Source organism: Marmota monax, unplaced genomic scaffold (assembly GCF_021218885.2).
Source record: "Marmota monax isolate L192 unplaced genomic scaffold, Marmota_monax_Labrador192_F-V1.1 WCK01_AAM20220418_F8-fsc00238, whole genome shotgun sequence".
In the NCBI taxonomy this organism is placed as follows: Eukaryota; Metazoa; Chordata; class Mammalia; order Rodentia; family Sciuridae; genus Marmota; species Marmota monax.
This window is the reverse complement of record NW_026693175.1, coordinates 1,383,872-1,526,570: the sequence shown is the minus strand read 5'-3', so window position 1 is coordinate 1,526,570 and position 142,699 is coordinate 1,383,872. Positions and strand designations below refer to the sequence as shown.

The 142,699-nt window shown below is 45.6% G+C and overlaps 3 protein-coding genes and 1 long non-coding RNA gene across 9 annotated transcripts; 2 read left to right on the top strand and 2 right to left on the bottom strand.

The window, feature by feature from the left end:
• Positions 1-6,910: 6,910 nt before the first annotated feature.
• Rnf103 (ring finger protein 103) lies at positions 6,911-27,262 on the top strand. 2 transcript variants are annotated; one of them, XM_046455895.2, is made up of 5 exons: positions 6,911-7,259; positions 10,198-10,337; positions 18,444-18,559; positions 21,334-21,444; positions 25,364-25,503. In XM_046455895.2, the coding sequence occupies exons 1-4, from the start codon at positions 7,034-7,036 to the stop codon at positions 21,419-21,421; spliced, it is 570 nt and encodes a 189-aa protein (XP_046311851.1). In that variant the 5' UTR covers positions 6,911-7,033; the 3' UTR covers positions 21,422-21,444; positions 25,364-25,503. The 2 variants fall into 2 exon arrangements, with proteins under 2 accessions (XP_046311851.1, XP_046311850.1); XM_046455894.2 differs by lacking the exon at positions 21,334-21,444 and having other exon boundaries at positions 25,364-27,262.
• A 17,452-nt stretch (positions 27,263-44,714) lies between these two features.
• On the bottom strand, positions 44,715-46,262 carry LOC124100396 (uncharacterized). The gene is made up of 2 exons (XR_006854274.2): positions 46,072-46,262; positions 44,715-45,781 (listed from the first exon to the last, which is right to left on the bottom strand). It is a non-coding gene; the product is annotated as an uncharacterized LOC124100396 (long non-coding RNA).
• A 79-nt stretch (positions 46,263-46,341) lies between these two features.
• On the top strand, positions 46,342-77,208 carry Chmp3 (charged multivesicular body protein 3). Its single transcript, XM_046455896.2, has 6 exons — positions 46,342-46,498; positions 56,219-56,279; positions 62,977-63,156; positions 70,718-70,839; positions 72,944-73,058; positions 76,635-77,208. Exons 1-6 carry the CDS (start codon positions 46,454-46,456, stop codon positions 76,781-76,783), a joined length of 672 nt encoding a protein of 223 aa, XP_046311852.1. The 5' UTR covers positions 46,342-46,453; the 3' UTR covers positions 76,784-77,208.
• A 9,536-nt stretch (positions 77,209-86,744) lies between these two features.
• Kdm3a (lysine demethylase 3A) lies at positions 86,745-131,683 on the bottom strand. 5 transcript variants are annotated; one of them, XM_046455889.2, is made up of 26 exons: positions 131,493-131,683; positions 130,675-130,875; positions 123,348-123,503; positions 122,133-122,243; positions 118,400-118,502; positions 117,577-117,701; positions 117,130-117,202; positions 116,937-117,025; positions 110,030-110,193; positions 107,668-108,185; positions 104,282-104,486; positions 100,983-101,197; positions 98,532-98,684; positions 98,326-98,421; positions 97,960-98,087; positions 96,545-96,740; positions 94,871-95,043; positions 94,276-94,512; positions 92,854-93,025; positions 92,110-92,197; positions 91,419-91,549; positions 89,531-89,650; positions 89,309-89,448; positions 88,192-88,368; positions 87,981-88,115; positions 86,745-87,402 (listed from the first exon to the last, which is right to left on the bottom strand). In XM_046455889.2, the coding sequence occupies exons 2-26, from the start codon at positions 130,849-130,851 to the stop codon at positions 87,322-87,324; spliced, it is 3,963 nt and encodes a 1,320-aa protein (XP_046311845.1). In that variant the 5' UTR covers positions 130,852-130,875; positions 131,493-131,683; the 3' UTR covers positions 86,745-87,321. The 5 variants fall into 5 exon arrangements, 4 of the variants coding, with proteins under 4 accessions (XP_046311845.1, XP_046311844.1, XP_046311846.1 ...); XM_046455888.2 differs by lacking the exon at positions 131,493-131,683 and adding an exon at positions 131,143-131,267; XM_046455890.2 differs by lacking the exon at positions 131,493-131,683 and adding an exon at positions 131,143-131,267 and having other exon boundaries at positions 96,545-96,692.
• Between the last annotated feature and the right edge of the window lie 11,016 nt (positions 131,684-142,699).

Genomic DNA, 142,699 nt, shown 5'->3' with positions numbered 1-142,699 from the left:
GGGCTTCATGGGCCTGGGCTGACTCCGACAGCTCTGTTCAGAGGTGGCTTCGCGCCAACTGTGCAGTTCCATAGCAGGTATCCAGAAGGACCGAGTCCCGGGGAATTAGTGCTCTGCGGTTACTGTCTTGAAATTCTCAATAGTTTTATCTTTAAAGCGAGTTTGGCGGGTGAAGTCCAATGAACTTGGGTGCCTGTGCCTCGGCTCACACCCGTGCTGCCAGCCACCAGCTCCCCTCCTCCCTGGGACAGGTCCTTGGCAGGCTCTTTCCCATGGCCTGGTGCCTGGGCCATGTCTGTTCTCCTCACTGTGACCTCTGCGCCTGCCACCTGGACTGGCAACCCAGTTGTGTCCACTGCGGGGTGGTGGCTGATGGCGGCTGCGGACTTCTGCCCACAGGGGACCCAGGCCCAAGCATGGGGAGGTGCTGGGGCCAGGTCCTGCACCCAGAGTGCACCCCAGCAGAGCTTGGCAGCAGCAATCTCTGTCCATGCCTGGGTGATTTGCCCTGGGCAGGTGTCTGGCCCACCTGGGCTTGGCACTGAGCTGGTCCTGGCCCTCAGGACACAGTCTGCTGTCCTGGGCTGGCACCAGCATCCATGCTGAGTTGGCCATGCTGAAGGGGGGGAGGGAGGGGACATAGGAGGAGGGGCTCTACCCAAGTTCTCTGCCCAAAGGAGAGCAGCATTGGAAAGAAAAAATACCAGGACTCGCAGGAGACACACCCAAAAGCAAGGAAGAGCTTTCTATTTCCATGCTTTTACGGGCCCTTCTTTCCATTTCTGTAGCCAGGGCTGCTGTCCCACAGTCCAACCAGTGTCATGCAGCTTCAGGCCATGGGAAGAGGGAACAGCTTGTACCTGGAGGAAAAGGGACTTCTATTTGCTTATTCCGCCCTTGTTGACCTTTGGCTTGGAGGCGTTGATTCAGGGAGCCTGCTGCCCTTGTTCTGGTGGTAAGAAACCAGCACCATGATTCAGTGGGAGAGATGAGCTTCCCACCCCTCATGTGGTTTCTGTACTGTGCATGGGACGGGTGGTGGGCAGAATGGGGGGAACAAGACCTTCGTATTCTATGTAATTACACAGTAGGCTAACCGTTGCCTCCGCCTTGCCGTTTATAGCTTTCTGTTTTGACACCATATGTTCCTGTCATCTTGGGGGAGTCACACAGAAAGCTGGATGGCTGTCCAGAGAAGGGCTGTTGTCAGATGGATGGCCCCAGGTACACTCCTTCCAACCATCTTGAAGCCACTTTTTGCAGGCCTTTCTGACAAAGGCCAGTCTTCTTGTGAGACACAGCGGGAGGGTCGATCGCCTCTGACACAGCACGGAGGCCTTGCTTCTCCAGGCCCTGAGCAGGGCAGCTAGGCCACAGGTCCTCCCAGAGCAAGACAGGACAGCCGGTTCCACAGTCACAAAGAGTGCGTCCCTGGAGGAGGCACCGGGCCCGCAGGACTTCCCACAGCAACCGTGTGCACGGCCGTGTGCCTGAGGCTCAGTTGTGATTCCTTTTTTAATGACCGTACCTGTCATCATCAAATCAACTCTAGCTTATAATTATACACTGCCCAGGAGTAAGCTTTCAAAATGTGAACCAATCTGGAAATAAGTCAATTTCACCAATTTCCATTTAACTTTACTTCATGGTTTGGGAGGTTCCCCTGGAGAGTGGGCTGGCACAGGGGTGGGAGGAGAATTTGGGGTGCTGTAGGTTACAGGGATGGGTGGATAGGTTCCCCCTGGCACCCCATCATCCTTTTTCCTATTAGTTACTAATGAAATTAACATTTATGTCCCAGAAACAGGAAATACCAACTCTGCTTCTATGCAGGAGGCAAATTTTAAAGTGCCCCTTTACTTGCCTCCAATCTGTGCTCAGAGGTGTGCAACAGCCAGACAAAAGATCAATACCAGACCCCCCAGGCAGGACAGAGATTGATACCCATTTTTTTAATATTTATTTCTTAGTTGTAGTTGGACACATACCTTTATTTTGTTTACTTATTTTTATGTGATGCTGAGGATCGAACCCAGGGCCTCGCACGTGCTAGGCGAGCGCTCTACCACTGAGCCCCAGCCCCAGCCCCAGCCCCCACCCCCATATTTAAATCATTTCTAACTACTTTTATCATTTTTTAAAAATCAAAATGTGTTCTTCATAATGGAGTTGGAAAACAAAGAGAAGAAAAGTGAGATCTTCTCTTTGTCCTTATCTGCTGCTCTCCTGGGCCCCACTAGGGGACAAAGGATCGAATGTTGGGATTGCGTTTTTAGTTTACCTGCCTACATTCTCAGCTTCCTACCAGCCCTCCCTTGCTCCCATGGCTGCCTGGAATTGGTGTCTAAGCTGCAGATGACTCTATAGTTAAAAAAAAAAAAAAAAAACCCAGCAGACAAGAACAAATCCCAGCCCCCAGACCGACCCTTTCCCCCCTGGTTTGAGGAGCCTGCTACAGCACAGAGCTTTAGGGTGGTTCTCTGGTCGCCCCTTCAAGGTCTGGAGGCTGTTCCTGGGGGGCCTGAAGGGGCACATTTCACTGTCACCTGCCTCCCCTGGTCACAAGTCAGTTACCTGCCCAACCTAACTGCAAAGAAAGACGAAGCTGTGGTCTGTCCTGACCCCTGGGAAGAGGAAAGAATTGGCACCACCTCTGCATGCTTTCAGGGGTACCACACAGCCAGGAGCAACAGGGAACTGGGGAGCACCACACTGGGAAGCCCAGGCGGACAGTGGGGATGAACACTAGAGGGTTTGCTCAGAGCCTCATAAAGCAAGCTCTGTGCAGCCGCCCTCCTCCACCCCAGAGGGACAGTGGAGCGTCAGCCTTTGGAGTGAACAGATTGGCTATGGACCTGGGAACACCAGGCCAGCTCAAGATCAAGGAAGTGGGTTGAGACATCCTGCTGTCAATCAAGACACAGGCCTAACACCTCTTCTCTCACACGTTGGAAGCGCACTCAAACTTTCTAGGCACAAATCCTTTTCTAAGAAAGGGCTCCCAGGGCCTCCCAGGGAAGCAGCTTCGTTCTGCCCCTCACCCTACAGTGAGTCCCACACCCTCTCAGAATGTCCAGTGAACTGTGCAATAGCTCCCCTATATGAATCCAGGAACAGAGAGCCAGGAATCACCTAGAGATCAAAGGGAGTCTCTAATGGGAAAGACAAAGTCCAAAATAAACAAGTAGAAAATGAACTCAGGTCAAAGATGCAGGACAAAGGGCAAAAGAAACTTCGGTGGAACCCAGTATAATTAATCATCAGAGAGCTATGAGAGCATATTGCAAACATACAAAAAGAACAGGATGCTATGGAAAAAGGCACATCCCTGGGACCAGAAAGAGCTCTGAAAATTAAAAAGGCAGGAGACAGGAAGTGAGGAATTCAGCAGGAATGGAAAATAAAGTTGACAACATCTCCCAGAAAATAGAATCACAGGTAAAGAGAAGAAAATTGGAGAAAAGAGAATAAAATTACAGATGCAATTTAGGAGTTCTAATATCTCATTGGTAGTTTAAGACTGGCAAGGAAACAGACAAGGGAATCGTGGGAGAATTCCCAAGAACAAAGGTTCATGGGTTGCACCACGGGAATGCCCTCAGCACAACCATGGGAAGAAACGGGCACCAGGGTGCATCAGGAACCCAGAAGGCCAAGGATGAAAGGAGACCCGAGGACCTGTGGACAGGACATGTACTGCCTGCAAGGCAGGCAAGGGTGGCATCTGAGTCCCGACAGCAAGATCCAGGATCATCCTGCAGGGAGATGATGGACAGTTCAGAATTCTGCACGTGGCTATGGGTTGAACATGTGTTGAGAACCATCCCCAATGTCACAGTGGGGACAGGTGTAACCATCAAGAAGTGAGCAGGTCAGGAGGATCCTACTCCTGAATGGATGCATGTTGCTGTGGTGGGAGGGTCTATGCTCTCTAGAGTGGGCTTGTTATACAGGAGAGTCCTGGGCTGTCACAGGCTCCCTCCTTCCCTCCCTCCTGCTCTGGCATCTGCCTTCCATCAGGGGATGACAGCTAGGAGGCTTATTCCAGATAAGGGCATCCTGTTCGGCTCTTGGATTTCCCAGCCTCCAGAACCATGAGCCAAATAAACTTCCATTCATTATAAATTATCTAGACTGTGATATTCTGCTATTCTTGCATAAAATGCATTTAGTGGAATTAAAATGACCTCATGGGAGGATAGCCCACTCCTCCAACCCCTATTCCTTGGAGTCCCAGATGAATTGTTCCTGCTAAATCTCCAGACTAATGAAACTGCTCTTTTATTTTTCAAAACACATTTTGAAATTTCAAAAGTAATACAAGATTATTTAAAAAACAACAACAATAACAACAAAGCACAAAAGAAAAATTTTTACTCATCTAAATCTCATCACACAGATTAATACAGTTGACATTTTAGTGTATACATCTCTGCTTTTTCCTAATACGAAAATCAGTACTCTGCCTTTTTTCACCAAACACTGTATCTTGGACATGGCTTCATGTCCAAAACCATATATCTACATTTTCTTTTCAGTGCCTAATGGTTCATCATTTGGATTACCGCATGTGATCCTTTCTCTATTGCTAGTTATTTGGGTTCTTTATTTTCCTTCTTCCCTTCCTTTCCCTGATTAACTTGCTGTGACAATAAAACTGCACACACATCTTGTGTCCACGTCCAATTATTTCCCCAAGATAAGCTTCTGGAGGGGAGATTACTGTGCCAGAATGTGTATCTAGGGGAGCCTCCACCTTCCCTCCTAAATTGCCCTCCTCAAAGTTTATCCCCCCACACACCAAGAGAGAATGCAAACACCACACTCTCATATCCTGCCAAGCTGTGTACTTTGATCAGAGCTTACAGTTTCCCAAGGGTTAAACCACTAAGGGAACAAGGCAAGGGGGTTGGCAAGGGAGGCATGGAAACAAACAAGAAATGTGGAGTGCTTCAGTCCCTTCTTTCTGGTTCCTGCCACACTAGGAGACATTTCTACTTTGAACTCCAGCCCTGGAGATTCCATCCGCAGCTCACACCCCAGCTTTCCCTGCTGTCCCCCCTTTGCAGTATTTGAGTTTGGGTCAACCCCTCCTTACTAGAACACATTCTTTTGGGATGAAAGACATCATCAACTCACGTGTGGTTTAGTCAGCAATATCACCCAATAACAGGGTCTCTGCGATGTGCCCAAGTTCTATGAAACTTCAGAACCAAGCTTGCTAGAATGAGGTGTTGAATCCACTGATCTGCCAGCCTCAGAAACAAAGCCACACTGAAGCTAGTGAAAACAGGAGCAGAGTCCAAGAGCTCTTCCTCTGATTCTTTCTCCCTGTTTTTGGCCCTGCCTCATGGTTCCTGCTCCACTAGCTGAGTTGAAATGCCTTTGTTAGTCTCATCCTAAGGGGCACTATTCTGAGGCTACATTCCCATGGTCCATTCTTCGCTTTATTCCTCATTTGCTCCAAGACTGAGGATCATGCACTTTCTTCCTAAGCTCTCACCCCTGGTTTAGGGTAGTTGGCAGTTTTGCACAATGGCTAGCATTTCCCTTGCATTTCCTAGGTCTGTCCCTTCTTGATAAAGGAGGCTGATAGAAACCAACTTTGTTCAGATCAGGAATCCAAAGCCCTCTCCCTCCAGACGGACTCAGAGACTGACAAAGAATATGTGCAATTGGGTTTAAACAAATACAGAAGCAGCTTGTGCACATTTCTTATTTTATACAAAGTCCTCTTTCTTGCTGCCAGCATGCTAAAACACACGGAACTTTGCACCTGGACACACCACACTCGACAGCCTGCGTCCTGAAAGCTTAAAGGCTTCCACGCCTGGCTTTCAACACCCCTGAGACTGAAGACAGAAAAAGACGTTAAGGGTGTGAGGACTGGACCTAGTTCTAACTCCCCTTTGGGCCCGACCTGTCCTAACATCTAAGTGCACAAACTATATTCATGTTAAAGTGGAAAAACTTCTGTTCTCTGGGTTTCGCCTTCTACGACCTTGCACCAACGGTGCCCAAACTTTCTCAATTCACCAGGAATCGTATAACTGTACACTTTTAATTTTACTGGTTTATAACAAATAATTAACTGTGCCATTTAAAAAAAAAATAGAGTGCCACAGTCCGAAATCCAACCCTCGGATAAAGTCCATTACAAACAACTGCAGGAGAATTGGGGATAGAGAGAAGACACTGGAGACGGAACTTCGGGAGGCGCCGGGAAGCCCTGCGGAGGCTGCGGTGGTCCGCTGCTCCCGCTGGCGTCCTCAACCCGCGGGCGCCCCGGACGCCTTGCCCCGCAGGCCAGGCCCCGCCCCTCCCCTGCGGGCCCAGCTCTTGAACCCGCCCCTCCCCGCCCACCCGGAGAACGAAGCCCCGCCCACAAGAGGCTTTCCCGCGGCTCTCCCCGCCCACCGCGGCCGGCGATTCCGAGGCCCCGCCCCCGCCCGGCCTGGGCCCCGCCCCGACGCCGACGTCAGCTGTTGTGTCTCGACTCGGCGGTGGCCGCAGCGGGTCCATTGCTCGAGGCGCCGGCCGCGGCCGGTGGAGGCGGCGGGGCGTGGGGACGCGGGCAACGACCTGCGCCGCGCATCCGAGCGCGACGGGCGCTGCGTGGCCGGGAGGCAGCCGGGTCGCCGCCTGGGGCGGTCTCAGGCCTGTTGCGTGCCTGCTGCAGGACCGTCGCCCGCGCTCCCACCTCTCTCTGCGGAGACCGCGGCGCCGCCTGGGCCCGCCCGACGCCGGAGCCGCTGCGCTTCCGCCGCGCCCGGGCGGCCACGGGGCCTGGGCCCTGCCCGGGGCGGCTGCTCCCGGCGGCCCGGCCTCCTGGGACCGAGCTGTCGCGGGCCCTCCGCGGGAACTGCCCGGCTCTGCGCCGCGCGGCCGCCCTGGGCCGGGTCTCCGAGCGCCGGGCTCCGGCCTCTGAACTACGAGGCCGCGCGAGGCTCGGCCTCCTCCGCAGCCCGGGCGCGGCCGCCGCCGGACCCCGTCCCCGCAGCCCGCTCGTGAGCGGGAGCAGGCGCCGGGCAAGATGTGGCTGAAGCTTTTCTTCCTGCTGCTCTACTTCCTGGTCCTGTTCGTCTTGGCCCGGTTTTTTGAAGCCATTGTGTGGTACGAGACAGGCATCTTCGCCACCCAGCTGGTGGACCCGGTGGCGCTGAGCTTCAGGAAGCTCAAGACCATCCTGGAGTGCCGCGGGCTGGGCTATTCGGGGCTGCCCGAGAAGAAGGATGTCCGCGAGCTGGTGGAGAAGTCAGGCGAGTGCCGGGCTCCCGGGGTCCCCTCACCTGGGCAGCCACCGCACCTCCAGTACCTGGTCCCTCCTCATCCACCTGGGAAGGGACACCCGCACCTCCATTACCTGGTCACCCCTCCTCCACCTGGACAAGGGCATCCGCACCTCCAGTACCTGGTCACCCCTCCTCCACCTGGGAAGGGGCGACCGCACCTCCAGTATCTGGTCACTCTCCTCCACCTGGGAAGGGACCCCCGCACCTCCAGTACCTGGTCATCCCTCATCCACCTGGGAAGGGGCGTCCCGCACCTCTGGTACCTGGTTATCTCCCTCCTCCTGGGAAAGGGCGTCCTGTTCCTCCTGTACCGAGTTACTCCTCCTCTACCTGGGAGGAGGTGGCCTGTACCCACTGTACCTGGCACAGCAACAGCTGGGAGAGCTGCCCAGCATTCTACAATAATATATGCGAATCCTAGTTTTGAGAAGGGCTGAAATTATTTGTTAGGTGTGCTGGTATGTCTTTTTGAGGTAATTATAAAATGACAGTTTAAAACTAGCTTTTTCTAGCATTGTTTGTTAATTGAGTGATTTTTCTCAAAATTTGAAAATGTCAGTTAAAAGCATTATCAGTTGAAATTCACAAAAATATAGGAAAAGAAAAAAAATCCAAAGTCTGCAAATGTTTGTCACTTTAGCAATAACAAGCTACCTGGAGGGGAAAACATCACTAAATTATAAATATCAAAGAGGCATTTAATCCTAAGATTTCAACATAGGTTTGAACATTGCTAAAGTGGATACTATAGAGTCCTGGCTTTTCATACTTGGAATTCAGTAAAAATGAGATGAAGTTTCTGTGTGAAACCTACTTTGTCTGTCTTGAGGTTATTTATATTTCTCTCTGGATTAAAAACTGTTTGTTGAATATCAACTTTTCATTGAGTGTCACAGGCACCCTTGCCTCTTAGTGGATTGAGGAATGGACTTGAAATAGTGCTAAGAGAATATTTAACACCTTAAAGAATATGTTTCCAGTAACTATTGGTTTGGGGTAGGGTTGGGTGAGAAATATGATTAATTTATTTCACTGCTGGATAAAATATATTTTGCTGAGGCACACTCCTGAGAGGAATGTGGTCAGAGAGGGGTCAGGAGTCTTGGAACTGTGGCTCTCCCTGGTTGTTTCAAGCCATCTGTCAGCAGTGTCTTTTACAGACCACTTTCCCCTGGGTTAGTACTTGTATAGCCACATAGTGTGACAACCAAGACACAAACTGCAGAGCAGCCTACTGCGTGCATACCTGTAGCTTACGGTCAGGAAACTCACTTCTCTGCACTGGGACACAGGAAGGAAACCCTTTCTGCAATGGCGATACTGTTTTCTTTAGAGAAAATATGCAGTGGGGTATTATTCCTGTCCCTTGTTTGCTGGCTGGTTTCTGGTAACTTATTTCTACTACAAGGAGGAAATGGAGTCTGAGGAATATAGTGTCTTGATGTGGAAATGAGAAGTGCCTTATCTGTGAAAGCTGAATCAGTTTTCATAGTAAAATAATTTGATCACACATTTTTTTCTTTTGACATTTATGGTTTCAGGCCTTCCTTTGGGCCTGAAACTCTTGTCACATTGAGTATACAAGGTATCCACATATAATTTATATGTATATAAAGAATATATACAACCCACAAAAATACAACAGATCGCACATTTTTAAAAAACATTTATTTATGGGGCTGGGGCTTGGCTCAGTGGTAGAGCGCTTGTCTAGCATGCATGAGGCACTGGGTTCAATCCTCAGCACCACATAAAATAAACAAATAAAATAAAGGCATTCTGTCCACCTACAACTACAAAAAAAAAGTTTTTAAAAAATATTTATTTAGTTTTAGGTGGACACAATATCTTTTTTTAAAAAATTTTTTGTTGTTGTTGTTGGACACAATATCTTCATTTATTTATTTTTATGTGGTGCTGAGTATCGAACCCAGGACCTCGCATGTGCTAGGTGAGCGCTCTACCGCTGAGTCACAACCCTAGCCCCTCAGATCACACATTTTTTCAGCAAAAATTTCTTGGGTATAGTAACTTAACTATCAAACTTAAGTAGTTGTTTTGAATGATTTTGCTGCTATACTTACTGCTTAATATTTAAGGCAAATGTTAAAGTAATGTGGCAAAAGTATTTTTCTTTCCTTTTCATTTGATGATACAAACTCTAAATTTACATTTTAAATTAGTGTATGAGTGTGGAGTTTGTTCTAAGAGATAAAGTTTTAACCTCCGAGTCATGGTTTATAACCGTGCTGTTATTTTAAGCAGGGCTGATGGCAAATTCTCTGAAGCCTTTTCTCACTCTGTTAAGTCAGAGCATGTAAACCATATTTTTTGAAAATTATATGAAATCTAGACATGTGGACCTCATACTTTATTGGGATGGCATTTTGGAGTGGTACAAATTCAGTTATTTATGAATAAATTAATGATGACTCCACTAGAATACAGTCCAGACTCTTCTTTCTCCCCCAGTCCTAAGGATGGAACCCAGGGCCTCAAGCTTGGTAGGCAAGCACTCTACTACTGAACTATACCCCCAAGCTTTTTTTTTTTTTTTTTTTATCTTGAGACAGTCTCACCAAGTTGTTGAGGCTGGCCTTGAGTTGTAATCCTCCTGCCTTGGGCTCCTGAGTTGCTAGGATTATGGTTGTGCACCATCTTGCCTGATAAATTCTATATTCTCTGAGAGGTGGATTTGTGTCTGTTTCATTCACTTTGATCTATAGTAAGGTCTTAGGTGTTTATTGACTATATGGCTCTTAAAGGGGTGTATTCAGGTTCTGTTGTTCCTTCTGTAGAGTACAATACTAGTACAATACATGGTTCTTCACTGTATACAGTGGAATTGACCATTGAGTCAGGACGTGGGACTGAGGAATCTCACCATTGTTGTTCTTTTCTTTAGGCGACTTGATGGAGGGTGAGCTCTATTCTGCTCTCAAGGAAGAGGAGGCCTCTGAATCCGTTTCCAGTACCAATTTCAGTGGTGAGATGCACTTCTACGAGCTGGTGGAAGACACAAAGGATGGCATCTGGCTGGTTCAGGTATCACAGATGGTGACAAATCCCTATGACTCAAGGACTTTATTAAAGGGGAATTATTCTAGCAAAATGGCTCATGCAGCCAGTGAAGCTTCTGTTTCCTTGTGTCATGTCTTAGGCAGAGCTCAATTCTCCTAAGGAGGCTACAGTGTCCACTTAAAAGAGATTTTTCTGAACAAGAAAATGAAAATTGAAGAATAGAAAAGGGAAAGTTGGGAAGGGGGTTGACTTTTTGTCAGAATCAGCAGGAGAAACCCCATTTTAGTTGTCATATCTTCCTTGGGGTGATAAACATGTGCATGTGTTCCTTTTATTTAGTGATAGGCAGTGTTTCTCTCAAGTTTTATTATTGTAGTTTGGAGTTCACCAATCCAAACACTGTTTGTGTCTAAGGGAGAGGGTCCTGATGTGAGAGCAAAGGGGCCTTCCGTGGGGACAAGCTGGCATGTGTCTGCAGGGAGGTGCGGAGGGCTATGGGCAGTGCTTTTGTTCTGCTGAGGACAGGAGGTTCTGGTGTTTAACTGTAGTCTTGACCATTTAATTAGCATATTTGAATTCCAGAGCTCAAAGGCTTTAAAAATCATTTCTTATGCTTCCCAAAGTACAGCATATGGTAACTGAGTAGGCAACATTATCATTATTATATTTTAATGTAAATGGGAATTACCTAGGTTATATTGAATGTGCAATTTCATGAATATTGCTTAAGATAAAGCTAAAGTCACAAATTTTTAAGACGTGGGCTCACTTAAAGTAACATGTCGAGTAAATAAAGAGCGTGAACATGGCTAAAATGTGAAAGGTGTGAATGGCAGAGACCTGGAAGCCACCTCAGCCAAACCTGCTCCGAGGCTCAGTGGCTTGCCCTGGGCGGTGGGGCCGTCCATCAGAGCGCTGACCCAGGACCCATCCCGGGTCCTAGTCTCCCGTCACTGGTCCTGTCACCTCACTGGGGTGGTACAGTTTGATTTGGGGGGGGTATTAAAATAGCTTCTTCATGTTCTGAGGTAAAGACTGCAGAAGATGGCTTGGGGGAGAGAGAGAGAACCAGAGTTGAGGGGACTTCATTGCAGACCTGGTCCCGTCACCGACTTTCAATATGTGAGCAGGTAGATTTTCCAGTGCTCCTGGCTTCGCATGGTACACATCTGAGAAAGATGTAGTAACCCTGTGTCCCCTGTACTGCGGGCCAGGGCTCGTGCTTTCTTCTGAGGGTTGCGCTGGATATCTGCAGCCTTTCCTTCACAGTAACCTTGCTGTTGCATTTGACCTTTTACCCTACAGACAGTCTAATGTTCAGCAGAGGGTGAACCTGAGAGGGATGGGTGCAGTCTATTATCCTTTCAAATTCTAGTTTATTTTTGAGTTCATTAATTGGAATTGAAAAATAATCTGTAGCTTCTTTAAAGCTTTATAAGTAGTTGTTATTCCATTTCTTTTCCTGGTATTTATTTCTGATAGTCGGTCAAAGAAAATGTGCTGGTTTTGATGATCTTAGCTTTATTACTGAGCGTGAGTTGAGTCCCACATCTCTGTGTTCATGGTGTGAAAGGTCTAAATGCTTGTCCTCACATTGACTGGTCCCATGAAAACCAATGGTGAAGATGCTGAGCACCTTGGAAACTTGGAAGAGCCACATCAAAAGCGCAGACATTGTTTTGGTGCAGCAAACGCGGCCAATAGCCAACACACGCATCCTGACTCACTAGTAGGCCTTATGTTCTCCTTTATAAATAATGGCCAGTGACCAAGTGGGGTGGCACACACCTGTAATCCCAGATCTCTGGGAGCAGAGGCAGGAGGATCACAAATTCAAAACCAGCCTGGGCAGCTTCATAAGACTGTTCTCAACAAACAAAGCAAATGATCTGCTGTTGCCGCAGTCTGGCTGGGCACAATCAGGAGCCACTTGTCAAAAGAAACTAACTTTATTTTTAGAACCACACACGCCAAACAAAACAGCCTCTCAGGAAAAACCCTCAGAGCCTCAACTGCCACCACCGGCTTTCCACAAGCCTCTCTCTCCCACCCAAACTTCTTTTCACCTCCCACAATCCTCCTGTTCTTGAGGCCGATTGGCTGGGTCACGTGGGCGGAGCCAAAAAAGTCCCCCAATGAGCAGCTCCGTGGTCTGAAAGGGCAGGGAAACAGCCCAATGAGCATCACCGCAGAGGAGCCAATCAACTAGATGTTGCTGGGGCCGCTGTGAGCCAATCATCAGCCGGCAGCTGGAAGTTTGCTGGCAGCTGGAAGTTTGCTGGGGCCCCTTCGGCTGTGGCTCTCAACATGCTGTTTTTTTTTTTTTTTAAGAGAGAGAGAGAGAATTTTTTAATATTTATTTTTTAGTTTTTGGTGGACACAACATTTCATTTTTTATTTTTATGTGGTGCTGAGGATCGAACCCAGCGCCCTGCGCATGCCAGGCAAGTGCGCTACTGCTTGAGCCACATCCCCAGCCCCAATCTGCTATTTTTTGATGTCCTGTTAAAGATATCCATGGATAGACTCCCTTAGTATGTGACAAAATTATTCATTCAGCTTATCCAGCAGATACAGGTATGCCAAGCCCAGGTGCCAGGAGCACGTGCCAGGCCAAGTCCTTGCTATCAGGTGGCTCACAGTCCAGGCCCACGGGGAGACGCTGATGCCAGATGAAGGAATACTCCATAGGACATCTGTTAGTGGAAAGTGCTGCGAAGAGCAGGGAGCAGGCTAAGGAGATAGAATGGCAAAGAACTGTTGCACAAGGGGACACTTAAAGGAAGTGAGGAACACATAATGATCGTGAATGTTAGCATCAAAGGTCCATTGACAACTAAGAAAAGATACCTATGTAAAAAAAATACCTCCTAAGAAGAGTGGAAGGTGTTTGTGTGGTCGTCTGTCTGTGGGAGAGAGGCAGTGGATATGGCTTGATCTTCCCAGGGATGCTCGCGGTCGCACGCTTGGCCACTGCTGGGCGTGCGTTCCTTGGGACCTGTCAGATGGCAGGCTTGGTCTAGAACAGGTCTGCAGGACAGCTGAGAAGAGTGACAGTGCACCCTTGGTGGCGGGAGCTGGCCAGAAGCTCATGAGCACAGACCCCTTGGGCTCAGCTCTCCAGTTGCTTTTGTTTTATTTTTTAAAAACACTCTATATAAAATTGATAATATGTGCTAAAAGCAGAAGAGAAATATCCTCTCAGTCCCTTGTCATTCTTTGAGCTCAGATCATGCTAATCCAGCTTCTTAGAAAGGATAACTTTCAAGAATTTAGTTTTTAACTGAATTTTAGTTAAGATTCTTTTATATTTATTCTTTTTTGGGGGGGGCAGGTAAGTAGGGATTGAACCCAGGGGCACTCGGCTACTGAGCCACATCCCCAGCCCTATCTTGTATGTTTAGAGAAGGGTCTCACTGAGTTGCTTAGCACCTCGCTTTTGCTGAGGCTTGCTTTGAAGTCATGATACTTCTGCCTGAGTCTCCCCAGCTGCTGGGATTACAGGTGTGCCCTATCATGCCAGGCTGTTTATTCTTAAAGAAACTAATTTGTTTTTTAATTTTTTGAAGTCTATAAGTAGTATTTTCATAATTAAAGATGCATTTGTTTGGGACTGGGGCTGTAGCTCAGTGGTAGAGTGCTTGCCTCACAGGTGTGGACCCTGGGTTTTATCTTCAGCACCACATAAAAATAAATAATAAAAGATATTGTGCCCATATACAACTAAAAATATATTTTTTAAATGTATTTGTTTTGGCCAGATCAGTCCTCTTGGAAAATGTCAAAACTTTCCTTGTCTCACTTATATTCTTCACAATGTGAAGTGAACACAATTAATTTTGGTTTTCAAGGTAGCAAAATACATGTGACTTGTTTCAATAGTACCTGTGTATTCCACAAGGAAGCAGGTCCTCCTTATTTTTTTCTAATACCTCTTTCTAACATTTTGAGTTTTCCTGCTTTATTCCTAACCTAAGCTCATATCTTTGATTAGCTGTTTATTTTCCAGTTTTGTGGATTCTTTGATTCTGCTACCACAGTCTTCTTGGCATCACAAATAAAAGATGACAATCACTTTCTTTTGAGGAGACCTAGTCAGAGAGGCAGATGGCAGGACGGGTAGGTGTCTGAAGTGGAGAAGTTGGCATGGTTGGTGGGGTTTGTGGATTTGTCCTCTCACATTCTAGTCCTCTGTTTGATTCTTGTCATAGTAAACAAAGGACATACTTGTTCCCTGCTGGCTGTGTTACATGACAGGGGGTTTAAAGTCACTGGGGTTGAGCAGCAGTGAAAAGCACTGTGTGACTCCAAGTGCTGGGACACTTTGATCAATATTTAATGTAGTTCCTGTTTAGCCAGAACTGTAAGTGATTGGTTCTAAACCTGTTTTGTGCAGGGAACGTGTAACTCCCTCATTCCCCAGTGCATTCTGGGAGCAATGTGCGTGCAAGCCACTTCATCCTTGCACTGGTGCTTAGTCTTAAAGCCAGATCGTGAGGACACTGACAAGCACAATTAAAACGCCACTGAAATCTTGTCTTTGCCAGTCAATTTTAACGATTTTATATAGTTTTTGTACATATACTTAGGTTAGTCCATAATTTTTTAAAACATTTATTTTTCAGTTGTAGGTGAATATAGTACCCTTATTTTATTTTTTTGCGGTGCTGAGGATTGAACCCAGGTCAAGAAGGTTGGCGTGTCTTTGCAGAGCCAGGTGTTCCTTATGCTGTCTGTCCAAAAAACATCCCAGGCCACAGGCTGCTGGCAAAGGGACTTGGTTACAACGGAGATCAAGAAGTTGGAGTCTCCTGGAGACTGTGAAGTCAGGAGGAGGAAAACCAGTCTAAAACTGCAGAAAGCCCAAATAGTTTTGGGCCTGACGTACATCTGCATTGTGTGCCCTGTGGGCGGGGCAGACATCTGCTGCAAGGGGCATCTCAGGAGACTGTGCCCTGAGAGGGGCTGGCACTGCCTCACTTGCAGCCTATGTGCCAGCCCTGCTTCTGGCCTGGGGTGAAGCCGTACTCTTGCCCAGTTCTTCTCTAGTCTCTGAAAAGACTCCCCACGGGCAACCCAGCCTCCTTCCCAAGGTCCCAGTGTGGATGCCACTCAGAACCTGGTGCAGTTTCAGGACAGGGACTGTATGTCAGGGGCTCCTACTGGTGCCACACAGTTGTGGTAGGTCTAAGGGTGTTTAGATCTGCGGTGTGACTCAGCCAGATAAGTTATTTTGTGAAAACAGTAATATTTTAAAATTTTTTATATGTGTATTTACTCATTTATTTTGGTCCTGGGGATTGAACCCAGTAGTGCTCTACCACTGAGCTACATCCCAGTCCTTTTTTTTTTTTTAAATATTTTTTTAGTTGTAGATGGATACAATATCTTTATCTTATTTTTTAATTTTTATGCAGTGCTGAGGATCAAACCCAGGGCTTCACACATGCAAGGCAGGTGCTCTACCACTGAGCCACAACCCCAGCCCAACCCAGTCCTTTACAAAGTAAAGCTGCCCATGCCAGCCTTGACTGTGGCACCCTGCTGCCTCAGCCTTCCGAGTGACTGGGATTGCAGGGCCGCCACCCCAGCAGCCATGAGGTTGTTAGAGTGGCCATCTCACTCAGCGCCCCCAGAGGGAGTCTGTGCTCAGCCAGCAGATGTGTGACATGAGGGTGGGGAGCGGACGCGGGCTCCAATGCGCTGCAGAGGGCTGTGGGGTGCTGGGGTGCCGCGCTGGTGGTCGCCTTAGTGCCGCGCTCAGTCTGGGATCCCAAACTCCTCAAAAGCAGGTGGTAGAACAGATGCTGAGTGAAGGAGGCCCTGCGCTGAGCCCAGCGAAGCCACAGCTCTTCCCTGGCTTCTGCTGTCTGCTGGAGCAGCCCTCTTGTTCTTTCTCCCCCTCCTGACACTGAGCTCTGACCCCAAGGTACCTGTGTGGAAAGTAGGCATTTCACCGAAAGGTGCCCAGCACCTAGGGCTATGCTGTACTGGCAGAAGCACCCTCTCAACTCCTCAAAGCCTTGTCCTAATAAACACAGACCCAAAATGTCTGGATTGTTTGCTGCCTTGATCAAGAAATAGGAAATGTCTGAAAAGAAAAGTTTAAAAAATTAAATAAAATTTTAAAAATCAGGGAGTATGGTGATGTTAAGGCATAGAGACTTCTCAATGTCCTGAGGAATCAGAAAAATAAGTTCAAGATTTTCATGGTTATGTGACCAAAGGAAGAGTTACCATATGAACTCTTGAGTGGCAGCAAAAAAAGGAAACAAAGGCTGCCTTGCGCAGTCTCCTGGGACTCCAGTAGACCTGTAAGGTGCACTTGGGCCAAGGAAGGGGCAAAAGCTTAGGCCCTGGGGGTACTGTAGCCCTTGTGAACCTGCTCCAAAAGAAGTTTTGCCCAGGACATGGTTTAGGTGTGAGGTGCCCTCGAAAGCTCATGTGTGCGACAATGCAAGAAGTTTTATAGTGAGATGATCAGTTACGAGAGCCTTAACTTGATTAGTGCATTGACTGCATTAGCCAGGTGTTACTATAGGCAGGGAGGGTGTGGCCTGGGGAGGGGGTCACTGGGGTGCACCTTTGGGGTATATGTTTTGTTCTTGGGAACAGAAGCCCCCCACTTCCTGGTGTGCCACACACTTCTGCCATGAAGTTCTGCCTCACCTCAGGCCCTAAAAAAATGGAGCCAGCCTCTATGGACTGAGTCTCTGACACCCAAATAAACTTTTCTTCCTCTAAAATTATCCTTATTGGGTCTTTTAGTCACAGTAGCAAAATAGCTGTGATTGAAACAACTTACTAAGTACGTGTCTTTGAGTTGCCCTCTTCCTGGTTACCTGCGGAAGTGTTCTGGTACTTGAATAAGAGCTCATGTGTTCACTGCAGTCATAGCCTGAGACTGCACCTGTGAGCACCACCCCAGGTGTCTCTCAGTGCGAGGATGCTAGTGTCTGGACAGTGCCATGCTGGCACACAGGTGGACCTCAAGTCCCTCACCCTGCTGGTGCCGTTTCTCTGCTCCTGCTGCCGACTGGCACTGGTCAGACTTCCCAGCTGAGAGGCCACAGTGAAGCAGATGCCCGCCTCTTGCCCGCCAGGGACAGGAGTGCCATCATTCCCTGAACCCACTGGACTCTACTTCCTGGAGGCCTCCTGTCCTCTGGAGGAACCCCAAAGCATGATGCTGTCACTTTGAGTTGAACAGTGTCTGCAGTGTGCTACTGAGGACAGTGACCTTGGCCTGAACACCCTCGAGTCAGTTATTTCATGATGACTGTAGATGTTTTTGGCTTTCCTTTAAATTCTGTTTATTTCTGTGTTTTTGATTTAGCATCTTTTTCTTTTCACTGGTATATTCATTAAGATTTCTCTGTGATTCAAGGCAGGAAGGTGAGGGAATGAAGGGAGGAGAACTAACTACTGACATCCATAAACAAGAGCAGTTGTTAGGTATTATGAAAGACCATTTAGAATTTCTTTTTTTTTTTTTTTTTTTTAAGTCTGTTTCTTCTCTCAGTCATAATTGTGTGTGCAGGCATTTTGCAGATTTGAAGTCAGAGTTCAGGAATGTAAAATTAACTGAAGTTGTTCTTTTTATTTGTTGGATCTTTATGGTTGCTATTGAGAGATCATAGAAGTTGCAGTATTGACTTGGGCAGAGCATAGGGTGATGAGAAGCAGATGTCCCACTCTGGATCCACAGTGATGCTCTGAAAAAGTGAAATTTGAACTTGTTGAACTCTCGTGTGATAATTGCCAGTTGGCTGTATTTGGTTTAACTTTCTTTTCAGAGCAAAGAGAAAGAGGCCGCCTCCTTCCTGTGTAACTTTATTCTGGAGGAGAGACGCGGGTAGAGAGTGTGGCCAGCTGTTTCATAGGGGTTGACTCCTCCATCTGACTGATAGAATGTGGGAGTGTGGTGTACCGCGTTCCGTGTTTTGAGACTTTTCTGGTTGGTGGGTAGTGCCTTCAGTGAGAATTACAATGATAATATGACCATATGGTGCACTAAACAAGAACGAGGAACACAATATCTCTTTCAAAAACGTAGAAACATACTGTAGATATCAATGGTTTGATCTATTTTAAATAATTAAAGTCTTATTTTTTCTTTTTTGGGAATAGGTCATAGCAAATGACAGAAGTCCTTTGGTCGGTAAAATCCACTGGGAGAAAATGGTGAAAAAGGTGTCGCGATTTGGAATACGCACAGGCACTTTTAACTGCTCCAGTGACCCCAGGTGAGTGGGCTGGGTGGGAGTCCCGACGCAGGCAGTGCGGTTGGAGCCTGCTGGCACCCTGTGGGCCGCGGGCACCACCAGTCTTCTTGGTGGTCTGGCATCTGCTGCTCTCTGCCCCTCTGCTGAGTCCTTCCCTCGGGTGCCTCTTGGGAGTGTCTTTGGTCCTTTTTGTATTCCTGAGGGAAGCTGTTCTGTTGAGGTGCTCTCCCATCTCCTGGCCTCTCATTTGCACTTCTTGTTATTTTTGTCTGCTTTACAACTGTCCCTAGTCCTAGGGTCACAGTGGGATCCGGCCACTGTTCCTGCCCTTGGCCTCGTCCTGCTCCGTTTCCTCGGAGGGGAGCCTTGGAGGTGCCCGCTGCCTTGTCATCGTCTCCAGAACTCCGTCTGTCACACTGTTTGTTTCACTTTTTATTATTATTTCTTTGATATGCTCTTTTATTTCCATTTTCAGTGCTACCAAGTCATAACGTACACTCCTTCATTTCATTATCCATTTGAGGACTACTTGATAAAAAGTCCATGTCCCACACATTTCCTTCCATGCAGAGGAGGCAGGGATGTGCACGCAGGAGCCCGGGGTTGGTGGTTTCTAATGCAGGTGATGCGCTGGCCAGCACCTGAGCTGGGAGAGACAGAGCTTCCTTCTGTCCCCAGATCCAAGGAAGCCCCTACCACAGCTCACCCTGCTTCACTGTAGCCAGCACAGGGGTGGCAGGGCCACAGTGGATGACCCACTGGCGGTAGACACCCTCCTGAGCCGTGACTGACTCCTTCCCTTCAGCCCCAGGTTTGCTCTTCCCACGGCCCAGCCTGCTGTCCGTGGAGGGTGGAGCTGTGGAGTAGCTCCCCTGAGAGAGGGGACAGGAGGGAAGTTCCAGCTCACTACAGGAGCTCGCTCCTGTCCAGTAGCTTTTGTTGGAAGGCTCAGGACAGCCCAGAGGACAGCCTAGTCCTAACGTTGTTGTGAAGAGGAGATCAGCCTGCATCCTGCCATTCCTTCACCTCGAATTGTGTTGGATTCCATCGTCCTCCCTGGGAGTCTCCCTGAAAGACTGTTTTCCTGCACAGTACCGGGTAAAGGACAGTGCTGACGAGTTTAATCTTTCCAGTAACCCCAGAAGTTGGTGTGAATACCACTCTTTTACTGGAAAGTGTACAGACTTCATTAAAAAAAATAATAATAATGAACGAAACTAATCAGGCACAGTGGTGCACTCCTGTAAGCTCAGCTACTGGGGAGGCTGAGGCAGGGATGACAAGTTTCAGGCCAGCCTCACAACTTAGTAACACCCTGTCTCAAAGTAAAAGATGAAAACGCACTCAGGCACAGTGCTGGAGTGCTCCTGGGTTCAGTCTCCCCTGTTGCCTAAATAAGTAAAACTAAACAATACGTTTCAAATATTGTAGTTTATAAATGGATTTGAAAATGTCAAATTTTTTTTAAAAATATGAAGGTTAAACACATTACAATTTAATATGATTCTTAGGTAACAATACAGAATTCAAAATCTCCAACAATATAAAATGAAGATACTTTATTAAATACGAAAAAGTGAAATAGTTTTTTTCTTTTTTTAAGTGTATTCTTATAAAGCAGAGGGTATCAGAAGTGTCATAAGTCGTCCAGGAGATATTAGTACAAATTTTCCTGACTTTCCTTTTTTTTTTTCCCCCGTGTTTTTTTGTTTTGTTTTTTGGTACCAGGATTCAACTCAGGGACGCTTAACCTGAGCCATATCCCCAGCCCTGTTTTTTGCTTTTTTGATACAGGATCTCACTAGGTTGCTTAAGTCTCCCTGAAATGCTGAGGCTGGCCTTAAACCTGTGATCCTCCTGCCTCAGCCTCCTGAGCTACTGGGAGTATGGGCGTGGCCACCATGCCTGGAACAGAAGCAGTTCTGAGGGACAGTGAGGTGTGTCAGTTTCAGTACCACTGTGTTAATGTCTCCTCTGTGGAAGGGCTTCCACCTGGAGGAAGAACTGTTCTTGCCGTACACGCTTAGGGTCATTTTTTCTTATTTTAGTGACTATGAGGATACAAAAGAACAAAATGCAGAGATAGCGGACAAGGTGCTAAGAGTCTCCCTAAGGGCTGCACCTGTGGGTTACTTAAGGAGCATTTTGTTCATTTATTTGAATAGTCGTCAGTTTGCTCTGAGGTTTGTAAGAGCCAAACCCCTGCCTCTGCTGTCTGGGACTAGTCTTCTCTGGAGTGTCCTGGGGCAGGCTTCTCTAACGTGCTATCTTCTTGTACAGCTGCACCTTCCGGACCTATCCAGCTCCCCTGAGAATGCTCAAGGCCACCCCTCCACGCAGCCTCTGACCCTGTCCAGTGAGAGTAGCTGTAGTTTCTTTCCCCAGACACTCAGCAGGGTGGCCTTGTCTGGTTCTAACTCCTCTTTTTCCCAACCAGGAGATGTACTTGAGGCCTGTCCTGCCAAGTCCTGTTGTGGAGACAGCAGGAGGTGACCTGGTGCTTGTGTGCCTCTGCCCGCTTGGGGGGGACTGCGGGCGGTGAAGAGCCTGGGCGCTGCAGGGGCTGAGTGGGAGGCAGGGCAGCAGGCTCAGGGCCAGAGTGACAGGAAGCAGGGCCGTGGGACGAGCAGGAAAGGGGAGGGAAGAGGAGCCAGGAAAGCCGGGGCCAGGGGCCTGGCCTGAAGAAATGGCCTGAGGTTGACAGAAACACCAGTGCCTCTCTTGAAAACTAGCCTGCCACACCAGAGACCGGACCCAGACTCACCGGCCATGTTTCCTGTCATTTCTTGTCTCAGTGTTCCCCAGGACATCTCAAAAGGTCTCTCAGAGCACGGAAGAATTTTGTTTTCACAGTGTGGTCATTGGATTTATTCTGACCTTTAAAAAGCTCTTACTTGAATTGGGCAGTAAGTATTTATTTTGATATAAGGTAATACAACATCCTTAAAAAGACAGATATTCATTTAGTTTGCATTTTCGTTAGTAGGACAGTTTTAAGATCATTGGTGTTTTGGATCTCTTTAGACTAATTTTAGATAAATATACATTAGTAGCCTGGCATTTGTAGAGATTTTTTTTTCCCCAAGTCTGGAAAATAAGATTTAATTTGAAAGATACATGATAACATATGGAATTTTCTTTCCGCAAATAATCTCAGATTCTGTCTAGAATGGACTTAAACTATCATTTACTCTGAATGGAAAAGGACGTACACAGAATACTTTCTTTTTTTTCCTTTCATTTATTTTAATTTTTTAAATTAATTTATTTTTTACTTATATATAACAGTGGAATGCATTACAATTCTTATTACACATATAGAGCACAATTTTTCATATCTCTGGTTGTATACAAAATATATTCACACCAATTTGTGTCTTCATACCTGTTCTTTGGAGAGTAATGATCATCACATTCCACCATCATTAATAACCCCATGCCCCCTCCCTTCCCCTCCAACCCCTCTGCCCTATCTAGAATTCATCTATTCCTCCCATGCTCTCCTCCCTATCCTACTATGAATCAGCCTCCTTATATCAAAGATAACATTTGGTATTTGTTTTTTTGGGATTGGCTAACTTCACTTAGCATTATCTTCTCTAACTCCATTCATTTACCTGCAAATGCCATGATTTTATTCTCTTTTATTGCTGAGTAATATTCCATTGTGTATATATGCCACATTTTTTTAATCCATTCATCCACTGAAGGGCACCTATTTTGGCTCCACAGTTTAGCTATTGTGAATTGTGCTGCTATAAACATTGATGTGGCTGAGTCCCTGTAGTACGCTGTTTTTAAGTCCTTTGGGTATAGACCAAGGAGAGGGATAGCTGGGTCAAATGGTGGTTCTATTCCCAATTTTCCAAGAAATCTCCATACTGCTTTCCATATTGGCTGCACCAATTTGCAGTCCCACCAGCAATGTATGAGTGTACCTTTACTCCACATCCTCACCAACACTTATTGTTGTTTGTCTTCATAATGGCTGCCATTCTGACTGGAGTGAGATGAAATCTTGAGAGTGGTTTTGATTTGCATTTCTCTAGTTGCTAGTGATGATGAACATTTTTTCATGTATTTGTTGATTGATTGTATATCCTCTTCTGAGAAGTGTCTGTTCAGGTCCTTGGTCCATTTGTTGATTGGGTTATTTGTTTTTTTAGTGCTTAGCTTTTTGACTTCTTTATATACCCTAGAGATTAGTGCTCTATGTGATGTGTGAGGGGTAAAGATTTGCTCCCAAGATGTAGGCTCTCTATTCACCTCAGAGATTGTTTCTTTTGCTGAGAAGAAACTTTTTAGTTTGAGTCCATCCCATTTATTGATTCTTGATTTTAATTCTTGTGCCACAGGAGTCTTATTAAGGAAGTTGGGGCCTGATCCCACATGATGAAGATTAGGGCCTATTTTTTCTTCTATTAGATGAAGGGTCTCTGGTTTTATTCCTAAGTCCTTGATCCATTTTGAGTTGAGTTTTGTGTATGGTGAGAGAAAGGGATTTAATTTCATTTTGTTGCATATGGATTTCCAGTTTACCCAGCACCATTTGTTGAAGAGGCCATCTTTTCTCTAATGCATATTCTTGGCACCTTTATCTAATATAAGATCATTGTAATTTCATGGGTGAGTCTCTGTGTCCTCTGTTCTGTACTGTTGGTCTACCAGTCTGTTTGGGTGCCAATACCATGCTGGTTTTTGTTACTATTGCTCTGTAGTATAGTTTAAGGTCTTATATTGCGATACCACCTGCTTCACTCTTCCTGCTAAGGATTGCTATAGCTACTCTGGGTCTCTTATTTTTCCAGATGAATTTCATGATTGCTTTTTCTATTTCTATGAGGAATGTCATTGGAATTTTGATTGGAATTGCATTAAATCTGTGTAGTGCTTTTGGAAGTATGGTCATTTTGGTAATATTAATTTTGCCTATCCATGAGCAAGGTAGATCTTTCCATCTTCTAAGGTCTTCTTTGATTTCTTTCTTTAGGGTTCTGTAATTTTCCTTATATAGATCTTTCACCTCTTTTTTTTGCTCTTTTATATGAAGAAACATGTGCACTGATTATTTTGCTTGTTCTACAGAGTGAGGCTTTCTATCATAGACACTGTCACTTAACTTATGACACAGTTAGAACCACATCAAAAGAGTGGCCAGGAGTGGACTCGTGCCTTCACGAGGGTCACTTGCAGTTAGATGTTAAAGCTGCTTCATGATATTTCAGAGGTAAAGAAAGCCATCATCGGGACTGAGGTTGTGGCTCAGTGGTAGAGCGCTCGCCTAGCACATTCGAGGCCCTGGTTTTGACCCTCAGCACCACACAAAAATAAAATAAATGTATCGTGTCCAACTACAACTAAAAAATAAATATTAAAAAAAGAAAACCATCATCAATGTGCATTTGACTTACTGCTTTTTTTGGCAAGGGTAAAAATAGAATTTGTGTCAATGAGTTATTACTTTGCATTGAACAAATACAGTGGTAAGTTATTGAAGATACTTTATTTTTGGTAATAGATACTTTTCAAATCATTTCACTTAAAACAATACTGAAAAGTCATTTGGTCATGCCAGAGTTTCTTGGAGTCAGCATTGCTAAGGATGCTTTTAAGATGTGACATGTTGTCCTCATTTATCTTAAATTGTATCACAAAATTATAGTTGTATTGGGCTGGGGCTGCAGCTCAGTGGTGTTTGCCTCACATGTGGAATGCACTAGGTTCAAACCTCAGCAGCACATAAAAATAAATACATAAAAAGATATTGTGTCCATTTACAACTAAAAAAATTTTTTAAAGCCATATTGCCATAAAACCATATGCCACACATCAAGATTTTCTCAGTCTGATTATGTGAATGTGTAATATGCTAATTTAATTAATAAAATAAAATCCTTGCTTTCTAAGTTAAGCATAACACCCAGGATTTTTACATCAGTATTCTGAGTAGCAAAATAAGAAACATTACTATTCATTTACAAATCTGTAAAAAAAATATCTGTATGGTAGACTTTTTTTTTTTTTACAAATTTATTAGAAATTTTATATATCAAAATCCACATGATTCTTGGAAAGGAATACAAGCTAAACAAGTGACTCAATTTTAAATTCTTCCACATTTACTGTGCTGAAAAAGTGAGGATCATTCTTGGACTGAATCTCAGTCTCAATACTTCAGGACTCTGTTTCCTCTCTTAAATGACCCTCATCATGATCTTCACAGAAGAGGAAAGAGACCGTCATAAACAGGGGGCTTGGGGCAGTGTTTTTTCTGGGGTCACTATGTGCTGTGCATACCCAGCATCTGCGCTGGGGAGCTGGTAGCTGGTGAGGTGGGGCTCCTGCCTCCCACAACCAAATCCTGGCTCAGTGTGTGAGTGGTCTGATTTCTTTGACTTTAGGGCTTTTCAAGAGATACTTTTTTAAATTATAAATTTAAAGTTAGAAACAGAAACATAAAACTATAGAAAAAGAGCTTGCTTTTCTTTCCTTTTCTGGGACAAAGGATTGAACCCAGAGGTACTCTATCACTGAGCTACATCCCCCAGTCCTTTTTAAAAAATTCTGAGTCAGGGTTTTGCTAAATTGCCCAGACTGGCCTGAAATGTATGATCATCCTGCCTTAGCCTTCAGAGTCACTAGGAGCACAGGTGTGGTCACCATGTTCTGCTAAAGCTTGCTTTTTCTTGCACAACTTCCCAGCATCCTTCCTGCTTCGAGATGATTTGGGAGTCACTTGGTTTGGGGGAGAGGAATCTTTCAGAAGCTGAAGAAACCTACCAAGGGAAAGCAGCTCAGCCATTGACTCCTGGTTCTCTCTTACAGATACTGCAGGAGAAGAGGCTGGGTGCGGTCCACTCTCATCATGTCTGTCCCTCAAACCAGTACTTCTAAAGGGAAAGTCATGCTCAAGGAGTACAGTGGCCACAAGATTGAAGTAGAGCACATATTTAAATGGATCACTGCCCATGCAGCTTCTCGGATCAAAACCATTTATAATGCTGACCATTTGAAAGAAGAATGGAATAAAAGCGATCAGTATTGGGTAAAGATATACCTGTTTGCAAACCTTGACCAGCCGCCAGCCTTCTTCTCTGCACTGAGTATAAAATTTACAGGGAGAGTTGAGTTTATTTTTGTGAATGTGGAAAATTGGGACAACAAGAGTTACATAACAGATATTGGTGTATATAACATGCCATCATACATACTTAGAACTCCCGAAGGAATTTACAGGTATGGAAACCACACAGGTGAATTTATATCCCTTCAGGCCATGGACTCATTTTTGCGCTCATTGCAGCCGGAAGTAAATGATCTGTTTGTTCTGAGCTTGGTTCTCGTCAATCTTATGGCTTGGATGGATTTGTTCATTACACAAGGAGCTACCATAAAGCGGTTTGTGGTTCTCATAAGCACGCTGGGGACATACAACTCGCTGCTGATCATCTCCTGGCTGCCCGTGCTGGGCTTCCTGCAGCTGCCCTACTTGGACAGCTTTTACGAGTACAGCCTCAAGTTGCTGAGGTACTCCAACACCACCACGCTGGCCTCGTGGGTGAGGGCCGACTGGATCTTCTACTCCTCGCACCCGGCGCTCTTCCTCGGCACCTACCTTGGACACGGCTTGCTCATCGACTACTTCGAGAAGAAGAGGCGACGAAGCAACGCAGACGAGGTCAACGCCAACAACTTGGAATGGTTGTCCAGCCTGTGGGACTGGTACACCAGCTGCCTCTTCCACCCCATCGCCTCTTTGCAGCACTTCCCTGTGGACTCGGACTGGGATGAGGACCCAGACCTGTTCCTGGAGCGTCTGGCCTTCCCTGACCTCTGGCTGCACCCTCTGATTCCCACCGACTACATCAAGAGCTTGCCCATGTGGCGGTTTACCTGCCTCGGGGCGCGCTCCGAGGAGGACCTGTCGGAGGGGTCCCAGGACACGGAGAACGACTCGGACGGTGAGGGCGCGGACTCGGGAAGCCCAGAGCAGGGAACCCTGGAGGGTGCACAGAGCAACCACCCCGGCGGGGCCTGTGCAGGGGCCTGCGAGGCCTGCGGGACCAGCCCTCGCGCGCCGGGTGCCGAGGACTCACAGCCCGAGGACGCGCAGCCGGACTGGGGCGCCTGGCCGGCTGCTGTGCTCCGCAGCACCGAGTGCGTGGTCTGCCTGGAGAACTTCGAGCGCGGCTGTCTGCTGGCAGGGTTGCCCTGCGGCCACGCCTTCCACCAGGGCTGCATTCTGATGTGGCTGGCCGGCGGCCGGCACTGCTGCCCCGTGTGCCGCTGGCCCTCCTACAAGAAGAAGCCGCCCCGCGCTCCACGCCCGCCCGCGCCCCACTCGGCCCCGGCCTAGCTGCCCCCGCCATCTACTGGTCACGCGTCCCTGTGGCTTGGTGCAGTCTGGTATCCTGCAACGCCGCCCTCGGTGACGGTTTGCTTGGTTGCCTTGCGTGTCAGTTGAATGCATACTTAATTGTAAAGACTTACTTACAACCTTGGAAACTCAGAAGTTCGTGTTTTTTTGTAAGCACAAAAGAATATGATAAAAATTTATCCTAGCAAGATACCAGGTAGGGTCAGTTCTAATGGAATCGAGCCGGTTTCTTTCCTAATGTTTCCTCCCTTTTTACAATCTCTGTCCACACCTCTTGGTTAAATAATGTATGCTCTGAGACATGAAATTAAAACAGACCTACAAAATAAATTATTTTAAAACCAGAAGATTGCAGGTTTTCCAATGTTAAGTTGTTTTTGATGAGGTGGCCGGTTTCTGTAGGTATTTTGTCAAACGTGACTCCGTGGGGAAAAAGGTAGAAATTGTGTTGCTGACACTGGCCAGAGGGGGTGTCAGCCCCCCCTTCAGCTTTGTTAGCTATGGAGGGAAGGGGCTTCATTTCATGGAGGGCTGCTTTATAAGGATTAAGTGATTTATTACCACTTAGCATATTCGTCTTAAGAAAATGAGCTACAGCGTATTCACACAAAAAGTACTTTGTTATAACTGACTTTTTATTTTGAAAAATTTTAAGAGTAAAGTTGAAATCATTGTATGATAAGCATCCATTTCTCTTTGTCTAATTCACCATTTCACATTTCTTACATTTGCTTCATCAATTCTATGTATAGGTGAATGTTTTTTATATCATTTTTGTTTGTCTGCTGGTCCTTTTAGAAATAAATGTGAGTCATCATGATGCCTCACTCCTAAATGCTTACCACCTACCTCCTGAGCAAGGGCATTCCTGGCATCCCTGCAGGATACCTAGTGTATGATCCACACACCCCAGCTGCTCCCGGAGGTTTTTACATAGAATTCTTGCTTTGTTTTTGTTGTGAACTTGGAGGTTGACATTCTCCTTTTGTCCCATCCTCTGTGCCCTTCTATTTTAACAGGACTTGGGTGGAGCCCAGGACCTCATGCAGTCTAGGCAAACACTCATACCGAGCCACAACCCCCGGTCATCCTTTCCTGATACCACTCTTTTTGGAGCGTGTAAAGGCAGTGACAGAATGCTCTGCATTCTGGTTTTGTTTGTTTCTGTCACAGTATGATGTGGATCAAGGAGTGCTGTCTGGGTGATGTGTACTTCCCATGTGCACAATACCAGAATGCTCATGACATTATTTGGTTCCACTGCTGGTGCTGAGGTAGTTAAAGTGACATCTGCCTCCTCTTTCCACGTGAGATGTGTCTTCTGAGAAGGAACGCATGGCCACCTGAACATCCTGCTCTCTGTCTAGTGGCTTTAACACCCACTGGTGATAATCAGTTGTTAGGCATCACGATGGGGATTTTCTAATCCATCCGTCACTACACACACGAGCTGGTATTCTTTTGTGAAGAGCTTTTCATTGTTCTTCTATACGTTGAATATTGTGGACTTACCCAATTCTTTTTATATTCTGTGTTAGGACTCATTATTCTTTTTGATACTCCAGTGACACCACACTTGGCTACAGCGGCTTCCACTCTGGTCTTAGTCCATTTGATAGGTTCCCTTCGGTCTTGAATTACTTCCTGGCTTTTTACTTCAGATGTCTCAGACTCACTTTGTATTTTTCTGGCTCTTTTCTTCAAAGTACCAGAGTCTCATGGTTGGCTTTTGGATCCTTAATTGACTGCTGCCCAAAATGGTAAGAAAATAAAATCTCATTCTGAATTGCCTCTAGGATACTAACGTTTTCTTCTTGCATGATACATTGGGCTTTATCTTCAAATACAAAGGGAAAAACAGATGCCCCTTGACTTTCAATGGAATAATGTCCCAATCACCAACCCCGTCATAAATTGAAAATACTGTATGTGGCAGACGCACTGAACACACTAACCTACCAGATGCCATGGCTACATGGCACCTGTGGACTGTCAGTGGCTCTCCCTGGGGCTCCTGTGGCTGGCAGTTCCAGCTTACTGTGGATGCTCAGCATTGCCAGGATATCATTCTGCGTGTCACCAGCCTGGGAGGAGAGAAGAATTAGAGTGCATCTCCTGTCCTGCCAAAGCATATCTGTGGCACCATTGTAAAGTCAAAATATTGAAGGTCAACCTGTCAGGATCCATCTGTAGTAAGTTCCAGCAGTTATACGTGGTGTTTCCCAGGGTGCTGCCTTGAGCCACAGCAGACGGCTCCCCAGTGGCCAGCAGAGGCCATCCCAGCATCCAGTTTTGTATTCACCCCTCTGCTGGACAGCTCCCTCCAGATGCCTGTTGGTACTACAGCTTTCCACTCTTGCCACGCCCGGTCCTCCTGTGTGCATGTTCACACACGCGTGTGAACATCAGAGATCAGGAGGGGCTGGTTCAGAGCTGGCCCAGGATAGTGCAAGGGAAAGCCAGCTTCAGACTGAAGGGACACATCAAGTATCCTGTGTGCTGGTTGCCATGGAGTTGGTTATGAAATGGATACAAAGCGTGGGAGCTTTTGTCAGATTTTTCTCAACCTTCAGGGAACTGAAGGTTGACAGTCTCTAAACTGTTTGAAAAGGAGGTTTGAAAACAAAAGCCTCCCTAGGAATCAGTTCTAACTTCCCTTTTGCTGTCTGAACTCTACGACTTTGTTTTGTGAAAGGACTTCACAAAACTCCAAATAAGTTACCCCACAAATATGTTACCAGAACCTGCTTTCCAGCAAACACATGCTCACAAAACATCCCCAACTGAAGAGCTCATGGAATGTGTACCAGCAGTGACACTGACTAAACGTGCCCACACAAAGGTCACTTTTATATTGTACAACTGACCACAAAGCTGGTGAGGTGCATTGGGCACTAACTTCTACAGGGAATCAGGGAGCTGGGCCTGGTGGTGCACTGTAACCCTAGTGACTCAGGAGGCTGAGGCAGGAGGAGCACAGGTTCAAGGCCAGCTGGGTAAGTAGCAAGGCCTGCTCTCAAAAGACAAAGTGCTGGGGTGCAGCTTATGATAAATGGCCCCTTGGTTCAATCCCTAGTACTGGAGGAAAAAATTAAGGAAGTCAAGGAAGGATGTCTCTGCTTCTCAACTCCCAAAATGAGTTTTCCAGAAAATAGGAAATTTCCCCTTTGTCAAGATTAGTGACTCCCCTCTCAAAGTTAGTAATTAATCTCGCTGTCAGGCTGGTCTGGGTCTGAGTCTCGCCCTCTGACCCTCCGTCAGGGCTGGTGCTGTCACGAGACACCTGCGTGGCACGAGGTCGAGGTGCCAGGTCTGGTTCTCTGGCTCCCTTTCTTAGGATTACTGGCCGGCCTTGGCTATGGCCAGCCCCTTCCCCACTTCACAGCTTGTGTGTAGCTCCTGTCCTCTAGACGGGAAGTCAGGTCACAGCTCATTCGTGTGCTCTGCGTTCACTTGGGTGTCCTGTGTCCTGTGTCCACACCTGTTTTCAACATGCCGGAAATAGGAGCATCTGAGGGCCAGGAATGCGGCCAGTGGAGGGTGCGCCTGGCGTGCCCGAATCCCTGGGTCCGTCCGCAGCACCGTAAGGACTCACTGAGGGTAAGTGTGTAACGGGATGGATAGTGTGTAACGGGGATGGAATGTGTGTAGTGGGGATGGAAGGTGTGTAACTGGGATGATAAGTGTGTAATGGACATGAGCAGCTCTAGCAGCTGCTGCTCAGGGCCCTTCCCCACCGGCGGGGCTGTGACACATGCCCCTCGCTCCGGGTCATCCTGTCCTGGGTGCTGCGGGCCATGCTGCGTGGTGCTACTGGCCCTTCGCCCCCCCCCCCGCGCGGGCCCTCCTGCAGGAATGTGGAGTGTTTCCCTGAGCTTCCAGGTTCATCCCCATGAAACTCAGGTCCCCTTCCTCTCATACCCTCATTAGCATTGAATGCCCTCTTTTGTGAAGTGCCTATCCAAACTTTTTACTCAATCCAAAAATGCCATGAACTTATAGGTGTCCTTTATATATGCTGGATATGAGTGGTTTGTTGGAAACATGTAAGAGTCTGTGATTTTTTACTTTCTTAATGGCATCTTTTGATGAATACAAGCTTTTGATGAATACAAAGCTTATAGGGTTTGCATGCTGGAGATGACCCTGCACTGACAAAAGAAATTAAAGATCTAAATATGACAGAGACACATTATAGTCACAGATTTGAGAACTCAACACAGTAAAGATGTCAGGACCCCAAATTGATGAACAGATGTAGCACAGCCCCTATCACCAAAGGCCAGTGAGTAAAAACACTATATTCCTGTGTGTAAGCAACAACTAGAAAATGAAATTTGTAAAACACTATCATTACAATAGCATAAGAAAAGCAAAACCCAAGAATAATCTGAAAGAAAGAGGTACAAGACCCTTTTACAGGTGACCACAAAGCACAGGTGATAAGATCTGAAGATCTGAAGGGGAAAGGAGAAGGGGGAAGGAGGTGGGGGAAAGAGAGACACCATATTCATGGACTGGAAGACTCAATATTATAAATATATCAATTCTCCCCAAAAGTGATCTGTAGACTTACTATGATCCCAATTAAAATTCCAGAAGGACCAGGTGCAGTGGCACATGCCTGTAATCCCAGTAGCTCAGGAGGCTGAGGCAGGAGGATCATGAGTTCAAAGTCAGCCTCAGCAAAAGCGAGGCACTGAGAAACTCAGTGAGACCCTATCTCTAAATAAAATACAAAATAGGGCTGGGATGTCACTCAGTGGCCAAGTTCAATCCCTAGTACCCAAAACAAAAAACAGCAACAACAAAAATACACCCAACCTCCAGAGGATTTTTGGTGGTAGACTTTGATAAACTAATTTGCAATTTTTGTTTGAAGTATTTACATGACAGTGGGTGGATTTAGGTTACCTGATATCAACTATATTATAAAATTCTAATAACGAAAATATTGTGGTATTGGTGTTGTGTTCTTGGAGGGACCAAAGAAACAGAGCACAGAACCCAGTAGCAGAAACACACACAAACACTGTCACCTCACTTAAATGCACTGTGATTCAGTGGGGAAATTATGTCCTTCCCATTAAATTTAGCCAGGTCAATTTTTATGTCCATAAGAAAAAATATGATTTTATAATCTCTACCCAATACCACCCACAAAAGTTAACCCAAGATGGACTGAAGACTGAAACAAAACATAAGTTAACAAAAAGTTAATCAAATTTTAATTAGCTATAAGAAAAAAAATGTTGAATTGGACTTCTAAAACACTGAGAATTGTTTTCTAGTTGCTGCTTACACACAGGAAAACAGTGTTTTTACTCACTGGCCTTTGGTGATAGGGACTGTGCTACATCTGTTCATCAATTTGTGGACCCTGACATCTTTACTGTGTTGCGTTCTCAAATCTGTGACTATAATTAAAGATCTTTAATTTCTTTTGTCAGTGCAGGGTCATCTCTAGCATGCAAACCCTATAAGCTTTGTTTTAAATTTATGCCTGAGTATTTCACTCTTGAGTGATATCAATAGTATCATATGTTTAATTTTGGTGTCCATGTGTTCATTGCTTTATATGGAAAATATACATACATAAAATCATTTTGCAAATTTATCTTTATTTAGTGAACTAGCTTTTCGCTCTGGGAGTTTTTGACAAGATTTCTCAGGATTTTGGCATAGAGGTCCTGCCACCTTTAAGTAGCAAGTTTGATTTCTTCCTTGCTGACCTGCCACAGAGCCCTGTACCTCAGGCATCATGCTGCATGGGGCGTAGGTACCCAGGCTCATGGGGAATGTCCAGGCTTCCACCACCAAGTCTGATGTTAGCTGCAGGTTTTTTCAAAGATGAGCTTTACTAAGGAAGTTCCTGTTTTTGTTTTTCTGAGAGGTTTCTTTAATTTGCTTTGTTTTAATTATGAAGGGGCATTTAATTTTGCCAAATGCTTTTTCTGTACTGATTAATATGGCCATGTAATTTTTCTCCTTTATCCTGCAAATATCCAGAATACACTGATTTTTTTTTAAGAGAGAGAGAGAGAATTTTAATATTTATTTTTTAGTTTTTGGCGGACACAACATCTTTGTTTGTATGTGGTGCTGAGGATTGAACCCGGGCCGCACGCATGCCAGGCGAGCACGCTACCGCTTGAGCCACATCCCCAGCCCTACACTAATTTTTAAAAAACTACTGAGCTGTAGGTGGGCATGGTGCCACATGCCTGTAATCCCAGCAGTTTAGGAGTCTGAGGCAGGAGGATTGCAAGTTCAAGGCCAGCCTCAGCAATTTAGTGAGGCCTAACCAACTGAGTAAGTCCCTATCTCAAAAAACCAAAAACAAAACAGAAAAAATTAAGAAGTAAAGAGGGCTACAGATGTAGCTTAAGAGCAAAGTGCCCTGGGTTCAATCTCTAGTCCAAAAAAAAAAATTATTTTGAGCTGTTTTGCATTCCTGGGGGTATAATTCTCTATATTGCTAAATTCTATAATTTGCTATATTTTGTTAAAGAATTTTGTGTGTATATTCATAGAGATCTTTCTTAGTCCACAGTTTTCATATTTTACACTATTTTCATCTGTTTTGGTATCAGGGTAATATAACTTCATAAAATGAATTAGGAAGTATTTAATTCTCTTTTATTTTCTGGAAGAGATTTTTGTATGGTTGATAATAATTTTTCTTTAAACCTCAGGTAGAATTCTCTGTATTACAGATGACCATAAGGTAGGTCTGGAGATTTCTTTTTGGAGAGTTTTAAATTATTTTTTCATTAATTGAATGTATTGCTCATGTGACTATGGTCTGTTATCTCTTTTTAAAAAAGTCTTATTTGTACTTTTTAGTTACACATGACAATAGAATATATTCTGACATATTATACATACATGGAGTATAACTTCCCCTTCTGTAGTGGTCCATGATGTGGAGTTTCACTGCTTGTGTATTCATTTGTGAACATAGGAAAACCTTGTCCGGTTCATTCCAGTCTTTCCCATTCCCATCCTCACTCCCTTCCCTTCATTTCCCTTTGTCTGATCCAGTGAACTTCTGTTTTCCCCTCCCCCCCTTACTGTGTGTTAGCATCCACATATCAGAGAGAACATTTGGCCTTTGGATTTTGGGGATTGGCTTATTCCACTTAGCATCATAGTCTTCAATTCCAACAAATGCCATAATCTCATTCTTCTTTATGGCTGAGTAATATTCCATGGTGTATATGTACATTTTCTTTATCTATATATCTATTGAAGGGCACCTAGCTTGGTTCCATAGCTTACCTACTATGGAACTGAGCTGCTATAAACATTGTTGTGTCCACATCATCACAGTATGCTGATTTTAAGTCTTTTGGGTATGTGCTGAGGAGTGGGATAACTGGGTCAATGGTAGTTTCATTCTAGGTTTTCCGAGAATATGCTTACTGCTTTCCACAGTGGTTGCACCAATTTGCAGTCTCTCCAGCAATGTATGAGTGACCCTTTCCCCATATCCTCACCACTATTTATTGTTACTTGTATTCTTGATAATTGCCATTCTGACTGGAAATGAAATCTCAGTGTAGCTTTAATTTGCATTTCTCTAATTGCTAGAGATGTTGAACAGTTTTTCGTATATTTTTTGATTGATTGTATTTCTCCTTCTGTATAGTGTCTGTTCATTTCCTTTGCCCATTTATTGATTGGGTTATTGGTTTTTTTGGTGTTAAGTTTTTTGAGTTCTTTATGTATTCTGGAGATTAATGTTCCATCTGAGGTGCAGGTGGCAAAGATTTCCTCCAATTCTGTAGGCTCTCTTTTCACATTCATGCTTGTTTCCTTTACTGTGAAGAAACTTTTTAGTTTGATTCCATCCCATTTACTGATTCTTGATTTTACTTCTTGTGCTTTATAAATCATGTTGAGGAAGTCAGTTTCTAAGCTGACATGATGGATATTTGGGCCTACTCTTCCTTCTCTGGTCTAATGCCTAGGCCCTTAATCCACTTTGAGTTTTGTGCATGGTGAGAGATAGGGGTTTAATTTCATTTTGCTACATATGGATTTCCATTTTCCAGCACCATTTGTGGAAGAGGCTCTCTCTCTCCAGTGTATGTTTCTGGCATCTTTGTCTATTATGAGATAACTGTATTTATGTGGGTTTGTCTCTGTGTCCTCTATTCTGTTCCATTGGTCTTCATGTCCATGCTGTTTTTGTTACTGCAGCTCTGTAGTATAATTTAGGTGGGTATAGTGAGGCCTCTTACTTCACTTTTCTCACTAATAATTACTTTAGCTATTTTTTTTTAGAGGGGAGAGAGAGAGAGAGAGAGAGAGAGAGAGAGAGAGAGAGAGAGAGAGAGAATCTTTTAATATTTATTTATTTTAGTTCTCGGCGGACACAACATCTTGGTTTGTATGTGGTGCTGAGGATCGAACCCGGGCCGCACACATGCCAGGCGAGCGCGCTACCGCTTGAGCCACATCCCCAGCCCTACTTTAGCTATTCTGGGCCTCTTATTTTTCCAAATGGATTTCACGACTGCTTTTTCTATTTCTGTGAAGAACATCACTGGAATTTTAATTGGAATTGCATTAAATCTGAATAGCACTTTTTGGTAGTACAGCCACTTTGACAATATTAATTATGCCTATTCAAGAACAAGGGAGATCTTTCCATCTTCTAAGGTCTTCTTCATTTTCTTTCTTTAGTGTTCTGTAGTTTTCGTTGTAGAGGTCTTTCCCCTCTTTTGTTAAATTGATTACCAAAAAATTTTTTTGAGGTAATTGTGAATGGGATAGTTTTCCTAATTTCTCTTTCAGTTGTTTAATCATTGATATATAGGAGCACAATTGATTTATGGGTGTTAATTTTAGGTCCTGCTACTTTGCTGAATTAATTTATGAGTTTTAGAAGTTTCTTGGAGTTTTGGGGTCTTCTAAATAGAATCATGTCATTGGCCAATAGGGATAGTTTGAGCTCTTCTTCTTTTTTTTTTTTTTAAGAGAGAAAATTTTTAAAAATATTTTTCAGTTTTCGGTGGACACAACATCTTTATTTTTATGTGGTGCTGAGGATTGAACCCAGCGCCCCGTGCATGCCAGGCGAGCGCGTTACTACTTGAGTCACATCCCTAGCCCTAGTTTGAGCTCTTCTTTTCCTATTTGTATCCCTTCAGTTTCTTTCTTCTAATTTCTCTGGCTAGAGTTTTCAGGACAATGTTGAACAGAAGTAGTGAAAGAGGGCATCCCTGTCTTGTTCCAGCTTTTAGAGGGAATCCTTTCAATTTTTCTCCATTTAGAATGATGTTGGCCTTGGGTTTAACATATATAGTTTTTACAGTGTTGAGGTGTATTCCTACTATTCCTAGTTTTTCTAGTGTTTTAAACATAAATGGATGCTGTATTTTGTCAAATGCCTCTTCTGTTTCTGTTGAGATAATCCTGTGATTCTTGGCTTTAAACCTACTGATGTGAGAAACTGCATTTATTGACCACTCGATCATGGTGCCCTATCTTTTTAATATTTTTGTATGTGATTTGCCCAATATTTTATTAAGAATTTTTGCATCTATGTTCATCAAGGATATTGGTCTGAAGTTTTCTTTCCTCGATGTGTCTTTGTCTAGTTTTGGTAACAGGGTGATAATAGCTTTATAGAATGAGTTTGGAAGGGTTACCTGCTTTTCTATTTCAAGGCATAATTTGAGGAGGATTTGTGTTAGTTCTTCTTTGAAGGTCTGGTAGAACTTGGCTGAGAATCTGACTTGGGCTTTTCTTTTTTGGTAGACTTTTGATGGTGTCTTCAATTTCATTGCTTGAAATTGATCTGTTTAAATTTTCTGTGTCCTCCTGATTCAATTTGGGTAGGTCATGTGTCTCTAGAAATTTGTTGATGTCTTCAAGGTTTTCTAATTTATTAGAGTATAAATTTTCAAACTTTCTAATTATTGTATTTCATGTCTCTCATGATATTTCCTTTTTCATCACAAATTTTAATAATTTGAGTATTCTCTCTATTAGCTTGGCTAAGGGTTTATCAATTTTATTTATATTTTCAAAGAACAAACTTTTTGTTTTGTCAATTTTTTTGTTTTAATTTCATTGATTTCAGCTCTGATTTTAATTATTTCCTGTCTTCTACTCTTTTAGTATGGATTTGTTCTTTTTCTAGGGCTTTAAGAGTTGAGGTTAAGTTATTTATTGGGTGACTCCTTTTAATGAATGGCTCAATGGGGCTTCTTTCCTGTACAAGGATATTGTGCAGCCCTTCCGGTTAGTGGGGCAGTTCTTGGATCTCTGAACTCTGTACCCAGACATACCTCCACCTCCTAAAATGCAGGTCCCTTGAATCCCCTTGCTCCTGCACTTGGCTCCTGGAGAGACCGCTCTGGCTGCTGCCTCTGGTCACTGGGGACTTCGTCCTTATGTTATTATATCCAACCTCGTGGGTCCCCAATCTGCTTTGAATGTCCAGTACTTGAATGTTCACCTTTTTTTGTTCGCCCCTTTGCTGAGAAGCTGCCTATCTGTTTTCGAGATTTCATGCCACAGAGCAGCTAGGAAAGCAACCTTCTCTATTTGGCCATCTTGAAACCCTCTGTGAACATTTTAAGAATAACATTTTACACTCTGTATTTGAAAATTTTAATATCTGAAGTGCTCTGAAGTATATATGTTGCCTTTATTTTATTTTTGTGGTGCTGAGGCTTGGACATGTGAGGCCCTCTGCTACTAAGCTACAGCCCCTGCCCTATGATGCTCCAGGAATTTACTCTTAGCCATCGCTTGCAGGGGGTGTGTCTCATCCCTCTGCCCAGCCACATCATCTGCCTCCTGTCCACCATCCCACCATTGAAACCAAGCACACCACTTGTCATGGTTTGGATCCTGAATGTTTCCCAAGGCTCTTTTTTGGAAGGCCTGATCGTGGCCTCAGGTGGTGGAGCCTTGAGGAGGTGGGGCTTAGGGGCTGAGATATTAGATCACTGGGAGGGAAGGTGTGTGCCCTTGAAGGCTACATTGGGACCCTGACCCCTTCCTACCTCTCACTTCCCAGCTGCCAGAGGTGAGCAGGTTGACCCACCACATGTTCTCTACTCTGCCTTGCCACAGGCCCAAGATAGCACAGCCATCCAATCATGCACTGGACCTCTGAAACCATGAGCCAGATAAGCCTTTCCTCCTTCTAAGTTGATTACCTCAGGTTATTTCGTCACAGTGGTGGAAAGATAACTAACACACTACTTTATTCCACTTTCGTAAAATTCACAAACAGGCAGAACTAACCTGTGGAAGTAGGAGTTAGAGAAATGTCTACCTTTTGAGAGATTCAGCTGAGAACAGGCACAAGACAGCCTTTTGAGATTTTGAGTATGTTTTAAATATTGATCTACATAGCATTTTACAGGCATATATATAGGTAAAATTCATCATGCTGTTCACTTAAGATTGGTACACTTTATTGTCTATAGACTATCAAATTTTTATTTATTTTTATGTAGTGCTGAGGATCAAACCCAGGGCTTTGCACCCCTGAGACGAGCGCTCTACTGCTAAGCCACAACCGCAGCCCAGACTATCAATTTTTTTAAAAGTTCACAAACAAGTTTCTAGGTTCCAGTTTATTAGCAGGTATTCCTGATTTTTTTGAGATAAAAATTAATTTATTTTGAAATACAGTAGTTCTGGTTGTATTTTAATCATGATTCTGTTTACAGTGGCTTTTCCAGGATACTCAGACTATCATACTGTTGAATATGTAAGCTGCATGCTCCTCTTCTAATTTAAATACTGCTTTTGGAAACTTTAGTAGACTTGTTGAAATATTCCTGCTGGATTTTTAACCATTCTTCCCCCATCATCTGTCCTTTTCTTCTCCTTATTCTTTCCTTCCTTCTCCTCCTTCCAAGGTCTCACTAAGCTGCCCAGGATGATGGTGAATTTGCAATCCTCCTGCCTCAGTCTCCTAAGTACCTGGGATTACAGGTGTGCACCACCAGTCCCTAACCTTCCTTCTTTAAAGAGAGGCACTTGGGTATATATGAGGGCTATTCTAGGTTAAATTTTTGCCCTCAAAAGATCCCAGGATGCAAGATTGGTTCAACATAGGGAAATCAATAAATGTAATTCATCACATCAACAGACTTAAAGATAAGAGCCATATGATCATCTTGATAGATGCAGAAAAACATTTGACAAAATTCAGCACCCCTTCATGTTCAAAACACTAGAAAAACTAGGATAACGGGAACATATCTCAACGTTGTAAAAGCTATCTATGCTAAGCCCCAGGCCAGCATCATTCTAAATGGAGAAAAATTGAAAGTATTCCCTCTAAAAACTGGAACAAGACAGCGATGCCCTCTTTCACCACTTCTATTGAATAAGGTCTAGAAACTCTAGCCAAATAAAAGAAATCAAAGGGATGCAGAACTCAAATTATCACTATTTGCCAAAGATACGATTCTATACCTACAAAACCCAAAAAATTCCACCAGAAAACTTCTAGAACTAATAAATGAATTCATCAAAGTAGCAGAATATAAAATCAATGCCATAAACCAAAAGCATTTATGTACATCAGTGACAAATTCTCTAAAAGAGAAATGAGAAAAACTACCCCAGTACAATAGCCTCAAAAATAATAAAATACTTGGGACTCAACGAAAGAGGTGAAAGACCTATACAATAAAAATTACAGAACACTAAAGAAAGAAATTAAAAGAAGACCTTAGAAGATGTAAAGATCTCTCTTGCTCTTGGATAGACAGAATTAATATTGTCAAAATGACCATATTACCAAAAGTACTATACAGATTTAATGCAATCCCAATCAAAATTCCAGTGACATTCCTCATAGAAATATAAAAAGAAGTCATGAAATTAATCTGAAAAAATATGAGACCCAGAATAGCCAAAGCAATCCTTAGCAAGAAGAGTGAAGCAGGAGGCATCACCAAACCAGACCTTAAACTATACTACAGAGCAATAGTAACAAGAATAGCATGGTATTGCCACCAAAATAGACACGTACAGCGATAGTACAGAATAGAGGACACTGACACTAACCCACAAAATTACAGTTATCTTATGTTGTGTTCCATGACTAAACACTCAAGGTCATTCCTGGTGAACTGGGCTGGCAAGAAATAATCACACAGAGACAGAGAAATACCTTTTTTTTTTTTTTTTTTTTGAGTCCTTTGACGGCTCCTCTGACCTCAAGGGTCTGTGGAAAGAGAGACAAGAGCTGTACCCTTTTATTGGGAGGAAGCCATTCAAATGAGGCAAGGGGTAGGATTACAGAGAAATAAGTGTAGCTCAACCCTGCGGGTGACACCTACACTTGGAGCCATGCCTTGCTATTCCAGCTGGGACAACACCCAAGTCACCACAAATTGTAGTGATTGGTCAGAGCTTCATGCTTCAGGACTGGAAGGCGCAGTCATTCAGAGCAGCTCCCCACAATCTTATATCAGACAAAGCTGCTAAAAACATACCTTGGAGGAAAGATAGCCTCCCTCAACAAATGGTGCTGGGAAAAGTGGAAATCCATAAGCAAAAAAAAAAAAAATGAAATTAAACCCCCATCTCTCACCATGCACAAAACTCAACTCAAAGTAGATCAAGGACCTAGGAATTAAACCAGTGACCCTGCACCTAATAGAAGAGAAATTAGCCCCAACCTCCATCATGTCAGATCAGGCCCCAACTTCCTTAATAAGAGTCCTAAAGCACAAGAATTAAAATCAAGAATCAATATGGGATGGATTCAAACTAAAAAGCTTCTTCTCAGGGGCTGGGGTTGTGGCTCAGTGGTAAAGTGCTTGCCTAGCACATGTGAGACCCTGGGTTCAATCCTCAACACCACATAAAAATAAATAAAGGTATTTTGTCCAATTACAACTAAAAAATAAATATTAACAACAACAAAAAAGCTGTTCAGCAAAAGAAATAATGAGGTAAAGAGTGAGTCTATAGAATGGGAACAAATTTTTACCACACGCATATCAGATAGAGCACTCATCTTTAGGATATAAAGAATTCAAAAATCTTAACACTAAAAAACAATAACCCAATCAATAAATGGGCCAAGGAACTGAACAGACACTTCTCAGAAGAGGATATACAATTGATCAATAAATATAAAAAAAGCTCAACATCTCTAGCAATTAGAGAAATTCAAATCAGAACTACTCTAAGATTTCATCTCACCCCATCAGAAGGGCAGCTATTAAGAATACAAACAATAAATGTTCATGAGGTTGTGGGGAAAAAGGCACACTCATACCTTGCTGGTGGGACTACAAATTGGTGCAACCAATCTGGAAAGAAGTATGGAGAGTCCTTTGAAAACTGGGTATAAAACCAGCAATGTGACCCAGCTATCCCACTTCTTGGTTTATACCCAAAGGATTTTAAAACAACATATTATAGGGACGCAGCAGCACAATTCACAATAGCTAAACTGTGGAACCAACCTAGATGCCCTTCAGTAGATGAATGGATTAAAAAAATGTGGTATATATTATACACAGTGGAATATTACTCAGCATTAAAAGAATAAAATCATGGCATTTGCAGGGAAATGGATGGAGTTGTAGAATATAATGCTAAGTGAAGTAAGCCAATCCCCCCAAACCAAATGCCAAATGTTTTCTCTAATATGAGGATGCTGATTCATAATGGGGATGGGGGTGGGAGAATAGGAGGAATGGAGGAACTTTAGATAGGGCAAAGGGGAAGGAAGAGAAGGGAAGGGGCATGAGGGTAGGAAAGATGGTGGAATAAGATGGTCATCGTTACCCTAGGTACATGTATGAAGGCTCAAATGGTGTGACTCTACTTTGGGTACAACCAGAGACATGAAAAATTGTGCTCTATGTGTACTATGAATTGAAATGCATTCTGAAGTCATATAGAACAAATTACAATAAATTAAAAAAATTTAAAAAGATACTACTTTGACCATACTTTGGTTAGAGTATATTTTATGCATGTATGAATTTGCCACAATGAAACTCATTATTCTATAGACTCATACAAATGCTTAGAAATTAAAAAAAAAAAAGTTGCTATCCTAACATCCAGTACCTCAGTATGTGACCTTATTTGGAAGTGGAGTCATTGCGTATGTAAATAGCTAAGATGTCATCCAGGATTTAGGAGGGCTCTTAATCCACCTCATGTAAGGGAGAAAGAGGAAGACTGCAGTGACACAGTTGTGAGCTGAGCAATGCTGATGATGGCAGCTGTCGCCAGAAGCCAGGAGCAGGAATAGAGAGAGACTATTCAGAGCCTCAAAGGGAGTGTGGGTCCTGCCGACATTTTCATAAGTTCCAAGCCACCCAGTTCTGGTACTTTGTTACAGCAATCCTAAGGGTCTAATACACAGATGTGTTAGTCCTTTTTTTTTTTTTTTGCTATTAATGCCACAGACTGGGTGAGTTTTAAAGAAACGAGGTTTGCTTTGGTTCACAGTTCTGGTCAAGGGTGAAGGGGCTATATCTGTGAGTCTCCTGGTGGGTCCTGAGGGCACAGGGCACCACGAGTTGGGAGACAAGTAGTGCATGCATCTTGGTGTCTCTCAGGTCTCCTTCTTAGGGTCACCAGCATTCAGCATTCAGTTCTCCACCCTAATGACTCCATGGGATCCTACTCTTTCCCTCAAGGTGCTACCTCTAATCATCTCTAAATAGTTCACAATGGCACTAACCCCCAGCATGAGGTTGAGGGGAACAATTCACATTCCACCCACAGCCAAGGCTCGTTGGAAGGGTGGTAAAGGAAGGCTGGAAACAGGCAAGAGATGACTCAAGGTTTCAAGTCATGAGCTGTGGGTCGGAAGCTCCTTGAACCCGAAGGTCAAAGTTATTGTCACCGAGATGAATTCCATTTTCAAAGGCTGGTGTACAGCTGACATTTTCTACAGCACTCACCAGTTTACACAATAGGATGTATCTTGGTTTTATTAGCCAAAATTCCTGCCAGAATTGGGCTGTGGCTTTCTTGCCCAAAGCTTTTCTTTTGACATTCTGGCCCATGGGAACAGCTGAGCTGGGAAGCTTCCCTGGACTGGACATCCTAGGGAAGTGAGCAAGGTCGAACTGGGAGGTGAGGAAGACCAGTTCTCATTCTCACTTCTATTTTCATTCCAAATTGAGAGGATTTAAGTCAAGGATGTTTCTATTTAATGTGTTTCAAGGATCACGAAGAGAATGCACATAAAACCTTTACCAGTGTGCATGAACATATGGCAGGGAGTGTGATCCTGCTAAACGCATGCCAACTTTGGCAGGCGCAGAGTGGCAATGCTCACTTAGCTCTTCCGACCCCTCAGATGTGAGACTCAGCAGGTGGGAGGATCCACCCACTCCCTGGGGCACCTAGGAAAGACAAACTGCAGGCACAGCAAGGGAGACAGTGCCTTGTCCAGTGCCAAGGCAACCTCAGCATGTGATGCTGAGGGTGACCTGAAAAATGTGAGGGAGAAAGAGGCAGTCTCCTTCCTTGCTCTCAGCATTTGTGGCTCCATAGCCCACTGAGGGGGCCAGTGCCAAATCCAACATTTTTTCATTTACACTCCCGCCTTGATGTCCAGCATTTGAACAAGCATGGCTTTAGGATATGACGCTGGGAAGGCTTTTTGGCGCGTGTTGATTCCTTGCTACAGATAGTCTTCATCTCTCTACCAGTTCACACATCAAGTCTCTCTCAGCAGACACACCATCTGCTCACAGGAAGGCCACTCATCACTAGGTCTCTAGTCAGAAGGCTGGGGGGGGGGGGGGACTCAGAACTCTGCACCTTCTTGGTCGCAGCAGTTTGGATCTGGAACGTCCCCAAGGCTCACCTTTTAGAGGCTTGGACAGAGGTGCTATTGGGGAAGCAGTGGAGACTTCAGGAGGTTGGGCCTCGTGGAGGAAACAGGGTATATCTTGCCCCTTACGCTCTGATTCTGGCTACCATGAGGGGAGCATGCCTTCCCTATATGATGTTCTATCTCAACACAGGCCCAGAAACAATGCATGGAGTGATCATGAACCAAAACCTATGAAACCATGAGCCAAAGTAAATCCTTGTTTTTCTCAAGTATTTTTGTCACAGTAATAGAAAGCTGATTATCACAAGATTAATTCATTCAATTCTATTCATCACCGTTGTTTAATGACTGTCCTCACCAGATTATATGAGGTTCTTTTCTGTCCACTGTCATCTTCCCATAGCCTGGCACACAGGAGGCATTTGATCAAGTATTGTTCACTTATTGGCAGACCAGTATCCTTCTACTTGAAAAATTGTAGTTTATTCTCAAAAGGACAAAAATGTCCTCAGACCTAGATATCTCATATTTTGAAAACCTTCTTATACGAGAAATAAGAAGGGAAGGAAGAAAGGAAGATAACTCAATGGGAAATGGGCAAATGATATTAAGAGGTAATTTACAGAAATCCAAGTGGCTAACAAATAAAAAGATGCTCAGAGGGCTGGGGTTGTGACTCAGTGGTACAGCGCTTGCCTAGCATGTGTGAGGTTCTGGGTTCGTTACTCAGCACCACATTAAAAATAAATAAATAAAAAGGTATTGTGTAAAAATAAAAAAAAATATTAAAAGATGCTTAGAGAAATTAAAATAGTACAACCTGCATGGAGTATATTGGTATTATGTTTAAAAATTCCAAATGTGAATGTGCAGCATTCAACTTAAATGTTGTGAAGCAGAGAAAGGATTAAATTATGGTACATTCCTTCTACAGAATCCTATACCTGTAAATATTGACACTGATGAAAATTTACATAAAAGAATTTTAAAGGAGATGCAGAACAATATGTATATGTATTTAACAACATGTATCATGTAATTCCTATTACATACAGATATACATTCTCTAGGGGAAAGTTTTGAAGGATTCGCACTTAGAATTGTCTTGAGATCTTTCCCCTAAGGAAGTAAGAATGGAAGTTTTAAAGAACTTTACATTGACATATGATTGACATAAGAGTAACTACAAGTTCATCTAATTTGACAAACTTGACAATGCAGATACAAGTGAAATCATCACCTCAATCAAGATAATATCCAAACCCCTGCAAAATTTCCTGTGTCTCTTTGTAACCCTTCCTTCCCTCCCAGACCCATCCATTCCCCAGCAACCACTGGTCATATACTTTCTGTCATATCGTTTGTATTTTCTATACTGATATCTTCCACTTAGCATGTCCATGGGATTTATTCGTGCTGTTGGATACGTCAAACTTGCGCTTTTTTATCCCTGGGAGATATTTCATTCCATGGATCTATCACGATTGGTTTACTGACTGACCTATTGATGGACATGTGGATCATTTCCAGTTTGGGCCATTAGCACAGCTCTTTTTAAGGGCACATACTCTTTCCTGTTGGGCAAAGAGCAGGTGTGGAATGGCTAGGTTACAGGAGAGGTCTATGTTCAGCACTTTAACAAACTGCTCAAATCTCTCCAGAGTGTAGAGGGTCCAGTTACTGACCTAACCAACTCCATTTGCCTTTTCTCTCTCTTCTGAGCCACCTCCTTCTTCAGTTACCGTGGACTCCAGGAACTACTGACCTGGTTGGTCACCATCTTTGACAAGGGACTGAAACCACCCCAAGCGACAGCATGCTTAAGAGGACGGATGCCCTCTTAAGTGGCGGCAGTCGCCTCCTGGGGGAAAAGAGGGCTCCCCTAGGCAGGAGCATCATCTCACCAAGGAACCAAACTGCCCCTCGAGTACTGCTGACCTCCGCAGAGCCAGTCCTGGGGCAACCGCACTGACGGTGGCTGCCGGGACGACCCGCGCTGCCGACGAGGTCCCAGCCTTCGCCCCTCCTCCTGGGGCGTCCGCGAGCCGCGTCCTTCCGTGGCCTGCAGGGTGACAGGGGGGCGGCTGGCCGGCGGGGCCTTGGCCCTAGCCCTCAGGCAGTCCTCCTCCCACTCCGAGGGTCCCAGCAGAGGCGAGGCGGGTGCGGCCCCTCCACCGCTAGGAGGCGGCGACGGCAGCGGCAGCGCGCTGGTCCCCCCCGAGCGCGCCCAGGGGGCCGAGCGGTCCCCTTGGGGTGCCTGGCGCTAGCTACCGCGCGGGAGAGCAGGGCCCGCCAGACACGGGGTCCCGCTTGCCCCGGAAGCCACCGGCCCCGGGAAGCCGTCGTAAATACCCTTATCTGGGAGGGGCCGCGGACTTCCGGCGCAAACGCAGGTTGGCGTCATCAAGGGTCACTCCACACTTCACAATCTCCCGGGCACGCGCGCAGTGATGTCAGTCTTGCTCTTTGTAGACGGCCCCGCCCCGCCCTCCTCCGGGCGTGCGCAGTTGTCGCCACCGCAGCCGCGCGCTCCTCCATGCGTACGACGCGTGCGCACCACTCGCGCCATCGCGCCCCTCCTTTGGGCGTGCTGCGCGTGCGCACCCCACTGCCGTCGCGCCCTCCCCCGGCGTCGGGATTCCTGTCCTCTCGGCGGCCCCGCCCAGGCGGCTGCCGGGACCTGCCTGGGCGCAGGGAACGGAAAGCCGGAAGGGGCAAGACGAGTTAGTTCGCCATGGGGCTGTTTGGAAAAACCCAGGAGAAGCCGCCCAAAGAGCTGGTGAGCGCTGCGGCGGCGACCGGCGAGTGGGCGTGCGCGCGTGGGCGTGGGGGTCGGAAACCCCGCGGGCATTGCTCGCCGCGGGGCTGGGGGTCGGCGTCCCCGGGCCTGCCCGGCGGGTCGGGCGGCGGCTGCGGGGCCCGCGGAGGGCCCGCCGGGCTGCCCTGCGCCGCGGTGCGAGGTCGGAGGACGCGGGCTTGGAGCCGTCCGCCCCTCGGGGCCTCCCGACGCGTCGCGCTGCCCTCCGCGGCCGTCCTGCGGCGCCCTCCGCCAGCGGCCCTGCTGCTTGGTGTCCGCGCCGCCGTTTGCGAGGCACCGCCGAACGACGCCAGCCTTCCCGGTGACTGGGAGACCCCAGCCTTGGAGAAGGTGGTGTCACCTGCGCAGCCCTGGCAGGTGCGGCGACTTCGCGCCCCGGCCTGCCGTTCCGGGTGGCTCAGCTTCCCCGTTCGGAGGCCGCGGGCACGGGGTCTCAGCCGTGAGAACTGCCATGTGACAGCCGGGGTCGGACGAGTTGTCCGTGCAGCGGGGCGACCGTTTCCCCAGCTCGCACCTTCGTTCGTGAATGGCCGAGCTGAGGCCACACTCTGCAGGTGACGGTCCCTCACACCGCTGCAGCGAGATCCCAGTATGAGCGCAGCACAAAGCGTGTGTCTGCACTGTGTCTTCCAGTTTGTGAAGTGGTTTTACACACTTTGGTTTTATTTATTTTATTTCTTTAAATATTTTATTAGTTGTTGATGAAACTTTTTATTTTATTTGTTTGTATGTGGTGCTGAGAGTCGAACCCAGTGCCTCACACACGCTAGGCAAGCGCTCTCCCACTGAGCCATAACCCCAGCTCCACTTTGGTTTCATTTATGTTCCTCTGATTTTATTTGACCAGGGAGCAAAATTGACTAGGTAAGGTCATTTATAAAATAAAGAATTTGAAGCTCAGTGTGGTGATGGCAGCCAGGAGTCCCATCTACTCAGGAAGCTGATGCCGAAGGGTTCACTCCAGCTAGTGAGTTCGAGGCCAGCCTGGGCAACATAGTGAGGATCCTGTCTCAAAGACAATATGAATTTCAGGGCCTTTGCATCTTGGACAATTCTGGGTGTTGTAGATGGTGCTGCTCAAACACTGGCCTGGATGCTCGTCAGTAGGGATCAGAGTTCTCGGTTGACTCAGCAGGTCTAACCGTCGTCCAGGTGATGCTGACCTCAGGGCTGTTTTGAGTAGCAGGGCTGTAGCACAGATGAAGAATCCGCCCTCCCTGCACTACCAGCTCAAAGCACTGCACCAGGCATCTTCTAGTAAGTTTATCTGTCATGCTGTCCACGCTGCTTCCCAAAGGAGAGTTGTGAAGATGAAATAAGCCGGAGACATTAATAGCTGGCCAGTAACAGTCCCTTCAAGAACAAGTTTGAGGGCTGGCATTGTGGCTCAGTGGTAGCACGCTCCCCTAGCAAGCCCGTGGCCCTGGGTTTGATCCTCAGCACCACATAAAAACAAATAAATTGTGTCCAACTACAACTAAAAATAAATAAATAAATATTTTTTAAAAAAAGAACAAGTTTGAGCCGGATGTGGTAGTGCACGCCTGTAATCCCTGTGACTCCGGAGGCTGAAGCAGGAGGATAGTGAGTTCAAAGCTAGCCTCAGCAAGTTAGCAAGACCCTGACTCAAAATTAAAGATAAAAGGCACTGGAGATGTGGCTCAGTGGTGAAGTACCATTGGGTTCAATTCTGGTACCTTAAAAAAAAAAAAAAACAAGTCTGGAGTGGATACCACACATACGGTTATAGGAAGGAGTTCAGAGGTTAGAGTGGTCACACCTAGGTTGGGGTGATCAGAAAGGATCTGACTCATTACTGTCGTTATCCAAGATTTTCCTCAGGTTCCTCCTTTGTACTCCAAGGTTTCCTTTCAGTTGTAATTAAATCTGGGGTTTGTTGAAAGTTTCCTAGCTTTAGAGTCAGCTGCTAGCGAGCAGTAGACTTTCATACTGTCTGACTTGTGACCAGAGAGTGTTTTGTCCCCTGCCACAGTTATTTATCATTGAATTTCTAATTCAAGAAAGTGCCAGTAGGATAGAGATGGGATGGTCTCTGTAAACCTACTGGCTTACAAAGTATTGGAACCATATGTGAATTAGAAGACAAGTAATGCTTGTTTGGCTAAGAGGGAGGGAGAGAATGTTTTACTTCATGAAAGAAGCTAAATAAGGGACATTTCAAAAATAATATAGCTGGGCCTGGTAACACATGCCTGTTTTCCCAATGACTTGGGAGGCTGAGGCAGGAGGATTGCAAGTTCAAGGCCAGCCTCAGCATTTTAGTGAGACTGTTTCAAAATAATAAATATAAAAAGGGCTGGAGATGTAGCTCACTGGTGAAATGACCCTGGGTTCAACCCCCAATTACCCCCCTCCCCCACCAAGAAAAAAGAAAAATAAGAATATTCCCACAGGGGGAAGAGGGGTTAGAAAGAGACAAAATTGAGTACATGTTCTAATCTCAGCTGGACACTCTTGAATTGGCATGAATTTATGGTATGCCTTCCCCAGGTCTTGGTGACTTCACTCATCCGGCCTTTGGATAGGAGGGTTCAGCTTTTCAAATTCCAGCTGACTGATTTCCATAGACTGAGTCATGACTGTGGTCCTGGGATACTCTCAGAAAATGGAAACACTGTGAGGAGATGAAGAAAAGCTCAAACTTCACTTAGTGCATACAACACATACTTGAGGTATAATGTATTACATATTTGTATTGAGGTATAAGGGTACATTGGGTTGGAACTAGGTTTATAAAACTAAGACATTAGATGCTGATCTCAACGAGTACAAAGTTATTGGGGGGAACTGACCTTGAGCAAATACTGGAGTAGGTAAGAGCAGCAGTATATATGTGTACAAGGTCTGAGACATCACAGTGGAGGGTGTAAAGTTTAGAAGGAAGCCTCCAAGTCTTGTCACTAGAGGTATTAGCCAGCTGGGGTATGAGTTAGGCTAGAGGAGGCATTCCAATGGGAGTGAACTTTAGGTACAAGGTGTTAGCATGGAACATAAATTAGAGGAGCCAGGAGAACATTCTGAAGAGTGGGCTATGAAGTGCTGTCTGAGTGGTGCATGAGGGGTTGTGATAGTGGTTAGATGTAAGATTAGAGATAGGTAGTGGGCAGCTGAACCAGTGCCCGTGTGCCCTGCCTGCTGAGGAGGGGAGCTTCCAGAGCAGTGACTGGGAGTGTGTATCTGAGGGAAGAGGAACAGGTAGAGAGGCCAGGTAGGGGCCCAGGTAAGAGATGGTATGGGTCTTAACTAAGATTGGGAATGCAGAGGGTGAGTTTTAGAAACATTTCAGCTACTCAGTTTGCTGATCTCCTGCATGTGAGCTGAGATGACTCTTAGGTTTCTGTTTAACATATCATATTCCACACTTTGATTCTAGTGGGTTATGAACTCCCCACCTTCACCCCATACACAGATTGCAGATTCACATCAGTTACACATCCATTGATTTACAAATTGCCATACTAGTGTCTGTTGTGCTCCGCTGCCTTTCCCATCATCCACCCTCCCCCCTCCCCACCTCTCCCCTCCCCTCCCCTCCTCTCTCTCTACCCCCTCCACTGTATAACCCTGAGGGTCTCCTTCCATTACCGTGCAATTTACCTTCTCTCTCCCTTTCCCTCCCACCTCTCATCCCTGTTAAATGTTAATCTTCTTCTCCTGTTCTTCGTCCCTACTCTGTTCTTAGTTACTTTCCTTATATCAAAGAAGACATTTGGCATTTGTTTTTTAGGGATTGGCTAGCTTCACTTAGCATAATCTGCTCTAATGCCATCCATTTCCCTGTAAATTCTATGATTTTGTCATTTTTTAATGCAGAGTAATACTCCATTGTGTATAAATGCCACATTTTTTTTATCCATTCGTCTATTGAAGGGCATCTAGGTTGGTTCCACAGTCTTGCTATTGTGAACTGTGCTGCTATGAACATCGATGTAGCAGTGTCCCTGTAGCATGCTCTTTTTAGGTCTTTAGGGAATAGACCAAGAAGGGGAATAGCTGGGTCAAATGGTGGCTCCATTCCCAGCTTTCCAAGAAATCTCCATACTGCTTTCCAAATTGGCTGCACCAATCTGCAGTCCCACCAGCAATGTACAAGTGTACCCTTTTCCCCACATCCTCGCCAGCACTTGTTGTTGTTTGACTTCCTAATGGCTGCCAATCTTACTGGAGTGAGATGGTATCTTAGGGTGGTTTTGATTTGCATTTCTCTGACAGCTAGAGATGTTGAGCATTTTTTCATGTACTTGTTGATTGACTGTATGTCCTCCTCTGTGAAGTGTCTGTTCAGGTCCTTGGCCCATTTGTTGATTGGGTTGTTTGTTCTCTTATTGTCTAATTTTTTGAGTTCTTTGTATACTCTGGATATTAGGGCTCTATCTGAAGTGTGAGGAGTAAAGATTTGTTCCCAGGATGTAGGCTCCCTATTTACCTCTCTTATTGTTTCTTTTGCTGAGAAAAAACTTCTTAGTTTGAGTAAGTCCCATTTGTTGATTCTAGTTATTAACTTTTGTGCTATGGGTGTCCTATTGAGGAATTTGGAGCCCGACCCCACCGACTGTAGATCGTAGCCAACTTTTTCTTCTATCAGACGGCGCGTCTCTGATTTGATATCAAGTTCCTTGATCCATTTTGAATTCACTTTTGTGCATGGCGAGAGAAAGGGATTCAGTTTCATTTTGTTGCATATGGATTTCCAGTTTTCCCAGCACCATTTGTTGAAGATGCTATCCTTCCTCCATTGCATGCTTTTAGCCCCTTTATCAAATATAAGATAGTTGTAGTTTTGTGGATTGGTTTCTGTGTCCTCTATTCTGTACCATTGGTCCACACGCCTGTTTTGGTACCAGTACCATGCTGTTTTTGTTACTATTGCTCTGTAGTATAGTTTGAAGTCTGGTATCGCTATACCGCCTGATTCACACTTCTTGCTTAGCATTGTTTTTGCTATTCTGGGTCTTTTATTTTTCCATATGAATTTCATGATTGCTTTCTCTATTTCTACAAGAAATGCCATTGGGATTTTGATTGGCATTGCATTAAACCTATAGAGAACTTTTGGTAATATCGCCATTTTGATGATGTTAGTTCTGCCTATCCATGAACAGGGTATATTTTTCCATCTTCTAAGATCTTCTTCTATTTCTCTCTTTAGGGTTCTGTAGTTTTCATTGTATAAGTCTTTCACCTCTTTTGTTAGGTTGATTCCCAAGTATTTTATTTTTTTTGAAGATATTTTGAATGGAGTGGTTGTCCTCATTTCCATTTCAGAGGATTTGTCGCTGATATACAGGAATGCCTTTGATTTATGCGTGTTGATTTTAAATCCTGCCACTTTGCTGAATTCATTTATTAGCTCTAATAGTTTCTTTGTAGAGCCTTTTGGGTCTGCTAGATATAGAATCATATCATCTGCAAATAGTGATAATTTAATTTCTTCTTTTCCTATTTTTATGCCTTTAATTTCTTTCGTCTGTCTAATTGCTCTGGCCAGTGTTTCGAGAACTATGTTGAAGAGAAGTGGAGAGAGAGGGCATCCCTGTCTTGTTCCAGATTTTAGAGGGAATGCCTTCAGTTTTTCTCCATTCAGAATAATGCTAGCCTGAGGCTTAGCATAGATTGCTTTTACAATATTGAGGTATGTTCCTGTTATCCCTAGTTTTTCTAGAGTTTTGAACATAAAGGGATGCTGTACTTTGTCAAATGCTTTTTCCGCATCTATCGAGATGATCATATGGTTCTTATTTTTAAGTCTATTGATGTGGTGAATAACATTTATTGATTTCCGTATATTGAACCAGCCTTGCATCCCAGGGATGAATCCTACTTGATCATGGTGTACAATTTTTTTTATATGTTTTTGTATCCGATTCGCCAGAATTTTATTGAGGATTTTTGCATCTAGGTTCATTATAGATTCGGAGAGCAGATCTGAGTGGGGGGTGAAAGTAGTGGAGGAGCCAGGGAGCTCAGTTTTGGGTGGAACACCTGCCCTGGACCACAGCCCATACCTGTGTGGTTTAATCATAGGAACTGAGTGTTGGTTGGTTGCAGGAGGCCTGGAGCCAACCAACTGTGTAAACTGTGAACAGCTGAATGGTCAGCTACCCGGTGGCTCCTTGAAGTGTTTTGTGACTCCTCCATTTCCCCATAAGTGTCATATGATCACCTGCTGGTCAGAGTTCTCAGAACTTGCTCTGGTTCTGCAAGCTGCCCGAGTCACATTGGGGTCTGTTTTGCTTTGCTCCAATAAATGCAAATAAATTTTAATTCATCTAAGTAATTTGCCTTTTAACACAGCTAGAAAATATAATCTGAGAGCCATAGTTTGGTGTCATATGAATGTGCCATTCCTTGTTAACCTTCCTCTTCAACACTTGAGCATCTGTTGGTGTCCCTTTCTTGAATCTACTTGTTTAAGGTTTTCTGAATGCCAGTTTTTCTGTTTTTTCCTCATTTGTTGACATCAGTGTCCTGTAAATATCTGTTCCTCATTGGCTAGAGCTGTTTGGTGATCAGACGTGGAGTTTCTATGGAAAGGCAGGATGAGTGCTTAGTTGCTTTTTCTTTAATCATCAACCTACAGTGATGTCAGATACTTCTCTGACCACCCTTCCTTGAAAGCACCATTTTGACTCATGGATTTTTATATATTTAGTCAAAGCCAACAATTGGCCACTTCTCCGAAGAGCATGGGTCTCTTAATTAGTGGCAATGCTATTTAGAAACCAGAATTGGGGTGCTCATAATGTTTCTTGCTATTGAAATATCCCCACTCTAGGCCTTCCAGTTGACCAGAACTCTAGGAGCTATATTTTAAAAAAATAATAATCATTGGCTGAGTGTGTGGCACATGCCTGTACTCTCAGCAACTTAGAAGACCCTAAGCAACTTAAGGAGACCTGGTCTCACAATAACAAACAAAAGGACTGAGGATATGGCCCAGTGATTAACTGCCCTTGGGTTCAATCTTCAGTAGCAAAAACAAACAAAAGAAGAACAAGTTCATAAAATGTGTTCTTTAAATAAATTGGACTTTATCAAAATTAAAAGCTTTTATACATGAAAGGACATTATCAATGAAAAGAGCCTATAGAATGAAGATATTTGCATCATTACGTGTCTGATAAGGATGTACTATCAATACAAAAAGAACTCATATGACTTGATAACAAAAAGACAATCCAGCTACTACACGCCCAGCAGATTACCTGTAGTAAACAGATCTGGAAAGCAGAGAATAGAGGTGAGGTGTGGAGATACACATGGCACATTGGTGATGAACGTGTAAAATGGTGAAGCCATTGGGAAAAAGTTTGACACATCCTCAGATACACAGCATTATCTGTATAAATATAGAATTATCATCTGACCCAGCAATTGAGCTGCTAGGTATATACATGAAAGAATTGAAACAGGTTCTCAGGCAAATACTGGAACATAAATATTCATAGTGGCACTAATCACAGTAGCCAAAAAGTGGAAACAGTAGATAAATAATACACGTAATGGAAGAATATTGAGCCATAACAAGGACAGGAGTACTCATGCATGCTGCACCAGGGACAGACCGTGGGACATGCTAAGTGGAGAAGCCAGGAGCCAGAAGTCAAGCCCTGTACAAGTTCTTTTGTATGGAACATTCTGCAGACAGCAAATTAGTGGTTGCCAGGGAATTGGGGAGGGGGCAGAGGAGTAGATCAAGGTGTGGTGAGTTCTTCTGAGGTATCACAACGGATCTGCCTAGAGACAGTTGGTGGTTGTGTATCCTTATAAACGCACTGAATGCCACTGAATTGTACGCTTGCAAGTGGTCAATTGTGTAATGGGTTTTACTTTAAAAGTACATAAACCTAACCCCGTTAACATTTTTAAAAATTGTAGAGCAGGCTGGGGATACATCTCAGTTGGTAGAGTGCTTGCCTTGCATGTACAAGGCCCTGGGTTTGATCCCCAACACACACACACACACACACAAAAAAAAACGAGGGTTGGGGCTGAGTGGTAGAGTGCTCACCTGGCATGTGTGAGGCACTGGCTGAGTTCAATCATCAGCACCACATAAAGATAAAATAAAGGTATTGTGTCCACCTACAACTAAAACAATACATATTAAAAAAATTGTAGGACCATAATACAGTTTTAAGTGCTTAAATATTCCTTTGAGTGCAGTCATTGTTATGTAATAAATATTTTACACAATTTGTTAAATAAATAATTAAACATTAAAAGTAAAATGAGCATTATGTCACATGCTTGTAATTACAGCAACTCAAGCTGAGGCAGGAGGATTCCAAATCTAAGGCCAGCCTTGGCAACTTGGTGAGACCCTGTCTCGAAAAATAAAAAGGGCTAGGGATGTGGCTCAGTGTTTAAGCACCCTGGTTCTGTCCCCAGTATGAGTGAATGAATGAATGAGTAAATAGAGATAAACATCTACTGGAAATACATCTTCCAGGGATAGGATTTTTTTAATGCCCTTTAGTTCATGTCTCCATGGATGCTTGTTACAGCCGGGGACAGTGGTGCTTGCCTGTAATCCCAGCAACCCAGGAGGCTGAGGCTAGAGGATCATGAGTTCAAAGCCAGCCTCAGCAATGGTGAGGTGCTTAGCAACTCAGTGAGACCCTGTGTCTAAGTAAAATACAAAATAGGGCTGGGGATATGGTTCAGTGCCTCTGAGTTCAATCACTTTTCCCCCTTCCATCGATTTGCCCCCCCCCCCCCAAAAAAAAAAAAAAAAACAAGAGCAGCAAAAAAAATAAAAAATAAAAACAGATGCCTGTTACAGGGCTGGCTTTGAACTCAGGATCCTCCCACCTCAGAACTCCTGAGCTGAGGGGATTACAGGTGTTCTCTGCCATCCCCGGCTTGTATTTGGTTTCTTAGGCTATGTGTTGAGAAGCCTCTTTAACTTAAGGTGGGAGTTTTGTTACTGTATTGTCACTCAGTTATTTGCTTCTTCTTAGTCAGATGTCAGAAAGCACCCTGTGATGATATAAAACTTAACTTTCAACAGTTAATCAGCTGACAACTTAGGTTTTCCTTTAATGTTTTTAAAAAGTGGAGAACTGGAAAACAGTTCACTTGCATAAGAATTGGGAAATCATTAGTTATTTTCTACTTTCTCAAAACTTTCTCCATTATTTCCAGTGGACCCTGTGTTTAGTGAGTCCCAGGTTTTCTCCTGACAAGAAGTATTCCATGGTAATAGGGTGAGTTATGGGAGTGTCCTTTGTAAAGCAGGAAGGCATTGTTAAAGAGGAGAAGGGTCGGGCCAGGCCGAATTCTCATGACACAGGCTGAGTAGTTTTTGAAACAGTTAACATGTAAAAGATGACAAGTCTTAAGCCTCTAAAACTGTCTTTGCTGTTCCCCTCTTGACTGCCTGATGTGCCTGCAGGGTACCGTACCCCTCTGAGGTTGATATAAAGTACTTTGCCTTCAGCTCAGAACCTTTGGCAGCTTGGAACTTCTGTGCACTGTGGATAAAAAGTGAGGCGCGGGGATTTGGCCCTCAAGGTTTTTCTTTCTTTCTTTTTCTTTTTTTTGGAAAATGACTTTATTTTTGTGGCCAAAATAAGTGAAATTAATACAACATACTTTAAAGTAAGTTGCACTGAGTGTTGACTTTCTTAACAGTTCCTTATCTAAAATTTCTTCCAGGTTAATGAGTGGTCATTGAAGATAAGAAAGGAAATGAGAGTTGTTGACAGGCAAATAAGAGGTAAATTCTTTTTATATTTTCTGTTTATACCCTCTCTGCATAGTTTTGCTTCAGCTCATAAAAATAAACTACATGTGTGTAAGACAGTTTATTTCCATACTAATTAAGTACAGATATCCAGATTATTTTGTTAATTTTGTGGTCAGTATAAAAAATCTAATTAACAGCCATCAAGAATACAGACAATAATAAATGTTGGAAAGGTGTGGGGAGGTGAACCCTTTCATACCACTGGTGGGACTGTGGATTAGTGCACCACTCTGAAAACCAGTATGGAGGGTCCTCAAAAGACTAGGCGTGGAATCACGGTATGATCTAGCTGTGTCCCTCCTTGTTATTTATCCTAAAGAATTAAGTAAGTCCTCATACTAGAGTGACACAGGCATGCCCTTGGGTCCAGCCCAGCACCCCAAAATAAGTCAGCCTAGGAGACAGGAACTGAAAGTCCTTTCAGCAGCATTGTAAGTCACAACATGGTGGGGAGAAAAATTATCCTAGACTTCCGTGGAAACGGCATTCAAAAGATGAAGTTGTATTTTCAAGCAAAAACTGAATTTGTTGTCAGTATAAGAAATGTTAAAGGTTGACAGAAAATCGCACCAAATACAAACTTTTATATAAGGAATGGGGCATTCTGGAAATGGCAAAAATATGTAAATAAATCTAAATAAATTCTAAGTAATAAAATAAAAAATGGCCTGTTTAAGCACATGCAGAAATATCTGACAAACAGGTGTCTGTGTCACCTCTGGAAACCTGTGAGTCCTCGGTGTCTCACGCCTACTCGCTCCTCTTCCGCAGCTTGGCTTGGTGCTCCTCACCTCCATGGCAGGAGAACCCGCTGTCTCTTGTTACTTGTCATCAATAGCAGTTTATTAACCAGCCAGCTTGTAAGTTGGAGGAGATGATTGGTTTAGGAAAGTAACTGCAGTATGTACGAAGGAGATGAGAGAGGAATCAAGACGTTTTACTACCAAAAGATCCAGTGAGCACACAGAAGATAGTGTCAGGGCTGGGGTGTGGCTTACTGGCAGGGCACTTGCCGTGCACATGTGAGGCCCTGGGTTAGATCCTGGCACCACATTAACAAATAAAATAAAGGTATCGTGTCTATCTACAACAGCAACAACAAAAAAAAACAGTTAAAAGAAATCAGATATGAGGGACAAAAAAGCTATAATGCATACAGAAAACAAGTGGTAAAATGCAGGAAAAACTCCCTTTTTAGTAGTTACTATTTTTTTCTGTCTTGCTGGGGATTGAACCCATGGCCTCATGCACAGCTGGAAGCGCTGCACTGCTGAGCCACACTTCCAGCCCCACTAGTTACTTTAAATGAGTCAAACTCTTCAGTCTTCATGATCTAACTACATGCTGCCTACAAGAGACTCACTCCCTTCAGAGCCAGAGACACAGACTGCGAGGAGGGATACTAGACAACGCAGGCTTCCTGTCAGAAAAGATCACTCGAGATTGTTGAGGCAGCTTTCCGCTGCTGTGACTGAAGGATTCCTCAGAGCTCGAGGTGAGGCTGAACATCATGGCCAGAGACGGCAACGGAGGAAAGCAGCTCATGTGATGGTGATCAGGAAATGGACTCCACTCTCCAGATTCAATGTATCCAAAGCCACGCCCCAGTTCCCACCTCCAGCCACACCCCCACTTCAGTTAGTCCCATCAGGATCAGCTCACTGGTGAGGCTAAGGCTTTAACCCCATCATTTCTTCTCCAGACCTGCTCACATTGTCTCCCATGTGAGCTTTCGGGGGAGACCTCACATCCAAGCCAAAACAGACAAAGGAGGGCAAAAGGGATTAACAAATCCCACCTCTAAAGACAACAGAAGCATGTTTCCGAATGCACTGGATTGGCCATCATTGCGTTTGGGGTCAAGAAGGTTGACGTGTCTTTGCAGAGCCAGGTGCTCCTTATGCTGTCTGTCCAAAAAACATCCCAGGCCACAGGCTGCTGGCGAAGGGACTTGCTTACAACAGACGTCAAGAAGTTGGAGTCTCCTGGAGACTCTGTGAAGTCAGGAGGAGGAAAACCAGTCCTAAAACTGCAGAAAGCCCAAGTAGTTTTGGGCCTGACTTAGATCTGCCTTGTGCGCCCTGTGGGCAGGGCAGACATCTGCTGCAAGGGGCACCTCAGGAGACTGTGCCCTGAGAGGGGCTGGTGCTGCCTCACTTGCCAGCCTGTGTGCCAGCTCTGCTTCTTATCTAGTCTCTGAAAAGACTCCCCACGGTGAACCCAGCCTCCTTCCTGAGGTCACAGTGTGGGTGCCACTCAGAACCTGGTGCAGTTTCAGGAAAAGGACTGTAGGTCGGGGGCTCCTACTGGTGCCACACAGTTGTGATAGGCCTAAGGGTGTTTAGTTCTGCAGTGTGACTCAGCCAGATGAGTTATTTTGTGAAATCAGTTACGTTGTTACAGTGGCCATTTCACTCAGCCTCCACCAGACTTAATTTATGCTCAACCCTCAGTTGAATGACAACTGTGTAGAACATTAGACAAAGTAATGTATTTCTTAATTGTATAGCTATAGAGTCATGTGAGGTGCATTCATTTTGTAAAGGAAAATATATAACATTTATATACTTTTATCCACCGAATAACAGGCTGTTAAAATATATAAAGCAAAAATATAATCAAAAGGAGAAATAATTCTACAGTAATAGCTCAAGACTTCAATACTCCATTCTCTAAAGTGGTTAAGCAAGGAGAGAAACCAGCTCGGTCTAGTAGACACGTGTGCAAGAGCAGAATAGGCGATGATTATCAAGCACATGAGAGAAGTTCTCCATGATCGACCATGTGTTATGCCACAAAATCAAGTCTTATAACCAAATGAAGTTAAAAATCCATAACTAAAGGGACACTGGAAAATTCACGAATGGAAATGAAACAACACACTTCTACTCAACTTGTGAAAGAACTCTTCACTTTGGATGCTAGAAGATACTTAGAAAAGAGTAAAAATCAAAGTACAACATAAGAAAACGTAGGGTATGCAGCACAACCCAAGATCAGAAGGGGACTTATAGTTGTATATGTTCATATTAAAATGAAGAAAGGTCACAAATCTTCAGCGAAACTTCACATCTTAAGGAACTAGAAGAACAAACTCATCCCAAGTCTAGCAGAATAAAGACAACGGTAAATACAAGAGTAGAGATAAACAAAGCCATGTAGGAAATCAAACCAAAATTTATTCTTGGCAGAGATCAACAAAATTTGACAAACCTTTAGCTTGATTCAGAGGAGAGAGAAAATTCACATTACAAAATAGTCAAATAAAGATGGAGACACTACCAGTAATTCTGTAGAAATTAAAAATTTTAGGAGAGTATTTTGTGCAATTGTACATCAACAAATTGGGCATCCTAGATAAAATGGACAAATTCCTAGAAACCCATCAAGATGGAAATATGAAGAAAAGAATCTTTGTAGACCTGTGACTAGTAAGGAGACTGAATCGATAATCAAAAACTCTCTTACAAAAAAAAAAAAAACAAGCCGGGGAGGTGACACATGCCTGTGATCCCAGCGACCCAGGAGGCTGAGGCAGGAGGATCGCGAGTTCAAAGCCAGCCTCAGCAAAAGTGAGGGGCTAAGCAACTCAGTGAGACCCTGTCTCTAAGTAAAATACAATATAGGGCTGGAGATGTGGCTTAGTGGTCAAGTGCCCCTGGGTCCAATCCCAGGTACCTGCCGCCTGGAAAAAAAAAACCCATACCCTGGACCTGGTGGCCTCACAGGTGAATTCTGCCAAACATTTAAAGAAAGTTAATACCAGTCCTTGAACTCCGACCTCCTCCCCCCACAAAAAAAAGTACAGAGAACTTAATCTATATTCTAGCATTGTTTTGACTCAAAGCCAGGCAAAGACACTCAAGAAAACTACCAAGGGATATCCCTTGTGATCGTTGATGTGGAAATGCAGCAACATACTGGCAAAGCAAATCCAGCAACATATTACTAAAAGGATCACACACCATGGACAGTGAGATTTATCTTAGAATGATTGAGCATACAAACATGGACCAGCATGCTGGGCCACAAGGAGGGGAAGAAGGGAGAGGTAGCGGAGCACTTGCCTAGGAGGGCCCAGGCCCTCTCTGTTGATGCACAAGTGTTTGGCAAGATCTTAACACTCTTGCAGGACAAAAGCATTCAATGTAGGAGTAGAAAGAAATGCTCTGCAAAGACCATAGGCACTGGAAGTATTTCCTCTAAAGTCAGAAACTCTTCAGGGAGGCCTGCCTTTGCCAGCTGAGGGGGACTGGATGCTAGCCAGAGCAGCCCGGAAAGAAACAGTGAAAGGCATCCAGCTGGAAAGGAAGAAGGGAGATGGTCTTGCAGATGATATCACCATATATGTGTAAAACCCTAAAGATGCCACAGAAATCTGTTAGAACTAATATGGAAAAATAGCAGGATGTAAAGTCAACACAATTGCTTTTCTCTGTGCTAACAGTGAACATTCTGAAAAAGAGATTTTTAAAAATTCCATTTAAAGTTATAAGAAAGAATAAACTTAGGAAGTACTTAACCAAGAAGGTGAAAGACTTGTATAGTGAAAATCACAAAACTTTGTGGACAGTACCCACATAAATAAGTGGAAATGTGTGTTGGAAGACAATGCTAAGATGTCAGTACTCCCCGAGTTAGTGCGGTCCTTGTGAAAATCCCTGTGGCTTTTTGTTTGTAGAAATAGAAAAAATCCATCTTAAAATTCATCTGGAATCTTTTTTTTTTTTAATTTTTTATTGTTGGTTGTTCAAAACATTACATAGTTCTTGATATATCATATTTCACACTTTGATTCAAGTGGGTTATGAACTCCTATTTTTACCCCGTATACAGATTGCAGAATCACATCAGTTACACATCCATTGATTTACATATTGCCATACTAGTGTCTGTTGTATTCTGCTGCCTTTCCTATCCTCTACTATCCCCCCTCCCCTCCCCTCCTCTCCCCTCTTCTCTCTCTACCCCCTCTACTGTCATTCATTTCTCCCCCTTGTATTATTTTTCCCTTTCCCCTCACTTCCCCTTGTATGTAATTTTGTATAACCCTGAGGGTCTCCTTCCATTTCCATGCAATTTCCCTTCTCTCTCCCTTTCCCTCCCACCTCTCATCCCTGTTTAATGTAAATCCTCTTCTCATGCTCTTCGTCCCTACTCTGTTCTTAGTTACTCTCCTTATATCAAAGAAGACATTTGGCATTTGTTTTTTAGGGATTGGCTAGCTTCACTTAGCATAATCTGCTCTAATGCCATCCATTTCCCTGCAAATTCTATGATTTTGTCATTTTTTTAATGCAGAGTAATACTCCATTGTGTATAAATGCCACATTTTTTTTAATCCATTCGTCTATTGAAGGGCATCTAGGTTGGTTCCACAGTCTCATCTGGAATCTTAAGAGACCCCGAATAACAAACAAAACCTCTCCAAAAACCAGGAAGAATAAAATTGGAAGAGTCATTTCTTGATTTCAAAACTCATTAGAAAGCTACAGAGAGAAAATCCTGTAGTACTGCCATAAAGACAGAAATAGACAAATGGAATAGAGTGGAGAGCCCAGAAGTAAGACCGCGAGTCTGATATCAGTTGAGGTTTTCCACAAAGTGCTGATGCCTTTTAGTGGGGAAAGGACAATGTTTACACAGACGGTGCTGGAGAAACCGGAACTCATCGGGAAGAGTGACATTGGGAGCTTGTGCTCTGGCAGCACTGCAGCCAAGCTGAGCAGCTCGGATGGCTACAGAGGTGCAGTTCCCGGTGGCGGCCAGTGTGCTGGGGCTCTACCCCAAGATTCCTGCTTGTTGCCCTGTTTCACTGTGTGACCACCAATCCCAGGAAGTCGGAGTGAAGGGGGGTTCGCCCCAGGCTGCAGGACATGGTCTGAGTGAGGTGGGGGTGTAGGCCTTCGCACCTCCCTTCTTCCCTTCCACCCAGAACAGCGTACAAGACAACTTGCATTTCCTCAGAGTCTTTCTGAAGCTTCACTGAATAGAGCCCAGAATAGGGGCTGCTCTCTTTTCTCTCTCCCCTCTAACTATTCATTCTTCTGTGGTCCTCCCCCAAATATGAAGTTGGCCCTTCTGTGCTAATGCTATGTAGAAAAACAGCTTTAAAAGATATCCTACTGATCCTACAGCACACAGTGCAGACCTGTCACTCCTGGTCGGTGCTGGTGAGCACTCCTCAGGGCTGGGCCTCCCTGTACTGCAGGTTTCTGTGGAGCACTCCTGTAGGAGGCTGCGGCACTGGTTGTGAGGGCCGGCTGTATTGGAGCAAGCTCTGCAGTGTTTTTCAGGCTGCTAGTACAGCACCTATGCACACTAGACTGGCCTCGGTGGGGGCTATGGCTCAGTGGCAGAGTGCTTGCCTAGCATGTGTTCCTTAGCACCACATAAAAATAAATAAAGGCATTCTGTCCATCTACAACTACAAAAATTTATTGAATGTTCTGAAATTTTGTCAGTTATAATAGGATTATGCTTTCTTTTTACTCTTTATATTAATGTTGTTTGTACAAGTAATGAATGCCTCCAATAATAATTATTTTAACTTCATTTGTATCCTTTCATATGTTTTCCTTTTTGGTAGACATATTTAGATCACAATTAAAACAGATTTGAGTGCTGACTAGTCTGATTTGCCCTTGATGTCATGTTTTAAATTTAGATATCCAAAGAGAAGAGGAGAAAGTGAAGCGATCGGTGAAAGATGCTGCCAAGAAGGGCCAGAAGGACGTGTGTGTGGTCCTGGCCAAGGAAATGGTCAGGTCCAGGAAGGCCGTGAGCAAGCTGTACGCGTCCAAAGCTCACATGAACTCTGTGCTCATGGGGATGAAGAATCAGCTCGGTAAGGCGCTGTCCCCTCTCACTAGCTCTTACAAACTTCTGAAGTGACCTTGTCAGGTAATCAGGCACCTTGTCAGTCTCTCCCAGGAACATGTCTCTAGCTGCAGAGGCAGTGCTGGGCTCAGTCCTATTTATGGGAAAATAAATCTGCTGGCGCCAGCATTCAGCTGAGGTGCTTTCTTCCTGGTAACACCCTTCACGTTAGCACACTGGGGCAGAGTCATTTAAAGAAGGAATTCTGCCATTCCTTATTACCCCTTGAGCCGTGCTGCTGGCTTGTAGGCTCCGCAGCAGCACTGAACTGAGCCTTGTCTGTGCCTTGTCCCTGCGTTTGCCAGGGGAGTGCCGTCTTGAACACACCTCTGTGATCGTGGCTCCCACCTCTATGGTCACCCTCACTAGGCATGTGTTTTACCTGGAGCAAGTGATTTCTAGCATGTGATCCTTGGGCAACTGAGAGCCCCCAGACCCTTCAGGGCCATCCATGGGGTTGAACTGAGATACTTTTTGCCTTTGTCACCACATTGGCCTCTGACGTGTAAAAGCAAAGGTGGGAAAACTGCTGTGCACCAGTCCAGGTAGTGGCACCCACGCCACCCAGGAATCACCCTGCTCTTCACTGCCACGTGCCACATTCTGAGGGAAGAGTCGGCTGCGCTGAAGGACCTCAGTGAAGCAGTACAAGTTATTCTGCTAAATGCCGCTGTCGAGCACGTGTCTTTTAGTATGCTGAGTAGCAGAAAGTTGTGTAATTTACTTTACCAATTTCTCCTTGCCTGGCTTAACAGTTTTCAGAGGACTGCCAGATTCCACATTAATACCAAGACTGTACTTTTATTTCTGTAGCAGCAGTTGATGGTCATTTTCCATGTTTTGCCCTCAGCACGTTCTCATATGTGTGTATCAGTATACACACACACCACACAAAGCATATTGTGATGTGAAGAGGAGAAGCGGAAGAGTTTTTTTACAGATGTGTCTATCAGGTTTTTATGTCATCGTTTTTGATTTTAGAAAATGGAAGACAAATAACATTTTGCTCAAGAGCACTTATTAACTTGTTGATCAGTTGGAATGATAAAGTCATCCAAGTCATGGATCTTAGAATTGTAACTTACTTGGTTGTTAGTGTTGATTATCTAGAGGCTGATTGTTCAAGGAGGAGTCCCGCTTGTGGCTGAGAACCTGTATGTGACCTCTCAGGCCTGGCCAAGTGCTGTGACAAGGCCTTACCTGGCAGACCTCGGGAAACAGGTTGCCACTCAAGTCCTGGGGCACAACAGGGTGTGGCAGTCTTCCTTGTTTCTTGGATCCTCGGGATTGAACTCAGGGGTCCTGTCCCTCTGAGCTCCATGCTCAGCCCTTTTTTGTTTTTTATTTTGAGATAGAGTCACTTTGAATTGGGAGGCTGACCTGGAACTTGTGATCCTCCTGCTTCAGCCTCCGAGTCCCTGGGATTACAGATTTGTGCTACTACACATGGCTGCATTGCAGTCCTTAAAAAGAGTCTCTGTGAAGGATTCAGGCCACCCCGAATGCTCCTAATTAGTTCTGCATTCCTAGCTCAGATGTGTCCTTTTGGAGGGTTCCTCTTGAGGGATGGGGTGGGGATGGGTGTTGGCAGCAGCTTTCCCAGATTCCTCTGCTAGGACCTCCTTGTGGGTGAGGAGGGAGCTTTGAAGACACTTGCCTCCACTCCCGGTCCTCCCCTTCCTCCCTGGCCCTTGACCATAAGATGGAGAGACTTGTTTTAGGCTCTGTCTGGGATACACCTGACCCTCACCTAGTCTTTTGCTTAAAGTGGTATTTTAATGTTAGCAAAGTATCAGGAGAAGCTTATGTCATTAATGTAAAATTTTTTATTTTTTTTATGTTTAATTTTATTTCTGCTTCGATTTTGTAATTTTACAGATTCATAAGCATCATGAATTTTTTTCCAATTAGTAAAGTTAAGATGATTAAAGCCAGCAGTGGAAAGCTGTTGGCAGGGACATGGCCAGCATTTCCTTTTTCCTCAGAGGAGCGGATCAGTGGACTCAGCGGAGGAAGAAGGTGGTGGTGCAGTTGGGGACCAGTCGGGTGGCAGAGCCTAGTACCTGGATGGGGACAAGCATGTGTACATGTGTGGTAAAGAGCTTGGGTGGAAGGCTGGAGAGGCACGCAGACCAGAGGCTTGTGCAGGCCCCTCTGAGGAGAGCAGCTGGGTGGCAGGAGGGTGGGCTCCCCCGCTGTGCCAACAAGCCCTTCTGTGCTGCTAGAACAATGGTCCTGGGGTTTCAGTTCCTCTCTGGTGCATTGTGAGCATGCACAGCAGGAGTACAGGGAGCAGTGTGATGGCCCTCAGGTGTCTGTCACTCAGCCCAGCGCTTGTCAGCTCTTGATGGGGTGTGTGTTTTTTAGCTCCTGTCCTCACCTGGTTTATGGATTTCCTTGGGACCCGGGACTCAGTTTCCCAGGGGTGAGTGCACTTGACATCCTCCCTGAGCTTGGCAGCCTCCCTGGGCCTTGCCCTGCTCTTGGACCCAGTGCCTCACACATACTAGGCTAGCACTCTGCCACTGAACCACGGCCCCAACCCCATAATTAATCTTTTAACTATATTTTTAAATTTCTTTTAACCTTGTTACAAGGAAGAATTTATCCAATTCTCTTAAAAGGATTTTGAGGCTTAAATGTTTTTGATGTTGCTTCTCTGAGCTTTCATCTGTCCTAAATGTGAAATGTCATAAAATTCCATATTTTCTTTTTTAAAAATATCTTTTAGTTGTGAATGGACACTATTTATTTATTTATTTATATGTGGTGCTGAGGAGCGAACCCAGTGCCTCTCACACATGAGGCAAGCGCTGTACCATGAGCCCAGCCCCAGCCCTCCATCTTTTCTTAGACTCCTATTCATTCTATTTGTAACTGCCTCCATCAGGCTGAGTGTGGTGGTGCATGCCTAGCGCTCAGGAGGCCGAGGCAGGAAGATCACAAGGTCACAGCCCACCTGCACAGCATCCTGGCATCTAAGCAACTCCATGAGACCCTGTATCTAAATAAAATATAAAACAGGGCTGGGGATGTGGCTCCGTGGTCCAGTGTCCCTGAGTTGAATCCTTGTACAAAATCCCAGAAAACACAGTCTAGTTTGTGACTGTCACTGTGCTGGGCCTTTGTTACCAGTGAGCTGTTTTCAGTACTTTAGTTTCTGGTTATTTAACTGTAATTCCTATAAGAGCTGTGATAGGTAGAGGGCATTCCGTTTGTTTGTTTGTTTGTTTGTTTAATATTTTTTAATTGTAGATGGACACAAATACTTTTATTTTTATTATTTTTATGTGGTGCTGAGGGTGGAATCCAGGGCCTGGTGCATGCTACCCACGTGCTCTCTGTGAGCCCCACCCAGCTGAGAGCAGTCTGTCCTCATGGCTTTCAGGCTGGTGTCCACATTCTTTTCAGAGTATCTTTATTAGTTTGTCTACTGATGATGAAACCATAAAGTTCATATTCCTGTCTATAGTCATTGGTACTATAACAAAGTATAATAATCGTTCTTATTTTCTACGATTCCTTCCCTGTCCACTGGTTCTCTGGCAGGCTTGGGGTCTGACGGTGCTTTGGTTCTTTGTGCTCTTTCCTCTTGATCTTTCACAGTTAAGGTTTTTAATTAGAGAAAGTCATAGACTCAAGTGCCTACAGTTGTAAGGGACATTCTGATGCGCACACGTGTTCTGTTCCCTCAGTGGCACATCAGAGCACTGTGGCATAACCAGGGCACTGGCCTTGAGGCCGTCCAGGGCAGGTCCATCAGTGCTGGCACCCCTCCTGCTGCCCGTCTGTGGCAGTGCCACTTTCTGCCCTCCACTCGGCCTTCATCTCTGGCGCCTCTAACCTGCTCCACCTCCAGGACTGTCACTCCCAGAGTGTGTGTGGTGGAGGGTTAGGGTGGGCAGCCTCCTGGGGTTGCTGTTGCTGTTGCTCCCGGGCACAGCTGGCTGGAATCAAGCACCCTCCACCCAGCGATCCCACCTCTGTGTACCGTGCTACACAGGCCCAAGGCTGCAGGACCAGTGACTACGTGAAACCTTCCTGAGGTTGATTCTCAGTATTTTATCAGTGAGGAAAAGCTAGCACAACAATAAAAGACATTTAACATAAAATTTACTATTTTAACCACTTTTCAGTGTACAGTTTGGTGCTATTTGGATTAAATATAAGACAATACTTTGAGTTCTTTGGTTTCTGAAGATTTTAGAAACTTGTTTCAGTCTAACAGGTGCTTTCTAGGGCTTTATGTCATTAATTTTTTGTAAAGTGATGATTGATTTGTTCGCTTAGCAAGTACTTACTAATTACATTCTGTGTCCCCGGCAAATTGCTAACATAGTGGCACACAGTCACTGCTGGTGGCACGTGCGTCCCAGCGTGTACATGTATGTACTCGAGTGTTGGGTGCAGGGTTTTGGCGGCTGTCCACCGTGCCTGTTGGCTTGGGGTCCACTGTGGCATGAAGGGCTTGGTGGTCCATCTGGGACATAAAAGAGCAGCCTGCGGGGAGGGCTTTGCGTCGGCTCTGGAGTCGCTGGTACCTGCAGTCCATGAAATGTGGGTGGCACCTTTGCTTTCTTTGTTGCATTAGGTGTATATTAAGCATACATGAAGCTCTGCAGCAGAGCTGTGTGGAGGGCTCTTTGCCTGCCCTGCCTGCGCCTGCACTGAGCTGGCTGTCCCGTGTGTGGACGCCGTGGAACATCACCATCAGCATTTCCTCAGAGCCAGAGCTAGCCAATGAGCGGCTCACCCTGCCCACACTCTCGGCAGTCCTGGATGGCAGCCCCTGGTTTGAATTGGAGGCCCCTTAAGAGTACAGTGCTGATCAGCTTTCACGTACTCACTGCCCTCTGCATGTCTTCTTACTGAAGTGGTCCGCTGGTCTTCACCTCCCCCCTTTATTTTTAGCTGTAGAAGGACATAGTATCTTTATTTCTTCATGTGGTGCTGAGGGTGGACCCCACTACCTCACACATGCTAGGCGGGCACTCCTGGCTGACCCCTGAGCCCACCCAGCCCCTCCAGGCCCCTTTCAGTCAGTCTGTGGCTCGTGCTGAGTCTCAGGAGTCCCTGTGTGTTCTGGATGCAGCACTTTTTCGGGTAGGTCTTTTGCAAGTATTTTCTTGAAGCTCGTGGCCTGTGACTCTCATTCCCTTGGAGTGGTGACTTTTGATTTTGAAGTGGTTTTTCTCTGCCAAGCCGCCACCTTCCCTTTTTTGTTCTTTTTATTTTTGTTAGTTCTGGTTGGACACAAGACCTCTATTTATTTACTTTTATGTGGTGCTGAGGGTCAAACCCAGCGCCTCACGAGTGCTAGGCCAGTGCTGTGCCGCTGAGCCACACCCAGCCCCAAAAGCACTCGAGTGTTTTTGGCCTTTTTGCTTGCAGAAAACACGTTGCACTCCAGTCCCCTCCGACTTGTTTAATTTGTGCTTCTGTAACAGATGCCCCGTGATCCCCAGGGAATAGGGCGTTTCTCCCGGGCTGTAGGCCAGGGGTACAGGATGGAGGCCGGGCAGCTCGGTGATCCAGAATGGAGGTCCAGAATGCCATGCCTGCCCAGACAGGAAAGACGGGCCCCCTATTCATACTCACCAGGGAGGAGCCCGAGGTTCTTATCCTCAGAAAGGCCACATCTCTTAACTCCTGTCACACTGGCAACATGAATTTTTTTGTTTTGTTTGTGGGTTTTTGTGTGTGTTTATGTGTGTGTGTGTGTGTGTGTGTGCATGCGCGCGCTGGGGATGGAACCCAGGGCCTTGTGTGTGCGAGGCAAGCACTCTTCCAATTGACCTGTACCCCTAGCCCCTAATTTTGGGGAGCATACATTCACACCATAGTTCCTTTCTTTTGGATTTCAGGTGCAAAACACATTTAGTTCAGCCTCTTAAAAATTTGCTTTCTAATCAACATTGACTGATTATCAAGATAAATGACTATAATAAGTTTTTTTATTCTTATATTTTTGTTTGTAATGTTTTATTCCTAAGTTCATTTTTTATTTTTTCCCACTGTTTGGCCTGTTTCCAAGTTTTCTTGTCCCTCCTTATAATTAGAAATGTGTGTAACCTTTTCACAATATAAAACCGATTGAGCTCGGGGCAGTGCAGTGCCTTTAGCTTGGGCGGCTGAGCAGGAGGATCACAGGTTGGTTTGAGGTCAGCCTGGGCAACTCAGAAGGTAAAAGGGCTGAGAACGTAGCTCAGGGGTGGAGCACCCCCGGGTTCAGTCCCCAGTACCATACAAAACCTGCACAGTGAACTCTGAAGTGACCATTCTGGGTGAGCTTCACACTCCTCCTAACCCAGGCTCCCTGGCCCTCAGTCTGTTTGCTGTTGTGAGAGCCGACCCTGAGGCAAAGGCTCAGAGGAGAAAGGAGCCCACGTCCTGGTGGCTGGAAGCCCAGGATGGGGTGGCATCATCTTCTGGGCTCTGGGGAGGGCATCCTGGAGGCGGCATTGCAGGGGCAGGGGCAGGTGTGGGAGATCTCGTGGTGAGACAGCAGGCTGGAGCTGGGGCCAGGCTAGTTTTGTAACCAGCTCCCCTGGTGAGCTACGCACCTGCGGTGCCTGTGACCCGGAGTGTCTAGATGCCAGCTCTTGGAGGGCCCCACCTCTTGCTCCCCTGCAGTCCCAGCTTCCAGATCAGGACTTCTGGGGACACAGCGCCATGCTGGCCGAAGTCCCTATGGGTGCTTGCTCCTCCAGAAAGGGCAGGCAGCCCAGAGCTGTGTGGGCATGCTTGCTCTGCGCCCCTCTTGCCCTGTGGTGACTTTAGCACTTTGGCATGTCTGGCTTTTGGTGTCACCGCATGGCGTGTGTCATTTCTTGCTTACCTCAGCCACTGGTCGCTCCCTCTGCAATACGCTGACCTTAGAGACTCTTCCCCACTCCAGTGTGGCGAGAACAAGGGGCGCTGGCACCCCAGCTAGGCATCTCCCTGTCTGCTTGACTCCTGTGGGGTGGGCACACTCCCTGGGGTCTGGCTGCAGGTGCTAGCAGCCGCACATGGCGCAGCGCTGGACCCTTGAGGCAGGTGCTAGGGGCAGCGTCAAGTGAGTCCTGGTCACCCGCTATGACCATTTCTCCTAAAGAGGGCCATGGCACATGTGTGATCTCAGATCAGAGACCACATAGCCCCACACTGACCCTTGCTGTGCCTCGTCCTGCTTGTCGCACCTGGGGACCAGCGGAAGAGGCTGCCTGTGTGGGCTGGTGCATGGACTCTGCCTGGGCACCTGAAGCCCCATAGTCTATGGCCTCTACACAGCTTAGAGCAGTTCCCCCCATGGTGGTGGTACCCGTGTTTGGTAGGGCTCTCTCCCTAAAGCTCGCTCCCCGGGAGGGCCCACTGCCTTGGTGCTCAGTGATGCACACGGCCCTGGCCTAGTAGCACAGGAGGGGGTCCATCTCAGTAACGCCTGCTGTGGGCACAGCGGCAAGTCTGCAGCCTGCTGTCGCCACCATTGGTTTTATTGAAGGATCCTGACTGGGCTTTGTCCCTCCTGACGAGTGTCTCCTTCTCAGCCGTCCTGCGAGTGGCTGGTTCCTTGCAGAAGAGCACAGAAGTCATGAAGGCCATGCAGAGTCTTGTGAAGATCCCAGAAATCCAGGCGACCATGAGGGAGCTGTCCAAAGAGATGATGAAGGTGATTGAACCCTACTGTCCCCTTGAGAGTCCCTTTCGGCAAGTGGCAGGGGCTGGGGTGGACGGGTGGGAGCAGAGAGACTGCGGCTGCTCTCCAGGTAGCTTTGAGAGGAGAGCTGTGGGCACTTCTGAAGCCACCTGAGCTACAGCTGGGTCAGGTTGCCAGGTGCTCCTCAGAAGCATGCCCAGAGCTGGGGGCCCGGGAGCAGCTACTGGGATTCAAGGGGAAGGTTTGCAGTTTCCAACTTTAGCAGGACTCAGAGCAGCGTCCAGAAGCTGGTCAAGCTATTGTAGGGTCATTAGGGCCTGGATGGCCGAGCCTGTCCTGAGAAGTGCAGGGTGACAAGGTGGTGTCTATGTGCCTGCCTACAGTATGGGGGCAGCTGGGGACAGCATTAGAACAACAGGCACAGATGTTCCAGCAGAGCTTTAGTTACAGGGATGGCCGGTGGACGGCTGTTTGCCAAGCAGAGGGGAGAGGGGACCAAACAGAAAGCACAGGCACACCTGCCACCTCAGGAGCTGGACCTGGCAGGGACCTTCATTAATGGCCTTCAGACAGGACCAGGGTGAGGAGACACTGCCAGCCACCCCTGTTCCCTCAGCAGGAAACTGAATCTCTGAGCTGCTGGGGCCCTGTGTTGGACCTCACCACCGACCTGTCACTGGGGTAGCCTGAGATCCCTTGTTCCCACTTCAGACCAGCATCCTGACAGCTAGGATTGCTCACCACAGGTTCTCACGCAGGAAAGTCCTCCTCCTCCCTCGCAGGGGACTTCTGTGGGCTGGAGAGATACATAGGGTGTGGAGTCTGGGCGAGAGGGGCCAGAGAAGAAAATTGATAGGAAGGAAAAGCCACAGAAAATGCTGAGGGTGATCTGCAGCGAGGAGTCCTTGGGCAGAGCCTGTAGGAAGGGATGCGGTCAGCAGGGCGCATGCTTTAAATTGGCATGCACCGGGTTAGCAGTTATCACCCACTTAGAGCTGGGGGCCAGGTGGTTCTCGGAGTAGCTTCAGGCCTGTGTGGCTCAACTCTGGTGGCCCCGAGATCTGAAGGAACGCTTCCTTAGAATCGGAGACCTTTTTCACAATTGTCTCTGGATACTGAGGAGTGTGGGAGAAGTCTTGTGTATGGTGGATAATAAATGTTCATCAAATGCACATGTGATGATGCATCCCCAGGGACACACCAGCCTCCGTGGGCCAGTGGGTGTGATTGCATTCTGTGTCCCCAGCACTGGCCTGGTGGCGTAGGGCAGCATTGGAGGGGTGTCTGCTGATGGAATGGAGAGAGGCATGGATGACCACCTGGGCCTCCATGGTGTGGTCAGGATCCTGACAGGATCTTTGGACCAGATGATAGGCGTGCAGTGAGACACTTTGACATAGCCCTGAGCACCGAGGTGACTTCCACTGAGCCAGGCCATGAGGCTTTGTCCTCTGGGTGACCCTGAAGATGAATTTGCTTGTGGTGATTGGGAGAAAGGGATCTGAGAGTGGGCAGAACAGGACACTTGCTAGATTTGTGTCATTGAGTCCCTCTGGGGGTCAGGGAGCAGACAGGCAGGGTAGAGGGGCTGCTTTAAATCTGATCGCGTCAGCAGAGTCAGCAAGAGTCATGCTCCCAGGAGCCAGGGCCGCCCTGTATGACCGTCTGCATGGTGCATGGCCAGAGCATCAAGGCCCGGAGCTCAGAGCTCTGTTCTGGAGGCTGCAGGGCCCTCAGGTTCTCCTCCTCAGAAGCCCTCCCATCGCCCCTCCTCTGCCCACCCCCCACAGCCACTGGGTGCCTCTTGCCTCTCCTGCCCAGCAGGTTGCTTCCAAGTGCCATCACTGCAGGCAGGCTATAGGAGGACAGCTGCGAGGGCCACCGAGGGGGCCACTAAGAGGGTCCCAGCCTTGGCACTGAGGTGGAGGCCCATGTCCTTGGGCCTTGGCCTTTCTGAAGAGCTCCGTGTCCAGTGTTTCCCCTGGCCACCATCAGGGTGTTAGCCCTGGTGAGGGTGACCTGGGCTTGGGGAGACAGGAGCTTTGTCTGGGTGGCATCAGGGGAATGGTGGAAGCTGATGTGGCAGTGCAGGGAGTGATGTGTTCCATTTCTTCAGGCTGGGATCATAGAAGAGATGCTGGAGGACACTTTTGAAAGCATGGATGACCAAGAAGAAATGGAAGAAGAAGCCGAAATGGAAATTGACAGGATTCTCTTTGAAATCACAGCAGGTACGACCTTGAGATTCCCCTTCCTTGCCCTCTTCAGATGGTCCTTCTCCCTGTCACTGAGTTAGCAAATGGCTTCATTCTGTAGCTGTGACTCCCCTACTTTTATGTTTTTTATTTTAGAATATCTGAGTGAGTTCTTGAAAAAATAAACATGATATAATCACCTTTTTAAAATGAGGAATTTTTTAAATTTATAAAAGTTGCATAATGGTGAGAGGGAGAGGTTCCTTTTGTATACCTCTGCTGGGAAGGAAGTTGGTGCAGACTTCCACTTCCTTTTCCTTTTTAATGGTACCAGGGATTGAACCCGGGGGCACTCAACGACTGAGCCACATCCTCAGCCCCTTTTAGTTTTTATTTAGAGGCAGGGTCTTGCCAAGTTGGTTAGGGCAACTTGGAGAGAGGCGTGGATGACCACTTGGGCCTTCATGGTGTGGTCAGGATCTTTAGACCAGATGACAGGCGTGCAGTGAGACTCTCTGACATAGCCCTGAGCACCGAGGTGACTTCCACTGAGCTAGGCCATGAGGCTCTGTCCTCTGGGTGGCCCTGAAGGTGAATTTGCTCGTGGTGATTGGGAGAAAGGGATCTGAGAGTGGGCAGAACAGGACACTCCCTAGATTTGTGTCATTGAGTCCATGTGGGGGTCAATGTAAAAAAAAACACATAGGAAAGGTCTGGAAGAGGGGTGATTACAAATTGTAGTTATTTGCTAAGTGATGATGGTTAATGAGTTTTTTTTTTTTTTTTTTTTTTAATATTTGGTTTTTAGTTGTAGGTGGACACCATAACCTTTACTTTTATTTTTATGTGGTGCTGAGAATTGAACCCAGTGCCTCATGAGTGCTCTCTACCCCTGAGCCACATCCCAGCCAGCCCCAGTTAATGAGTTTTTGAACTTTACTTTTACTTGGAGATTTTTTTTTCTTCAATATATTTTTTGGTTGTCGATGGACCTTTATTCATTTATATGTGATGCTGAGAATCGAACCCAGTGCTTCACACATGCTAGGTAGGTGCTCTCTCATTGAGCCCCAGCCCCAGCCCCAGCCCCTACTTCTAGATTTTCTGAGGTTTTATTTCCGTGTTTGTATTGGTGCAGTATAGTTGTAGATAAAGATGGGATTTGTTGTCACATGCACACAGTACAACAGTACAGTCTGGCCAGTGTCATTTCCTAGCATTTGCCCTGTCCCTCTCCTCCACCTGCCCTGGTCCCTTTCCTCTACTGATCTCTCTCCATTCTCATGAGACACCCCTTCCCCTTTTCCCTTTTTCCTCTCCAGCTTCCACAGGTGAGAGAACGTACGACCCTGGACCACCTTCTGAGTTTGGCTTATTTTGCTTAATGTAATGTTCTCAAATTCTATCCATTTCTTGCAAATGATCCAATTCCATTTTTCTTTACGACTAAGTAAAACTCCACTGTGTACACAGGCCACGTTTTCCTTTATCCACTCATCTGCTGATGGACGCCGGCTGAGGCTGGTTATGAAAGATGCTGCTGTAAACATGGGCTGCCAGTGTCACTGCAGTGTGTTGACCTCGGTTCTTCAGGATAAATACCCAGGACTGGCACCTCTGGAGATATGGTAGCATTATTTCTGCAGCTTAGGGGTCTCATTGAGAAACGTGTTGCCTGTGCTGATGAGCTGGAATGTTGATCTGTGTTCTTTTCCTAGGCATCGCTAGCTTCCTGGTCTGATTCTGAGGTGCCTGGTCCCTTGGGAGTTGGCGTTGGGAGATAGGGTCTCGTCTCATCCTGACACGTGGGTAACCACTTGTTCCTGTTCAGGAGGCTGTCTCTGCTCCAGTGTATGCTTTTGGCTGCTTCGTCAAGGATGGGTGACTGTGTCGGTCTGCTGCTCTGTCCCCTGGTCCTGCCGGCTGTTTTGTGCCAGGACCGTGCAGCACCTGTTCCTGTGGCTCTGGAGTGTGATGTGAGGTCAGGTATGGTGGCTCCAGCATCAGGCTGGTGGTTGAGAATTGCTTTGGCACTTCTTTGTCTTCCATTTTTCCAAATGAATTTTAGGGCTGTTTTTTCTATTCTGAGAAGAACGTCATTGAGGTTTGGGCAGGGACTGCTCGGATCTGTGTGGTGCTCTGGGTAGTGTGGCCATTGGGCAGTGTTGGTTCTGCCTGACACTGAACAGGGGGGGGGTCTTCGTATCTTCCAAGTTCTTTGCCTTCTTAGTGTTCATGGTTTTTATTATAGAGGACTTTCACCTCCTTGGTTAGGTTTATTCCTAAGATTTTTTTTTTTTAAGGATATTGTATGGACTTGTGCATTTTTGGTTTTTAGGTTTTACTGTTACTAAAACTGGTGGGGTTTATTTCTATTATTATTTATTTGTCTGTTTATTTCTTTGGAGGTACTAGGGACTGCACCAATGGGTGTGCTACCATTGAGCTACATTCCAGGTTCTTTTTCAGACAGGCTTTCGCTAAGCTGGCCAGGCTGCCTTTAACCTTTGTGATCCTCCAGCCTCAGACTCCTGAGTTGATGGAATTATAGATGTGGAACATGGGGCCTGCCTGGAGCTTCTGTGTCTTCATTTAAGTGTGGATACAAAGAATACTTATTCCAAAAATATATATATATAACCTGTGATGATTTAGAAATTTTTTTCAGAAGTCTACAATTTTAGGATCTAGGAGCTCCAGGGCCTGACTGTGGTTCTGTCTGAAGACTCAGTAGTATTAGGTTCTCGGGGCTCCAGGGCCTGTCTGTGGTTCTGTCTGAGGACTCAGTAGTATTAGGATCTAGGGGCTCCAGGGTCTGTCTGTGGTTCTGTCTGAGCACTCAGTAGTATTAGGGTCTAGGGGCTCCAGGGCCTGTCTATGGCTCTGTCTGAGCACTCAGTACTATTAGGGTCTAGGGTTCTAGGGCCTGTCTGTGGTTCTGTCTGAGCACTCAGTAGTATTAGGGTCTCGGGGCTTCAGGGCCTGTCTGTGGCTCTGAGCACTCAGTACTATTAGGGTCTAAGGTTCCAGGGCCTGTCTGTTGTTCTCTCTGAGGACTCAGTAGTATTAGCATCTAGGGGCTCCGGGGCCTGTCTGTGGTTCTGTCTGAGGACTCAGTAGTATTAGGGTCTCGGGGCTCCGGGGCCTGTCTGTGGTTCTGTCTGAGGACTCAGTAGTATTAGGGTCTTGGGGCTCCGGGGCCTGTCCGTGGCTCTGTCTCAGGACACGGAGTCAGACCTGCATTTCTGAGTCTGAGGCTTCTCCTGGCTCTGCCTCCTGCAACTGGAGCTACGGGCACAACCCACCATGCCTGGCTGAACCAAGGTTCTCGAGATCAGAATCCATTTAGTCATCATGACTTTGGGTTGGGCTGGTGGCACATGCCTGTGACCTCACCCACTTAGGAGGCTGAGGCAGGAGGATCCCTTGAGCCCAGGAGTTCCCGGCCATACTTCCCAACTTGGCAAGTCACTGACTGAAAAAAAAAAATTGTTCCTGGTGTCAAGATGAAGTGCTGTGTGGCCTTGTGCCACTTGTTCCCTGCACTCATCTGTCCTCATCCGGTGGGTACTTGAGCCCGAGTGCTCATCTGCTCGTGTTCTTCCTTTTCAGGGGCCCTGGGCAAAGCACCCAGTAAAGTGACGGACGCTCTGCCTGAGCCTGAGCCTGAGCTTGAGGGAGCCACAGCGGCCTCGGAGGACGAAGAGGAGGAAGAGGCTCTGGAGGCCATGCAGTCCCGGCTGGCCACCCTCCGCAGCTAGGCCTCTGCCTGGCCCTGGCCTCTCCGTGGTCCCACGGGCGCCGACTCGGGAGAGCCCCGTCCTTGCATCTCTTGCACTCCACGGAGCGTTACATTTGGAGAAGGTTCTGTGCTTGCATCCCTGCACTCCACGGAGGCTCTGGGCTCTTGAAGGTGCAGTGGACACCCCATCTTCAGAAGGAGGGGCCGACGTGTCTTATGGGGGAGGGCCAAGGTCCACTTCCTCATGATGCAAGTCTCAGAACAGAGTTGGTTGCCCAGATGTTGAGGGCTCTGTACTCTGTGTGTGTGATTGTGAGTGAGTGAGTGTGTGTGTGTGTGAGAGAGAGAAGAGAGTGTATGTGTGTGTGTGTCTGTGTGTGTGAGAGAGAGAGAGAGAGAAGCACTGTGTAAATGGATTTTAATAAATTCTGCTTTAACACTTGGCCCCACTGTAGATTGTCACGGGGGATGAGCCCTCGGGTGAGGCTCCAGGCTGTCGCCTGTGTGGGCCTGGGAAGAGCAGGTACCCCAGCAGGCGCACAGGGCTTCTGCTTGGTGGGTGCTGCTGCCCAGCCTGCAGACATGGGTGGGAGATGCCCTTCTGCAGCTGGCATTTAACCAAAAGGCTGCTGGAGCGCCGTGCTGCTCCTCTGCGTCCCCCCTTTTCTCCTCTGCAAGTCACCTGCAGAACTGGCCGCTGTGGAAAGGGCCTCCCACCTCCCCTGCCATGCCCACTGTGAGCTGGTTGTCCTGTGCATGGGACACCACGGGGCTCCGCAGCAGCAGCAGCCCCTTCTCAAGGCTGGCAGCTGGCCAGTGAGGCCAGTTGTGCTGGCGTCCCACCCCACCAGCACTCCTGTGACACGCCCCAGGGGGGTCTCAGGTGAGCCTGCAGCACTGCTCCCAAGGCTTCCTGCTGTGAGGTTTCCTTGAGGAAATCAGCTGCTAGCCCAGGTGTGGAACACCATCAGGAAATGGCTGACCTGGGTCCAGATAGCCAGCCGGCCCTGAGGCTCTGTGGCCTGCTGAGGCAGCCAGGCAGCAGGAGGAAGGCTGGCCTCCAGCAGCAGGGTAGCTGTCGTGGACTGTGCAGAGATTCTGCTGTCTGGTGTTGCTGCCGTGGGTACTTCCAGACTGTCCTACAGAATAGTCTGGGACCCATAGGAGCCTCCGGCCACTCTTCACCTTGAGAGTATCGTCACGTTTATTTTAATGACGATTTTCAGAGCATCCCAGGCTCACAGCAGAACTGAGGGGAAGGCGCAGCGCCTCCTACATCCCTGCCTTTCTCCGTGCACAGCCGCCATGCCGTGGGTGACCCGGCCTCCCTTGCCAGGTAGTGGACGGTACATGGGATGCTGGGTGTCCTGTGGGTCTGCCCAGGTGTGTGACACAGGGACCCACCATCACGATTTCATCAGGGGATCATCTCTCCAGCCATCTGTGTTCCGTGCTCTGTCCATGCCCTTCTCTCCCACCCGCCAGCGCTGCTCTGGTCCTGCCCTTCCCCGAAGGTCGGGGTCCTTCTGTACCCAGCTTTTCCACCCTGGCTTCTTTCACTTAGTGCCGTGCCTTTAAGTCCCCTCTGTCCTCACAGCTTGACAGCTCGTGGCTTTCTATCATCGTCCAGACACTCCCCTGTGGGACGTGAGTCTTCATAAGTCCCCCGGTGGCCTGCATACACAGAGGGGCTGGCTGGGTGGCCTTCCCGAGAGCTTACGGCTGGGCTCCAGCGGGACAGCGACAGTGCCTCTCCTCCACAGACTCAGCCTTCGGTGCTCTAAGTGGCCTGGGTCTTGCCGTGCAGAAGCAAGCTGTCACCTCACTGTTTTGATTTGCTGTGTCCTCGTGACGCTGGATGCTGTGCATCTCTGCTCGCAGCTGCCTGTGGCCTTGGCCAGCTGTCTAGGTCTGTGTTCATCTGCTGAAGCAAGTGGTTTGGTTTTTAGGTTATCGTCTTTTTGAATTTGGGTGACACCGCGGTCATCAGTGATGTCCTATGTCCCAGTCTGTGTGCCTTCCCGCTCGCTCTGTGCTCAGAGCTGGTCTTCTTGCCTGCATCGTGCCTCTGGTACGCTGTATCTGAAAGTCACCACCACCCCTGAGGGTCTGCGTGTCTCTGGGGGCCTTGCGCCAGGCCGACTTCGTCGTCTCCGTGCATTAGGGCACTGGAGGTGGCCTGTGGACTGCTTTGTGCACATGGCTGTCGGGTGCCACCTGTTGAGGCTGCTGCTCTCCGCTGTATTGCTCTATGCTGTATTGCCCTGGCCCAGATCAGCTGCCGTGCTGGGGCCTGTCTCTGGGCTGTGCGCTGCCCCCTCCCCTTATGACACATGATGGTTGGAGCTTCATGGTGACTGTTGGAGCTGAGGGGTAACCATCTGCTGGCTTGGTCCTCTCTGTCACCGTGCCGGCTGTGCACCTCATCTAGATCCTCAGAGGAGCTGGCTCTGACTCTCACTGATGCTGCTGGGGTCTTTGATGCGGCTGGGCTGGGCCGACATGCTGAAAATGACCATAGGGTGCAGCACGCTATTGGAAGCACAGGGCAGCCTAGGTCTGGGGCCTGTTTGTTCTTGCAGATAATCTGACTAACCGGCTGGGCGGCTGGGCAGGTGGCAGCCTCTCCAGCCCCTTAGGCAAGGCGGTTGGTTCTCGTGCATTTTCTGTTTTGCAGCATCCCAGCAGACATTCCTGGTGCTAGGCATGGAACCCAGGGCACTCATCCACTGAGCTGCTTCCCCGGCTCATTTGGGGACTAAATTGTTGAGGCTGGCCTTGAACTGGAGCTCTTCCTGCCTCCCCCCCTCCCCCGACCCCCTCATCCCCCACTGCTGGGATCATAGGTGTGCACCACCACACCCGCTGGGGTTAATTTTTAAACGTGTCTTTTTCTGTTCCTCAAGAGTGGGTGCATCCTGCTCCATGTATTGTGTGCATGTCTCCCCTCCTGCTTCTTGGGGGGGCATTGCTGGAGAGGGCCGGGCGCTGTCTTGGCCCCTGGGTTTGGGTCTGGAAGGCGTGTCCCGACAGTGCCACTTGTAGTGAGATGTTCTTCCACCCGCAGGCACTGGGACGGGTCCCATCCATCCTCACTGGGCCCTCACTCATCCCACGCACCCTCACTCATCCCACGCCACCAACCCGTCCATCACTTCTGAACAGCTGTCTCCAGCTTATGGTGATTGCCCGGCAGTTTGCTGTGGGCAGTTCCATAGACCCCTCTCTCCTGCCCGAGGCCCTCTTGGGTGCTGCCGACCGCAGCTCATCCACCTTGCACATTCCCAGGGGGTTGCCGTGAGCTGCTATGGAGAAGAGGGTGCCCACTCCTGACCAACCCCACAGCCAGTTATGGGAACAGTCAGGACGCCACACCGCTTTCCAGGTTCTGAAGAGCAGCCGCCATTTTTCTCAATTTAGTGGCAGGTACTCTGCAAATGCCTGTTCGTCGTACAGTGAAAAACTTAGGAAATGTCTGATTCAGATGAACAAGTTTCTTCTCAATTTTTCCGTTTTTGGTTTTTTCTTTTCTCAGTGCTGGGGATTGTACCCAGGGGACTCTGCCACTGAGCTACATCCCTAGCCCTGTTTCCGTGGGGCGGGGGACAGTGTTTCACAAGGACAGCCAGTTGTGAAGTTGTGGTCTTCCGGCCTCAGCCTCCTGTGGGAGATGGTTTTCTTTTGCGATATCAGAATTAATGAGCCCAGTTGCTGAGTCCCATGAGCAATGCAGGTCTGAGCAACAGAGATGAAACCGTTTCTTTTTCCTTTTTTTTTTTTTAAGGCTGGGCTGGGGCTCAGTGGTGGAGCACTTCACTAGCACATGCGAGGCACTGGGTTCAATGCTCAGCACCACATATAAATAAAGGTGCATTGACCACTAAAAGAATTTTCAAAATAAGTTGCCTTCTGATGAAATTACAGTTTCAAAAACACATTTATAGAGTAACAGCATAATGGTAAAACATGATCTCCTACCCCTCCAAGAAACCTGTTAAAAACCAGAGTCCAGTTTGTCGGAAGCGCAGGAAGCAGAGGTCGGCAGCGAACACAGCGGCTGAACTAAGGACAAGGAGATTTTAAAATGGAAGAAGCATTTTGTGACACTTTATTTGCCCTTTCCTGACCCCTCCCCAGCTCAGCCCCTTGAAGACCACTCTCAGTGTGGGTCATGGTCTCTGGTTCTGGAGGGGCAGACTGGGCCTCATTTTGAAATCACTGTATCTGTCCTAACACAAGAAGCCAGCGCAGAACCTGTTGGGCAGAAAAGCAAGATAGGTGTTGCTTCAAACACAGGCGAGGCCATCACAGTCCAAGATGACACTGAAACCCAGGAGGAAGGCTGGGCAAATGACAGCCATGCGTGCCCAATGGCAAGACACCAGGCAAACCCTGAGCCAAAGGGAAACTTTGCCAAGAGGCTGAGTGTCAAATGGAGCCACCCAGATCCCCAAGCGGAGCTGCAGCCGTGCTGGAGGTGTCCGCTGCGCCTGAGCAGGCAGCAGAAGTGACCAGCAGCCTTGCGAACAGTGGTGGACCACCAGTTGGAAGCAGAAGGAGTGGAGGAGGACGTCAGCGGAGCCCAGGTGCCGTCACGGCAGTCCCAGCAGACAGACGGGGACAGGACAATCTGAAGAAAGCTGAAAAGGCTTGTGCGAGGAGCTGCGCAGACCCCTCCCAGGACAGACTAGCCCCCTCCCAGGACAGATGAGCCCTCGCGTGATGGCACATGGGAAGCCACAGAGAAGGAGGAGCCTCGTCAGGTGAGCCCGCTTCCCATCTCAGAGAGAGGCCGGAGAGCTGTGTCCACTGAGGTGCTGGAAGAGGGCAGAGCAGCCTTGATGAATAGTGGTAGCCAGTTGTCCTTCAAGAATGGATGAGGACGTCATGCAAAACCACAAGGGGAAGTCACACTCTACCAGTGTGTAATGTCAGACACACTCTGCTCTCCTGTGTGACTGACAGGGACAAGTGAAGGCGAGAAGGAAGAGAGGGGTGGTGGCCCATGCCACAGTCCCAGCTACCCCCACAGTCCCAGCTACCCAGAGCTGAGGTGATGCATCCCAAGCTCAAAGCCAGCCTCAGCAATTTAGTGAAACCCGGTCTCAAAATATAGAAAGGGACTGGGGATGAAGCTCAGGGGTAGAGTGCCAGAGTTCAGTCCCCAGGACCATAAGAAAGGGAGAAAAAGCTTTTTTTTTTTTTTTTCTTCTTTTTTCTTTTCTATCCTCTTGGCTATTTTCCATGTTTCTAAATGGATTATCTTTTTTTCTAAATGTACAAAATCATTTGTAAAACTTTCCCTGTGCCTGGTGCCTTTTGAGGATTATGCTATAGAGATTACTAACAATTCAATTCCTTTAATAGTATTTTTTAATACTTATTTTTTAGTTGGATACAATATCTTTTTTTTAATGTGGTGCTGAGGCTCAAACCCAGGGCCTCACACATGCTAGGCGAGCACGCACTCTACCGCTGAGCCCCAGCCCCAACCCCTTTAATAGTATTTTAAAGATTGTTGAGAACTGTCTCCTATGGTTGTCCATTTCATTTAGGGTATATTAATATCACACTGCTAGATTCTACTTATTTAAAATCCTTATTATATCTGTACTTAAAATTTCCATTTAAAAAAATATTCTTAGTTGTAAATGGATCTTTTGTGTATTTGGATGTGTGCTGAGGATGGAACCCAGGGCCTCACACCGGCCAGCAGGTGCTCACCCTGAGCCCCACCCAGCCCTTAATTCCCATTCTTAATGTCCCTCCGTCTGTGCCTTTTTCCCTTCATGTTTTGCCAAAAGTCTGCCTATTTTATTATTTTTTCCAGTCATTGCTGTGGTTGGGTTGGATTTTTCTGCTCTGTACACGTGATGGTCCCCACTGCAGTGGCACTGGGAGCTGTGGAACCCGAGAGGCAGATCCTGGTGCGGGGAACCTGGTTCACGTAGCTTACCCTGGGAGGACAGGCATGCTGCTCTTGCAGAGGGGTGCTGCTCAGGACGAGTGGCCCCAACTCTGTCCTCAGTCTCACCACGTGACCTCTCCCTGTGGCACCCTTGCCTGCCGCTGTGACGCCAGTCCTCATGACAACCAGATGGGCTGCCCAGTCTTGGGCTCTCAGCCTCAAGCTGTGAGCCAGGTGCACCTCTTCCTAAGAGGGGCCGCCTCAGGCCTCTCCTATGTGGCGGCAGCAGCAGAAATCAGACCCGTACGTGGGGCTGAGCTGCCTGGCACATGCAAGGCCCTGGGTTCCATCCTCAGCACCACGTAAAAATACAGGCATAAACAAAGATACGGTGTCCATCCGTAGCCGAAACATTTTTTTAAAATGGACTATACTTGGCTTTGGACTTTGCTCATCATCTGTTCTTTATTTTAATGGTCATATTTCGTGTCCCCCTCATACCCATTACAAGGCAGCAAGGTGGCCCACCATGTTTCTGTGCAGTCTGGGGGCCTCCGGCTCCTGGGTCCAGGGACAGTGTGTCACTTAGTGCTGCATCTGCGATTCTGTACCAGTTCCAGGGCCCACACTTCCTGCTGAGTGCAGTGAGCAGGGCCAGAGACACTGCCACAGCCACAGACGGAGGGAGGTCCTGCTGGGGGTGCTGCAGAGGGAGACTGCTCAGCAGGCAGTCAGCTCTGCAGAGGGCTCGGCTGCTCCTCAGGCTGTCCAGGCTCAGCTCTGAGAAGCCAGTCCCAAACAAAATTCCCAGCAGCTGCACACCCACTCGCACAGTGTCCCACACACACACCTGGACAGCAGGGAGCATGTCCACCCGCACGGTGTCCCCACACACACCTTGACAGCAGGCATGTGCCCTCCTCCTTCACTAGTCCAGCTCCTCTTGTAGTTTTCAGTAAGTCTCGTGACTGTCAATAACCATGTTCCTAAGAGCCTGACGGTTTGCTACTTCAGTGGTGTCTTTCAAAATTTCATTTTAAATTTTTCACGGATAGCATTTAAAAATTCTACTTTTGTGTTGTTTTGAGTACTTTTCAAAAACGCATTTCCTTACCTTAGACTTGGTCACAGACGGCTGCTGGATCTTGTCTGAGGCCTATTCTGCATCTCTTAAAGTTTCCCGTTGGTCCCGTGAGTGCCATGGAAGGCCTGGACTTGATCTTCAGACAGGAAGGCTGTTTTGCATGTTCTGTTGTCCTTTGGAGGATTTTCACATCATTGCTAACCAAGGCTGTGGGTCTGCAATTTCCTTAATGTCCTACTGGTCAGGTGTGGTTATTAACTAAAATGTCAGAATGTTCTCTGTACTTTTTTCTTTTAGTTGTAGATGACAGTTCTTTTTTATTTTATCTGTATGTGGTGCTGAGGATCGAACCCAAGGCCTCACACCGGTGAGGCAGGTGCTCTACTCCTGAGCCCCAGCCCTTCCCTGTACTTTTTAAAATGCCATTTTCAGTAAGTTGTTTTTGAGGGATGTCTCCAGGTCATCAAACTCATTGACAAGAGATCATCCTCAGCACTCCCTTATGATCCTTTGGATGTCCACACAATAGGTAGTAGCCTTGTTTTTTCCCATTAACCTGAAAGATTTAACAATTTTAATCTTTTCACAAAAATATTTTTTGGCCTTTTTGTTTTTTCATTTAATACGTTGATTACTGCTCTGATCCCTCCCTCCTCTTCTTGGGTCTGGAAATGTAAATTTAGACTTTTCTTTTTTGGTGCTGGGGATGGAACCCAGGACACCTCAGTAGGCTGGGCATTCGAATGCTCTACCACTGGGCCCCACCTCAGCCCTCCAACCTTTTCTTCTACGTTTAAGGCTGCCTGTCACTTCCGAAGTATTTTTGTAACCAGATCCCATTTTTGATGTGTCGAATTTTTATTGCTCAGTTCTAAATATCTAATTTCCATTCCACTTTGCATGTTGCTTAATTACTCAACACTGGTTAATTTTTATTTAAATTCCATTACCACCGAACAGGATTTCAACTCTATAGTCTTAATAAATGCCGGTGGCATTTTGGTCCAGTCTGTGGTCTTTCTGAGTGAAGAGCAATGCCCATGAAAGGAATGTATATTCTGGGTATTGATCGAAGTCCATTTCACTGCTCAAGTGTCCTTATGTCTGCTTACACATCTATTCCAGAAAGGTACCCGACAGTCACCTTGAGAATCTTGTCCTTTACCCAAACTCCCTCCTGTTGGAAGCTGTAGTAGATGTAGAAACATCACCTTTCCTCTGGCAGACTCTTATCCACACAGTGTGATTTTCCTGTTTTCACTTTCTTCCTGTAGTCAAACTCTTACGAGCAGGTCTTTTACTTAGTCAGATGATCTCTTCTTGTAATTGGAATGTTTTTGTTCTTTGTTCCTTCTCTCCTGCCTAAATAAGTAATTTAAAAAATGTAATTTTCATTCAATTCCAAATGTTTCCCTACTTGTGAGTTATTTTTTTTTTATTGTGGAAAAATATACATGTATTTACCATTTTAATTCCTGCAAGTGAAGAGTTCAGTGGCACTAAGCACATTCTGTTCTGAAACCGTGACCAACCATTTCTAAAGCTTCCCACTTCTGAAAACAGCTTTGTACTCCTTTGTTTAGGGTTTTCCTTATACACCATTTCTCCTTGCAAAATGTGGAATAATATCCTTCTCTGTAATCCCAGAGGCTGGGAGGCTTGATAGTGAGTTCACATAGCTGTGAGACTCTCTAAATAAAATACAAAATAGGGCTGGGGATGCAACTCAGTGGGCAAGTGACCCTCGGTTCCAAAAAAGAAATCTTCTAAGGTTATTTTTATTAGTTATTCATCTTCAACAAGGTCTGAAACTATCATTTTGGGAGTGGGGAGCTTTAAAACTTATAAAACAGTGCTTGCTTCCTGTACCCACCAGAACCAGCCTGCCTTGACTGCTTTTAAATAACTTACGAATGCCTCTAACTCGAGACTGGTCCTGATGCACCTCAGCCAGACACTGCCGGCTCCCCTCGTGCTGGCAAGGCAGCCTGGCACCATCAGTCCAGGAGTAGTCAAAACCCCAAGCCCGAAGCAGTTTCTACCGCACAGGTGCCTTTTGTAAACACCATCCCAGAGTGAAAAGTCCCAAGGTGGACCAGCTGAAGTGGGGAGCTGCTTTTGGCATCTAGACTTACTACTCACACAAATCCACCCCGTGGGTTTTTGAACTGTCCTTGGTTTTCTTCAAGCTGATGTCTCTGCTGTCAAGCTCCCTGCCTTCCTTCAGCTGTCCCTGAGCCTGTTGTGTTCCCTTTTCTGGCTGGCTGTTGTTGGACGCTGTACTCCATGGGACTTTCTCTGCCGTTTCCCACATGCTGAATTCCTAACTTGACCCATCACACTTCATTTCAGGTAAGTTCTACTTTGCTTTTTTCCAGATCTTTCTTCCTGGTCATGTCTGGCAATCCCTTGTGCATGTTTCCCAGGCTCTTACCTCTTTAAACCTAATAGATATTTCAGAAGAAGCATCGGCTCATTTCAGAATCTGCAAGCCTCACAAGTCTGACACAACTGGAAGTTCCTCTGACTCTTTCCTATGGTGGCTTTGTCCTTTGGTTCTAATAAACCTGCACTGCAGGCAGGCGGCTGCTTCCTTGTGCCGCCACCGCCTACACAGATAAAATGTAGATCTAGTTGGGCTTCTTCTACCTGATGCTCTGCTGTTAGGTCCACGTTCTGAAACCTGTGTCACCTTCCTTTGTAAACCCTCCCATGACAAAGGACCAGGAGAGAGACCACACGCCCCTTCTTCCCTCGTTCCTTATAGAGCCACTTAGCCAGGCCTCCAAGTTTAATTAACTGGTGGTCTTCCTTTGCAAGTGTGACAGTTTTCCCTTGAAATTCTGTGATAGCGCTGTGACACTCACTATGAAATGACTACAGCCCCCACTGTGCTTTGAAGAAGAGTTCTAGCAGCCATCTCTCAAACCCACATTCAATAAACAGATGTGCTGAATCCACAACGAGAAGATAATGGCAATACCAAAATATTATATGAATATTTTAATGCAAAATGCTTAACACTTAAAATTAGCAAAGCTTCATTTAAATTAAAATTCCATGTAACTACAGATGATTAGCCCAGAGTCGTACAGTAGTTGGCTTCTGCTCTATAACGCCAGTCCTATGCCACACAGAGGACTGCTCCTTTAGCTGTGGCTTCCTCCTGCATCCTGGACCCTGACCAGGTGGGAGGGTGGCCAGACAGACATGAGACAAAGCTGACCAGTAAGCCCATAGCAATCCTAAGCTCATGGACCTGTCTGCACCCTCCAGACCCAGCTGGAAATGACTGTTGCAGAGTTGACAGGAGGCTGTTTGTACAGCTTGGTGAGAGTCCTGCACTAGGAGAGGAGTCACAGTATCAGGATGCACGTCTGTAAATAGTACTACATATACACACTTAGTGTCTGTAAACACTAGAAATATACATTAGACAGAGTACCCTCACAAGTCGGGTATAGTTTAAAAAAGAAGATGAGGTAACATGAAATCTCAAAGTCCACAGGAGTCCTGCCTGAAGAGTTTGAACAGCTGCCAGTAGTTCATTGCCAACGTGCAGGTACTAAGGTCTGCTGAAGCTCGACTCGCTGGCCTTCAGCATAGCCACCGCATCTTTCACCGCATGGTAGATGACATTCTTCACCTGCAACAGCGGAAGCAAAGTGGGTCACTCCACCACTCAGGCCACGATCCCTCACTACGCATCTACAGCCGACCCCAGCAGTATCACCAAATACCAACGTTCATGTGAAATGCCAGCACCAGGAAAGGCCTGGGCTCCTTCAGAGCTGCGCCCGCCGCCTCTGGAGAACCTGGAGCCCACTCCCTCTTCCTGCAGGCCAGGCAGTGCGAGGCAGGTTCTAAGGACAGCTCTGCCTTGACTTCTCCTCCCTTCCTTATTCCTACAGAACCAGGTACTTCCCCAGCTTCCCAGACCTGCAGCACTCCTGCAGCGGCCACCGTCAGCCAGAGGTCCAGCTCTACTGCACAGGTCTCGCGAGAGCCCTGGCTGGCAGCTGGGCCACAGCCAGAAGTATACAAGCAGCCTTGTCGCGGGCACAATCCCTCCCAGAGTCTACGCTGCAACACAGCAAGTGAGGTCTCCTCTGGGCTGCTCCCACTCCACTGCAGACGTAAAGCCAGCCCAGTGCGGACTCTGTAAAGTCACTAACAGGCTGGGAAGCCAGCGCCCACGAATGCCAGAAGCCAGGTCTGTTTTACCTGTAATTTGTCTTCGTGGTTAGTATGAGTCTGCGACAAATAACGGAATTCCTGAGTGAGCCAGAAGCAGTGCTTCACGTGCTCTGGAGACACAAAGTCCTCGGCCACTTTGATGCAGCTGTACAAGTTGTGAACCTGAAAGACACCGAGCCACGTTAGTGCACATTCAAGTCCCCAGCAGACAGAGCAGAAAGAGAAGCAGAATGCTTGCCTGGTGCGGAGCTCCTGCTGGGATGAACACCACGTCCCCGAGGAACTGGACGATAGCCCAGCCCTGCACCCCATACTCCTGATGCAGGCGCTTTCTTAACGATCGGTCCAGATACCAGCTCTGGTCATGAATAGGATCATGGTCTGCTGGGTTCTCTTGACCTTGCTCTTCTGATACCTAGAATAAGAACATGAGCAACACGCTAAGACCCAAAGTGAGTGAGCCTCAGGCATTCTTCAGCCTAAGTGCCCCACTGCAGACAAAGAGGAGCAGTAATCAGACCTGGAATGAACCAACAAAAGAAAGACTGCACATGGCTGCTGCTTCTGGTACTGGCAGTCTCTACATGTTCTTGGACCCACTATATTTAGACATTTTTTGGCTTAGAACTTTTAAAGGTAAGTAGGTTCAAATTCCTTAGATAGAAACTTGTTTTACTGTCATTAAAGACCTACCTTTATTTAACAATCTGAGAGTTATCACACAGTCCTGAAGATGACCACACATCCAATTTATTCTAGACCCAGTATCTGGAAAAGTACACACAGAGTGACGCTACGGGGAACAATAAGGTGACCAGCATGTTTAGAAAAGCCAAACGGTCCTTGTCCAGGAACAGCTCAGGGCCTGCCTGGTGCGAGGCAGTAGGCCCAGTGGCTCAGGTCCATGCCTCATGGACGAGGGAGACCACCAGCCAAGGACACCTGGGTCACAACCAGTAACCTCAGTGCCAGCAAGTTTAAAACTAAGTAAGCCCCAACTTTCCAACTTCCACACACAGAGCCCTGCCTAAAAGACACAGAAACTCCAGAAGCCTGGAGCCTTCTAGGACCCGCAGTCCCTGGCTAATGAACACAAGTAGGGCCCTGCACCAAGTGACAGTGGACAAATCAACAGGGACCTTAGTAATGCACTCAGAACAAGGAAGCTAGGGGCCACGGTCTCTACCCAGTGCTCAGATTACAACACAATGGAAATAAATGGATGCCCAGAGGTGAGCAGAGAACAGAGCTCTCTCCAAGCGCTATCATTAAAACACAGAAGGACAGGCCCCCTCGCCACAACCCTGCCAGCCGGGTCAGCTCACCACACAAGGACTTCCAACAAGGCCACACACCTTTTTAAGGAATTCTCTTATTTTCTCTGTGTCCTTTGCAGCATAGATGTGCCAGAGGGCTCCTGGCTTCTCTTTTCCTTCAATAAACCGCTTTATAGTGAGTTCATCGGAGTCTCCATCTTGGATGGTCCTGAGGACTTCTGGAGCAAAGGAAAGTAGGTGATCAGACCATAGACCCGGCTCAGACTGGGACAGTTAGCCCTACCCTGTGTGCAGCCCTACCTTCTTCCTGCTCGCACTGCCCTTTGGGGATGCCCACATAGACCATGACGTTAGCAGCGTCAGAAACGTCCAGGTGCAGGTTTGTTGTTCCGTATTTCCGATCTTCTGGAGTGATTAATCCTGCAGAAAGAAGACACTGAGGACAAATGCTGGGAGACGCCTCTCTCATCCTCAAAAGTAACAACACTCAAGCGATGGAGCTGTCCTCTCCTTTAGAAAAGACTCTCTTATCAGATATTTAATTACAAGATTATAGATCCACAAATCCTAAGACTTGTTTCCAGTGACAAGCAAAGGAGGTCCCTGATAAGAGCTTCCATGCTTGAGATGAAATTACGGAAAAAATCTGTTGAGCCTAAAGGGGGTACCCAGGACCCAACCTAGACGGCACAAGCTAAGTGGCAGAGCCGACTCCCAGGCCAGGGCAGCTGGAGCTCCGGTTGCTATGTGGCCTGGGACCAAGAGCCAGCACCACTTCTCATGGTGCCTGCTGGAAGCTGCCCGCTCCCACATACTGCTGGATCTAAGGGAGGACGCTGCCTGACACACTCACTGGGCCAGAGTGCGGCCCCCTCCTGTGTCCAGTGCTTCCGGAGCAAAGGCTGTGGGCTGCCCCAACAGCCTGTGTAGCCTGGAGGCCTTGACCCCTGGCTTGCCTGGGGCTGGACTTGCCCCAAATGTGGCATGCCTCCAAATGCCCATCTGGGGCCAGAGCCCTGGCGTGCCCTGCTGCCTGTGCAACTTGCTGAACATTAGCCCCAGGCACAGAGGAAGTGCTGAGTATCAGGGGGAACTCAGAAGACACAGGAATTCACTTTAAAATGACAAAGGGAAATTATCAAGGGAACCACAGTTCTGTTCATGTTCTCAACGTATCTGGAAAATATTTCCGGAATAAAAAGTAAAAAATGTCAATTTTAAGAAGAGCCATTAACCTACTAGAAATGAAATGAAGGTCCCATCTGACGGCACAAGCCAGTGCCACAAAGTCTGATTCTACTTGCTGTTTGAAAAGTCAAGGAGCAGCGTTCAGGAAGATGACACACGGGCAGTGCACCTGGGACACCAGGAACCACCAGCACAGGCTCCTGGACAGTGGCCAGGACCTGGGGCAGGAGAGTGAGCTAGAGCCAGTCAGTCCCAGCAGGGCTGCTCGCTGGCCTGTCCAGGGCCACACTGGGTAAAGTGAGACCTGCCCAGCCACTAGCCCCAAGACTGCAACCACAGTAACAACGCCAGACTCTCAACTGAGATTATAAAAACTAACGGTCACAGGGAAAGGACTCCCAGAACAACGAAAGATTGATACCAAAAAAACACACAAAGAACTTTCATGAGCCCAAGTTCTAGTCTCTGACTCGCCAATCGCTTCTGAGATTCTGAGGTCATTGTCCCTTCTACTGTTCCAAAATCCTTGTCCCCACTTGGAAAACTGGGGGTCTTGCAGCTAGAGAGAGCCTGTACTCTCTCCTTTGAGCAGCCATGGCCTAACCTGTGGACAATGACAGCTGTATACCAATGTTGATGGCCAGGTGTCAGGAGTGAGGAGAGGCATGTCTGCCTTCTTTTAGCGCCTGCTGCCTGCTTTAGGGGGGGTACAACCGTGTCAGGGGAAGAGCTCTGACAAGAGTGACACTGCCAACAGTGTCACTACTAGGAGGAAAAGACCCACAGCCGTGCTATTTAAACCAAGCAGGTGTATTCTGAAAAAGTAGCCACCTCACACCTTGGCTGTGACAGTGAATCACACAGGACAGGAACAAGGAGAGAGGGGAAGCCCGAGGGTCAGGCGCTGCTGTGCTAAGGGTGGTGTCCTCTCCCCCTGAAAAGGAGCCTCAAGGTTTGGATTCGGTCTGTCTTAACTTGTGAGTTAGCGTCTCCTCCTTACCATAAGCATTATACATCTTGGGACCCAGATCAGGCCGAACAAAGTAGTTTGGCAATCTGGAGGCCAAGTTCAATTTGCCGTCTCGCCTGGTGTACTCGGGCAGCGGAATGTTGGCCATCAGGTCATCGAACCTAGGACAAGAAAGCCAGGAATTCGCAAAACAAGCCTGCCATGTTTGTAGCACTGTGTGCGACGTGAACAGAACAAAGGTGTGTGGGTGACCCTGAGGCTGGGGAGAGTGGTCATGGAGACTTAAGGTCAGCACTGTAGCAGTCATAAACAGAGACGCCTTCCTCTCCCACCACAGGATGTGTCAACGACCTGGAGCGTTTCAGGGAGAGCTGAGCAGGGAGAACTGGTAGCTACAGGGGAGGCTCCTCCCCAGGCTGCACTTGGGAGGACGTCCAGTTCGACTCCGAGCCCTGGCACAGCAGCGGCCGTGACCGTGCAGCGCAGCCTGTGCACCTCGTGGGCCTCGGCTCTGGCATGGCACTGGGCGTGTGCACCAGTCCTAGGCACCTCGACTTCATCTCACTTAAAAACACTTCCTCTCCAAAGGGTCTAGCCAGGACAACAGCCAGCACCAAGAAAGCCACGAATTCCACGTTTCCCTAAACCCACTCCTCATCACCTCAAGAACTCATCCCGCCAAGTCCAGGAGGCAGCCCTCTGCCTGCCGCCGTGACCGTACCTGGACGGCATCATGTCCCTGAAATCTTCTCCTGGTGGCCAGTCCTTAAGCTTCAAAACCATCGGTTCTTTTTCGTTTTTCAAACGATCTGTAAGGAACCAGAATAAGCAAGCCATTATTCATGATTCAGACCAAAATCAATGACAAGTTCATATTTTATGCTCAAACAATACAAATAATACAGTTTCATCTCGGTAGACGCTTCACAACCCGCTCCATTTAGAACACAAACACTGCTTTTCTCTCATGTCCCCGCCTGCCAGTTGCCAATCGTTTCTAAATGGTCAAAAAATCCATTTGTACTCTCAGGGCAGCAAAATAAAGATCAGTAGTTAATTTGTATTAGGTCCCCTCTTTTGATGCTGTTCATTCTTTGAAATCCAGCCATTCCTCGTGCCCACGACGAGTGGAACGAAACGTGTTTCTACAGTGGCCCTCAGGGACCCTGTCTGCTGCTCAACCAGGGTGACTAGCAAGCTCGGTTTCCGAGGCCAGCATCATACAGAAATGACAAGCTCTGCTGAGGAGACTGAGGCCATCCTGCTCTGCATGGACCAGGACCAGCCGGCCGCCCGCACCCCCCCCTTCCCGCGTCATTTTCTGGGTGACAAAGTGTATCACACTAGTCCCTGTAATACAACCAGGGCCCGCTGGGAGGAGAAAAGGAGGACGACAGAGGCTCAGTCCTCGACTCCCTGCTGCTCCTGTCTCCTTCCACATCCCTGACGCGTCTTTAGTACGTACTTGGGACATCCTCAAAGCCGTCCCAGAAGTCTCCTACTGTGGCTCCCGTGATGATTTCGTTGGTTCTGCAGTTCACGAGATCCACTTCCTGCTCCCCAAACTCTTTCCTGAAGGACTCGGGTTTCCAGAGTTCAGCATTCAGTCTGTGGTGCACTCCCGAGACCATCACCGGCTATGGAGAGGGAGGAGGCTTAGTGTACCCCCAGCTGTCCCCAGCCCACAGCAGTCTCTACCCCACTGCTGCTGGTCCTGGTCTCGGGCAAGCCACAGTAGCTCCTATGTGACAGCCCTGCCTTCCAACCACATCAGGAAGCTCCAGGAGAAAGGGGCCCCTCGCACTCCGAGAACACCCCATGCCAAAGCCAGGGGGCAGCATGGGATGTGAAGGAGATAAAGCTGGTGGGCACCAGCCTAGGCTCTAGCCTGTCCTCACCACACTGGACACAGACCTGAGGCTGCCAAGTCCTGGTTGTTGGAGACAAGCCAGAATCCTGAGCTTTCTGTGCAGTCCTGATGTTAATGTAAAACCATGACACGTATATATAAGCCAAACAAAACCTGCCGCTGCCTACGGCACCTGCCTGCCACCCCCAGCCTCTGGGCGGATGAGTGAGCAGACCTGGGAGGTGGGACACACAGGGTGGAAAAGCACTGTGAGAATGGGCAAGCCACGTTTTGGTACTTGGCATTTCCCACAAATTCTTGCCCAAGAGCAAATAAATGTTCCTTCGGTGAACACTCTGGTTTGGCCAAAAAGAAAAGCCAAAGATACAGAAAATGGAACCAAAATGACATAAGCACAACCTGGGCCCAAGGCCAGGCACCTCCTGCACACTCCAGCTGCAGATCCAGCAACCACACCTGGGGGACTCGCACCAGGTATAAGATGCTGTTGCTACTGCTGCTGCTGCTAGGCGCCCACCATAGGACAGCCGTCAGCTTTCCTCCATGGAAAAGCTCGCTCAGTTTTATGCTGTCCTGTCCTGTCACTCCTCTAAACTCGACAGCCCACCTTCCCTGCTGAGGCTCACAAGGCCTGGCTGCTCTCATCAAAATCCAACAATGGGGCCGGGTGTGGTGGTGCACGCCTGCCTTCCCCTCGGCTCCAGAGGCTGAGGCAGGAGGATCACAGGTTCCAAGCCAGCCTCAGCAACTGAAAGAGACCCTGTCTCTAAATAAAATATAAAAAAGGACTGGGGGACTGGAGTTGTGGCTCAGTGGTAGAGCGCTTTCCTAGCTTGTGAGAGGCACTGGGTTTGATTCTCACCACTACATGCAAATAAATAAAATAAAGGCCCATCAACAACTAAATTTTTTTTTAAAGGTGGGTGCTGGGGATGTGGCTCAATATTCAAGTACCCCTGGGTTCAATCCCCAATGCCAAGGGAGCCAAGGAGAGGGGCTGTGACTGGTTGGTGTTACCTGCCCTTGTTTCCAGCACTCCCTGAACACGTTCCAGTTGCTCTTGTTGTTGGGGTCCTGCAGGCACAGCAAGCGGTTGTCGCAGAGCCAATAGTGGGGAGTGTCAAAGCCCAGAATGCTGGGCTTGATCGTCAGTCCTTGAGGCCTCTTAGATAAGTCAGAGGAAGTCTTGTTTTGCACCAAAGAGGCAAAGATGTCATCAAGGATTTTTGGTGTATTCTTGAGTCCATTTTCTGTCTGAATATAGGAAAGAACACAAGACTTTTAAGTGTGCCATTCCCCATCATCAAAAAGTCCCCTTCCTAAAGATAGGATGAGCACCTATCAGTGCATGCTCAGAGCCTGGGCCAGGACCCCCAGGTAAAGAAGCAAGTCCCCTGTTCCCACTTGGGTACAGGAGAAAGTATATGTTATCAGAGAAAGTGGTCCTGCCCTGTGAAGTCCATCTGCCAATGACCCAGTCTCCTGTTCCCACAAAGGTTAAGTATGTGATTTATGTCCTTCTACTTCTACCCACTTGATTTCTCTCAATATCTTCCTGTCTGTCTCCATGCAACTTTGTAAAGCAGATGCACACAATAAAGCAAACACATACCTTTCCTGAGGAGGAATTCAGGAGATTTCGGAGGAAACCAGAATTGTTGTTGCTTACAGGTGTCAAGATGGTGCTGTTAAAGGTGTGAAGGACTGTGCTGGATTTGCTCAGAGGTGGGAGGGGTGGAAGGCATTTGATTTCATTCTTTAAAATTGGCATTGTAGGTTGTTTTTCTAAAACCAAACAAAAAAAATCTAGATTTAACAGCAGTCTGAAAGGCAACTCTTAGCAATCTTCTAGTAACAATTATTTTAAAATTTGGGTTTTTGAGGGGTATGGTGGTGTACACCTGTAATCCCAGCAACTCAGGAAGCTGAGGCAGGAGGATAATAAGTTCAAGGCCAGCCTCAACCACTTGACAAGGCCCTGCCTTAAAATAGAAAAGGCTGGGGATGACACGGTTCAGTGGTAAAAAGCATCCCTGGTTAAGTCCCCGGTACCAAAACACACACACAAACCAACAAAAATCTTGGTTTTCATTTTCTAGAACCAAGAAAAACTTAAGGGGATAAATACCAATGATATTAAAGATTTCCCAATAAATATTAAAACAATATCTAGTACCCAGGCTAAACTAAGGAAAATGGCATTTTTTTAAAAATTGACTTCTGTTTCTGTTATGCAAATAAAATGTACTGTTGTTAATTTACCCTGTTATTCAGCAATGTTAATGTGTATTGCAAATGTAGATTCTTTGGAACTTTTCACATGTACTGCTAACAAATATTGACAGTTTATTGACTCCTTTCATATTTTCTTGATTTCTCTTAGTGCCTTAGTGCACTGGCCAGGGTTTCCTGATTAACACAGTTAATGACAACTGACACCTTTGTCTCATCCCTAAACAAAGGAAACTATCAAAACAATTCTTTTGAAATTTAAGCCAGGCATGGTGGTGTGGGCCTGTGGTTCCAGCTACTCAGGAGGCTGAGGCAAGAAGAATCACTTACACCCAGGCTCTTGATGCCAGCTGGGCTCCACAGCAGAGACCCCATCTCTCATTAAAAAAAAAAAAAAAAAAAATTCAATGTTAAGGGTGTTTTTTAAAAAAACTTATAATTAGATTTAAGCTTTACACAGAGTTTTTCTGTGTCTCATCACACAATTTTCCTTTTATATGTTGGGATGTTAAACCACACCTTGTATTTCTGGAAGACCCTGCTTAGAGATGATTTTATATATATATAAAATATATATATATATATATATATATATATAAAGTCCCTTTATTTATGGTGTCAAACTTGAGTCACCACATTTTTTTAAGGATGTTTCACATTAAAGAAATTAGCCAGAGACAGAATCACCTAGATTCTAACCTAAGCCTACCTTATCCCAATGTCCACATTCTTTTAATTTTCATCAGCATCTTGAAACACTGGTGACAAAAATGGAACTGAAGATGGCACATTCCAATGAGGTACAAAAGAAACCAAGCACCATGTGGTGAGGAGAAGAGCTGGGGGCAGGTTTTCACTGTACTACAGTCTCAGCACTGTGCGCCCCTCCCGCCCCCCACCCCCACCCCACCCCCAAGCCTTGGGAGCTGACTGCAAACACACCTTCAGAACGGTTGTAGGAACACGTCCCCTCCCACGAGACTTCCAACCACTGTCTCCCCAGAGTGAGATTGCAGAGCCCTCCACGAGTGACTCAGTCCTCAGGAACACTCACCCTTGTTCTCCTTGTTAACATTCCCGCTGGTCAGGTCTGCCAGCCAGTTGAGTGGAGCCGTGCTGGCTGGACAGGCAGGCCTCACGCTGCAGGCTGGCCTGGAAGCTGCTTCTCCACTTGCGGCCACCGGCTCCAACACTGAGGGGCTCTGCGGGAGCATAGCACCCAGAGTCAGTTTTTCGCCAACTAAGGAAGTCTGTATGAGTACAAAAGGAGAGTTTTGTTTAGGCTGAAGAATGGCAATTCCCTTAACTTCTCCCTCTCCCCAGTAGCCATTAGTAAGAAGTTTCCAGAACAAAGCTACCTAATGAGTTGCCCCAGCTATCCTAGGGCTTCAGCAACCCTGCCACAACAGAACAGGGAGCAGGACTGCACGCAGAGTTTCTGAGGACTAGCAGTGGGAAGGAAGACCTCATGACCACCCCACACACAGGCATTTATTTCCCCACCACCCTCCAACCCAGCCGGGCTCACCCATGTCTCCACCACCCCATGCACCATGTGGCTTTGACGGTATGGTCTGTGCCTGTCTCCCTGAGAATCCAGCCAGACGAGGCACTCGAAACACGACTATTGGGTAAATAAGGGAGATAGGCAGGTAAGGAAAACGAGAGTTTGAGAGGGAATGTGCTCTTCTGGTTTAGCTGTAAGAGGTGAGGAGATGAGCAGCTCTTGAGAAACATCACATGACTATCAAGAGGAGAAGCCAGCTGCAAAGACGGCACCACTTACTCCTCTGGGACCTAAGAAACCATCTGGTTGGCCCCAGAGAGGGAGAGAAGTTCCTGTGCTGGTCCACCCTCCCTGCACACGAGACACGCTGGCAATGCCCAGTGACTGCTACTGGTTGTCATTTCTGACACCCTAGCGAGCAATCGCCTCGTGGGCAAAAATGTAACAACATAAAAGCAGCGGAAACGGCAAAGATCCCAACTCCTCCAACTGAAGAGTATAAAAGAGTTTTGGATTCCTAAAGAACATGGATGACGAGGCGAGAAAGGAGAGTCAGAGACAGGGTGATGGACGGCAGGGACGAGGGAAGCCTGCAGGAAGGGGTACCACTCCTTGCACTGTTCAATTACATCAGAGGTAAAATACAGTTGGTAATTTAACACTCCATGAAGTCTATCTGAGTCTGCAGAACATGAACACCTTTTAGAAACCCACACAAATTTGACAGCAATTTGTTGGGTAGACTACAGCACAAATTTTTCCTTTTTCAAACAAAAGAAAAAAACTAAAATCTTCTAAGAGCCACCTGGTGACTAAGAGCAACAGGAAGAATGGGAAGGGTGGGTCTCTGAAGAGCCGCAGGCTCTTGCCGCAGTCAAATGCACTGCCAGGAATGCTTGGCTTATTTGAAAATAGACCATCAACAATTACAAGGACGATGAATCTAGCAGAAGCAGTAATACCTGTTTTAGGTCTTCCTTTGAGGCTGGCTTTGAGAAGAGTTTGAACTGCCTGTTTGAACAGGGGCAGTTTGCCTTTATCCCCCATTTGGCTCTTACAGAATGCACAATGTCACCAACATCGTAGAGTGCTAAGAAAACACAAGGTCAGAGGTGACATCTCAACAGGGTGCCAGTGCCTTCAAGCCCACCCAGCAGCACAGACACCCAGTATGCACAAGTACCCCTCCTTCTCCCAACAACTCCAAGCACCTCTGTCTTCCTCTATGAAACTATTCACAGACAGGGCAGCGCTGCCCACAGAGTAAACCAACCACCAGTCCCTGGCCAGCCAAGACCCAGGGGAAGAGCCCCTGCACCGCACAGTACCTTTTCCAGGAATGATCTGCGTGGGCATCAGGTTCTCAGGCTCATGTATCTGACTCTTCACACATCTTAGCCAAGAAAACGTCTTGTAGGCAGCACCTGCAAATAATACCACACTATGGTGACCGTCTGCATGGCCCCAGGCCCCAGGGTCCCCAGCGCCATCAGCAGAAGGCTCCTCAAGGCGGGGGTGTCGGGTCAGTTCTCACCCTGCTGGCAGTTCTTCCTCTTCATGCGGTAGCAGTCCACACACACCCCGAACCCACAGCGAGGGCACACCCAGTGCAAGTTGAAGATGGTGGTGTCACACACGTCACACATTTCCCGGACTCCTTTGACCGCTCGCTTCCAGGCAACCTGCCCTGCAAGGATCAAGAGATCAGTCAGTCCTATGGAGGAGAGGGGTTCCGAAATCAATGAGTGCCAAGAAGGGCCATCAGTAGTCCTCCCTGCGCGCTCCAGCAAGCCTCGGCATCCTGCACCGCAGCTCTGCCTCTGAGGCCAGCTGCACTCCACAGAAACCCTGCCCAGGCCGTGCAGCAGCTGCTCCACCAGCCACAGCACAGCACCAGTGCCCTCCGCAGCTGTGCCTAAGCTTTCTGTTCGCAAGCTCCTGTGTGGAGGCAGCATGGAACAGGCTTCCTCCAGGGGAAAAGCAACCTGCTCAGACACACACCCAACCCTTGGGGTACTCTCAGCTGCCTTCAATCCACTCAATGCCCATTAAATGCTCCAGCATGTCTAATGGCCTCCAAGGAACAGGCCTATGTCCACGGTCAGGTCCTTGACTCAGTCCTGTCAGTGATACCAGGCCCAGGACTAACTCACACTAACCACATGCCCAGCAGCTGGAGGCAACCCAGGAACCTACAAAGAGGCTATCCCCTGGTAATCAGAAGGAGGGTCCTTCTAGGTCTGGGCATGGGCTGCCTGCCCAGCCTGACACTAACAGAAAGCTGAAGGAGTAGAAGCAAAGCAGGCATTGTTCCGAGTCACAGGAAAGCCCACTACCGTGACTGACTCAGCCAGCCTGCCCCCTCCCCAAGCAGCCCTGGGCTGACGCAGCTGCATTCTCCTTCTGTGGAGAGGACCTCTTCCTGATCCAGTCTATGGTGGATGCATTATTTCTTCCAGAATGACTGCACAGCCCAAATGACCCCAACTTCTGAGTAAACCTCTGCTGTTTCACCCACGCAAGAGCTCTAAGCACTTCACAAATGCGATCTCTGAACTGCACTTTGGTCACTTGGATTAGACTGCTTTATTACAAAGTATTCTTAAAACTCAGCCACCTGTCCCATGGTTATCTGTCACTTAAACGACATAACTAGAAGAGCTCCCATCTGACAGTGGAAATGTGCTCCTTGTGTCAGGACGGTGACGGCCCTCAGCTAAAGCAGCAGCTTTCAGCACCTCTCAGGGAGGCGGCCCCTCCCATCGACCAGCCCATCACAGAGGAGGCAAGAAGACAGGACCATCACAGGCAAGGAGGACAGGCTCCTCGGGAGGGGAAGAGCCCTTACATACAAGGCAGATGTGTGCGCAACAAAACACCCTCAGAAAAGAAAGCCAGCACTGCCTCCAACAGCCCTGCGGCCAGAGGAGGGAAGTGGCCGTGTGTGCCAAGGACGGCTGCTCCTTGCAGTCTTTGCACCACTGCGCACAGCTGATAAAGGAATTTCTTTAAATCAACTACTTTTACCCAAATATATTAAGGAAAATTTTCTGAAAAGGGAAGAGTTTTTTTTGTTTTAATCACTTGTCCTAAAGACATCACAGGGAATGAGATCTTGATTTCCGATTCTCCAGTACCCAATAAAATGGCATGATGTTAAAGCCACTCTTCATCAGTGTGGTCCAGTTCCTCAGTGGCTCAGACCCCTGACCCACGCACTTTCAGATTCCGACTGCTGGTTTCTATTCCTTAGACTCCAGAGAAATAATCTGCATTCCCTAATAACATTTCTGTGCTTAAGCTACCTTTGTTAACGTCTAGTAGTTAAGAACTTCTGCGGATGCCTGTATTCAAACACGCTTGGTTATGCGAGTGGGAAGGCTTCCCTATTAACTTTCAACTGTGTGGCAACGAAAATGTGGAAGAGGACATAACACAGCCTTACGAGACGGATGCCCTGGTGCTTCTACAGAGGAACAAGGGCAGGGCTAGGTGTGCTCTCCTCCTAGACATCCTACCTTGAGATGTCACCAAGGAGGTCTGGCTCTATTGGGTCACCCACCCTGGCCTCTGGGGCTTGGTGGGCTATGTCCAGCACTAACCTTCAAGTGTCCCCTCCAAATTCTGCTCTGACAATCACTTCTAACCCCAGCTGGTTCTCATTCTCAGGCATGGAACCAGCTCACCCTGGTCCTCAGGAGGGTTAGAGAATAGCCTGTCCATTTTCCCTGATTACATAGCCATCTGAGGCCTCCTCACCCTTGGTGAGCCTGCACTCCTAGGGAGGCTGTGCAAGTGACACTGCCTCACCATCACCTGTCCTACTAGCACACAGGAGTGCCACTGCACAAACAGGAAGCTGACTCTGAAGAAGCTAGCCATGGAAGGAAAAAGGCCACCTAACCCTCTCAGTAAAAATGAAACCATGCACTGGGACAAAAACCAAGTTGGACTCAAAATCCTACCCCCTAAGAGATGTTCTTACTGTGTGGCTCAATAGTTGACATAGCTTCCTTTTCAGAAATCACCATTTGACAGAAGTGGTCTCCAATGTTGGCCAGGATGTACTTGGCTGTGTCCAAATCCGTCCCAACGACATTTCTGGTCAGAGGTAGCCACAAGCCAATTGCTTCACTGTCATATTTGTTTGGTGTTAAGAAGCCTTCTACCCGCAACACACCATGTTTGTTGAATTGCAACCTACGGAAAGTAGAAAACACACAAAACTGATTCACAACTTGTAATTACAATTTAAATCAATAAAATCCTTCAAGGTTTTCTGTAATTTCCATGATTAATTACAGCCAATTATTTGTGAATGCCAACAGAAAGATAAAACACTTGTATTTTTTCTTCCACAAGGAAAGCCTGAGAGGACTGGGAGAGGTGCATTCTGCATTCAAACCAAAACAGAGACACACTCCCTCCACAGAGGCAGCTTAGACTGCTGGGAATAGAACTTCACAGTAAGGACAGTCACCAGTCACCAGAAGATGATAATCTGATCAGATTTGAATACCTCCACTGTTTTCAGAATAATGCCCAGCTCAGCAAGAAAAAAAGGCTACTCAGTTGCTGAAGCAAGGCCACATGGACCTGGGAGGGGTTGTGCACCCACCAGAGCCCCTGTTGTGTATCTCTGTTGTGAAAGGAAGCATGAGAGGGCCTCAGGTGCTCCAGAGAAGTAGGGAAAAGGCAGAAAACTTGCCCAGAACTCACTCAATTTCCTATCATACTTGGCTTTTTCATGAGCTATGTGTTAGTTTTGATCTTTTTAGTTGGAGACATAAGAAACTGACCCAAAATGTACACCAGATGTGATAGATGTCGTGACAGTCACTAAGTGTTCTGTGGGGCTCATGGTAAAGCCGCCTGCCTCATAGAAATAGTAACTGAGCTTGCCTTGCCACAAAAGGTAGATAGTAGGTAAGAGAAGGTTATGTTCAGGAAACAGTGTTTCATACAAGAAGAAAAGCAGGTGAATTGGGTGACAAGAGACCAATAACATTAAACCAGAGTTTACTCCCGAGGTGAGAATCCAGAGAGGAATGCTGGGTCAACTACTGCAGGCCTTCAGCATGCTGCTGGGGACCCAGACCTCCTCCACTAGGCACTGGGGACCTCCTCGAGCCTGGGAGACACACAAAGTGTGTTCTAGAAAAACCACCTGTCCAGAAGAGTGCAGGGTGAGCAGGACAAGACAACAGGAGCTGCGTAACAGATAAACTTGCTTCAAGCAATCCGAAGAAGAGTTGCAAGGTTTAGTTAAAACAGCCCAAATTGGAGAGTCATGAAACTAAAACAAGTATGAAAGCCATTTCAAAGGGGGGAGGTAATGACAACGGGACTTGGCAACTAAGCCTTATAACTGAGACCCGGCCTCTACTTCTGTTTGATCTGTAGAAAAGCCGAATGGGAAATATTCGAGGAGGTGGCCAAGGACAGCTTTAATCTACTCTTCTCCAAGCAACAGGGGAAAGTTAATTATGACATTCTTTTACAAAAAGAGTGACTGTGTTCTAGTTTCAACTACAGTGGCTTTATTATAACACTAAGCAAAGGCACCTCCCCCTTAAATTAAAAAAAAAAAAGGAAAACAGCTAAATCACAGAATCAATGATTTTTAGATGGTTCAAGAACAGTGATTTTTAAAGAAAGAAAGCTCTGATAATATTACATAGAACAACAAAGTGATCCCCTCCCTAAAAAGCCTTGGCAACTTCCCTCTCCCTCACTCCAGTTACACTTTTCACAGCAAGAGCCACCAAAGTGCTAACAAAGACCTGGAGGAAGCACAATCATTCTGCGGTTTCTCCAAAATATACACAAGTGCAAATGCACAAGCACCTTTACTGTACACAGAAAGTCTCCTGAGAGGAAGTGGAACAAAGCTGACCTGACTAGGAACAGCCTGGGCCAGACACCATGCAGGATGCCCATGTCTGCACCACAGCACTGCGACACACTCCACCGTCTGCACTTGTGACTCACTCAGCAGTGAAGGGCAAGCCAGTAGCCAGGAACTGGATTTCATTACAACAGCCTGAAACTGAGAGCACTGGCAGCTCACCTCGCTGGTGTCCTGCATGTGCTGCTTTGAATCACACGATCCTTAAATACTGAAATTACTTGTGCACTTCATTCAGCTTATCAACCACCTTTTTAACCTAAGATTTTAAGTTAGATTTTAACTTTGAATGAAAGAGCAGGAGAAAAGGAAGAAATTAAAAATCAACACTTGTTTGCAATTATAACTGTTGGACCTGAAAATATCTAAATTATGAAAAACTGGATTATATCCAAAGTTCATCAGTACCCAGAACACCACCATTTGTGTCTCAATGAAAGAAAAAAGAAGGATGTCCTTTGCTTCACTCAGGCAGAATTTACAGAAAAGGAATTTGACTCATGAAAAAATACAATATAAGCATGAAAGCTTTGTCTATTAAGTTGAGATTCTTCACAAGACATGCCTTCTCCCTGCTGGTAAAGGAAACAACAAGCAGGCTTGAATCCCACCAGTGGGCAAAGACACAGCTGATGGTTCCAGGAGGGCAACCTGGCAGGACAAATGCCAAGGCCTTGCACACACACCTCTAACCTAGCAATGCCACGTCCTACAATCCTTGCAAAGTACAGCCAGAGACACGGACAAGAAGATGTCAGCTCCATGTTATTTCTAGTAGCAAAAAATGAAAAGTCATCTTAATATATCAACAAAGGAGTTGCTGAGATGGGATATCAAGCATTGCTATAATGGGTTCTTATGCAGAAATGTATAAGTATTTGTAGAAAAAGATGAATGTGAACAAGAGGTTCCTCCTGGGCATTGGAAAATAAATCCAAAACAGTCCATGCAATATACTAATTGGATGGGCCTGAACACTGCCAGTGCACATTCCTAATTTGTGGTGGATTTTCAGAACCTTCAGCATTTTTCTACGATGACAGTACTTTTAGAAATAAAAACGTGTACTTCTAAGCTTCTCAGCTTCATTTGAAAAATAAGGTGTGGTGGTGCACGCCTATAATCCCAGCTACTGGGAAGGCTATGGCGGGTAGATCACAAATTTGGGGCTAGCCTGGGCAATTTAATGAGAGTCCCTGCCTAAAAAAAAAAAAAAAAGAAAAAGAAACAAACAAAATAATATGCAGAAAGCTCTAGATTAATGCTCATAGATTAGAAATGCAACCACTACCTTCTTAGTTCTGGCTCTGCTAAGGACAGAAGAAGAAAAGTGCACAAGTGGGCCCAGATGCCATGCACTCTCTCCCAGGCCTCACCTCCTGAAGTGGAAGAAGCGGCAGAACACAGGTGAGTCCTTCTGCTGCTCTTTGTCCTTACGCAGGCTGTCCAGACGACACTCCCGGCACTTGGGCAGCTGAGCCACTATGTTCACACAGGAGTCGTCCTGCACAAAGGCCTCACCGCTCTGCTGCAACTTCTTGAGTTTAGCAGGGTCTGTCAAAACTGACTTCCGGGCTGGTACTAGGAAAGAAAAAGATCAAGGAAACAGAGTCTCAAGTTTTTGGATATCACATCAATATTTGATTAAATTCTACTCATTAAGCCAATATTCCAAAGAAAGGACTCCTTCTCCACTCCTGGTTCAGAGGTAATGTCAGGAACACGGCTGACACCGGACACCAGAGAACAACTGGAAGGTGCTCTTCTCTCCAGGTCGGCACACTCTCTTTTCACAACCTAGTCAGCGGGAATGCCAGAGCAGCACTGCAAGGCAGAGGCCTCAAGCAAGCTCACTGCAGTACTAGCAAAGTACTAGAACAGGTGGGCACACCTCTCCAGAAGACTGAAGTCAAGGTCACTCTGCCCCTTTCACACTCAAGAGAGGCTGATTTTAGGTGGGTGTGGTGGCAAACTGTTTGTAATCCCAGGGGCTGAGGCAGGAGGATCGTGAGATCAAAGCCAGCCTCAGCAAAAGCAAGGCACTAAGCAACTCAGTGAGACCCTGTTTCTAAATAAAATACAAAAGGGCTGGGAATGTGGCTCAGTGGGTGAGTGCCCCTGAGTTCAATTCCTGGTACCAGCCCCCCCACAAAAAAAAGAGAGTCTAGTTTTAAGATGAGTTTTTTACAGCACTCTTTTAACAAAAGTGAACCAATCACTTTCCTACATAGATCCTTGGCCCTCAAAGTAAGGGCTATTTTCTAAGGACATCTAAAGACGTCACTTAACTCCTGACATGTATTCAATTCCCTGCACACACATGCTCCCCTCAGCAGAGAGGACTGTGGATAAGCTCGCTCAGGTGAGTTCTAACCTGTGATGGGTAGGAACTGGAGAAGAGACGTTAACAAGGTCCTTACAGAAGAGGAGAGCAGAGGCGAAGCCACCACAGGACACGGCAATCACTGTCTGCCCAGCAACAGAAGAGAATCCACAGCGAGCCCAAGACAGAAAAGCCCCTTCTCCTCAGAGACCGAAGTGTACAGAGAAGAGGGAAGGAAGTAGGTTCTTGGGCAAACAAAAACAACTTCTAGGGAACCAGGTGAGAGACCAGGCTGGGAGAAAACTGGAAGACAGACCCCAAACCAAAGAGGGTTTTAAGTAAAGTAAGTGTTCTCAATAATTCCCTTAGAGGTGATCTGTTGCCTCTCTTGTACAGCAGGCCTGATCACCCCATGACATGCTGAATAATGCTGGAACTGATGGTCCTTGACCCTTAAACACTCTCACTCGGTTACAGTGAAAGAAAAAGTAAAGAAATGAGAAAATAAAGGAGATTAATAGTTCAAGGATAAAGTTTTCATTACTCAAATGACATCACCCTTCAAGTTGGACCAGGTTCCCTCATCTGTTCTGCCCTGGCTAAAAAGAGGAAACACCTAGAGCTACGCAAGGTGAACTGCCTACATCTATCCCTCAGTGAAGAGAGCAACTGTCAGCGCCTTCCATACTCGCTCAGAACAGAGCCAAGAGAACAGGACAATGCCCTGTTCCTAGTAGCCACCCATGCACCTCAACAGGAAAAAGGCAGCTCTTCGCTCTGCATGGAGCCAGGGAGCAGACTCCTGTGTTGCCCAGCTTTCCAACAGCCACAGCCACACTCATGGACACAGCTCGGAGATCCTGGCAGGTTTCCCAAAACATGCTCACTCCTCAGCTACAGACGGCAGGACGTGCTAGTCCAGGAGGTGTGACTGGGTTTTCCTTTCCTTACAATCATGTTAGATGGGGGACAGCTGCACAGCATATTAAGTGAGACAAAGCTGGACTCTACTCACCTGTGAACCCGTCATGTGCTTAAAGCTAGTTGACTGAGGGCTGATGACTCAAAAAGAATAAAGAAATAGAACAGATACATGCTTACGAATATTCACTTCATTTTGGGAGTTACATAACTCCTGAGGAACAGTATGATCTTATGCAAATTAGCATCTATATTAACCTAAACCTCCAGAATGAAAAAGATGGGGTACAAGAATCCCCCTAGGCCAGGAAAGTTCTTTCTCTTCCTCCAGATGTACACTATAAAAGGCCAAATCCCCCCACTTTGCCCTCTAATTTCAGAGACCTGCAGTAAATAAAAAAAAAATAGTGTGGGCAGATTGATTTTTTACTGACTCAAATGAACAGGGTTTAAGTTTTAAAAACTTAAACTACTCTACACGGATTCTCCCAATTCTGATAATTACCAAAATTGTGAAAATTCTGACCATCATTTAAGGCACCTTTAAAGTATAAAGGCTCTGCATCTTTACCATGCTGAAGCCACTTCATTCTTCTAATCCTAGCAACCCAGTCAGATGACCTTCATTACTGAAATGCACCCCAAACCTACCAGTACCCCTTATCCAAAAGGCTTAGGGCCAGAAGCACTGCAGATTTCTGGCTCTTTTTTTTTAATCTAGAGTATTTATGTATGTGTAGTGAGACACTTGAGATGGGACCCAAGTCTAAACATACAATTTCACATATACTGTACAGACACAGCCCTGAAGGTAATCAAATCCACTACTTTCAGGGTGCCTGCCCTCTGACTGGGAACATCATGCAAGAATTTCCCACCTGCAGTGTAACAATGACATGCAAAGAGTTTCAGATATTGGAACATTTTGGATTAACGATATTTGAACTAGAAATGCTCAACCTGCAGCATGAAGCACAGTACTACTTTCCCTACAGAAAGACCTTTTAGTTTGAACTGGTGAGTGTGCAGTTCCTCCACTAAGTAAAGTGGCACAGCAGTTCAGCCCTGTCTTTCAACATCTTTAACCAACACTCCCTTTTCCAGAGTGAGGATGCAATTCTGTAATCTGTTCTCAAAAATTCAGATCTGAGCTTGTGTGTAAGGATGAAGTGTCACCTCTTCCCCTCTAACCTGGACATGACAGGAAAATCGCAGCAAGAGTTGAAGAGACAGTAATCAGCAGATCACTTTAGGTTTCATTTTTAAAATACTTTCTTACAATGAAAAGTCGGGATAATGCTCACCTAAGAGAACCAGTGACATCATGGTTAAGGCTATGATGGAATGCCTCCACTTGGCAAGGTGAACAGACACCAGCCCTCAATCACAGCGCGAACCCATCCATTCAACACAGGCTCACCTGAACTTCCTCTAGAGTCACTTCCATGTATTCTATCACAGAGAACAAAACAGACACCACCTCTACCCTCTAGCAATGAAGACTTTAGAAACACTCACCGTTCTGGATTTTATTGTTGCTTCTTGTACAACAGCTTTCGTTGTCTACTTTTCCAGAAGTCTCCTTTACACTCTGAGACTGGCAACCTAAAGCTGAAGGTTCGACCATTTTTCCTGAACAACTATGAGAGCTATCACAATTAACACCTGCTTTCACGTCTGGCTTCTCTGAAAAGATATCAGAGATGGAAGGTGCATGTTCTGGGTGCTTCTGCAGCTCGGGGGTACTGATAGTTTCCGCTTCTGCCCTGGGAGAAGCTTCTGTAGGTGAGCCCTCCTTAAGAAGGCCAAGGGGTGGCTGTGGAGCAGGCTGCAGTCGGCCTTCCTGCTCAGTGTCCATCTTGGGTTGGTCACAGCCAACTCTGCGCTCACTTAGAATCTTCAGGTCTCCAGGACCAACCTGAGCAGGCTGTGAAGAGGGAAGCCCTGCTCTGCAGACATCTGGTTTTGTTCTCAGTCCTTCAGGCTTTGTGTTTAGACAGGAAGAAAGCTCTTCTGGTAAACTCTGCTTAGGACACCTGGAAAACACAGGATGGCAAAGCAGCACATTAAGACCTCTTTCAGCTCTCTCGATTCCAAAACCAACTGTATGTTCCCTTCAACAACCAGCATGGATGAGAAGGCTGCTTCCATAGAGAACTCAGGACCGGTTTCTGTGAGCCAAAGTTAAAAAAGTCATCAGTCAACAACTCACAGAAGTATCTTAAACCAGAAAAACACAAGTGCTACTTACAACACAGTGAACCTTAGTTTTCCCTCAAAACAAGCTTAAATGGAACCAAAAATTATATTCAGCAGTTAATCTCAGTGGTTTTCAAAATGTCAAAATTAGTCTCTGCAGGGCCCATTATCAAAGTTTTTTTTTTTTTAATATTAGAGAAACTTCTGAACTTTCTTATATAATGAAGATTATATTTAAATTTGAAAGATATAACTAATATTCTTATTGCTTGCCAAGACTTGGAAATTCAATCTCATGGCAGGCAAATGTGTGAAGATAAAAACTTTTAAAATATGTGTATTAGAAATACTAGGTATCAGGCTGGGGCTGCAGCTCAGTTGTAAGGTGCCTGCCTCACATGTGTGAGGCACTCACCGGGTTTGATCATCAGCACCACATAAAAATAAAGATACTGTGTGTTTATCTATAACTAAAAAATATTTTAAAAGAAATACTAGAAATCCCTTAAAAGGTAGTCATCCAATATTTAACCAGCAACAGAACAAATCCTGTTCAGCCCCAACCCAGCCGAGGTGGTTAGGACCACAGCAGACACTACAGCGGGCGATGACTGATTCACAGACTCACTCTGCACCACCCCATCTTACTCGAGATATCCTTGAAGGACTTCATTTCTTCAAAATTCATTCTAGAATTCTTGCCCCATCAAATAATACAGCTTTATTTGTACTTTATTTTTCCTGTCTCTAACAGAGGATTCGTTCCTGAAGAACAATTTCTCATAAACAAGCATTCCTATCAATCTTCTGTTTGGGGTGGTACTAGGAATTGAACCCAGGGCTTCACATAAGCTAGGCCGTGTTCAACACTGAGCAATGAGCACCCCATAGTATTCATAGCATTTATAGTAGAAATCTCAGTCTGGCCATCAATAATTTCCTGATATCCTCTGTTGTGAGACTGCTTTCCTTGCGCCTGAGTACTACCTTACCACTCTCCAGGTATCAGCATAGGAACTTGTCCTTTGTCTTTCCCCCAGCAAGCAACGTACTCAGCCACTCTCCCACGTTTGGGGACAGTCTTCCCAACCCGCCTCTCTACACCACAGACTCTAATGACCACATCTTGTCTTGATCATAAGCCGCCACTACCTCCCAGAAGAGGGCCTTCCCTCTCTCTGCACCATGCTCACTTGAACCCTCGTCACACTTGACATCTCTTATTCAGTACCTCCACCTGTCAGTGACACCATCACTCACTGCTCCCTTGTGTTTCAGTCCCCTCTGCCACATCTCTACACTAGACCTCAGTGACAAGGCTGAGAAGTGATTCTTACCTGTACCTGGGGTTGACTCACGTCTAGGTGGCCCCTCATTGTACTCACATCTCCTCCCCAATACCCACTGACCTCCATCTTCCACATTCAACCAATCCGTTCTTTTCTCCTTCCGAGCTCTACCCATCAGCAGCACTCCAAAAGGTCCCCACACCATCACAGAGCCCACTCCCGCCCTTCCACACTGCTTCCTGTTGTCCTGTGTGCTGTCTACACTTTTCACCGCTGAAGGAATTTGAGTAACCCCTCCTCTCAGAAACTTATGAAAAACTTCCATGGACAACAGTGAACCATGACCAAAATAATTGGTTGTGATTAAGTATCTTTAACACAGCACTACTCACCCTTGAGGAATCTTTGCTCCAAGGTTGGGTGGAGAGTTGGCAGTCTGAGGAGTACTTTGCTGTCTTGGGTCTTTACTAGGAGGGGTTGCTGCGGTACAGCCAAGCAGGATCTCCTTAAAAGCTGTTGTGGGAACAGACTGTACAGGACACATACTGGGAGAAGCCTAAAAGATATCAAACCAAAGACATTAAAAGGGAAGTCCCTAGCTAGAAATATGAATTGCTAGCAAAATTCAAGATTTGCTTGGTTTAATAATAAACGAGCACAATACCATCACCAAATAAAAGGCCAGCACAGTAAACAGGTGATAAGTCACAAAATCAAGGACTCACATCTAAAGGCTGTAAATAAATCACTTCAGCTTTCCAAAAACCTTCAGTGTTCCTACAAAAGATCACAAGCTGATCTTTTTCAGACCTCAATCGTATGCCAGGAAAACACAGTTATATAGCAACTGTTTAAAAATGCAATGCACAGTGAACTTTTGGTGACAGTCTCAGTGGTGGCAATGTCACATGCATTTGTTTCAACATGACAAGTGCCTACCAGGCACTTACTGCGTAGACTGGCGGGAGACCTGACCTCGTAGGACTCCTATAGGCCTACTGGGTACAACATAAGCCTGTGCAATGCAATAGTGGCTGAAGACACGACTCTTGCTCTTAAGTGGCTCATCAAGTCACAAACGTCATTCCAAGCTGCAAAAAATATTAAGTCATGACAGGCCTACGGACAAAGACAGGAGGACACCCTCCCCTTCCCTCTCAGACGATTACACCTTCACCAAATGAACACATTGGAAACACCTCTCTCCAGTTTCTCATCCACAAAAATAAACTTCCCACCCTGACACAAGAAGGAAGAGGTGCATGCAGGACAGTTACCATGGTTGCACCAGGTGGCACAGGCTCCCCAGGCCCCAGGTGTATGTCAAACCTCTCCGTCACCTCTGTGGGTGCCGTGGTGCCCTTTCTCTCTCCTTCCACCCAACCCAAAGAACCTTCAAAGTTTCTTCTTCTAGTCATTAGCTTCTAAAATCTGATGTAGAACTTGAGCCCTGACAATTCTAAATATATTTAGATGTCATGTACACAAGTCTTTTCCTCATTTATTCTGGCAGCCTGGAAAATACTCCAGGCATGGTGGCATAACCTATAATCTCAGCTACCTGGAAGGCTGAGGCAGGGCAATCACTTGAGCTCAGGAGTTCCACACCTGTTTGGGCAACAGAGCAAGACTATCTCAAAAACAACACAGAAACACCTGAAAAGAACTTAACAACACTAACAAAGTTTTGGCAGAGCTTCAAGCTACTTAATTGCTGAGTGATCTCATTGTTTGTTCTACTATTTCTCATTGCATGTTCAACTTTCCTCTCCTTAAACATGAACCTAGTGTTCTCCAGAAGATACATGTTTGCTCTTGGACTTAAGGGAATAGGGGTGGAGTACAAGCTTGGGATAGTCAACTATACCTCTCTGGACTGGTTTCCTAATCCTTTAAATGAAGAAATGAGCTGTGTATTTTGAGTATTATTTTATAATTCTCTTTTGAGTATTATTTTATAATTCTCTGGTAATCACCTATTAAAAGGCCAGCCTCCCAAAGTTTAATTGCCCAATCTTTGTGTGTGTATGTGCTGGGGATTGAACCCAGGACCTTGTGCCTACCAACTGAGCTATATCCCCAGCCCAAATTGCCCAGTCTTTACCAACGCTCATTTCAGGCTCACTCTTACCTTTCCTCATAGCTACCATCTTACTCTGAATATGTTCAGAGTTGATGCACTCACACCTGTGCTTGAATTCACTACTGAGAACATAATTAGAAAGACTGGACCAAAACATCTATGCATAAATTTTGACTACAATGTCTGTCAAACTGCCAAAAAATCTCTCCATCTCTCCCATTTCCCATATCCAATCAATGATTCAAACCTTGCCTCTATTTCCAAAATATTCAATCTATCCACTTCTTTCCCTGCCATGCTATCAACACCTCTCCCCCTGGACTACACATCTTGTAGCTAGCCTGACTTTCTTCCATCTCTGCTAATCCTCTGCTTCCTGCTCAAAATTTATTCTACCACTGAGGAATCTTTCTAAAATAGAAGTCGATAAGACGGCAGCACTCTGCTGCCTGCAGGAACCCCATGTGTTCCAGACTGTCAACTCCATCGCCCATCCCACTTCACTCTCTCCCTTGCTCATCGTCCTTCTGCTGCACTGGCTTCCTCCCTGGTCCCAATCTTCAAACAGCCCAAGCCTCTCTAGCCTTGCTACTCCCTCTGCCTGCAGTCTTCAGTGGCTAGCCAGTTCCTGCAGTCACCCTCCACTGGCTCAAATGTCTCCTCCTCAGAATCCCCGATGACTCACTCCAAAGTAGCTCCCAAGAGCCACTACCCTACTACTATCATACTCCTACCATGCTTACATCTTTCTCAATCATTTGTCACACTGTCAAAGTACCTTCTACTTAGTTACTGTCAGTTTCACAAGGGAAATGTACACTACTTATGGGCAGAGGCCCTGTCCCTGTGTCTGTTAACACCACTTCAAATCCAGACATACGGCAGATGCTCAATAAAAACAAGACTGGCGGAATGATGTACCAGTGAACAAATGCAGTTAGCACCTCGTATTTTTAAACAGATATTTAATAAGTAAGTCTTATGAGTTAGCTGAGGCAGTAATAATGGTCAGTGTTTCTCATAAGCAAATATTCATAAAGTGTGTGTTGGAAGGAAGGAGGGTGGGAGGGAGGGTGGGTGGGCTAGCAGGAAGGAGAGGAGCGGGATGATCTGTTGTGATGGTGGTGACCGCCACACCAAGGACAGCATCTAAGAGGCCTGAGGACAACACAGCAGTGACCAACACTGAATTCTGGTGTTAGACCCTGGTTTGAATTCAGTCTTGACAATTCCTGGCACACTAATCTCGCACAGTGAGAGTAACAAAGCATACTTCACAGGATTGTGCTTTACCACAGCAGCTTGACACACAGCAAAATCAATTTTGGGTTCAACTATCTTAATGCAGAAAAATTCTGCAGAAGTTTTCTCAGCTGCATCACTGTGTGATAGAATTCACTTAACTTGGGGTGCTTTCCTTGAAGCAGCTTAAGGACACCCCTGCGACTTGCCTAAGGTGAAGCTCCATGGGATGGACACTGCCTCCCAGCCCGTCATTCCTCCTGTGTACACCTCTGCACTGCCTCTGACTCAGAAAAGGTCAAAGTTTCTCCTTACCTGAAGAGCTTCCCTGAAGGTCTTCTATACCAGTCATGGCAATAGTTCCTCCCTGCCAGCAGACGGAGATAATATAATTGAGTGCACGACAGTTTCTTACAAGGGCACTGCTGGCTCACTCCTCAGCAGACCTCTCAACTAACCAGGCAGCATCCAAACTCTGAGGAATAGTCTGCTAGGCAGAGAAGACCTTCAAGGAGCCAGCTGCCACTGGCACACAGGCTTATCTCATCCAAAAGGACTCATATCAGGGCAGCCCAGGATCGTGCCTACCTAATCCCAAACTCCTGCTTCCCACGACAACCCTGCAAGTCAAGCCTCACAGCTCAGCGCACCTGGGAGGTGCGAGCAGGAAGAGCCGGGCTGTGTGCTGCGGTGCTTCCACTCACCCCACACATTAGCTCCTCCATTCCTTCACCTCTTCAGCCCCTGGAGTCGAGGCCAGCTGGGTTTCCTACACTTGCCTCATTCTAAGAATCACCCAGGATTAAAAAGAACGGTGATATGAAAAAATACTCACGGAGGCTACAGAAAAGCATGTGTTTAGTTTATTTAAAAAAAAAAAAAAAAAGAAAAAGAAAAACAGGCCTCCGTGATATATGATAAGGAAAGGAGCAAGGAAGGATTTCAAAACAAAGAGTCTCTGAGAAGCACAATGACAAGTGAGGTTTCTTCTTTTTGTTGCATTTTCTAAATAAACCAAAAATTATAAAATAACTTTAAAAATCAATGTCAGACTTCTAAGACTTCTAATACTCCAGGTAAACACCTAAGACCTCCAATTTCTATTAGAATAAGATGCCTTGTTCAGTGCTTAAGAGCTGACACAGGCTTTTTAAAACATGGAATTCTGTTTCTCATTTCAGATGCAGAGGTTAAGAAATTCATCCCCAGGCTGAAGTTCAGGCTTACACTTTTAACAGCTTCTGTTGTGCCCAATATATCCACTTGTTGCTCCTGGGTATATGGACAGTCCCACTCCCTGCCCTTCCAGAGCATGCGTTGGGCAGAGGATCACATCACACATGTGCGTACTACCACATTTCACAAGCACCTCCTTGAAGGTTACAAATTTACTCCACCCCCTTTCTGTCGATGATAAACCTGACACTTGGAAGAACTGACACCTTTCCCCAGGAAACCCCTAACCTCAGTTCTGTCCATTCTTCCTCTCCAAATAAGGTCTCCCATTTCTACCCCATGTCCCCTAGTGCTCTCACAACCCTCCTTTCCATGCCCCTTGACTGTTCCCACAGATAGCCACTGCATCAGGTAGCACTTGCCTACTCCCAATAGCCTTGGCAAACTGGCCTTTACTGGTCTCTACCCTAGATGGCTAATAATTCCAATGTCACACCTGACAGGCTACAACTCCACCTAGCTTCTCACCAGGGGGATTAATTGGCAATGACCTCTCTGAGTTTAACTCTAAGATGCAACACTCACTTGCTGGCTTAGCATCCCCTTCACAGTCCTCAACCCAGAGTCTTGCTTCTATTTCCTTCTCCCACCAGCTCAGCCCTTCTAAACTGGGGGAGCACACAACACCATGAATGACCGACCGTGTCCCTTGCACTTTCTAAGCTTCAGCAGTTTTCTACCCACTGTTAGGAAACACCCTCGTCCTCAGTCCTCACACCTAGTCTTCCAATGGGCCAAGTCAACGCTGCCTCCAAAGCAGCTCTCCATTGCCTCAGTTCACTGACTGGCTTCATGCTCCTCCGTGGTTGACAATCCCACTAACTTCACCTGTGCCCTGATTTCTATCCAACCCCCTTCCTTCACCCATCATCCCTAAAGCTCAAGTCCATCACGTAAAACTTAAAACCCCTAATACCCTAAATCACCCTCCATACCTAACTGCCAGATAAAACTCAACTTGAGTCTGCTGTATCTCTCTCTCCTTTACCCTTCCTTCTATGCTCCTCCAGCCACATGCCCTCTAACAAAGGGACACACTCTTGAGAACGTCTGCCTATACTACTCTGTGAGGCAGGCACCTGCACAGCTCCTGCTCAGAGCATGCCCTCCAAGCTTGTGGGACACTATAATCTGAACCCACCCCCCCACCCCCGACTACAGGCTCTTTAAGGCAGGAACTCCAAATACACTTCAGTCTTTAGGACCAAGTACCCAGCCGTGGTAAGTGTTCAACCTTGTAACTCCAAGGCAAAAATAAAAGGTAATTAACACTAATTTCTATAATGACTTTTTCCTTCTTTCCTGAACAACCTGAGCATCCACCCAAGATACCTTGGTGTACAAAGCTTTTGGAGAGGTATCGAAGTTCCTAGGTAGGATCAGGAAAGCCCTCCGGCCACTAGCCACAGAGACTACTGTGTGCTACAGCACAGTGCTAGCTCTGGTTCTAGTCAACACTGTGGTCCAGTCTGCCCCCACCATGAACCTTGATTCCCTCACTGACCCTGGTCCATTACCCATGCTGTTGCTCCTTGCCTGGCTCCCGAGACCTCAAGGTTCCTTTTCAAATATTGTGGACACTTTAAAAAAAAAAAATCGTTATTTTATTTATTTATTTTTATATAGTGCTAAGGATCGAACCCAGGGCCTCACACATACTAGGCAAGTGCTCTACCACTGATCCACAAGCCCCCTGTGGATACTCTTAATAATAATATCCTGATCAGTTTTAAAAATCTATATTTCACCCTGGAGCACAGCATCATAAAGGTGTCTTGTTTTTTGTGGTGCTGGGGGCATATCCCAGGTTTGTCTTGCACATGCTAAACAAGCCCTCTACTACTGAGCTTCAGTCCCCACCCACAGAAGTGTTTTAAATAATCATACTAAAGGAAATATCCATCAACACAAATGCATTTTTATCCCAAAGTTCAGAAAGTCATTTGTACTGGAACAGGTCCTAATGTTTGAACTCACCTAGAGAGAAACAAAATTTCTTGATCCAAATAGCAACTATTTGGGAACAGAATTAAATTTGGCACCTGAATCCACATGGCATTCATGGAAGCCCAAACCTTTTCTGGCAGAAATTATAATGGCAAATCAACTACTTGCTTTGAAAAAACCAGTACATTTCCATACCTAACCATGAAAGACCAATGAAACTTCCTTTTTATCAAGAGATCAAGGGGTCCATTTCATCAACATCCAATCTACTCAGAATTTTAAGATTCTTTCCCTTGTCTCCTTCCAATATAACACATACAATTCAATTTACCTTCAAAAACTCCCGCATGTGGTAAAATTGTCACATCTGCTAAGAATTTCCAGCAAATATCCCCAAAAACGAAACCCTAAAATACATATATATATATGTATATTATATCCATCTACTACATATATATAGTAGATGGATATAATGCCTTTATTTTGTTTTTATGCGGTGCCGAAGATCGAACCCAGTGCCTCCATATGCCAGGCAAGCACTCTGCCAACTGAGCCACAACCCCAGCCCCCAAACTTATTTTTAACGCAAAAAATAGTGAACTAGAAACTTATATTATCTCCATCTGCTGCAGTGTAGAAATCATGGCCAAGATCGGGAACTTGCACAAAAGAGTGGACGAGACAGCACACAGCCAACAGAAAAGACATCTATCTAACTACTACAGAGTCTGGCCATGCAACAGCAGAGCTAAAGAAACTTTACACAAATGACAAAAGCAAACCAAGATTACCTCAGAGCAAGATTTTGCTTGTTTGGAAACCAAGCTTCCATTATTCTCAGAAGACTTCCGTTTTACACCTCCAATTCTTGCAGAATTATCTAAAATGTGTAAAAATAGGTAAGCTGGTTTCTTGTAACATAAGGAAAACAGAGAAAAGGGGGAAGGAGAAGAAAGATTTTAATTAGATAGTACTGTATCTTACCATATGTCACGAAGTTATCATGTACAACTTCAACATGAATCAGTGAGGGATCGACAATTTTCAATGATGGAATCTTAAAAACAAAAACAAAGAGGGGCTGGGGTTGTAGCTCAGTGGTGGAGTGCTTGCCTAGCATGTGTGAGGCACTAGGTTCAATTCTCAGCACTGCATATAAATAAGTAAAATAATGATACACTCACAATTAAAAACCATTAAAAAAAAAACTAAAAATTTTTTAAATGCTTAGGAACACATTGAAAATTGGCTCTACTAAAATAATAGAGTATCTTAGAAATAATTTCTTTTAAAAATGATAGTAATAATTTCTATCTCTTATTCTCAATTCATAAAATGAGAAAATATTATTAGGTCCTTTAAGATCACAGATTTTCTGTGTGGTTATGTGGCCCTGGAACTCATCTTTCACACAGTTACCATGGTCTTTACCTCCTCACAGTTGACTTGAAGAGTTTTAGATGCTGGGTTTCCATTCACAACAGTTGCTGAAAACCACTGAGTAGATGGGTCCAAACTATAAATTTTTACTTCTGAACCAACTAAGTTTTTGTCACCTTAAAAAAATAAACGAAAAAAAATGTTAGAGAATCTGCGCTACCTTCCAATAGCACCATTATCCAAGACATTCGGCCCCAAATCTGTAATTTCTATAAACATAAAGATAAAATAATTGCTACAAACTTAAAACAGACATTTCAGCAAAGCTAAGAGAAAATGTAGGCTTTTAATGCTCCATTTTCTTACAGATTTGAATTCAAATAATATATTTATTTTGACACATTCCATCAGAACAAAAAATATCAGACAATTCATCAGAAACTCACTGTTCTGTGTAGTTTTAGAGGAATCAAATTTAGGAACCCCAACAGAACTGTGAGTTTAATTCAGAAAAAAAAAAAAAAATTTTTTTCTTCATGACTGTGAAACTCAATACCATTAAATGGGAAGGTAAGGATTACCAAGGAATTTTATACAACTAAAATTCCAAACATCAAATTCCATGTCAGAATATAACTGAGCTTTTAAAATGCCTACATTACATTTATAATTTCACATAATTTCTGAACTTTACAAATTAAACTCCTCAATCATGTTACATAGGAAAACTTTTATTTTTCAATTTTAAAATTAATTACAATGAAAAAAAATAAGAAATCTTAATGACAGAATGAGGGAGAAGAGCTAAACCATAGCTTCTTACAAGCAATCATTGGTCAACTTATGAACTATCAACAAGAGAGCATCCACATACCTTTTAAAAGATGGCTTTCATCTAAATGTTTCACAATCAAAGCCTGAAATTCTTTACTGATGCTCTGATTATCAGTAAGGGAAAGCCGAAGATTGTTTACATCCTGTAAAATCAAAGATTGTTACACTTTAAGGAAACAAAAAGGAATTATTTATAAATCCCAATGACCATTTCAACTGGTCATCCAGACCAGTTCAGGTAATGTCAACTAGCCATTTGATGGCACCAAACCATTTCAACTCCAGTGAACTGAGTAGGTCAAGAAGTTGGAAATTATCAAACACAGGCATAAGGCCAACTGAGAGGAAGTCACCCATGCCGAGAGCATGAGAAATACCAAGTGACTCAATCATGATTTTAAGCATGACATAACTTTGGTTATGGGAAAATGATAAGTGAATAAACAAGTTGGTTGATCCAACTTTAAAACAAATCCATATACCAAATACTGGGAAATCCCAAGCCCAATCCAAGAAACAAAGACACACCGGAGAGATGCTCATTGTCAATTCACTAAAATCGCTGTTTTAACATCTCATTTCATATAAATTCATTTAACCTAACTATATCCCAAATACATTCTACTTTACAAAAGGTAAGGAAGCTGGTGGTGTGGGATGACAAACAGAAAACCTGAATGCGCAGCCCAGAGCTTCAGAGCGAGCCAGTTCTGAAACACTCCGTTCTTGGCAGCTGCCCCACCTGGCACTCGTCCGCCCTCTGGCTTTGTGTACACACCCAGTTATGACAAATGTATACAGACCGTCAATAGGAACAACCAGCCAAACCAAAATTCTAGCAGGGCAAAGAAAAACAGTGCTAAACATAGCAGCCCTTACAACTCAGGGCCTTCCCACTTCTCTGCTACTGTGAGATACATCCACAGCAGCAAGAGCAGTCCACCCATTTCTCCCACTTAGAGAAGAAGGCTGAGCTGGAATAGTGCATTTTCTTAGTCAGATATTGCTACATAAACCAGGGCAGCCACAACAGCTCAAAGCTAATTACCAGAATGGGTCATATATTGTTTGGGTTTTTTCCCCCTCATAATTTAGTACTACAATATCAAAAAAAAATTCCAATTCTTATTATAAGATAAGCAATCTATTGATGCAGAGAGCCATATGGGGCTCCCTGGAAAGGCAGAGTGATTCTAGTCTACCTAGGACAGTTTTAGGGCCTATCTGAAGTGCTAGATAGTTCATCTAGAGACCCTGTCTTATTTCTTAACCATAAGTAACTGAGTCAAATCCATCTAACCACACACCTTAAGTTTCAATACCAACTTCTGCATATGCCAAATGACATTCAGGTGCTCTCTGCATTATTTAGAGCAAGCATCCTATAAATTCATTCAGCAGAAGCCTGATGTGATCATCCATATCTACACAATAGTGTCCTGAGTAAAAGCCAAGAATGCACACTGAAGTTTCCCTCAATGAATTATATATTAGTATTACATTAAGAACAATTTTCACACTGAGAACCCAAGGTACAACTCACTGAGAACAAACACTAATCTAGATTTTTCCCTTTTTATAAGTTTTTTTTAGTTGAAGATAGATAAATAAAGGTATTATCTATGTATCTATCTATCTATCTATCTATCTATAACATGTTACTGACGATCAAACCCAGTGCCTCACATGAGCTAGGCAAGTGCTCTACCACTGAGCTACAATCCCAGCCCTAGATTTTTCCTTTTTAATTTCGAGAAACAAAACTAATACTTCTACCTTAACTGAAAAACCAGGACATGTGGAAGATGTAAATTCAGGACACAATGCTGGCAAGTAAAAACTATTCTACCACCCAGTAAGGCAAAAGAGCCAAACACCCATCTGTGTCACTGGTCCTGTAAACAAATCATTCTTCTCAAGGCAGGAAAACCATCAAGATGCCTAGTAACATACGAAGGTAGCTTGCATGCGAACTTAAGTGGAAGCATCCTCCTTTATTCTAACTACTTCTACATTATAAAACGAAGCCTACATGATGGGCCTTGTTTTCACTCATTTCCAGGATATGGAAGTAAAAGCAAAGCCAATTGTTGCAAAAGCCAGTGTGTGGCTTTCCACTACAGGCCCAGAAACTCAGCCACCGGCCCAGGCTGCCTATTAGCAAACACACAGGTTTAACAGTTGTGCATACTACAGAAACAAGTCAGGTCTGAAATCACAAAACAGAGTGCGTAAAGGGGACAGATGTCATTACAAAACCAATAGTATTCTGAAGGCAGTGATCTCCTCCCTTCTAACATTTTCATAACAAATACTAATATAAACAACCAGAAGCCCACATGTTTAAAGGTGAGAGTTTTCCAAACGAACTGAAAAGAATGTATGTGTATACAGCCAATCCTCAGTTATGTTCCACCAGATTGCCAAAAGGAAAATTAGTGAATACCAAGCCATGGGTCTTAAGAGAAACATGGGATCTTATGAACCTCTGTTCACATTTTCATCGACTGATCAATATATAACCTTACTGGATGTGTTTCTATGAAACACACCTTATGCAATACACATTGCAGATTCATCAGCCTTGAACTCGTGTCCACAAGCACCCCACCTGACGACTGGGCAAAAGCTCCTCTAACACATGTACTTCAGACCCACCACAGCTTTCTTTTTTTTTTTTTTTTTTTTTTCTTTTTTTCAGTTTTCGGCGGACACAACATCTTTGTTTGTATGTGGTGCTGAGGATCGAACCTGGGCCGCACGCATGCCAGGCGAGCCCCACCACAGCTTTCTTGAGCTTATAAACACCAAACAACATCTTAGCACTACATCTGGGACACTTTACACAGAAAAAAAAATCACAAAAGGAAAACAAGAAAAAAAGCAAAAACAAAAACACGAAACAGTGAAACTAAATAAGTTGCAAATAAGGTACTTGTTTACACCAGGAGAGCTGAAATAAGATGGCAAAGGAACATCACCTTAACTGGCCGCAGTGGGAACCTGCATCAGGCAACTCAAAAGTGTTCTGTGCACATGGATGAATGAATGTAAGCCACCACAAGTACTGATTTGGGGGCTACAAATATATTTTAGTAGGTAGGCAAATTCACAAACATACAATCCATGAGTAACCAGGATCAGATGCATTATTGTATGCCTGTGTGTACTCATGCACATACACACAACTGCAATAGTCAACTTTCCAACATTATTTCCATGTCACTTAGGTGTTTCCATACATACCATCAATTGTATACCCTGTCCTTTCAAACCAAATGGATGGCACAGACCATAGGCTACAATTGAAGGATGCAATCCAACAACCCTTTTTTTGGGGGGATATCAGGGATTGAACCCAGAGGCACTCAACAACTGAGCCACATCCACAGCCCTATTTTGTATTTTAGAGACAGGGTCTCACTGAGTTGCTTAGCACCTCACTTTTTGCTGAGGCTGACTTTGAACTCACGATTCTCCTGCCTCAGCCTCCCGAGCCACATAGCGTATGCTACCGTGCCTGGCCCAGGCCCAACAACTAACCCTTTTTTTTTTTTTTTTTTTTGTGGTGCTGGGGACTCAACTCAGGGCCTTGTGCATACAAGGCAAGCACTCTACCAACTGAGCTGTGTCCCCAGCCCCCACAACTAACTCTTGATGGGATGGGTTCATCTCTTTATTAGGCATCTAAATATGGGCAAAACACCAATCTTACTTCTCATGTTAAAACAACTTGAATCTCTGTTTTTAAGAATGATTTAAGGATGATTTACCTGTATAGGCTTTAAAAGATCTTTGGAAAGAAATACGCTTTGCTGATCTCCTAGGAAGCGAACAGAAGTCATGGATCCCAAACCAACTTTGTCCAACAAAGGTTTGTACACCTGGGGAAAAAAAACAAGTTTGGCATCATAATTGCTATCAGCATTATTCTGAAAATGGAACTGGCAATTTTTAGGCACACAGGAAGTAACAAAGCTTGTGTTTACTGCAAGGACCTCATAATAATGAGGTACCTACAAAAATCACACAATTTTCATTTAAACCCAGTAATTTAAACCAGATATGCATTTGGGAGTCATTAACACACAGGTCCCCAGATCCTCCGTTTCCTAAAAATTTATGCAAAAGAAGTATATGCACATTTTTCTGGGGAGACTGGATTATGATTTCAGAAAACTCTTAGCAGGTGGACACAAAAATATAAAGAGCAAAATATGACTTAAACTGTGACCTCCAGCACCTCTTCTCACTCATGAGCAAAACCCTGGCTTTGCCAGCAGCAGGTGAGGCCCTCCAGGATCTGGCCAACTTTCAAGCACCATTCTGGCCTTTCCAACTACCTGTACCTGACCTTCCTCATAAGCTCCAGATGTCCTCTCCAGATACAGTGGTCACTCTCTTCCTCAAACTGCACCACATCTACAACGTAGATACAACCCAGACCTTCTTGTAGTATATTTAGAGCCAAAAACAATCCAGAGCAGGAGGAACCTTGGAGACCCTGAGGCCAGGAATGGAAACCTCTTTTATGGATTGCTGCCACAGAGACCTACCCAGTGCTGCCTAGTCTCACCAATTTTACAGACACTGGAAATCTAAATGCACATTCCACATTTTTTTAAAAAGGCAGCTAACTCAATTTTCTTAAAACACTTAACTGTTTGGGCCAAAACAAACAGATCTATCTATATGTATGTATGACTACCAGTTTCTGACCTCTGACCTTGACATTCCCCACACTACTTCGTCCCCCATTTTTCAAGTGAAGAAAATAAGACCCTAAAAGCCCAGGGATAGGCCCAGAGTTGCAGAGCTCCTACAAGGTCTGGCAGAAGATTCTAGGTGCTTTTATACCCTCTGCCTTGTCACAAACATGGACTACTGTTTCATGTGTGTGACAAGGGCCAAACACAGGCATTTCATTTATATTTTCCTTGTTTTACCCAAAACAGATGAAATGTTCTCTTTTCCTCAGTTTTACTCACTATTGCAGGCCACTGAATAGTTCGTTCAGAAATTTCAGGTGACTTTCGTTCAGCCAAAACCAAATTATGTTCTACCAAAAATGCTTTCCTCTGAAGGCTGTAGACTTCTATCCATCTTCTCTTCCTCCAAGATTCCCCATCAAACTCGACACATACCTGGATGAAAATTGGAAAAGCAGATTCAAGTCACAAACATTATCAACATACAAGCTTAACCATGTCATTATTATTCTTGAGTCTCCCACATGCATGTGTTACTCCCTCCTAGTTCCCTGCCTTTCCTTCATAGCCACAGCAAAATAATCACACATGTACCAAACTTGATCCCCAAACTACCCTGGGATACAAAAGTTCAGGGCTTTCAGGTTCAGTGCCCTCAAAGTAGTCTCTGGGTAGCCCAGAAACCAAAGAACCCCACTTAGAAGGGATTTACATGTTAATTAGATGTGTGAACTTTGGGAATTAGATGAGACAAATCTGAAACCCAGAACAACTACTTTTCCAAGTGCATTGTAATTCAATTCTCTGTTGACACTGCAGTGGGCTTAAGAAGACCCCATCATGACACCAGCTGCTTTTAGACTCCTCTGGTAGACTACTTAGCAAAAAGCCCTAATGCATGACACACCTTCAATATACCTTTCAATAGAGAAAAGGGAGAAATTTACTTCAGGGTTGGGAGTCTAAAACTATTTTACACGATAAAAGAAATAAGTAATTAATAAATGACCCCAGAACTACTTTTTTTTTTTTTTTTAAATTCCTGGTATTGTGGGGCTGGGGCTGTGAATCAGAGGTAGCATACTTGCCTGGCACACTTGCCATACTTGTGAGGCACTGGGTTCTATTTTCAGCACTGCATATAAATAAATAAAGGTCTAACAACTAAAAAAAAAAAAATTTTTTAATTCCTGTTGTTGGGGATAAACCAGAGCACCTCATTCATGATAGGCAAGCACCCAATCACTGAAAGACCCACTCAGCCGGTCTAGTTGCTTATATAAAAGTCAAACTACCTTTGAAATATAAATTTCCAAGTAACTGTAATGTTTTCGGCTTCAGATAGGCAAAATATCTTTTAACCATAAGGCTTTAATCCTTTAAAACTTAAATAAATTTACGAAGACATTTTTGTAAAAATCAGACAAAAGTTGGTCTCTGGCAACTCCCAGAGGTAGGAATTGTTCACAAAACCTTAAAGGTCATATGATGCACCCAAAACACCCAAATTTATTTCTTTGGTATTGGGATTGAACCCAGAGCACTTTACCACTGAGCCACATCCCCAGCCTCCGCCCTTTTTATTTTGAGACAGGTTCTTACTAAGTTGCTAAAACTGGCTTTGAACTTGAGATCCTTCTGACTCAGCCTCCAGAGCTGCTGGGATTATAAGCATGTGCCACTGTGACTGGTCAAAACACTCAAATTTCATTAGCTATTATGAATATGCTGCCCCTTAATTTATTCTAAAACTTTTTTAAACATTTACATATTTTAGCAGACTTGAATAAACTCCCTTAATATTCAGTGAGAAAACCACTATTTTTATTTAAAATTCTTCGTCTTACAAGAGACCTCTTTTTTGGTGTTTCAAGGATTATTAATGAACCCATCTCTATCAAATCTTATGATTTCACAGATGTCTTTACTAACTACATGGTCAGAACCCAACTTAAGAATCCTTTCCTCAAAGAAGCCTCCCCTTGCAAAAGAGCCTTTCCCCTCCTGAGAGAGGTCCCCCTGGCTAACTGTCCTAAGAGCTCTATGCATTTCCCTCCTAGCACTTACGCACCAGTTGGCATTAAATTTATGGCTAGTCAACTGACACGTGAATCAAATAGGTCGAAGTTTGTGTCTGTTTTTGCTCACTGTCTTGTCACTGGTATACAGTCCCTATCATTACTCAAAGACTTATTAAGCATAAATAAATGAACTTCTCTCTGAACTGAGCTCCTACATTCCATTTCTCTTATTTCACCTAAAAAGCTGTAAATTTCAGCTGATACACTGTTAATTCCAATCCTGAACCTTTTCCAATCTACAGGATATCTTTAAAAAAAAGATAAAATTAAGACCCACTCTACCCTTCTAGCAACAATAAACACACATCCTTAACTTCCCAGGCAATTTGGCTAGGATGCTGCATAACTTCTTGTATGGAAGGATATTTTGCAGTAACCACCTTATACTTTCCACCAAATCAGAATAAATGCAAATGGAGAACAGCTATGTGGCAAAGCCTTTCTCCCAGGTTATATCTATTCTATCACTTCAACCAACCAACCAATGCTCCTTACCAAGGTGTACTGAGACTGCTCATTTTCCTGGCTTCCTTGCCAGAGGATCCAGGTCTCCTGACATCTCCCACAGAGAGACTTAGTCTTTCAACCCCAACTTAGCTTTCCATGCCAGTTTTCCCATCTTTCAGATATGTGATATAAAAGGAATAAGCACACAAATTTCAGAATCAGAGAGACCTTGGCTTGAATCCCACTATGTTGAAACTTTCCTTGATATTACTTGCATAAAACAAAACGTGATTAGAAAGGAAACCAACTCAACTGCATCCCAGGTTTAGAATTCTTACTTAGAAGTCTAGATCGCTGAATCTTGTTTTATTAACTTCAAAAAGAAAGCAGTAACCTCTAACTCTCACTGAACTGTTAGGTAGATGGGGGAGGGGTCGGTACTGGGGAATGAACTCAAAGAGGGGTGTTCTACCACTGAGCTACATCCCCAGCCTTTTTTATTATTTGAGACAGGGTCTTGCCAAGTTGCCCAGGTTAGCCTTGAATGTGCATTCTTCTACCTAGGCCTCCCAAATCACTGAGAATACAGGCATGAAACACCATATCACCATAAAACACACATTACAACAAGGTATGTAAAGTGCAGCCAGGTAGTTTTAAGACCTACATGGTAATCTAAATCATATCACCATATCACTGAAGTTATGAGTGAAGGAGAGAGTCTTCAACATAACCAGATCTACTCAACACTGAAAAAAAAATGAAGGAAGGATTAAGACTTTAAGTGGTTTTCCCAAATACAAGCAACAATGTTTATCAGACCACTATTTAAAACTTAAGATAACACAAACTAAAACTCAAATATCTCAATTTTTAAGTACTTTTAAGTTCAGCTCCTGCACAAGGCCCTGGGTTCCATTCCCTGTGCAGCAAAACAAAACAAAAACCCATGTATGTCTTTCATTTTTTCCTTAAAGCCTGAGGTTCAATACTGAAGGACACCTCCCCTAAAGTCTCTTTTGCAGATACTTTGGGGCAGACAGAAGACGTTCATATTCAGAAAGAACTAAGGGTGACTCATCCAGTTTATGCAGGCTGACAAATGAAATGAGCTTCTGCTGTGTTCTTTTTCCCATGCTCCCTAGGCCCACAAAGTTACTTGTGCTGTCTGACACTAAAGGCCAAACAAAGGTCAGTTATGATTGCCTACCTGAACTTCCAATTTTACTATTCTTGTAATAGGGCCTTTTGTAAATGTGCAACTGATTAGGCTATCAAATATTTTGACCAAATGTTAGATATTTCAAATCAATTACTTCAAAGCTAATTTTTCCCAAAAGAAAATCTTACATGATACGTGAATTAATGTTATAGCTAATCTCAGCAAAAACTCATCTCTCCTGAGCATATGATTATGAAAACTACTGGAACTGTCAAGGAGAATGTTACCAAATGTGAAGGTAGAAATACACAGAACAGCATGGTTTGTAGTTAAATGTTTGACTATATATTGACTCTGCCTAGTTCTACAATGCAGAATACAAGTTTCACTATTCCAAAAAATAGAAATTAATTCACTACGCTTCCATTACATCTTCTTACATGAAAATAAAATGCTTACCTAAAACCTGAGTCTAGTATTCAATTATAAGTAGTAAACAGTCTCTATTACACTGCACCAGGAGTTTCTCATCTTACATAGCCTGGCTGGCAGCAGAATCCACCAATATTCAAGTTCCAACTGTATACAAGGATGAAAGGCATTGGTCAGGCCACTCATTTGCTGACAACAGTAGGAAACGATACATAAAGATGAAAAACAGGTGGGATTGTGGCTCAGCAGTAGAGCGCTTGCCTAGCATGTGTGAGGAACTGGGTTCGATCCTCAGCACCATAAATAAATAAATAGATAGACAGACAGAAAAAAGTAGGGTTAAAGAAAGATAAAGACTTAGATAGGCAAGCTGGGGAAGGAGGACATTCCCTGCACACCTAATACAAAAGAAAATAGTTCACACTCAAGCAGAAGGATGAAAGATGAAGTCAGTCCTGGGAACCACATTTAACTAAGATCTGTTATTCTAGAGGTAGAAAAGGCTACTGCCCCAGCAGTTATTTCTGAACTGTTATTTGTAAACCGTTTCCTAATAGTAATTATTTTGATTCCTTCACTTATTCATGCAGATATTTAAGTACAAGTACATACTACATAGTGTTCAAGGTATGAAGGATTCAAAGGCTAGCAAAATAAAGTGCTCGAAGCAATTTTTTTTTTTTTTAAGGCACTGGGGATTGAACTCAAGGGCACTTGACCACTGAGCCACATCCCCAGGTCTATTCTGTATTTTATTTAGAGACAGGGTCTCACTGAGTTGCTTAGCACCTCACCTTGCTGAGGCTGGCTTTGAACTCAAAATCCTCCTGCCTCAGCCTCCCAAGCCTGCTGGGATTACAGGAGTGCATATTCTACCTGAATATCAAAGCCTAATTTTTCAAGTCTGTAGACAAACTTGGGCAAGTTATGTAATTTCTTTAAACTTCAATCTAACCCCCCCACAACACACACACAAAATCTTACCAAACAGGCTACTGGTAAGGATTATTACTTGCCACATAATAACCAGTCATTACTTCCTGTTACTATGTCTTCCACTTCTTTGCAATCAACTACTAGATATATTGCTTTTGTCACCTAAGTGACTTTGTTACAAAGTCTTTCTGGCACTGAAACAAAATTAATAAGCCTTAGCCTTTAATATCATTCACAATTAAGCCTGCCAGTCTAGACTGACTTGTATGTGTGCTAAAACTTAGAAAAATCATCACAGAGTACCTACCTAAGTTTACTTATTCAGTCACCTCAGCGCCCAACCTCACCACTCAAAAAAGCTCAATGTCCCTAAGCCCAGATGTAAGTACGGTCTTAGTTACTTGGTTCTACCTGCACTATTTGGTTCCAGTGTTTCAAAATCCATTTTTATTAACTACAACATGGTTCTTATACTTAAGCCAATTATTTCAATGGCTACTGAGGAATGCAGTAGTAATGATTAGAATAAAGAAATAATATAGATTTGCATCTTAAAAAGGGCTGAGTTGTGAAGTCTGCAGATAGGGCATAAGTCCAAATTAACCAAAACTGCTCTTGAATTGAAATCCCCAGTAGTCTCCAGTCAGGCACCTTAGTACAGTGGAGAAGAAACACTGCCCAACCTGGATTCAAATCCTCACTCCCTTACTTACAGTAGCTAATTACACAAGTCTAGATAAGAGTCCTTTTCCTCAAACTACTTCCTTCCTCATCCAGAAAATGAAGGTATCACTGCTCCTGAAAGTTGGGTGTGGCAGGGATATAGAGATAAAAATAAACACATACTAAGAACCTCCTAGACTGTCTGCCTACAACAGATCCTCAATCACTTCCATGGAAGGGAAGGCAAGGGAACACCAAAAACTATACAGTTTAAAAACTGTTTCTATTCAAGTCAGTTAAAACACAAGTTCTACAGAAAAATTTACCTAGATGAAATAAAACACAACCACCTTGATGAAATCTCATACACAAAGCTCTACATTTTATGTAAAAAGGTTATTAGCCTAAAATAAATAGGCTGGCTATCCCTGTACAATACACTATCTCTATAAACATGAAAACCTCTTTGGTACAAGAATGAGTGGAACAGAGGAGAGAAACCAAATCCCATAGTGTGTGGTTGGAGCATTTTTGTGGCACAGCTCTTAATTCCACAGCCTGATGGTGAAGAGGGCAGCCCTGGAGTAGAACTTCCTGGGTCAGAACACAGATTATGCCAGTTGGCTATGCAAGTTGCCAGTCATGTGACCCTGAGTAAGACAATCTTTGTAAGACCTGGTAAAGTGGGGGCATCATTGCTGGTAAGAGGTCAGCATGATGCTTGGCATGTGCTTAAGTGCTCAATGCTCACTTCTCTGCCTCAACATGAAGACCAGGCACCTGGTAGAAGTTTTAAAAACACATAAGTACAAATATCCTCCTACCTCCACTCTCTGTGGACTCATACTGGTTTGGGAATGGACAGACTCTCAACTGTATAAACTGTACAAAACGGAAGTGTTTCAGAAATCAACATATATTCAATTGCTAATGTTAAAACTTGCTTCCTTTATTTCCTCAGCAGAGTTTCAAGAAAAAGCAATGGTGACCAAGTGAAGATCCTGAAACACACACATCACTCAGTAGAAATCTCTTCCGTTCTGACAAGCTTCCTCCAACTTATCACCACTTTGCAGTCTTTGTTAGGGATCTTTTTTCAGCTATTTTTGCACAAAGGAGTCTTTGTTGGTACAATGGCTTCCTCACTGGTTGTTCCCAGACAATCTTTTCACAGCAATACTTCTATTAGAGTACAATTAGAATTCATCCCTCTTTCCAAAGATCTAACTAAAAAAGATTCTCAGTGTCATTTTGGTTTAAGAAATCACTGACTGCACTTGCTCCCATTTCTCTCCCTGCCCCCAAACACCCAAGTGCAATATAGATTTCGAAGCCATTCCTCCACTGCACCATATATGGGCCAGCTCCACCCCCAGCGCTCCATATATGGTCATATCCCACACCCACCCACAGACTCCTCACGGATAACCAGGAACCCATTCCTGCTGACCCACCATATACGGACAAACACCCACCCTAACACGCCGAGCAGAACTAAACTCCTCCCTCTACACTCACACTTCATTTTTAACCAGTGCTTAAGTTAAAAACAAAAAAAGTTAACAAATCCAGAGGAACATCCCCCACCCCAAGTCTGAAAGCACCTCCAGGCACCAGCCCCATTCCTACCGCTTCTAGACGTCACCGTTCGCCCAACCTGACACTAGCACCACTCCTCCCCGCCGAGGAGTCGTCGCCCTACGAGGCCGAGGCCGACGCCGGCCGTGCAGCGCGCAGCCCCCGCAGACCGCGGCCGGCGACTCCGAGCGACCGGGCATCGCAGACTCGCGAGGTCGCCTCCGCAGCACCCGCAGGTCCGACGCCAACTTTCGGGCCGCCCCGCAGGGGGGCTGCGCGTTCCCACGGCAACGCGGGGGCCGCTCACCTTCAGGTCCTTCCTGGAAACGTCGGGGTGGGACACGGCGCGGACCGTGCCCGCCAGCCAGGGCCACTCGGCCACGCGCTGCACGTCCCAGTCGTCGTCGACGCCGTCGGCCGCGCACAGGCTGAGGAACCGCTTCCCCACCAGCACCGGCCAGCTCTCCCCGAGCGTGAGCACCATGTCTCCGCCGGCGGCAGCACCCTCCTGCAGACACGGAAGCGAGCGTGTGGGGCGCGGGCCCGCCCGCCAAGTTTCGCTTTCCCGAGCCCCGGCCCCCTCGCCGCGGGGGCGGCCGGGGGACTCTGCGCGCCCGCCCCCAGCCCCGGCAAGGAGAGGGCCCGGCGCAGAGGCCCGGCCCGCGGCCACCCGCCCGGCCCGCCCCCGCCCCACGCCCGGCCTGCGCGACGCGCGGCCCGCGGGCTCGCCTCCGAACCCCCGCCTCTCCCGCAGCCGAGGCCGCGGCGCGCTCACCCGCCTCCCGCCTCCCTGAGTCACCGGCGGCGGCGGCCGTCCCCAGCCGCCCAGCCGACTCCAGCTCCTACTTGGTTCAAGAGCTCTCACAAGACACGCACGGCCCCCGGGCCCGCCCCCCAGAGCCGCTGCCGCCGCTCATTGGCTGGACCGCGGGCGGCGGGCGGGGCTCGCGGGGAAGCGGCCTGTCGCCACTGGCCGGCGCGGCGGAGGCGGGGCAGAGGAAAACAACAATCCCTCGGCGGCTCCTCCCCGTCCCCTCCCCCTCCCGGATCCCGGGCGACCCCCACTCGGGACGGACGCGCGCCAGCGAAATCCCTCCGCCGCGCCCCATTCTTTCCGTTTGTTACCTCACGTTACGCAAAAGAGTCCCGCGAGATCCGTTATCAACTTCGGGGGGCCCCAGAAGAAACTGCCCTGGCGCACAGATGAGACTGAATGGGGAGACCCGGGTCTCCAAGTGCCTATTGGAGTGTTCTACAAGTGCGTAGGTTGTCGACCAAAGATGGGCCTCCACTTGGCGGAAGAATCTCACAGGAAAGGGCGAGGGCGGACGGCCGGCGGGGGGGCGGGGGTAGGGACGTGCGGTTTCAGGCGTACTCAGCCGGGGGCGGAGCTGCCGAGCCGCTTTGTGCGCAGGCGCCTCGCAGCGGGCGCTGGCGCTGGGGCTGCTGGGTGAAATGGCCGCGGGAGGCGCAGGCGCACGTGGTGTGGATCGTGAACGTCTAAGTCCGCCATTTTGAAGGAGAGATGAAGAAAGGCATGGAGCCATCGGGGTAGGACGTTCCTTGTCTGTGGAGCGTGAGAGGCCGCCCAGTGCAACGTGGAATGAGGTTTTCTAACGTAAAGGCGGGGCTGGGAAGTTGTTGAGAGACCAGGAAGTTGAAAGAGTAGATGAAGGCCATGATGATGCAAGAAGAAATGCAGGAGAGAAGGTGGTTTGAAGGACAAAGGAGATGAAAGATGCCTGTGTTGAAAGGACCACCGATGTTTGGGCGAAATGAAGAAGAAATGGAATGGAAGAACAGAAGACTTCTTTATAAAGGCTGGTGCTTGATGAGGAGTCACACTTAATTCTTAAAATAATGACTGAAGAATCCATACTCCCAATTTTACAAGTGTGAAAATGGGAAATCAGGAGGAAAAAAATCAGAACTATTTTAAGGAACTGTAAGATGCAAATTAACTCCACGAGTTCGTTTTGGATATATGTGTTCTAAATATGTGACTTTTAAGTTTTTGAAGTTAATGATAAAACTGAAGAATTAAATGAGATTTAAAATTTGCAGACCATTAAGGGGGAGGATATAGCAAAGAAAACCTGTCCAATCAATAAGGCAGAAATGGAAACAAGAAAAGCAAAAGAAACCAGAATATGCTAACATAAAATAAAATTAGAACCTTAAATCTAAACTGTGTGTACAATAAGTATAAATGGGTTAATTTTACTCATAAATTTAAAAAGATATTTTTCCTTAAGAACAAAATCCAGCTATAAGTTGACAAGAAAATCCTTAAAACATAAGAAGTTTGAAAATATTAGGCTAAGGGGCGGGGATTGTGGCTCAGTGGTAGAGCGCTCACCTAGCATGCAGGAGGCACTGGGTTCGATCCTCCGCACCACATAATGTAAAATAAAGATACTGAAAAAATATATATATATTAGGCTAACATTTTTATGTGTGATATATGTGTGAGTGTGTGTGTATATATACACACACACTCACACATATATTTAGTTGTAAATGGACACAATACCTTTATTTGATTGATTTATTTTTATGTGGTGCTGGGAATCAAATTCAGTGCTTCCATGTGCTAGACAGGTGCTCTACCACTGAAGCACAACCTCAGCTAGGCTAATGTTTTTTAACCCAAGACGTGATCAGACAAAAGCAATGTAATACTATTTATATATAGTCACAAATCACTTAATGAGGGGATAGTTCTGAGAAATACATAATTGATTTCATCATTATGCTAACATCATAGAGTGTATATACAAAAGCTAAGATGACTACAATATCACAAGTGATAAGGTCATAAATGACCTACCATTGTCTGTAATGGTATTATACAGCAAAGGCATCAAAAGATAAAGGATGTTGTCTTAATAAAGGATGGGGTCCATGAAGATAACATGCACTCCAGAAATTATAATGACTGAAAATATGGACTAGCCTGAACTAACAGCATGAAAAAATTTTGTACCAGGAGAAGATTTTAACCATTTGTAATGACATCTTGGATGCAATGCCTTTATTTTACTAATTTATTTTTATGTGGTGCTGAGGATAGAACCCAGTGCCTCACACATGCTAGGAAGTGCTCTAGGACTGAGCTATAACCTCAGCCCTTATAGGCATCTTAGATACATTAAAAAGAAGTGATGGTATAGAAGGCCTAGATTATATTATTAACTCTATTTGAAAAACAATTGCTAAGGAATGAGTTCTACCAAACCTCAAGGAACATATTTCCTACATTTTATTCATGGTTCCAGAGCTTATAAAAGATGGAAAGCTATTCAATGCTTTCAATAGAACTTGCAAGAAACCATTACCAAATCTGAAGTAGAAGACAAGAAAGAAAAACTATGGCTCAACTACACTTGAGATCATGGATGAAAATTTCTTATATAAAATATGAATAAACAATCCCTAGCATACTTTTACATAGTCACAATGGTTGCTTGGGAGTATCAGATGAATACAAAATTACTTGAAGATTTTTAAAAATTAGCTATAATTCACTGCAGTGGCTAAAAGAAAAAAGGAAAAATGGTATGCTCATTTAGTAGATGCTAAAAAGGGCATGTACTCACATTGAACACCTATAAATGACCTGAAAAGCACTTCAAAATACCTAGAAAACTAGAAATGTAAAAAGCACACACTTATATTGAATACTCAATCATGATCTTAAAACAGTTTTTTAACTTCATAGAAACCTAGGAGTATAAGATATTTATCATATAAACATGCACAAACACACACATACACATGATCTAGAAGACATCTACAGACTTGCTCATCTCAGCATTGTTTGTGGTTGTGAAAAAAATGGAAATAATCTAAATGTACTTCAGTTGGGAAATGAGTAAATAAAATGAATACAAGGAATGTGATACTTATTGGAATGCTAGAGCTTGGCTCCATACACTGTTTTTTCTGGTGAGGAAACTTAAAATCTACTTTTAGCAATTTAAAAAAATTTTTTAGTTGTAGTTGGACACAATACCTTTATTTTGCTTATTTATTTTTATGTGGTGCTGAGGATCGAACCCAGCACTTTGCACATGCTAGGTGAGTGCTCTACCGCTGAGCCACAACCTCAGCTCCTTTTATTTTTTTAAATTTTTTTGGTAGTTGGACACAATACTTTTATTTTATTTATTTATTTATACTCTTAGCAATTTTCAAACATAATTTATTGTTATTAATTGCAGTCACCGTAATTTACAGTAAATCTCTTGGACTTGCTCCATCCACGTGAAGTTTTTGTGTCCTTTGACTTACAGCTCACCAATCTCTCCCCATCCTGTTATTCTCATTTGTTTAAGGTTAATGTGTTCATTTACTTTTTGAAATTTAATTTTTAACTTTTATTAGTGGCCTCTACTACATAAACAAGTTAAGAGAGAAAATACATATAATTATCTCAGTAAATGCACAAAACCCATTTGATAAAGATTTACTTCCATTTTTTATAAAAATGAATAGAAGAAACTTCCATAGCTTGGTAAAGAATCTGCTGGGAGTAGACTGAAACAACATACTTGATTTTTAAATTTTAGAAGGATTCCCACTAAAGTCAGGAGCACCATAAGGATGCTCTGTGTGTTATCACTTCCAGTCAAGTTGCAAAAGAGGTTAATCACTACTAAGACAACAAAATAATATAAAATAAACATTAGGATGGAAGAAAAAGCCACATGATTTGTAAATAATTGTTAGAATTTTAATACAAAAATCAAGAAGATGTACAATAGAAGATCAACAAACAAGTCAAAAGAATTTTTATTCTCTAATAATTAGCATATGTTAGAAAAAAAGAAAAGATTAATGATTCAAGCTACAGAATACCTAAAAATAAACATCACATGAAGTGAACAAAATTGTCAGACCTTACTAACATATAAAAGACTAAAAATGTTATCTTCTTATATGACTTGATAAAGATGTCACTCCAAATTTAACAAGGAAGGAGTAAAAAAGATGAAGACATAGAGTTAAGAGTATACAAAAACACACCCATATATTGTGAAAACTTAAAATTTAATGCTATGATTAACATAGCATTTCAAGTGAGTGCTAATAATAAACTATTTAGTACATGCTTTGGGGCGTTTTGATTACAATGAACCCAGCCTAATTTCATCACAAGATTGGGAGCCTTCTCATCAAAAAGTCATGATAAGTTAATTTCTGTTTTACTATAAATTACTGCGATTTCTAAACTTGTTTGGAATTCCTGCCCGTGCCTTGAACTCATTCATGCCTAGCTTTCCCTGACCAGATAACAACCCTCTCTAAAACCTTAGTGGTGCCTCATAAATCTTGACTCCCCCTGACCAGATAACAACCTGCTCTGAAACCTCAGTGGCACCTCAAATTCTTATCTGAATTTACTCCCTCCCTTGAAATGTTAAGCCATGTAGATCATTAACGTGCCATCTGCAAATGTATTAGGTTTGTCAAAATCCTGTTATCTGTAAGTATTTAAGACACCCCACTTTGCAAGTTTTTGTGTATAAAAACCTTGTTCCTGAAAAGCTAGGAGGCTGGTCTCTAGCCCACATTAGGGGAGACAGCCGCTGATCAGCTCTCTTTGTGTACACAAATACAAGCTTGCTTTAATTTGATTTAAAATTGGAGTCAGTGGTCTTCTCTTTGCATCGGGGTTCAACAGTTATTCATTAGGAAGAAATAAAGCCAGATTCCTCTATCAGCTTTCACAAAAATAAATTCCATGTACAGCAAAGAACTAAATACTTTAAAATCTCCCACCTCTTTCTCTTCCCCCCCCCCCCTGAATCTTTCAATCCTCAGGCCACTGGGCAGGCAGAACAAGTTAGATCTCCATGTGGAGAGGCTGGCCGGCATGGAATATTGGAGCCACTGGGTGGTGAAGGCAGCCACAAAGGGGCGGCCAGTGTGGTGTGTCCGTGCATCAACAGGGTGAAGAGGCTGTTGATGCAGGGGAAGGACAGCATCAGGCGAACAGGGAGCATTTCCATGGGGAAGGGTGTCCTGGTGTGGAATGTCACCAAGGAGGCTAAGGAGGGCATTCAGGCGGGGACCAGCAATAGGCCTTGAAAGGAATCAGGAATATCTTAGAAGCAAGACGAGAACCATGAGAAAAATATCCTGCAAACAAACCAGAAAGAATTTCAACCTGGAGGATACTCATCAAGGTCAGAGGAGGCGACACTGTCAAGATGGGGACATTGATACTATCGGAAACTGTATCTTGGGCTGTAGTTATGGTCAGAAATCCCTTCTATTGGTTAGTAAAAGTCACCATCCAAGTCCAGCCACTCATCGCCAACAAGGTCCCCCTGTTCACCAGCCAGAGGACTCTCTCTCTAAGGGACAACAGGAGCCTCCACTCACATGTAGGAAAGGGGCAGCGGGAAACATTGAATCTGTTGGACCTGGATTCTTCAACAGCAAAACAAATAGACAATGTTTTTGCCTACGTTTGCTTTTCTTTTTTTTTAATATTTTATTTTTTAGTTGTAGTTGGACACAACACCTTTATTTCACTTATTTATTTTTATGTGGTGCTGAGGATCAAACCCAGGGTCTTGCACATGGGAGGCGAGTGCTATACCACTGAGCCACAACCCCAGCCCTAAGTCTGCTTTTCTTAGGACGAAACTGAAGGGTGTCCCCTGAGAAAATGAAAGGGCTTTAGGCTGTTTCTGGTGACATGGCAGTGTTCCTTCCCCTGGCAGTAAAGGCAGCACTGAGCTCCCTGCCCCCAGCTGTTACAAAAGCCTTTGAGAAATCATTTACATCCACAGATAGTATAGATTTTAAGTAGACAGTTTTATCAGCTTTATGAATACATATATTCAAATAACCCACATGCCAATTAAGATATAGAAGGGAGTTGCCAAACCAGCAAGGCCAAATATAACCCTCTGCCTAGTTTCCCACAGTCTGGGAAGCATAGTTTTGCATTTTTTAAATGTTTTTTAAAGCAAGAAGAATAATTTTGGTGACCTGTGCTAATGATATAAAATTCTAATTTCAGTGTCTTACAAATAAAATTTTATTAGAACACAGCCATTTATGTTTGATCTACGACTGATTTCATGCCACAGAGGTAATTGTAAGTAGTTCAGAGACTATATGATCCTTGAAATCTAAAATATTTGGTCTTTGGCCCCTTTCAGAAAAAAACTTGCCAAATCCAGATTCAGAACATTTCCATCCGCCTGAATATTCTGCTTTATTCTAATCAAGACCTGCTGGAGTAAGCTTTGTTTTGATTTCTATCACTGCCACAGCCGGGCTGGCTGGGCAAAATAGCCGGGGGGTGGGGTGGTGACGAAGAACTTGCATAGATTGATACAGCAGGAGTAGGAGCCCTTTATTGTAGGACAACAGAGGTATTTATACATTCCACACAGCTTATCTTAATTAGCATAAACTAGATACGGAGTCAACCAATAAGAAATCTCCACACTTAACGGCTCGCTGGCCTTACTTCACAAACCACTCCCTCTGTCAATATGCCAGGCGCCATCCAGACTTGTTTACAGACTCTACCATTTCTCTGGCAAAATGCCAGGTGCCATCCTCACTTGTTTACAGACTGTAACATATCACCATTAATCAGCTTTGCCTGTTCTGGAATTTATTGTTTTGTTTTGTTTGCTTGCTTTTGCAACACGGGAATCACACCAGGGCCTCATGCACACTCGGCATAACTCTACCACTGAGCTACGCCAGCCCCTGAATTTGACTTAGATGAAATCCCAGGGTGTGAGCTCTTTTTGGTCCCGCTTCCTTTACTCACATGCTTTGAGAGTCATCCATGTGACCACATCTGTGAGCATTGTTGTCTTTCATTACTGTGTAGTAGTTCCCATTGTCTGACTATGCCGTAGTCTGAACAAGCTCCATCGATACAGAGCTGACCATTTGGTTCTTGGCTATTATGAATATGTTTGGGTATACATCCACTATCTCGGTATTTGGTTTGTTTTCCTGACCTACTCTGCCTTTTTTCCATTATTTTTACTCTTTCTGCATCTCTTCCTACAAAACCAGATTTTTATAGATGTAATTTCCTTCAGCCTCTTGGATTTCCAAATAAATGAATAATTTATCCCATAATTTATATGGCAGAAGGACAAATAAAGGGAATAATGCACCCATTTGCTCACTTTGCATTTCTGCCCAAGGTAAAACTAAGTGACTGAATTCGACCACCTTCCCCTGGGTGCAGGATCCACTGTGATTCTGTTGCGACTCCCTGGGCTCTGGTGCCCTCTAGCAGAAGAATCTGATTTCATTCTTGTGCCCCAGAACAAGGAAGGCAGCACGTGGGGTACAGAAATCACAGGTCACAGCCTTCCTGGCATCAAGGGGTAGGCAGGGCCTAGGTCTCCCAATGCCACACTATACAGAGGGGGTCCTAGCTGCACCCGGCACTTCCTGGCCAAGCCTCTTCTGCACCAGGTCTTCTCCCGCCAGGTTATTTTTACCATGCTAGCAGCAAAGGCAACATGCTAGCAGAAAAGGCAACATGACTGCTCCAGCATGGGTGTGCCTCTCACCACTGGCAGCTGCCCCTCATCCTCGGAGAGGCCCCCCTGCTTTTTCTAGGACAGGGCACACTGTTGTCCTGCCTCAGTGAGTTTGATTTTCATGAGCTGGTCTCTCCCATCTGCCTGCTGAGGGTCTCTGCTGACTGCAGAGTCTTGCAGGCTGCACTGCCTTCCAGCCTATCTCCTCCAGGGGCTGTCTAAACTCCGTAGCCGGGAAGACTGCTTGACTCCTAGCCTTCTGTTCGCCCTGAAAACTGAGCTAGACTTGTGGTCTCAATTTGATCAACAACAAAAATATACACAATAAACACAAAATGCTGTGGGTTTTTTTTTTCCTTTTTGAATAAGAGCAGCTCAATAATATTGGGGGTTGGTTAGTGCAATGCAGAGAACGTAAGAGGGAAAGGACAAAGTAACGTTTAGCAGCAATGTTAGTCGTAACTGAGGACATGATGAATCCTTGTTATTCACTGTGCTTTAGAGTGTACATCAAAGCCATCAACTTGACTTTGAGGTGAATGCACAATTGTATGAACAATGCTTTTCATAAGTAACACTACATGTCACTGTACTGGAAATGAACTCCAATGCTGACTTGTATTTGGACTTAGCTGAGCAAGGGAAAACAACACTCAAATAGGAAGAGCTGTGCAGATAGGAAGGCTCTTTTCGGGGGTGGGGACAGTTTATAAGGGATTGAACTCAGGGGCACTCAACCACTGAGCCACAGGCTCCAAAGTAAGATCTTAAAGTGTGACTGATGTTTTTCTCACACTGAGTTCTCTCACAATAGCGGGCTGGGGATGTGGCTCAGTGGTTGAGTGCTCCTGAGTTCAGTCCCCAGTACCAAAAAAACAAAACCAAAAAACCCTTAGTTTGGAAGGAACTAATGGGCAGGCCAATTGGAACATGAGATCTTATATTTGTTATCAAATATTTTTATATTTGTTTTCTTGTTTTAGAAAAAGTTTGAATCCTTTTATTATCTATCTATATCTATCTATATATTTAGATAGAGATATCAGTAATTTTTGTAGCTTTCAGGTGAAGTTTGCCTCTTTTATACTAATGAACTTCTTTTAGCAGATCTTCTAATTGAGTTCTGCAGGAGATAAATTCTTTTGGCTTTGTAAAAAGTCTTATTTTGTCTATAATCCCTGTCCAGGGTCCACCAGTCTCCTCCTCAGGAGGCTGAGGCAGGAGGACTGCAAGTTCAAGACCGACCTCAGCAATTTAGCAAGGACTAACCTCAAAACAAAAATGTCTTATTTTCATCTTCACTCCCCCACCCCCGGCCCCACCCAGTGCTGGGAATTGAACCCAAGGGTTCTCTACTACTGAGCTACACCCAGAGTCTTGCTAAATTGCTGAGGCTGTCCTCAAATTCACAATCCTCCTGTTGTAGCCTTGAAGTAGCTGGGCTTACAAGCATGTACCACTGCACCCAGCTCACCTTCACTTCTGAAGGACATTTTTGCACGAGGTAGATTGACAGGGTTCCTTTTCTCCTTCACCTATGAAGATTCCAGTACCTTACATTTGGGCCTCTATCTTGATGTGAAGTCAGATGCCATTCTATTATCATCCCCCGGCATGTAATATGTCCTTTTGTGGTGGGGGGTGGTTTTTAGTGATGTGATTCTGATATGCCTAGATGTGGTTTTCTCTATATTTAACCTACTGTCGATTTTCTGAGCTCTTTCTGGGCTACTGTCTCAATCTCAGAAAATTTCTCAGTCATTATCTCTTCAAATGTTTTCTAATCCATTCTTTCCTTTTTTGAAATGGTCTGCTTGGTACATTATAGTTGTACATAAGGTGGATTTGTTGTTACATATTAATACATGCATACGAAGTAACGAGACCATTGGGCCACCGTCCCTCCCTTGTATGCACTCTGCATCTGTTCTCTTGTGGGTCCACCTGATCGTGGGTATGAAGCTGCTCGATTTTGTATTCGGGAGCCCCCCCCCCCTCGGTCTGTCACTTAGGTGATTTCTAATGACTGGTCTTGGTGCGCTGGATTCTGTGTCCAGCTGCCTTCTTGCCCTCTGACCCCTTTCCTTGCTAGCGCTCCCCAGGCCCTTCGTCACAGGGAAGCTGCGGAGGAAACGGATCTCAAACCACGTTGAGGAACGAAGGCGCAGGAGGCCCGGAGCAGCCATTGGAAGGTTGTAGGCGCTTTCAGCAGATCTGCCTCCTGGAGCACCCTGAGGATGAAACTGTGCGGACTTCCCCGGAGCAGGTGTTTTCTTAGTTGCGAGGAGGAGACTGGTGGACCCTGGCGAGTGGCAGTGGAGCGAAGTGGAGGGTCTGGAGGCCAGTGAGGCGCAACTGCAGGGTGGGGCTGAACGCATGGGAGGGGCGGGGTGGGGGCAGCGGCCCTGCCAGGACAGAGGCTGGCGGGGGAACACGGGCACGGTGGAGGCGGGGTCCAGTCAGGAGGCTGGAGCAGAAGTTGGGGGTCCCAGGGGAGGATGGCAGTAGCAGAGGCAGGGATGAGAGGGGCTTTCTGTGGCTGTGGTTTCGTTGTTTTTTTTTTTTTTAAATCTCGGCTGCAGGGTTGGCTGGGCAGTACTACGCAGGGCCCTGGGGCTCGGACTGGTGATGATAGGCATAAGACAGGACAGGGTTCTTGCCCTCCTGGAGCTCGGGAGGAGAGAGTCCCACCGTGCGCAGGAGGCGGGAGGAAAGAGTCCCACCGTGCGCAGGCTGTCCCAACACAGGGGCTGTCCCAATGCAGGGGCTGTGCCAGGGCGCAGCAGGCACTGCGCCCTAAGGGAGAGGGCTCCTGGCCCAGGCCGGTCGTTGGAGGAGAGGACGCACTGTGAATGTGTCCCCAGAGTCTGCGTGTAGAAGCCTGGTCCCCAACCTAGGGGTCTTGAGAGGTGCCTGTGGCACTAGCCCTGCCATCCAATCCCTTCACCCAGGTCTTCCCAGGACCGGCCTCCCATCCTCACACAGGTCTCAATCAAAATCCTCAACAAGCCCTTCTAAAGTAACCCTCTTGGCACCACCCCAGACATTTATTTTATTCTGGAACTTATCACTATCTGAAATTATATTGTTGATTTATTTACCTTTTTATTTTTCATCTCCAACCACCTTCACACTCCAGAGAGGAGAAGTACCCGTCTTGGTGACCGCCGACGGCCTGGCTGCAAACCCAGGATAAGGCAAGCCTGGCACCCAGGAGACAATTCTGTGGGATGGGGGCAGCGCTCCAAGGGGTCTCAGTGCACACACCAGAGCACTCTCCAGCAGGCGGCCACTCACACTGTATCCCACACCTTGAGAGTGCTGGGCAACAGCTACAGATTTTTAAAACAAATTTTTAAAAATATTTTTCTTTCAATTATTGGCAGACACAACATCTTTGTTTTTGTATGTGGTGCTGAGGATCGAACCCGGGCCCCACGCATGCCAGGCGAGAGCGCTACCGCTTGAGCCACATCCCCAGCCCCAAAACAAAAATTTTTTATTTGTTCTTTTTAGGTCTAGATGACAGGAGCGTAGATTTGGGCATTTTATACCCACATGGAGTGTAACTTCCCGTTCTGTGGTCATACCATGAGGAGTGTCCCTGGTTGTGTGTTCAGCTCCAATTCATTCTACTGTCAAGAGCTACAGATGTGCTAGCAAGTTTATATGTGGTGTTACCAATCTGCATCTTGTTGATCACCAGTGAGGCCCAGTGTTCTTCCTCTTTTCCTAACATGGTTGCCTGTGACCTTCTTGCATTGATCAGTTAGGGAGCTTGTCTGACTTCTTTAT

Excerpts from the sequence above, each read along its gene's own strand:
- Chmp3 (XM_046455896.2), top strand. The coding sequence starts at position 46,454 with ATGGGGCTGTTTGGAAAAACCCAGGAGAAGCCGCCCAAAGAGCTG. Across the intron at positions 56,280-62,976 it reads TGTTGACAGGCAAATAAGAG|ATATCCAAAGAGAAGAGGAG; the intron begins GTAAATTCTTTT and ends TTTTAAATTTAG. Across the intron at positions 73,059-76,634 it reads TCTCTTTGAAATCACAGCAG|GGGCCCTGGGCAAAGCACCC; the intron begins GTACGACCTTGA and ends CTTCCTTTTCAG.
- Rnf103 (XM_046455894.2), top strand. The coding sequence starts at position 7,034 with ATGTGGCTGAAGCTTTTCTTCCTGCTGCTCTACTTCCTGGTCCTGTTC. Across the intron at positions 10,338-18,443 it reads ATGGCATCTGGCTGGTTCAG|GTCATAGCAAATGACAGAAG; the intron begins GTATCACAGATG and ends TTTTGGGAATAG. Across the intron at positions 18,560-25,363 it reads AACTGCTCCAGTGACCCCAG|ATACTGCAGGAGAAGAGGCT; the intron begins GTGAGTGGGCTG and ends TCTCTCTTACAG.
- Kdm3a (XM_046455889.2), bottom strand. The coding sequence starts at position 130,851 with ATGGTGCTCACGCTCGGGGAGAGCTGGCCGGTGCTGGTGGGGAAGCGG. Across the intron at positions 101,198-104,281 it reads CGCTTCTTCCACTTCAGGAG|GTTGCAATTCAACAAACATG; the intron begins GTGAGGCCTGGG and ends TACTTTCCGTAG. Across the intron at positions 92,198-92,853 it reads CGGCTTTGAGGATGTCCCAA|ATCGTTTGAAAAACGAAAAA; the intron begins GTACGTACTAAA and ends GGTTCCTTACAG.